Here is a 128,327-nt window from a genome sequence, read left to right as displayed (position 1 = left end):
TAATATTAAAAATAATCAGGTAATCACTTGACAGGAATTTATAAATGGTGTCTTTTTGTCTGTTAACTTTCCAAAAATATTTTCAATTAATTTTTGACGGGGTATCACTCTACATCACAGAGTTTCACAGTCTCAAAGCAAATGTAAAACATATATTTTCCTTGCTAACGTTTTTCTTCTGATGGGAAAATTAAAGCTGCTGTAGGCAGGATTTTGCTAATCAATGCTAATTTTTCTGTGTTTTCTTTGGATTAAATGTTAGAGTATCCATTGATAATCGTTTAGGAGTGTAGCATAATTGCACCACCGAGAGGGCGCAGCGTTTCCATCTGTCTCTGTTCTGAGCTGAAAAGGATTCTCCACCGCTCCCAGTATCTTTGACCAATCAGAAGAACCCCTGAGGCTCTAACCGTGATTGGTTGCACGTTCTTGTGGGAGGGGCTTAACTTGCATAAGGGCGTGATGTCAGAGAAAACAGGACAGGATTGGCTGTGCTGGGTTTCAAATCGCCATCTTAGATGGGTCAAATCACCACCTTGCTTAGGTAACCCTAAGCAAGATGGCGGAGATGCCGAATCCTGCCTACAGCACCTTTAATGGAACATGTAGATTGACATGAAACAGCAAACCCTCCCTAAATGTGTTAAGCAAGTTATACCACAATTGTGGTTTATTCTAATCTAATGAGTGATTTGTTGTCTTAGCTGCTCAACGGTGTCGTGATTAACTTTTTGCAAGTCTAGTTCAGTGCAAGTCTGGACTTGCGTTCCTATATGAGTGGAGTCTGCATGTTTTCCCTGTGCGTGTGTGGGATTTCTTTGTGCACCCTGATTTGTTTCTACTGTCCAAAAACTTGAGTTAATTGGTCTCTACCAATTCCGTGTCTGTGACAGTGTGTGTGCAGGATCTATGAAGGACCTACTACTAACTGGCTCCTGAGTTTGATAAAGTACGACACAAAATGGATAGATGTATGTTAACTCACTGCTCCTCTGAAGATATCTAATATATATTTAAAGGCGGCTTCAGCGCCGTCACTGAAACAACAGTCTTTAACAGTCACTTTGTGAAAACAAACAGGCCCACACTAGTGAAGTTTCTGCCGAGCAGCAGCTGTGCTGGAAAGAGCACAATATGCATTTCAAGGTGGCAATAGACACAAAGTAAAAACTAACTACTGCGGTTTGGATGAAAGCTCTCATACGGCTGCAATCAGCCTCCAATTAACGCTCTTTACATCTCAATGAGAAAATCCAGCTGCACTGTAGGATCTGATGATACAGGCAGAGGAGGCGCCGTGTATGTTTATGAGGATACTTAGAGACAGAATTACTGGGGAGTTTCTAATCATCTGAACAAATCAAGTAAAGACTGCACTTACTCTCTGGAAATCTTTCCCTGCTTATGGCCACCGTGCACCTGAAGGGCTGAGGCAGTGTTTTCTTCCTGTAGTTGTTTTGAGAGTCCTGACATTCACGTTCTCTTGCAGGCCCGGGAAATGAAAGCAAATGACACGCGGACATTCAGAGAGGCTCTTTTATGAGGGTGAGATTGAATTACGATTATGAATTCAATTTAATTATTTGCCTGTGACTTTTCTTCTTGGACAGTTTGTTTTTTTTTCTGATTCCGAAATATTCAGGAGGACAAAGAGATGCATTAGTTCATTGAAGAAAACATACTTATCAGATGTTCAGATATGAACACATTTAATTTTACATCAAACCAATATTCAGTCCAGTCAGAAGACCGAAGTTATTATCCTGGCCATCCTCAATCAACCATTAAAGCTTTATCTATCCAATGTGCTCGCTCTCTCTCTCTCTCTCTCTCTCTCTCTCTCTCTCTCTCTCTCTCTCTCTCTCACTCTCGCTCTCTCTCTCTCTCTCTCTCTCTCTCTCTCTCTCTCTCTCTCTCTCAACAGGAAATGGACTGCATGGTGCCAGAGCTTCCCACTCCTCCGGGTCTAGAAGGAGGAGAGGAAACAGGAATGAGATGAAGAATGCAGAACAGAGTGGGCAAAGACAGGGAGGACAGGTTGGATCAAAAACAGAAACATGTAAACACTGGTAGAGATTGCATCTGAGAAATGCAGATTAGTGGAGGAAGCCCACACTGCAAGCATAATGATGGATAATTGCTTCATTTATGCATGTCAGCTATGGCAAAATTAAACTGCATATATATTCATGAAAGAGTAAACCCATACATTGTATATACATCTTGCTCTTATAGTTATATTCTATTATATTCTATGCACATATCAGGAAAATTATAAGTCCAAGTACAATGTACCATGGAAACAGAAAAGATATACCAATTTTTCTACCTCTGGTTTCATAATTAATAGGTCCTATAACCATATCTGTTCACTAATGTTTTTATGTACACCCTGTTTTATTACTGCAGTTTGTCTTCATCAAATTTACATTTCAGTTAGTTCAAAAAATGTTTGTTTCAGTAAATTAGTTTAAGAACTCCACTTATTCCGATGTTATCACGAGAGAAAGACACAGACACACAATGGTATATATACTCTGCATATATACTTTAGATTTTTTAATTATCTGCACCTATTGTCTAAATAGTGTTTGTATTTTTGTTGGAAGTGTTTAATTTTCTAAAACAAGGAAACTTTTCTGAGGTGGTCTGGCCTTCAGTGAAGGCATGTCTCACTTTGCTGTGCTGTAGCAGTGAACTCCAATGGGCATGGTCTTTAAGTGCAAAGCAGACTCAAGTATTTAAACCCAAAATAGGAGTTAACTAAGTTAAGTTAAGTTAAACATAATATTAGCTATAGAGTGTTCATATGGTGAGTTCAAGAAATCAAAGTACATATTTTTATTTGCATGTCGTGTCTGCACAGACAGTCCCACCTGAACTCGGAGCTTCTGGCTGTGAGGCACAGGATTGCTGACCACTGCATCACTGCATATACAACATGGATTTTCATTATTTTGCGGGTATTTGAAAGCAAGAAAAGTGTTTCTTGCTTGTCAGCTTTAAGCTGTAAAGAGTGTAGCAAGTGTGTTTGCTCACTCTAAATTGACATTAACACCCAGCAGCTTTTATAGGAGGCAGCAGCTCAAAAACCAAGTTTAGACCCAATAAAAATCATGTTCCGGTGAATTAAAGTAGCCTCAGTATTTGTGTGGTGTGATACTGTTGCTGTTTTAGTTTTCATGGTATACGTTTGTCACAGTTGACACTGAGTCAAAATATTACAATTCAGCTGAGCAATGCATAATTGCGTTATGCAACCTATGCCATATATGCTATATCTATGCTATGTTACCTACTATATGTTCATCTGAGGTCGTTTTTTTTTTATCACAGAGAAATGGAGTACATGAAGGCTGGTTTCATTTTGAACTTTCATTCTTGGACTTTGCCTTTGACTGGTCTCTTCACTGGCACTCTTATTTTCCTAAACCAAAGAGTTCTTTTTATTATTTTGTTGAATATGCATAATGGCACCAAACTCTCACAAAATACTTCGATTTGGCACAATTGGCCTGATCTATTGGGGGGTTTCTGGTATGGAAACTGGTGCAAAAAGTGATATTACATGCGTGAAATCTGATCTTGACATGCTAAGAATCCCATCTGTCACACTCAAAATGACAGCCTTCATGATTACGGAACATTAGGAAAAATATTGATGAACAAATTGATGCACAATCTTCAATATAGTTTATTACCTCTGAAAACACTTCCACTGTTTATGGTCGCATCTGTTTTACCTTCAAATGAATAGAAATATGAGTCAGCTCAGAGGTCTGCAGAGACGCTGCTGTCAGTGCGACGATTCCTCAGTCGGCTCACCACAGCTTTTGTTCGTAAGATAATTTGTGTATTGCACCTCAGATTGCATTTGACTCTGTGACGGATCGTCTCCAACTTTTCTTCTGCAAGCAAACCAACAGAGGACTGAAACAGTTTCCACTTGATTATTATAAAGAATTTTGAAATCTTCTACACAGAGTGAAGCATTCCTTTTTGTGTGTAAATCTCACTCATGGTGTTATTCTGAGGAAATCAATACGCACTGCACAGAAAGCACAATCTATGTGTTTAAACATTTTACTGAGCAAGCTTAGAGAATCAGGTCCACAGTGGATTTAAGGCAAAACAAGCTTGTCTTCCTAAAACTGACAAATAGCGATCTAAAAGGAAATTATGCTGCTCAATTGAAACTTCTGATATTTTTTGAGCATCGAGGTGCAGCACATCTATGCAGATAACTCACTGTGTGTTTCATTGTTTGATTTCCTCTTGAAATATATATATATATAAAAAAAACTAATTAATTACATAACATACTTTGACCAATTTGTTATTCATCCAATTTGTAGGTCATGTCTGGCCGAAGAAAAATAAAAGTCATCGTTCATAGTTCATCACCTAACATGATATTTGAGGAATTTCTAAAGAAAGTCTGAAAACGAACTGGGAACAGGACAGAATAAGACGTTTATAGAATCCAGATACACCACAAACCTGACGAAACAAGTTGACGGAGTGCCTTGAAATCCTGACATATTTTAAATAATTTGTCAGCACAGATCAACAGGACTTTCCTGCATTAATCGCCTGCAGCAGCCTCCGTTCAGAGGGCGCCGTACGTTCATAGTGCGCTCGTGATGTTATACAGGAAGGGCTGTTCACGGATCAGAGAAATATCTCACAAGTAATTACGTTTCATGAGTTAGCGCCATAAAATCTGGGGCAGGGATGCCTGTCTGCTGAAAGAGAGTCTGTCAAAGGAAGTACTTGGGAGCCCATTAAAAATTACTTCTTTTTCTTCTAATAGAAAACTCCACTCTGCTGTAACAAAAAAACATTCACGTATGACCTTGCTTTTTGTGGAAAAGGTGTTCGGGGAACAAAAACAACAGAACAAATAAAGAAAGTGAAGATTTTACAAAGTTGGCTTCATTAATAAAAAAAGATTGTAGACTTTTTAACAATAGGCAATTTATTGCTATTTTTTTTTTAAACAGTTTGGTTCGTGTTTCATTTCTCCCTTAATTTGATTTTTATGAGCTGTATTAGACGAACCCACAAAACAAATTCCCTCCACTAATTTTCCGACACGAGATTTGTTCGTGCATCATAACGATGTCCTCCACACAAAGACAGCTAAAGAAAACGTTTCAGTTGTGTTGAAACTAAATCCATGAGCAAGTGAGATGTACTGAAGATGAAGAAGAGCAAGACAAGATTGTAAGATTAGTGTAAAAATAACACATTAAACTCATTAGGACAAGCTGTGGTAATGCTTGACAACAGTGGGGCCATCATGACTGATATAAAGGGTCTTAAACAGCAAAAGAAGAGGAAAAGGATAGGAACGAGATCAGTGGGCACATGAGTGGAACATCTTGAGAGGGCTGCTGATAAATGAACAAATAAAAAGGTTGAGAGAGGAGAGCGCTTCTCAGGGATGTCATATCTTAATTGAAAATGACAGCTTCAATTAAAAATGTAATCATTCTGTCCGTTTTCTAATTAAAAGCGAAACGACTGATAGTTTTGACTCATTAACTTCAAAGAGTGATGCAGCCTGACGGGGTGGGGGGAGTGTATCATTAGCTGAACGGAGAGGGGATGAACAGATGAGGAATGGTGCAGAGGATGAGGAGGACTGATGTACAGGCTGAGGACAGTCTGCTTCAGTGACTCTCTGTGTGTGAGGAAGACACAGCTTTCGGTCAGTGTTTGAGTGGGTAAAGAATAACAACCAGGATGCAGAAAGCATCTGTCTCTTGAGGACTGACCCACCTGCTGAGGGCTTCTTCACTGTGTGTGATGATGACTGAATTCACAGAAAAAGGTTAACTCATCTCAAGTCAGCAACATGACACCAGCAGCAGTACAGTTTCTGGCTGTGATTTGGTGAATTTGGTGCATAGCAAGAGGAATTAAAGCGCGAGCTCGTTTTCCTTGGTTTTTCTGAGGAAATGTAATCAGAGCACAGCAGACATATGTAGCTGTGTCTCAATCAATTAAGGGGTTGTATCCTTCAAAGGAAGCGGGCTTGTTGGTCTTCAGAGGACGGGACCTTTAAACACTGGGTAGCCTGCCAGGCAAAGTTCATGAAATAAGACTGACGACAGTGCTGCAAAACATGAAGAATTAGAAACGGAGCTGGAGTCCACTGCTCTTTTTGGTGACACTTTTGAAGTGTGTTATAATTCATTCAGCGCCACTGATATCACACATTTGGGCTTTTTTTTGTAATTTGATTAGTTTCCTAGTTGATTGGGGTGAAAGCCAATAGTGACAATTAGAATATTTTACTCTACTGAGGATCACATTTGTTCAGGTTTGTCATTCATAAGTGAATGCTGAGTGGGGTTAAAGACAAACACCAAGTAGGAATCTCGCCTCACAAACTGTCATGCTTCCTACGTGCATTGAATCTTTGAGATAGCTGTGGAGGAAACGTCCGTTCAGGGCAGCATTTGAAAGGGGCTGTAGAATTGGGAAAACTTTGTTGCTTCGTGGTCATCATCAGAATTCATCCAACGAAAGCCAACGCCATCGATCTCCAGATATAACCTTGAAGCCCCCTATCAGGATCTGCTGCAGCTATAATTCAGGGAGCATGGAGCAACAACGCTGCTGATTGTAATGTATTTCCCTCTAAGTGATGAAGATAAACCTAATAGTCGCCATCCTCTTTGGTCTGTTTTGTTTTTCACCTGCTCCTGAGGGGAAAATCTGTCTCTGTTAAAAGGGTCCAATTGTTTGCAACAGCCAGCTGTTAATTTGTCTGTCTGGTGCTTGAGGTGAGAATCATGGATCGTACTTTGGATGCGTTAAGCTCAGTTCAGTTCGAATATCTGTCATTGCTGACCAGGCAGCTTTCTCGCTTTTTTCCTGGAGCTAAGTGGTTAGATAGCACTCAGAGTACTGTAGAACTCATATAAGAATGCTAAGTACTTTACGACCGTGTGGCTGGAAAGTATCTTTAACAAACATGACAAAAAGAACATTTACCATACAAGAGGACAGATCACAGATTATAATACCGTATCAATTTGATTGATCATTCAATACTGACCATTTCTGAGGAGCTCTGGTATCATACTGGTCCACATGAAGCAAACCTGAGATAAAAGGTTTACAGCTGGAACAGACAGGGAGCATTAAAGCAGTTCACTCACTGGAACCTTTTCCGGGATGAGAAAAATTCTGCAGTTGACTATATGTATTAATAGTAGCTGTTCATTTCTCATCATCTTGTATTTAAAGTAAAATTTTAAAAAAACAAAGCGTATACTCTATTCTAAAAAAAATTGTTAGTGTAAATACACAGATTATAAAGGTGGTCACAACTCACTGATATTTCATTAGAGGACTGTAATGATGAGTCTTTGTGACCGTTTAAGGTTTGAACCACTATTTCTTTAAATGTCATAGTTTTTGTTGGTGTATCTTTCATCAGTTAAAGTATCTTGATGGAAATACAGTTTCCATCAAGATAATGTACTTTAACAACTCTCATGTTGTGCTCTGCTGATCTCTTGAACTCATTTTCAGAACTACTTTCCACGTGTGTCCTCCTGCACATCAAATCCCTGAATTGATCCCCAAGCCGTTTTTTTTTTTGACCCGAGATTAAACTTGAAGGTTAATCATGAACAACAAAAATAAATGTTGTGACACCTATAGCATCTTTAATCTTGCTGTGTGTGTGTGTGTTCGGTGGAAAGCGAGGCTAAATGACCTTCATCTGGCCGAAAACACCTGAAATTCCAAGCAGAAACAGCACACAAAAACTATTAAATTCAACAATTAGCTGGTTAAGAGAAAAACAACAGCAAGTGAGAAATGAAAGTCGTTAACACATCTGTTTGAAATTCTGCACAAGAAGGCTAAAGCAAAAGGAGCAGTAAAAATGAGCAGAACGAGACAAAGAAACCAGTACAGTGTCTGAGTTGCTTTCTTACAGCAGAAGACTTTCAGGTATCTCTACTTGCCTTTCTTCTCTACTCGTCCTACATATAGGGCAATTTGGAAGGAGTCCTGGTCCTTCGAGGGTCGCATTCCTGCACGGATTCAGTGTGTGTCGTCACTTAAGCACAGCTGATAGTCATGATTGGCTCGTTAACAGAGCTTTATCAGGATATGTTCATTAAATTCAGATGTGTTGGAGCAGCAGGACATTGAAAACATGCAGGACTGCATCCCTCCAGGACCAGGAGTCCTGACTCCTCGATGCTTCAGAGTGGCTGTGAAAGACTCACAGCTTTGAACTTTAGCATTTATCAACACTGAAGCTGCAAGATTAATGCCGTTACATCTATGACTTCCTGTTTCTGTTTCAAAGAGGCCTGCAGCTTGGAGGGTTCTGCGCAGTAGGACTGCACTCTTCTTGGCCGAGGCTTCCGATGTTTCTGGGATCTGCTGCAGCCACTCTGATAGTTTTCTGGTTAACTTTGTACTTAGTCTTCGTGTGTTCTCTAAGCTGGATAAAGCTGTAAATGTGGAAGCTGAAGTCCCTCAAGTGATGTCCCACTGGGATTTGGATACTTCCTGTCCATACTGAGCACAGTAAAAAAGTTAATTCAGATTACAGCAGTTGGCAGTTGGGAAGGTATATGCATTTCCCAGTGTTCAGCATTCAGGTGACCAAAACAAACCAGCCACAAGGCTTTATGTCCCTTTCACTACAGGAAAAATTAAAACGTCATCATCAAATACATAAGCCAGAAGGAACTGAGTGACATGCAGGCGATACAATTTATATTCATGCTACATTTCAGTGCATCAACATTATTTTCTAAGATAATCTTATAGAACAATTGCGAGGACTGTTGACATAAAGCCGTAGAGTTACAAACAACTTTATTATTTTACTAAACTAGCAAAGGGAAATGTTGTCCTTTATGCCTGCTAATGAGAAACAAAATACAGTGAAATTGAATGAGAATAACTCATTTATCTGTGTGCCGATTATGTTAGATGTTATCAAACCCAGCCTGGAAGCCTTTCAAAACTTTCCACCTTAATGGCGGACAGCTGCCAGTTTGAGAGGTCCCAGATGTATTTCCGACAGTGGGACGTCGCCCACCTTCCAGTTATCCATGAGAGACATGTATTTGTGGTGATGGTTAAAACGTCACTATATCATTTTGGTCGGTGCAATTAAAACGGAGTTGACCAGTTTAAAACATTTCCTTGCTTGATAAATATGTCAAAGCATTTTTCAGTCTTGAACAATAATTAGAGACAGCAACCAACACATTTGTTTAAGCAGCTCCCTCAAGCTCTCCGCAGTTCGTGGTTTTGGGTTTGTCATCCTGCTTCGCACTGCTTGCTGCCAACTCTCTCCCAGATGAAACTCTGCTGTATCTCAACAACAGTGTTAAGCCTACCTGGAAACACGGAGGAGAGTTTAGCAGCTCAACAGTTATTTCCCTCTAGACCTTTAAGACATGAAAACAAAGGTAAAATAGAGATGGAGTGTTGGAGTTAGCTCTTTTTATGCTGCTTTCAATCATTGTATCATCATCAGTGGCTTGCAGAACTGTTCATACCCCTTCATACGCTATTACTTGATCTAAGCTGTTCCAGCGTAGCTCTGGCTGTAATGTTTCGGGTTGTAGTCGGACATGAAGGTGAACCCTTGCCTCAATCTCAAGCCTTTTGCAGAAACTGACAGGTTTTCCTCCAAGATTGCCCAGTATTTATCTCCATCCAGCTTCCCATCAACTCTGGCCAGCCTCTCAGTCCTTCCTGAAGAAAATGATCTTCTCAGTGTGATGCTGCCACCTGAGTTGAGGATCTCTGCAGCTCCTCCAGCGACCATGAGTCTCTGTTACCTCTCTGATCGATGCTCTCCTTTCCCGGCCGTGTCTTGGTAGATTTGGGGTCGTGCTATACTCTGTCCATCTTCAGATTGCACGTTGCTCCATGAGACGTTCAAAGCTTGGAATACTTAACCTCAGTTTAAACGTCCTCCCTGACCTGGTTTGTTCCTTCGTCTTCATGATGCCGTTTATTCACAATTAACATCTGAGGCCTTCACAGAACAGCTGGATTTATACTGAGACTATCTTGCACACAGGTTATCTCTATTATTTAGGTGACTTCAGAAGGCACTTGGTTGCACTGGACTGGATGGGTAGGAACACTTTTTCACCCAACACTTCGGTTTTTCATTTGTGAAAACATTTGAAAACCATGTATCATTTTCCTTCCACTTCTCAATTTTGCAGCACGCCATGCTGTTCTATCACATAAAGTCCCAATGAAGTACATTTTCTTTTGTGGTTGTGATATGATTAAATGCTGAAAAGTTAAAAGGGTATGAATACAAGATACTGTAAGTTTATGATCCTAAATGGATGATTTATTTTTAGTGCTGGATGGATGAATTGATTCATTACTATTACTGTAAAGACAGAAAATGATATTAAAGACATAAAGTCTGTGTAGGTTCTACAGAACTGGAGGACAATGTTTATACAAACAGCTTCAGTTTGAATTGATATTTTTTTCAATTTCTAGAGAAAATACGGCTTACCTTTAACAGTAGCAACACATTATTAACCATATGAGCAACAAAAATCTACCATAATCATGTTATTTAATGCTTTGGGTCAGACTGTGTTTCATGTCCTCTGTGGTGTATCGCAGTGTGTTGTCTACTCTAATTTCTCTCCAGATGATGCCGAAATGTCTGGTTAGTTAAGACTTTTCTCTTCCCCCCCCCCCAGTCACAGCTGGCCAGTCCGAGTGAACAAGGCTATCCCTGACACAAAAAGATAGGACTGTGGAGGATGATGAATGGGGCTGTTTGAGAATGCTGCTCGGCTCTGCCGCTCTCTCTGTTATGTCCGTCTCAGTACAGGAGGTGAGGAAGGAGCCGCTAATGCAAAGTTAACCAAGTTTCAGATTCTGGCTATCTCTGAGCATAATTGAATCCTCCTACTAATTACTCATCAGAGACTGGCCAATATGAGCTGGATCATCCACTGAAGAACCCGCTGTGCTTCTTTGAGAGTGTTTTTTTTTTTCTCTCTCTCTCTGTTCGGTACATCAGAAGTCTGGAAACGGTGCACCATCATGTGTGTAGTCCGTCCGAGAGATGCTCCGGGGAGAGACAGTCGAATGCAGAAGAGAGATCAAACTGGACAAAGGGCTGTTATCTCACATTCAGGTTTTTCAGCATTCACACACAATCCTCACAACAAAGACGAGGTCTAAATTCATGTCTGACAGCATTTTTAGTAAACGTATCAAAAGGCTTTTAACTTAAGGTTAAAAAAAATTCTTCATGTGGTTTATCTTTTAGGATGACATGAAACAGTTTCCTCGCCATTTATATTTCCACGCAGATACTGGATGTAAAAATGCCCTTCTGAAGGATTTTTATTGGACGTAAGAATGAAGGTAGCATCAAAGCTAAGCGAATCATGTTGAAGTCTTATGAAAAGCCCAGTTCTCCACAGTCCTCCATTTATCAGTCAAATCACACTGCCGACACAATTATTCAATACCAAAAGAAAAAACCCCGACATGGAAGCTCTCACACGGACAAAGCCCTTTTTGACTTCTCCAACACTGATCCCACATAGAAATATGCTCACGTACACACACACAAATGAGGAATGAATGCACATGCATCCACACCCACAGCACAGCACAAGAGGCTCCGGCTCAGACCCGGACTGCAGCTCGCTGTCCAATTGAGTTTGCAGGTCCGGCAACAGAACATAATGAGGTTTTCACACTGAGACACTCGAGCTGCAGAGAGTGGCGAGAGGATGTGTGGGGAGAGTCAGTGGGTGTGACGTAGAGAAAGATGGGGAAAAGGAAAGAGAAAAGGCGCTCAATTATAATGTATGAGCTGTCTGTGGTGCTCTGTGATGGGGGGGAAGTGAGCAGCGGTGCATTTAAAAAGAAGATTATCATGTCAAGATACAGTAATACCTCGATGAACACTGATTTTCAGTGGATGCCGGTGCCGCGCTCTGTCTGTCTGGCTGCAAACAGAGAGGATAATCAGGAGAGAAGGGTGTGTGCAGGATGTGTTCACTCCAAGTCATTTCCTGGACGCACCAAGATAAATCAAAATGCGGTGTAGAAACGGGTATCACTAGCTTTCGTGTTGTTACAACACCGACAATCCATCTCTCCATCCATCTTATATGGAAAGAAAGGCAGAACGTGGAAAGGTTTGTCAGCACAACTCAGGACAAACAGAGAAGCAGACAATTTCCCTTCTGGGAAATTCAAAATCAAAAAATAAATAAATAAGCTTAAAGCGATGCTTCAACATTTTGGCAAATTGCCCCATTTAGCGCAATTCCTTAGTCATTTCGAACAGCATACTTACTTTTTTGGTGAGGGCGAGCTGTTGTTTATCCAGAGGCGAGTCGAGGAAGGTTTTCGGGACGGACACAGTGGAAGTGGATGGTATTTTTGCTTCCCCTCGTCAAACTCATCAAATACACAATCCAACAACCCCCAAACACTTTGATGGACACGTTATATTCCGCACATTCACTACGCTGTGGAACACCAACAAGTAATATTGTAGCGTAACGACACTGAAGCAAATACTGGGAACTACTTTTTCTTTTGAAATCACTACGCCCAGACGCCATGTTTAGTAAGTAGTTCCGTTTTAGCAATCTTCGTATAAACACCTCAATCTCATAATTTTGCATCAATATTTCACAGCGTAGTGAATGTGTGGATTATAACGTGTCCACCAAAGTGTTTGGGGGTTGTTGGATTGTGTATTTGATTAGTTTGACGAGGGGAAGCAAAAATACTGTTCACCTCCATTGTGTCCGTCCAGAAAACCTTCCCCGACTCACCTCTGAATAAACAACAGCTCGCCTTCACAAAAAAAGTAAGTATGCCGTTCGAAATGACTAAGGAATTGCGCTAAATGGGCCAATTTGCCAAAATGTTGAAGTATCGCTTTAAATTTATGTTGGTTTTTTTTAAACTGTGGGTGCAAACTGGATATGTTTTCACTGTGAATCAAGAGTTCTAACTCCCACACCACTTTGCTGCTCTCATATACGTTTCCCTTAACCTTCAGTCGCGATTTGTTTCTGCAAGAAAACGACAGCATGAAAACAGTGACAGGAACTTGTACAGAGCCATTGCCCAGACCAGCTCCCTCGCAGTGTTAGCAACCGCTCTCATGAGTTCCAGCTCATTTTTTTTAATCAATCTGGCCTGAAACTCTCAAACTGTTTCACTCTGTTTTGGTTCCACTCCTGCTAGGCCACAGCAGGGACCCGCTTTAATGGAAAGAAAGCTATAAAAACTCAGTCTACAGTACCTGCTGAATGCCAAAAGGCAAGCAGATGAAGTTAGAGACTGGCTGGTAAACACATCGGAGCGTTCAGCAGCTGATGAGGACAGGATATTTCCCTCAGGTGTCATAGAGACAAAAACAGAGAGAATATTACACTTACATTTACCAGGTCAGCAGAAATTCAACTATAAATGTCAGATAGTGTCGCAGCCAGATATGTAAACACAGTGCTTTCTGCCAAGTTTGTCATAAAAATGCAAGGATACATCAAACCTTTTCATAAAGGCAGAAAAACTTCAGCCCTCATAGGTGCAAATAAATTTCCCCGCACTATTCTTAAAAAAACTGCCTTTCTTCCAAAGTTTTGTGAAATGTATCCGAGCACTGAAACTGTTGAGACAGAATACAGACCATCAGAGTTGCAGAGAGAAATTTCACCCAAACATTGGTCGGCCATCAGCCAGCTAGAGAATTCTTTTTTTGTTTGTTTTGGGTTTTTTTTCAAATAGTGGTGATATAAAAACAGAAAACAGCTAAGAAGGAGATGAGATGAAAAATGAAACATGAAAGATGCATTTCTCTCAGAGGTCTGTGTCTTCTCCTTCCACCCCACAGCTCCACTGGCAAAATCTGTTTAACATAAATAGCAAAAAAAAAAAGTTAAACATAAAGATAAAAAACGTTGCACAGTTTAATCTTGGTACAGATTTCACAATTTCGTGTATATAAATTTCCATTTATGAACTCACTAGAATAGTTTCAGTATCAATATGACAAAGGATGTAATAACATTACTTATGACTGTAATTAAGTTTTCATCCCACACAAGCAGACTTGCGTCTTTGCTCTGTCGTTACGATGTGACTGCTAAACATCAGCATGGCTGCTGCCTGCGTCCTTATGAGAGTTCATCACCAGTGTATAGCCTGCAGCATATGCTCTGCTCTGTGGTCAATTTGTCAGTTGGCTAAGCACAGCTTGAGTATGTCAGCTAAAACAAATCTCTTTCTGCAGGCCGAGCTAACTTTCAACGATAATGCATGTGGGTGTATTACAGTAACACTTCATCTTGCACACAACTTTGCGTGAATAAACAGAACTTGAACGCAGCGCCACTTTATTGAGCGTCGTGAACACGTTTCCATTAAAAAAATGCTTACGTTCAATTTGTTTCCAATGCTGCCTGTGGACCTGTTTTACCACTGAGGGTTTTTTTTTTCTATTGTTTTCTGCTGCTCTCAGTGTATTTATTTAGTCTACAGAGCTGATTCCGGCTCGTTGAAAGCAGGCCACACACACACACTGGGCGAGTCTCCCATCCATCACGGGGCAAACAACACCCAGAGGCAGGTAATCACACACACCTCCACACCTGGAGGACTTAGGTGCAATGCATGTTATGAAGTAATTAAATTAAATTAAAGAGATTCTCTCTCTCTCTCTCAGCGATCTCTGTTTAGGTGAGTTAGATGGTTGAGCTGAGTTCTGCTTCACCACATCTTCACCTCCCCACTGTCCCTCTCTCACCCTGCACTCCCTCCTCTGTTTCTCCTGGTCGTTCCTCTGGTGGCTTACAGGAAGCAGGGGCAGCAAACTCATACAAGCACGGACTATTACTTGGAGATGGTGCACACTCCACAATGTCGCTTCCCTGACAGACAAGGAGATTATGAGCAAACAAATGAGGAGCGAGTCTTAAAGTAAGTTCAACAGTTTTCAGACAGTGCTGTTAACATTAAACACTCGGCGATGGATACTTTCCCTTCAAACAGTTCTCATGTATTCCCTGGATAATAATACATTTTCTCTTGTTTTTTTTTTCCAACTTTTTAATGAACTCCAGTGAGTTGTACTTTGACCTTACTTTTTCAAATTGGACACTTCTGCACATCCCTTTTTCAACACCGTGTGAAAAACCTCCTGATGCTGCTCTGCTCCACTAATGCTGCAGAAACAGGTGGCAGGCTTTCCACCAACAGAAGTCAGAAGAGAATCACTGTTCAGAGGATTTCACGTTTTCTTCTTTGCACATTTTTGTTGTCCACAATATATTTTTTTTCAATGTACAGTAAATCTGAACTTTTCAGCCATATATAAAAGCCACTCTGTAGTGGATGAAGGGAATCATTTCCCTGTGTTGCTTGTCCTTATGGGTGATAATACTCTCATTTCACATCAAGCAGGGTTGTATGTGGCATTGAGCTAAAATGAGTTTGACACAATGGGCTTGTCAACAATGGCTGCTGGTTTATAGATGATGAGTATACCTCTGCTTGTGTGTTCTTGAGTATAGAACTGAAAACAGTCTAGAAGCAGTCATGTTAAAAGGACACGGAAACAGTGTTGCTCTGCACTATAGTTTTAGTACTGGTCACAGTCTGCTGTGCAGTATACTTCACACCTGACCATAAAAGTTCACAAAATTTTGAATGAAGCTGTCAGATGAAGGTGAAAATAAGGCTGCATCAAATGCATCTTAGTGCTTTTCAAGATTTATCAAGGATTTATGTGCAACTGATGCAAAACACATTAGATTTATTTCATTAAAATCTTTCTTACACTGTAAAACCACATCACAAAATTAGAAGTAGTGTAACATAATTTGATTCTAAAACAAATCTTACAGATTATTTGCTTTTAGTGCCAGCCACACTTTTTTCAGTACTTAGAAGGGATGAAACATGAACCCAAAAAAAAAAAGAGGACAATACAAGTTCCTCTCTAAGAGATTCCAGTGATGACATGAAAATATGATGGAGGACATGTAAATTCAGTATCACCATCACCCAGCTTCTTTTCCACATTTTTGTTTGTTCCAATTGTTCATTGTAATAATAATTTAAAAATGCTGACAATACAGATTATATCTTAATGATCTACAAGATAACACTTGTGGAGAAGTTGAGTCAGAGTCAAAGTAAAAATTATAATACTAAGAACAATCAATCCAAAATGTTTTTTTATGATTCTTTATTAAGATTATGGCATTAATAGTTGGATTATGAATTATTAACAATAAAATGATATACTGATTAACATGTACAATAAAAATATATGTTTGCAATAAGTAAACATCGACCAATAAACAATTTCAAAAGGGAAAAACATACATTTTTACAACACTTTACAGTGGACATTGTTGATTTTTTTCCCTTTTATGAACATCTACATTTTTATAAAAAAAAATATATTTCATTGAGTTTAATTCATCTGCATCATATAAAGATTGTATGCATCCTATACAGTCTACTCTAGTAAAAATAAGAAAAGTTAATCAACAACAATTAATTGTCAGGACATCTGTGGGTGTAAATGACAATCATCCTAATGTTCCTTGTTTCCAAAACATACAGAAATATATTGTGTTCATTTTTTTAACCTAACATCCTAAACAGTTTGGAGATTTACCTCTTAACAGTCAAAACACTGACAGACACAACAGCTTAGAGCAGTAAAGAAAAAAAGAAAACAGATAGATTCAAACTTTCCAGAAAAGGTTTTAAAATTTGACATCATGAAATTATAAAATATTTTTTGTATAACTGAAACACATCAAAACAAATATAACCTCAAATAGTTCAGCCTGAACTGCAGTAACTCATCATGTGCCAAGTGTAATTAATGTCATATATTAGTTAGTGTGGATCTATTTTGTGCTCCATCGGGGATTTTTCAGTTTGTCTTCTATCATTTAAAAGAACAGCATGCAACTATTAATCCTATTTCATGAATGGGGTATAATCTATACAGTCCAGTTTAACTCATTTCAGTAATTTGTATATTTATACAAACTGCAAGCACAGTTGCTGGACAGAGATTTTCCTTTTCAGAGTCAGAATTGGTTGGTTTTTCTCTGTAAAAGTGCCTAGAAGTGACTGTGTTGTATCTGGTGATATAGCCTAAAGCTGAATTGAAAGCAAATTGATTAAAGTTAGATTTACATGTGCATTTTGAAATGTCTCTTTAGATGAAAACACCCAAATGATTGCTGAATGATGCCGTGCACCCATCAGCATCAAAATCACAATGCTATATTTATTTGATAATAATACAAATGCACTGCTCTTCAGTGCATCTTTGTAAAGCAGTGCTATTGCACCTCAATCAATTGCAGCCCTGGGCTAATTTAGCTGCTTGTCACAGCACCGACAACACAGTAATCTAAGGGTTAACAGTTTAATAATGCAATTGTGCCTGGGTTAAGTGTAGTGTGAAAAGAGGTAATAATCATTTTAGAGTTGACTAAGATTAAAGTTTGGCTCGCAGCCAGTCTTACTCTGTGTTGGTTGTTAAAGAAGCTAATTAAACCCACATGAAAGCCCCTCCTCGGGTGCAAGAAAGATTAAACACCCTCAGGTGTATTCTCTCCAACTACCGCACAACAAAAATGGAACAGCGATTAGACAGCATGCACAGTATGCAATATGTAAAAACCATCTGCAGGGTGTGTTTTCAGATACGATATTAATCATAATCAAGATTGCAGTGATGGAAAAATTGGTGTTGCGTGATAATAATGATGTTACTTGAGTTGTAATGAAAGCTTCATTTTCTTTTCTGACTTTGTGTACATGGACCTCACCTACCACAAAGAATTCCGGCTCAGCGTAGCGATGATGAAGTACTGTATTAGCATTTTACGCTCATTAGTCCATTTATTATACTTGACTTTGTCTCTTTTCAATCCCCTCGCTTCCTTTATTGGCATCGTGATGAGGAAAAACACTTGTTTCCTAGCAGTGATGTCCCCAGTGTGCCATCTTAAAGATAACATAAAACACACACACACACACACACACACACAGTCTTGTATTTCTATCCTCGTGGGGACCGTCCATTGACTCCCATTCATGTCTAGCCCCTAACCCTGACCCTTACCCTAACCCTAACCCACACCACAACACAGCCTAACCCTAAAGAAATGTTTTTGCACTTTTACTTTTTTCAGTAACAACAACATGGTCAAGAAAACACTGTTTCTCCTACTTAGGACCGGAAAAAGGTCCCCACAAGGCACGTCGTTTCACGTTTTGCTATCCTTGTGGGGACATTTGGCCCCAACAAGGATAGAAATACGAGAACACACACACACACACACACACACACACACACACACACACACACACACACACACACACACCATGCATGTGAGGCTAATTGGTTATTGTAATTTTCTCCCCAGTGTGGATGTGAGTGTGTGTGTTTGTCTCTCTGTGTTTGCTCTGTTGTGGAGCGGTCCAGGGTGAACCCTGCTTTCATCCGTAGCGAGCTTGGCCCTAGCGACCCATGACCCTGAATGGGACGGAAGTGGTCCATCTTCTTTTTGATGTAATTTTGTTTATAATAGTGTTTTTAAAGCAATTGTCTTCAGTATTTTTCACACACTCGCTTAAAGCAGCTTCGTCTTTGCCTGGCTGGAATTAGTTCGCCCTGAGCTCCTGTCAAGCTCCTGTTGCTGAGAGGGAACTAGCTGCACACCCCACCCCCCCAAGTCTCCGCCAGTGGAACAGCCCGGTGCTCGCCTGGCCACCCCCTCCACCGGAGCGCACTTGGTACAGCCCATCGGTGCCTCTCTAGCTGGTTTGTCCCTGACTCGGTAGTATCACAGCAGTCAGCCGAACGGCGTTTTACTGACACGCACAACCAGCTCAACACAAACTCCCTCTTTCACACACACACATCTACCGAGAGTGACGACAGAAGAAGACAGTCACAAGAAAGAAGCAAAGAATCCCTCGGCTTTCCTGTCCAGTCTGAGTCCTCTGGTTCTTTCGCATCCCTGATATGACCCTGTTCAGCCCAAGATGTGAGTACAATGGAGTATACTCGCGCGCACGCGCGTGTGCGTGCACGCGTGAAATAGAGGATGTTTGCATGCAGCACAGTGCTTCTTAAAAGCAATGTTTCCCCACTGTCATCTCTTGTCTTCGCTAAGTCCTGCAGTTTTCAGCCGCCCCCCTAACAGACCCCTCGGCTCAGCTCGTGCTTGCACGTCTTTGTAATCCCAGGTTCTCTTTAACTTGCTTATCCAAGCTGTTTTCTCCAGGCAGACACACTGACCCAGGAGAGGAAATACTGGGGAAACCAGGGCTGCGTGGTGTAAACAGTGCGATGATGCTTTAAGTGGTGCTTCGGACAGATTTACTCTGAAATCAGAAGCGTGAGGACCAGTTTCTCACACTGGCCATGTCACGACACCCTGTTAGGAAGCAGAAGGCTTCATCATGTCTTTCGAACAGTCTCTGATGATGGATTGCACACACATTTGTCTTCATCTGTGAAGTGAAAACTGTACGTATGAGCACTTCCTGAGCGGCTGCATGCGGGCTAAAGCCACATCTTGACTTCCACACCAGTTGAGAAAGTGCAGCCTGCTGTCAGAGCTGTGTGTCGGCTGAGAAAGCACAGACAAGTTCAGGAGAGGCTGAAAGACTTCAGGGAAATTTGAAGTCATCTCAGGCTGTATTGCATTTTATTTGGTGAGATGTTGGATGGATTCATGTTCTGGTGGTTCAGGTTTTGGTGCTGATTGCTGAAGCGTTGCCCTCCATGCAGTGCGAGAGCTTTAACTTACCTCTCGTTTCGCTGCTGTGTTGCGTATTCAAGCTGTATTTTTGGCATCTCTTTCAACTTTCCATTTATTCATATGAACCTTCTTTTCTTTTCCTATCTCTGCTCTTTTATCTGTTAGGCCTTAATCCATGTTGTACAGTATGTCGACACTGAAGCCAGTGATTACGTTGCGTTCAGTCATGAGTGGAAACTAGGAGCTCCTGGTTGCCTCTTGACCTCGAGCCTGACTGGAGGTCAGCTGCAGCAGCAGAAGATGTGAGGAGTGGGTGCACTTCAGCGTGAGGCAGCCATGATATATCCACATATATGTAGGATACCACAATGTGGATTCATTAAAAAACATTTTAACAAGACTGCTCTAAAATCTGTGCATATGTCAACGAGTCCATAAATCTTCCAAACGATTAATTTTCTTTCATGACAAAAGAGACACAACAAAACCTTTTGGCGTGTCTGAATACTGCAGCAAAAGTGGCTGAAGCAAAATGGAAGAATCATTTGTTGTCATCTGTTTTTGTTTCCTGATTGCAGACGGTGTTTTATCTTGACATATTGTTTGAGTTATGAAGATCAAAAAGCTGTAGGTTTGAGCGCTGCCAGAGCCAATTACATCAAAAGAGATGACACTGATAGCAGGAATGTACAATACAGAGAACAAAATCAATGTAAGCGCGAGAGAAAACTGTCTTGCTGCGGCATAATTTTTCCTGCAAGATATTCAGCTGTCTCTCAAAGCCCCTGCATCTGTTAAAATGAAATAAAGTAAGCTGTCCTCATTCTAAATTATGGTCCAAAAATAGCCCCCGTTTTTGTTTTTGTTTTTTTGGGCTGAAATGTTCAAAGAAAGAAATTTCTGTGAAATAAGGATGCAAAACACTGGTTTTTGATTTAAAAAAGAAAAACATTGAAAGTATCGGTAAATCATCAGCAGAAGTGTTTATGGTCCGTGTTGATATTGCTCCACTGATTTACATGTTAAATAAAATTGAAAAAAAAACTTCAGGGATTTTGGGATGCAGTTCAATCCACGATGTGGAAAATTAAAGAACTAAAAGGGAATTAGAAGAAGACAGTAAATCCATCTACAGGTTTATCTGATCATTTATCTCATCTCCCACACATTGGCAAACTCAGATGTTTGTATAAATCTGCAGACAATGGATTAGGAAACATGCTAAAATGGAATATATATATATATAAGTGCACAAATAAATTACATTCAGAGATTGCATATGTCTTGATGGTTTACTGGATTACCTAAAGGCTGCAACTCCAAATACAGAGATCTCTCAGTGTATACAGGTTCAGCTTCCCTCAGATAGAGAGTTCAAGGACACTTCAGCAGGGCGCCTGATGCCTTGAAGGGAAATCCAACAAGCACTTGCCCTTCTTTTGCCCCCCTCTAGACATTCAAAGCAAGGAAGGCTTTCTGCATTGTTGCTGTGTAATTTTGTTTCCAGGTAGTGTGATTAAGCTGGCTCTCGCTTTGGCTCTGCATGAAGCGGCTGCTTGGCTCGCAGCCTGACGTCCACTGATACAAAGCACAGTGACAGACTGCAGATTGTGCAGAGGCTCAAGCTTTATAACTCATTTTGGCCCAATGCTCATGACCTTGACGTGTCCTCCAGTGACCTTCTAATTTTTGATTTCATATATATAAAAGCCTGCGGGATTAAACTGCTGAGAGATTTTCGTTTCTGAATGCCAGATTTTTAGTTGTCTTGTCCATGATTCAGCTGTTTCAAACTGCAAAATTTTGGCCAGGCGGCAGCAATATGAAGCATAAAATCACATAATTATAGTAGAAGACGATGAATAAGTTCATTAAAACACACATCTCTAAAGCAGACTTTGTTGTAGGTTTAATGGAAATGAATTAAAGCCATGAAAGACGCTTCAAAAACCACACGTGGAACAGCAGGAGCACACTATTAATCACAATCTGCCGGATACTTCAAATCAGTCTTTATCCTGAGATTGATATTTATTGATCTTGGCAGCCTTTAATAATGATATCTTATAAGGCGACACAGATTAGGAAATCTGGCATTTATTCTTTTGTCTTGTTGCTTATCCTTCAACATTTGGGAAAAAAAAAAAAAAAAAAAAAAAAACGCTATAGCAAATCATGACCAAGAGAAAAGCTAGGAACCAAAACTACTTTTAAACCAGTCTGTATGATCTGCCAACCAGCAAGAAGCAGTTCCAATATAAGTTGTGTTATGTTGAGTCTGAGCTGCTTTTGAGAAGCACACTATGTTATTTACACTATTACAGCTAACTATACCATCAAAAGATCCAGACTTTCAAAGCGATGAGTTTTAATATCAATTGAATTAATATCAATTGAAAACCCCAACTAAGAGCTGATCGAGGACCTTGAGATGCTTTTTTTCGGTAACTTACATCAAATTCAGGCAAAGTATTTAGCTTGACAATGGTTGAAATTAAATTCGCACAATCAAACCATGACAGTAGTAATGAGACACAATCACAAAAATATTCTTGCTTGTAGTGCTGTATGTCACATCCTGACCCAGCCGCTCTTTGGGGTGAATACATGTTGAGGGCATGTAAGTTTCAGTTTCCTTGTGTGTGTCTGTTTCCCTCCTCTTCTACTGTTCCTGATAAAAGCTGCAGTACAGATCGTGCACTTCCACATAAAACAGGAAACGGGTTCAGAACTCAATCTGGGATGTAGTTAAATATAAGAAATTATTTCTAAAACAAGTTTGAGGATTAACTGGGTTACTTACATTACATATCTGTGTTGAATCTTGTTGTCATTTTCTTTGTATTATGTATGGATGTAAATGAATGAAAAATAAACAAAAGTTTTAGGATTTGTGCCTGTTGTTGGGAAAAAACAAACAACAAATGAGAAAGCTTGAACAAAAATGTCAGATATTGGTAGCATAAACTCACCCTGGTTACATAGTTTGATGGTGTTTGATAACAGTACACACCCATTTGTAAAGGAGACATTACTTTTTTGACAAATATATCAAGGATCTTTACTCATCTTCCAGCCTTTCTATGTTTACAATCTACTGAGTCACTTCTCACCACATTGACTTTACCATTAGTGTGTTTGGACATTAGAAAGTTTTGGTTTTAAATTCAAAGTAAGGGGACGTTGGCTTTGGTAGTTAAGAGGCAGAGCAGTGATTGGAACTGGCAAAAGGACCAGGATCCACTGTGGTGATCTGATGATGATCATCATGGAATTTATTAGATTCCACATATCACGGGATAACAAGTTAAAGATGGACATCATTTCTAACGCTCTTTATTATTTAGACTATGAAAATGAACATTTTTTTGTGTTCATTTCCTGTTTTGATTTCTTCATGTTGCTTGTTCTGCCTCAGTTAATTCTCTCCTTTTGTGAAGGGAATGCACATGATTTCTGTCATTTCCACTGTCAACATTAATATTGGGTTTGGACATGTCTCCTTTGTTACTTTGTTCTCTTCAGTCTCCTCATTCGGGAATTAATAAGCTATTCAGCAGAGTCCTAAGCAGCTTAACTGGTGCCAAACAAAAACAATGCTATTTTAGAATTGTCAGTTCTAATTCTTTAGCATTTATTTCTTCTCTTCCGGTGAACAACACAGAGAAATGTCCACAAAGTGATATCAAGGACATATTAAGTCTTGCACTTCGTGTAGGAAATTGCTTTCAGGTTTGACTTTTGTTTTCTTTAGATAATACTTTGACGGCTGGCAGATTTACACAGTGATTGTCATCTTGTGAAGCAATGACAATAAAGGGAAGATTCATGTTTCGGTGCCCCAGTTAAACCTCAGTTTTCATCTGGATAAAGAAGGCTCCGAAGATCGATGGATGAAGTATTACTTGTATATTTCTTTGATTTAATGGCTAAAATATGTTATACTCTCAGTGAAAACATCCATGGGCAGCTCTTTAACTTTCACCAAACATCCAGTTTTGAAACTATAAACTCCCAAACAGCTTTTAGTTTGGAGTTTTCAAAGGAGTAAAACATCTTTACTGCTTCAAAGCAGAAAAGAAGACACTTCAGAAAGTACCGAAATACAGTCGCGAGTAATTTGTGTGGGCATGTATGTGAGGCAGCCGGCGCTGGAGAAGCAAAGTGTGGCGTATAGGATTTTGTTTACCAAACAGCGCTCTGATTACCTCCTGAGGTTTTGCGTCTGTTGAGCACGACAACTGCGCCCAGCAGCATCCTCCCCTCTTCCTGTGGAACGGCGCCATCATGCAGTCAATCATACAGCCGTCGTGCGGCTTTGCAAACACACATAATGAAAACTCTGTTCGCGTTTGCTGCCGGTATTCTTCCCATGTGAAGAATTCTGTATTATATTTCACATATTAGTACTTATGTTTCTGACACTTGGAATTCAGTTATATTTTTAACCCGATTTCTGCTTGTTCATCATGTGAATGTAATGCATATATATGTTCTCACTTTTTGATAACTACATTTTATATGTATTATATTATATATTATTATATTTTAATATAGCCATGACTACCATTTATAGTATCCTTTTGGTCACAGGCTGAATTATAATTTTTTTTTTTTGTGGATGTCAAAATGATGAGAGTTTGACATCCCTGTTGCATAATGATAAGAAATGATAAATGACATTTGAAATACCAGCATCCTTTCTAGAATAATGGACACCCACATACATTTTGGTTTAAAATATGTTTTACCCTTATCCCTCAAATTATGCACATAAAACCGGTTCGCTGGCTTGCGTGGGTCCGCGGCTCAGACGAGTGAAGTGAAGGTGTCAGCAGAAGCAGCCAGTTCCTCTCCAGCAGAGAGACTTCTGGCCGCAGAGGAACCATCTAGCAGGTCACCGCCGGACGATAAACTGTCAGGAAATTATCTCTGCTGTGGGAGGTGAAGCCGCATACACGTGTCTAAATTTCTTTCCACACATTCAAACCCATACTTAATTAATTGTAGCTTCCAGCCATTTGACAGTCACGCTGTGTGAGTGTATGTGCAGCTGGCCCAGTCACACTCCATTCACCACCCATCTGTCCATGTCAGACCAGCCTCTCCTCTCTCCTCTCCTCTCTCCTCTCTCCTCTCCTCTCGATGCACCTTTAGTAAATCCGAGTGTGAGTACTGAGCTCTTGGCACATCCTGTAACCAAGATGACTCCTGCTCAATTGATCGAAGAGAACTTATGCATGCACATGTTGCTTTAAGTGTTTTTGTGGCCAGTTAAAGTTTCCGGTCACAGTGGTCTAGAGGTGTTTGTTGTCCTGTGCGAGCTTTGATTTCTCTGTGTAAAACAGGTTCTTCTCACAGTTCAAAAACATGCATTTCAGGAAAATTGGTCACTCTAGAACTCGTGTGTGTTTGTGTATCTATATACGTGGTTGTCTCTACAATGCAGTGGTGGCCTGTCAGTTTGTAGCCTGCCTTTGGCCCAGAAGGATGACCCAGAATTGTAAATGAAGGGTTGGATTTTGATCATAAATAAAAACAAAAACACTGAAAATGAAAACATGCTCAAAAAGCAGCATTAAGAAGCATAAGCATGTTAAATCCAACCTGCTCTTCAGTCTGTCTGTTTGCTTCCTGTAATTATTTTTCCCCAACCAATCTCACTGTCGTAAAATTAAATAACTACAAAACAAAGAAAGCAGCAAACACGTGCATGAACATGTACATATTCCACCTGTACCTGGGGAACAGTTTGTTCGTCCCTCTGTCTGAACTGCTTCATCGTCAGACTCTTCCTGCTCTGCTCCTCTTCCAGTCTGTTCCACAGTCTCACTCCACAAATAGAAATGCTAAATAGTTCTAAAGTTGTGCACACACACACACACGGATGTTTAAAATTTATACCCTCCCTCTGTTTAAGCTAACAGCTTCTGAATGTTCCCTGGGAGTGAATTATTTGATTCTTTATCCAAGATTCGTGCTGTTTGAAAATGAACCAGATGAGCAAATTTTGATGTTTGTGACTTTAGGAATAGTGGATTTGTGTGATCTGTGTAAAATGCAAATAGCATTTTTTTTCTCAAATAAACGCAACCTGAGCAGACTGTCTTTGGGTAGCGTGTATGTGTGTGTGTGTGTGTGTGTATTGTTCAGCCACTTGGTATTGTAGTACTCTCTCCTGTATCAGTACAAAGTTAATTGGTTGCTCTTTCATGCAGACATGAGCATGAGTGGAGAGTTGAAGTCAAGCCGCTCGAGGGCAGCCAGTAAGAGGGCCAGCAACACCACTTACGGGTGAGTATGACTCCCTCCCTTTCCACACACACACACACACACACACACACACACAAACACACACACATTGTTTTTTCATGCCTTATGGGAGCACCGCATTGACTTGGACGTTAATTTCCAACTGACTCACTCTAAACTCAGTCATGCCTCACCTCCCCCTCACCTAGGTTCACCATTCAGACATGTTTTTCCCCGCAAAACATTCAACTTTTCGCCATGTCGACTTGCGTTTTTTTTAAACGTCGACAACGTTCCCCAGAGTGTGCAGTTTGGTCCCCATAGCAGTAATGCAGACGCGTTGACACACGCACACACACACAGATAATCATGCCCTCTATTATTTGAAGCTGCACCTTTATCTGTAGCTCAATGGTTGCACCACAGCTTTCCAATCAATGCAGTATTATTCGTGATTAGCCTCATACCGGCTTTATATGTAAGCCGAAATTGATTTTAGCCGGAGGAGCCATCTCCATCAGTCAGTGTTTTAATCTATCCATTGATGGAGTGCACACATATGATTGGAGCTGATTGCTGTTTATTGCAGGTGGTTCAATACAGCGCTACAGAGCTACACTAGCATAAACTCAGTGCCTGGACGGCAGCAGTGGGGGCGACGGCAGCGAGCGGGTTTGTTTGAGTTACTCCGAACGTGAGCTCTTTCCTTGACCTCCATCGCTGACTGTGGCTGCAGCTCTGTCGGCCCGAGCTCCTCTAATGAGCACAAACCACAGGAAAAAAGACAGACTTGATTCTTATTTTGGAGCGCTCTCATTCATTTTGACTCCTGTGGCGGTAGCGTTCTCATTTAGGAAACATGAAATGGAAATGAGGAAAGAAAAAAGGCATTATTTAGTTTGTGAACATGATGATGAAAAGATATCACACCAATCCCTTCCAGTGAAAGTTGAACAGGTAATCATGATTTTTAATCCTTTTTAGAACTTGATGTGACTTAGCTTTAATATGTCTGCAGATAGCTACAAGTCTTTAAAATCCAGAGCGGTGTGAATGTCACTGCAGGTTTGAATGGGTTAATGAAGTCTCTACAACATTTTGAAACTACTCTTTTAAAACACTTTGCCAAACACCAAAAATCTAAAATGAGTTAGAAATACAAACAGAAGCGAAACTGAATGTTAACAGAGGAGATATTGGAGAATATTGAGGCCAACTTGTTTATCTCCAGCTTAATCAGCAAATCTCATTATTATTCTGTCTTCTGTGCAACTGGAGCTCTACATATGTCTGCAGATCCTCGGTGAATATGGATATTCATCATTTCAAGGTGGTTCAGTTTTCTGTTGATTTCAACATATAAAGTTCGTATGAATTACTGTTTTTTCCACTCTGTAGTCGATAATAATACAGAATGAGTGTTTCTATTTACTGCTGTGGCAGTCGTCGGTGTCCTCAGCATGTCCTTCTAAACAGTCAGTGCAGCTCTCTGCTCTCCGCCCTCCGCTCCCTCTCTGCCTAAACCTTAAACCCCCAAACGTTGTTTGCCCATTCCACCATGTAGTGATTCAACAGAGTGCGGCCATGCATTAATGAGGTTAGTCATACAACGCATGCACACACACATTGGCACAGTGACTAACCGCACATGGAAAACACCTGAGGTATCGTCCCTGATGTAGCCGCTGGATGTTTTTTGCAAGGGTGGCGTCCGGTATGCAGCAGAGAAGCTACGTTTCTGTGGTCATCTCAGGTTTATGGACACATCAGGTTGTCTTGAACCGTCCTCCTTGTTCACAAAAAAAACAAAAAAACACCCAGGGCAGTTTGTTGTGTTTTTGCACGAAGCAATGAGTCCGCTGGTTCAGGACTCAGGCACTTTGAATAGTAAATATAGTCGCACAGCTCTGGGCGCTCATGAGTTCCTTGGTCTTAAGACGAGGTGGGATCAGGCACATTCCTGACTGACTCTGATCTTGAGGCAAACAAAAGCAACTGAGCTATTGGAAGATATTGGTATAATTAGGCATGTCCATATTCATTTTTGCTTGGTTGTACTTATTCTTATTATTTTTGAAAGGATCATCTTGGGCATAAAGTGGGATCAATCAGTTGGGTGTTGTCTTCCACTTCCTGTGCAATCAGACCTCCCAGCGAGGAACAGTGTCACTCTTGCCTCCACATGTGAGAATTTCTTTTCCTTTTTAGCATTTCATGGCAGATCTGAGCTTTATAATGCAAACGGATAAAAGTGGCACTTAATGTTCAAAATTGAAAACTGGCAGCTATTCGTGAAAATAAATTGTCAGCTGGGCTTCAGGACTGAGGACATCTGCTGTTTAACAAATAAATGGACTTTACTGTTATAGCACATTTTGCCGCTTTAACAGTCTCAACTTAATATGCGGAATCATTCACTTCAACACTTTCCACAGACAGACGGTCACAAACACACACACATACACACACACGCACAAATGGTGACAGCTGCACTGCAGAGTGCTCGCACACCTTTTGGAACAACTTGAGGTTTAGTAACTTGCCCAAGGATACTTTGACACATGAGCGAATAGCACGAGATCGGGAATCGAACCAGCAGCCTGTAAGTGGAAGGCGACCAGCTCTCATGTCACAAATCACCTCATCGTCTTTAAACTCCAAATCACACAACATAACCTACAGTCAGATCTGGTTCTCCTAGGATTACTGTTGACGTAGTTAATAACAAAAAAAAAAAAAAACCTTTTAAAAAAAACCTTTTAAAACATCTGTAAGCAGCCAGCTTACAATTCAGTTTTGCTTATTTGTCCAGTTTGAGGGATTTGAAACAGATGTGTCCATCCAGACTAAAGTCTGGGCTGAATCGACCTTCAGGATATGATTGAACCCACACGTAACATTTTCTTGGGATTGTATTGAATCTGTTAATTTGGACACTTTATTGAATAAAACAGCTTTTCAGCAAATCAAGACTGGCTAAAAAAGAAGAAGAAAAATGTTGCTCCTGGTGACAAAAAAATGGCAAAAATAAATAAAAGCAATTGGGAAAAAAATGTACCTGGACTGTGGGAGTTAGTCTTGCACTTGATATTTTTTTCTATATGTTCTGATGCAGGCCTGTTTGATATGTGTTTGGTATTTATATTTTTCTTTTAGTACTTTAACATCGCAATATCAATTTCCAAACAAGAACAGTATCAAGTAAGGCTCATTTGGATATTTGTTGATTGCTGAAATGTACTCTAAAATTACACTTTTCATTTAGATGTAAAGGCAACGGAGCTGAGTAGAAAACTACACGATCTTCCAGCTGTTTTATAGATTTTACAATAAAAGCACTAGAAATGCAACCTGTCAGAAAAAATTAATTCAAGAGTTGCTACCGTGCCCTTTGCCAATGTCTGAAAATGTTTTATTATAATCAATTTAACATTTATTGAGACACGACTTGCTCAGCTATCCTAAAAACTAGGGCTTTATGTGAAACTGCAAATGAAAAAAAAAAAGTAAATTGGATCTCCTTCATGGTTACTGAAAGACGGGATACTTCTAAATGACAAATAGAATAAATGATTAAATAATTGAATTCATATCGTCTTATTTCAAATGGAAACTTCAGTACAGTCACAGATGTAAATCATGGAGAGACGGCGACCGCGTTCTGTCTGTCCAGCGTCCAACAATCCCGCTCTGTGCTGCTGGCATCAGTTGCGCCCGTTTTTCTCCCTCCTCTCACTGTTCTCACTGAGCCGGCCAGCAAACGCTCCTGCCTGTGGCCTAGATTACTTCACACACAAACTTTCTATCGCATGTCTACAATGCCCAAGCAGTGTAATCTGCTCTACCAGCATCGTGTGTTTCTGAATCGTTGTTATCGCTCTAAACAAACACGTTAATGTCCGTCCTGTACGTGTCGCCGAATCCGGCGGAATCTTGTGCGAATGCGGCTAAAGCCATTTCTTGTTTTCGTGATAGCAGGCCTGTCCCCCCCCGCCTCTTCCCCCTGCCTCCCACTTCCCACTCTCATATGTCTTCCCCGGGGCTGTTTGCTCCAGAGCGACCCTGGCAACATATGGGTGTTGTCATCATTTATCGCTCATACTTCCTGACTGTCACAGGTCCCCTCCGGCTCGCCGGGCTCCAGCTGTGGATGTGGCGGGGTGAACGTTTCACAACCCAAATGCTGCTGCTGCTGCTGCTGCAGCTTCTGTGTGCTCCAGTGCGCTACGACAAAAGCTTAGTGTACCGTGCTGCGTTAGTCCTGATGGGGAGGAGGGAGGGGGGGCTCAGGTGCTGGAAGAAGGGTCTCAGAGGTGCGTGTGTGTACATGTGAAGGTAATTAACCCACCGTTTGGGTTATCAGATCTGATCCAGCAGGACAAAAAAGGTCTTTCTAGTTTAGTGGTTATTTATGCAGCCGTTACAGAAGAGGAGCAGAACCAGCAAAGTGCAGCACCGCAATCCGAGACTCACTCTGGTGAGAGACCTCGAAGTTTTAAAAGATTGATTGCACAGATCAACTCTCTCCTCCTCACATTGTCTTGAGCAAACTTTCAAGGCATTCTCTGGAAACCTCTTGTCTTGTGCCTGACTTTGTGTGGTTGTTGCTCTTCACAGTGAATTTGCCTCGTCTGGTCTGTGCGGAGAGCTCTTTTTTTTTTTTTTTTTAACTGTCTGTTCCATTTTGCATTGCGAGGGGAAGCAGAGAAGCACAGAGGACGGAGTCGGGGACTGGACCCGACGCCGAGTGGCGGAGTGTACCCAGCATCTGCTCTCCGGTATTTTTGTCGGCTTTCGCCACGCGCGCCATTCTTTTAATATTCTCTCATCTGTTTTAATTGTCAGGAGGCGCAGTCAGAGAGGACTTAGAGATAAGAGTGGAAACCATGCAGCAGGCGCATCTGTTATATAGACTCTACAGGCTGACGGGGAGGAGAGGTGGACTCTTCACTTGCCAGAAGCAGAGGGTGAAGATGTCCTGGTTTTTCTATGAGCAGCACAATGAGCCACAACCTAAAGGCTAATATAATTTATAGGAAATGGCCTCAAAGTGTTTTTTTATGATGTTTTATAGCTTAGATTTAATGTCTCTTTGTTGGCTTTACTTCCACCAATACTGCTACTACAAATACTAACACCGCTGCTGCTTCTAATTATAATAATAATTTACATGTAGCGTGTGCCAAGCCACGGCTGACTGAAATTTCAAACAGAACATCCTCATCTTTATAAGATTTAATCCTAGTCAGAGAGATAAAAACGGTGTGACACAATCAAGAAACGGTTATCAGAAGGTTTTTCATTTAAAGATTTTTATTTTTAAGTGATTTCTATGAAGATAATGATTAGATACTGATGAAGCTCGTCATGCAAATTGATTCACAACTGCGGAACTCTCACAGCTTTAGTTTTTAATCGCAGAGTGGGAAAACGCAGCAAAAAGAAATCTATCATTTAAACTGAACAGTGGATCTGAAGCCGGAAAACATACTCAAAACTGAACTGAAAGTAAACGTAGAGCTGAAATACTAAATATTAACTAATAAGTGGCACTGTGGATAATACCATAGAATGTAAAATCACTAGTTTTGGCAATATTAAGCTAATAAGATTTTAGTCACAATATTATAGTTACTGTAGTTTCAGTGGGTTGGCCATTCAATACATTCATCTAGAATAAATGCAAAGAGCTGCTGAGCTGCTGTCTCTTTCTGTCATAGTCATTTCTATCCCAAGCAGTTGTGCTTCTACTGAAGGGGAAAACGCCACTAAACTCCTGTGTACTGGTGTCTAATCCAGTGATTTTACAGCACGCCTCATTTCTGTCAGAAACATCAATGTCAGCCTCTGTTCTCAGATTCTTTGACGTATTAGCACCTTTAAATAAACATTTGCTTTCATAAGAGCTGACTGCTGCTATCTGCATGTCTGTAGTTGATTTTCTGACTGATTTTCAGTAATCGCTACAACACTGATAGCTAAAATGTGAATTTAAACCTCAATCCATCTTGTCAAAAAGCACACCGTTACCAATTTACCCAGAGCTGCTAAATCATATCAACGCTCATTTCCTGGCCCACCAGATACTCCTAGTCATCCTATACACACAACACAACTAAAATCCATGACAGTGCTTCAGATGGAGAGTAAACCTACAGTGAGAATCTTTGCAAATCTGTTCTAACTCATTTGTCACCGTACGGCTCCTGACGCTTGTTGTGACAGATTGCATGTCGCCCGAGGCTCTGAATTTGGCTGACGTCTGTAAATCCACCACAAGCACTGAAATGGCAAAGTTCAAACGGAGGCAATCTGCAGTAAAGAAAGAAAGCAATGCTGATGCTGACCTGTTTTTACGAGTCACATCTTTCTGCATGATATTGTTCCCGTGTTATCACTCTGGGCTGTCAGGACACAGCAGACTGCCGGCTGTTAGGACGGCCACCCAACGCTACACGTGCACACAACCAGATCAAGATCATTCTTTCTCAATGGCTCGTTCACATTATTTAAACAGTATTGTGCTCACAGTCATAACCTGTGTTTAATTATTGTTAGATTAATGGATTGGTTGATACATTTATACTTTATTTATCCTGGAATTTAAATACCTTAAAGCAGAACTATGCAAGATTTGCTTTAGCGCTCCCCCTACTGGTCTCCTGTGAAAGCTCACTGTCGTAAACGTCCTCTGCATCACCCCCCCCCACCCCCCCCCCCACCCCACCACCCCCACCACCCCCGCCGCTGCGTGCAGAGAGCATCCCATTCCCGTTTCCTTTTTCCGCTCGTTAGTTTTTTTTTCTGTCTTTTTGGTTCTGCCATCCATGAGCACCTCAGGGTGGCGTTGCTAACGCTAGCATGGGTTTCATGTTTGTTTTATGCGCTTTTGTTAAATCTTCTGCAGCGACGGTTCCTCGCGCTGCCTGGGAACTTCCTCCGGTTGCTCCCTCTGTCATAGACATGCCTGCTTCGCACAACCAAACTTATTGGAAAACAAACACACTCGGAGAGCTACCGCTTTCAGCTCAGTGCAGCGAACTCACTCGCAGTCTCGCGCTCACTTCTACGAGAGGAGGTGCCACTCCTCTTTATTTTTCAGTTACCAAACAGAAATTAGAACCAATCAACACATCATGCAAAGATCGTCTATTGCAACACAATGACAGATCGCGCACTCCAACAGCTTTTATACTTGTAATCCCGTATGAGTGCCGTAAAGCAGGTTTGTTCTCGCGAGATGTAGTCGGGTCCGCTCCTCTGAAATTGCAAGCGCTGTTTTCAGGACCCAGACCCCGGGGAGAGTGAAGGGACAGGCGAATCACCGTGACAAGTCTTTGTTTACCCCCACAGGGATTCTGAAACACAGTTATTGAGGTAAATAAGTTGCAAAGTTCTGCTTTAAACAAAGTGTGAGAAATTAAAGGATTCTATGTACCAGTGGTGTCTGATCGAAGGTTCACTGGTTCGAATCTCGCTGCAGACAGGTCACCGCTGTGGGTCCCTGAAGATGCCCTTGACGCCTAACAGTTTCAGCCCACCGCTCTTATTCTGTGTAGTTCAGGTTGACAAAAGGGTTTTTGCTTGTAACACAAAAAATCTTGAAGATGTGAAGAATGCAGATGCTGATCGTTAGCACCTCGTGCATTGTAGCTGTTGTGAACTCTGGGTGAAGATGCGAATGTGCACATGTTGTTGCTGGCATCATGACTGGAGCTGCGTGACTGTTGAGTAGAGTTGCAGTGAACATCTTGCAGACCTCGTCGACTTCCCTCCAATACACATCTGTCCTGCGTTTGTTGATTTGGCCGGGACTCAAAAATCTTTTTTATTTTTTTTGTGCACACTCAGAAAATCAATTCGCAAAGAAAAACAAGGTGAAGATATGCAGGGAGAAAAACATGCACCTGGTTTGTGGTGTTCATTTATTGAAAAGCACGAGGCGTCCTCCAGTTTACAGTGATGAATTTCTCGCCATTTAGCTCCCCCTCTCAAATAGCGCGGCCGTTCTGCTTATGTCTGCACCTTGTTAAAACGCAGTTAAATCAAGTGTGGAGAGAGTTTGTTGCCTGTGAGACTAATTTATCAGTGTTTTTATTGTGAGGAGCAACGCTGCTTCGCCAGACAATGAGGCCGGCCAGCTCTCAAGACTATCTGCACAGCAAACACCAAACCGATGTCGGCTCTCGGCATGTTTGTTTGTGTTTAACATCACGGCTCCCTTCCAGCCGCGTCACATAAAATCTATACAGAGTACTGGGAATTAACACAAGAAAGAAGAGAAGATGATACACAGATTCATCATTGAGAGGACTGTTTCTCTTTAAAACCACTTCAATAATCACAGCGATAAACCGGGATTAATATAATACTGTACATATAATGAATACTATATCAGCTTTAACCAGTTCGAAAACTGAATCATACGTGTTGTCACTGAAATTAGATAATGCCACCCCCTCTTCTCTCCCAGAGCTCCGTTCTTTATCGCCATGTGCAGTGATTGCACTCAGTTGCAATAGAAGAAAATCAGAATTTATTCATCTATGTAACTGAAATAGTTTAAACTGCACTGAACAAAAAAATTAATGCAACAGTAGTGTTTTTGCTTCTATTTTTCATTAAATGAACTCAGTTTCTGTGTGCACAAAAAATTCTCTCAAATATTGTTCACATGTTTGTCCAAACCTGTGTAGGTGAGCAGTTCTCCTTTGCTGAGACAAACCCTCCACCTCTCAGGTGAGGCACATCAAGATGCTGATTAAATCAGGTAGCCAGTCAGTATCTGGCGTGATCACCGTTTGCCTCATACAGAGCAACCCATCTTCACAAAAAGGTGATCAGGTTGATTGTGACCTAGGGAACATTGGTCCACTCCTCAATAGCTGTGCCAGGTTATTGGTAGAGGCTGGAACACACTGTCGTACACACTGATCCAGAGCATCATAAACACGCTCAGTGGTTGACGTGTCCAGTGAGTTTGCTGGCCTGCAAGAGCTGGGATGTTTTCAGCTTTGAGGAATTGTGTTCAAATCCCTCAACATGAGGCAGCATCATGCAGCATCATGCTGCAGCGTGAGGTGATGGTCGCCCACAATACATCTGTGTATTCAAAATTCCATCAATAACATGCACCTGTGTTCGTTGTCCATAACACACCCACCCAAACCTGAACCCCACTGCCACCACAGGCCACTCGATTGACATCGGTGCCGTCAGCGAACCGCTCGCCCACAGAACGCCACGCAAGCTGTCTGCCGCCTGCCCTGTACACTGAAAACATAGATTAATGTGTGAAGAGAACACTTCTCCATAATGGTCAGGCTGAGACCCTGATGAGGACGGCAGGCATGATGATGAACTCTCCTGAGACGGCTTATGGCAGTTTGTGCAGAAATTCTTTGGTTCTGTAAACCGGTTGTTGCAGCAGCTGTCTGGGTTTTCTGGTCTCAGACCATCTTGGAGGTAAAGATGCTGGATTTGGAGGTCTTGAACTGGCGTGGGTACATGAGGTGTGTGGTTATGAAGTCGGTTGGATGTGCTAGGATTCTCTAAAGCGCCTTTGGATATAGATTATGGTAGAGAGATGAACATTTAATTCACAGGCAACAGCTCAGTCAGCATACCAGTTGCTTGACAATTTGTGACATTGGGCTTTGTGTTGTGTGATAAAACTGTACATGTTGTGCAGTGTCCTTTACCTGTGGCCTGATTCACACCTGTGCAGTAATCCTGCTGTCTAATCAGCATCTTGATGTGCCACACCTGAGAGGTGGAGAGATTATCTCACTAACAGATTTAGACACATTTCTGAACAATATTTGAGGGAAATAGGCCTTCTGTGAAGCTAGAGAAAGTTCTATTTCTTTAAGTCATCTCATGAAAAATGTGAACAAATTCAAGTGTTGAATTTACTTTTTTGTGAATCAATAGATTTATAAAACTGATTTTCAGTTGCTTTTTCATAAATTTCCATCCAGCATACATTATCATTAAATTAAATTGCTTTGTCTCCCAGCCCTTCCTATATATATATATATATATATATATATATATATATATATATATATATACATATTTGGATGAATAGGGTACACACACAAACTAAAGAAATGTTTTTTTTTTTTTAGATACAGAAAAAAAAAATCAAAGTAAGGATTGAAATATTTCTGCGAATTAAATTAAAATATATGGATGTTTAACTGTTGGATCTGAATTATGAGAAAATATGATTTTTCCATTTAATTTATTTTATTTCAGATGCACGTGTATATGCTACCACACCAAGCGGTGAATGCGATGAGTCCCTTCTCTCTCAATATTTCTGTTTTCCTCGACACTATTTCCATGTCTGAGTGCGTACAGCAGAGTGAGTAAGATGAGCGAACGCGATGGGGTCCATAAATGTTGAAATGTGTCTCAGCGCCTGCAGTTTTTTGCTTGTGGTGTGTCACCAAGAAACAACTGTCTCCCCATTCATCAAACAGCACTTCCTCTCGACATCAATTTTACATCCAAAATGCTATTTTTAATGCCCTCAGCCGTGCATCTCTCCTCTGTCTTTTGTCAGTTCCGTCTCTGCACGGACGCACAGACAATGAGCCGTTCGCAGTCCAGTCCTGAGAGATGACTGGGGCCGTGCTGTAGGTAAAGGTCAGTGCAGTCAGAGGTGGATGTACTGCTGGGGAAAAGGTCAGCCTCTGCAGCGAGGGAGGGAAAGTGCATCTGCTGGATTCAGGGCCACTGACAAAGCCTTTGAGACGGCAGAGAACAACAGAGAAGATAGGAGGTGGTTGGATAGAAATGCAGAGAGAGGTATGAACGTGGGAGCGACAGAGAGACATGCTGGCTGCAGATATGATTTTCTGTGGAGATAAGGTCATGAGCCGGCAGCGGCGACACCTGTGTCTCGGGGCTCAGCGGTGAGAATGAACACGATCACATGAAAACATCTGTGCATGTGGGCCTTCGTTTTATTATTCTGTTCATAACGCAGCCGAAATGAGCGATGGCTCCTGTCCTGCAGGCCGATCATTCTACAGGGGCCGATCTCCCCTCCGCTAATGAAGCCGTCTCCGTCATCGCCGCCTACTCCACACAACAGCAAGGCCAGCAGGTGGAAGATGGAGAGAAGCAGCGTGAATTAGGATTGATGCCAAAAAATCTGAAAGACAAGCGTGGTGTAATACAGCGTCAGAGGAGTAAAGAGGACAAGTGTGGAACAATTGAAAGAGAGAGGAGTACATAAGAGAGAAAAATGTGGAGAGAGAGAATAACAGGAGTCAGGGAAACTGAGGGGTGAAGAAAGCAAAGGAGAGAAAGCAAGTGAGCACTGCACTGCGTGTCATTGGCCCCCTGGCGTGAACAATCCATCTCAAATTGATCTTCCAGCTCGGCCCAGCAGGGCATTCTGAATCAATCTCAAATTGATCTCTGTGCCAGAGGTCGGGAAAACTAGCAGTGGAGCTTATCAGAAATATAGTGGTGCTGGGAGGATCTGACAGGGAAACTTATCACGCTGCACAACAGGAAATGGGCTCTGAGCCCCCGGGGCAGCAAGAGGACGAGTCTGCTGCTCCCAGTACACACACACACACACACACACACACACACACACACACACACACACACACACACACACACACACCACACACAATTTCAATGTCTCTGCATGCTCCCAAAACAACCATACACTGACACATGCTCCCCCGTGTTCAGCACAGTACAGGGAGGATATAGTGTGCACAGAAGTCACCTAATCTAAGACATGCGCGCGCGCGCGCTCAGGCATCAGTACACACCTACAGGCAACCTCAAAAAAATACAAAGTTTGTCAGTGCACAATATGTCAATTTATTCTTACATGAGACAGGTGAGATTTGAGGCCTGGAGCACTTAATGACTTATAACACACTTAACGTGTCCTCAGCAAGGCTGTGTGAGAGGCTGTGGGAAGGACGATCAATACCAGCTTGCATTTAGACGGTCAGGCAGCCTAGGGGTGTCTCTCTAGGCCCAGTTAAAAAAAAAAAAAAAAAAAAACCCATGGAAAACAATTGTTCAAAAGTGACTTTCACCTCTGTGCCTGGAAACACTCAGGAATTCCAGGCCAGGAGTGCAGGTCCACAGCACCCACGTGCTGCATGTCACGGCCTCCTCTGGACGCTGAACTGAAGAAGTTTGTTGACGCTGCCGCGCTGTTATTACTGCCTTGTGGCCAGTGTTCTCATTTATGTTTCTAAAGGGCCGTGTGGGCTTCACAGAACTGTTCTTCATTTCTCTTTGCTGCTTCGGCCACCGGTTTGATGCTGACGGAGACTTTGCAGAGCGCGACCGGGGACCAGAACACACAAAAAGTAACTCAAGAGTTCAGTCTGATGACAGAGAGAGCTGCAGAACGACACGGAGATAAGACGATGGGAGCAATACAAGCAATGAGCGAGTGCAGTGGAAGGAGCGATGAGGGGGGGGGGGATGTGTTTGAGTGCGTCAGCGTTTGGGAGGCAGCAGGAGAGCCTCTTCTGTGGCCTGGATAGGAAAAGCTCTCCGTCAGCACGGAGGGGTAATGGGGGTTAGCAGCGGGAATAGAGGGGTGAAGAGGAGTGTGTGAGTATATGGTGAGCGAGTGTGTGGGAACAGGGAGTGCTCCAGTGTACAGCGATCTCCAGTGAGCGTCAGGAATCAGGACAAATGAACATATTCAGACGTGAACAGAGTATTTTCACTCAGAATCTAGGATGTGTAAAAGCAGTACATTGGCAGCTGGGGTTTAAAATACTCATCATTAGTTTCCCTCAGACCAATTTTGCATTCTAGATGCTTTCAAATGATCAACCTACACTCACTAATCCTTCTGCCAAGCCTTTTTGTGACCTTTGGCCTCCATCAAGCCTCCTTTATTCCGACACACCAACACTCCGGAGTCCTTGCAGCTTGACGCATTGATTTATTCTTGCGGTCCCACCTGTGATTCCTTCAGATGAATGCCCTTCAAAGACAACACACACACACACCTGCGCCCATGTCTGTGTTATTGTTTATCATGCCGAGGATCATCTGCTTTTACACAACTGAACAAGTGATGGCTTTCAATCTTTCTGTGAAATTCTGTGAATAACTTTTTCATTAGCTTAAGGACTAAAGTTATTATTTTGCCATCCAGTCTGAAAGGGAAGAATATTGTAAGCTTAGATGAAAAAGCCGCAGTTATAAGATTTGTTCGGCAGTGGTTACTTCAGCAATCCAGTCATTTCTCAGCCTGGCTTTCAGAGTTTCTGTACATTTTGCTTGGTGCTGTGTTTTCCACACTACAAGTCACACTTTATTTTTTTAGTTATTTGTTAGGACATGCAGCCTTTTAACTTATATATCAATATATGCCGGTGCAATCCACCTGGGACCGCTCAGTCTCACTTTACGACAACCGAATGCTGATGTTGAGGAAAAATGTCATACTACTGTGTTTGACTGACATCTCAAAAGGGAAAAGTCATTAAAAAGGAAAAGCTACGCAGTAGAATTTCAGCTCAAGGAAACAGAAACCAAAGCAGAAAGACACAGGGCCTGTATGAGAAACCTGCCTGGAGAAAAAGCGGACAAACGGTTACTGTGATGATGAATCAACGGCTAATCATGGGTTCAAAGCATGACAACCAGAGCTGGAGGGCCAAATTCACTGATGGGTTCTGGGAAAGCAGCTGCTGGTGGAGGATTATCGGCAGTGCAGCTAAGACTATATGTTCTATATGTTTAGTTTTTTTTTTCTTGTCACGACTCATTTTTTGATTGATACGAGTTTCACTCAGCTGCGAGTCATTGTCTGAAAAATACGGTAGCTGCAGTGGTATGAGGTCACACCAAGGGTGAAATGTCCAAGACATGATAACCCCAACGATATTAGTGTGCCAGTGCACGTTTTATAGAGCTCACATGGTTTTAGGGTCACTCAGTCATTTTTTTCATTGCTAGCTTAGCATTAGCTCTGGGGCGGACATAAACTGCCGTGATGGGCGCTGCAGAGAGTTCCCGTGGCGGATCGGAGGGTCTGCATCTCGCAGTAAAAACTCCAGGTCTGGGCAGCCATGTGTCTCGGTGACTGTGTTCTGTGTGTTGCACCAGCTGTTGTTTACATGCACACTAACACCGCCTCCTCTCGTCATACGAGAGTCCAATGTGCGGTCTGTTTGGTAGACATCGTGGCCTGCCAGCTCCACGGCCGAGTCGGGGATGTTTCCAAGCAGACGTGTCTCGGTTATCACGGTGACACAGCTGTCCATTTACATAGATGACAAAAATGAGTAAGCAATGCCTTACCTGTATCTTGAACAGCTCTCTGGCTCTGCGTGCTAACAGATAAATGTGTCCAATTCATTCCATTTATCTACTTTATGTTGCCAATTAGTATTTTTATTCAGCTGCAGTGACTTGAGCTAAAGTTGTGCACCTCTTGAACATTTCTTCAGGTTGGTAAAACAATCAAACCTGCAGTGTAGTCTGTTTTTTTTTTTTTTCTTACAGGGAGAGATATTTGTGTTTTCGTTTTCTTAGATTGAGGTCTCCGAAGCTGCTCGCTGACTTAAAATGTGACACTTCTCATGCATTTGCTTATGGTCATGCATGTTGTCAATCATTTTTCAGACAATTATTCAATCTGAAAACACACAAAAAGCACAAATGCCAACAAAAGCGAAGTTAAGGTTTTAAATAGGGATGCATGATATTGGATTTTTGCCGATATCCGATATGCCGATATATCGAAACCCCCTTTTCGCCGATACTGATACCGATAATCACAAGGGTTTTTTTTCACTGTAAAGAAAGCTAAGTCTCTCCTGTACTGGAATTTACATGTTACTCTTATTGTGACAGTCTTATTTATTTAAGAAACACGCATAAAACAAGACAAAAAACATTTGATTTTACCATAAATAAGAAATGTATTATTTTTTTCCAAACTCAAGACCTTCAGTGTTGAAATACAGAAAAATAATTTCTTTAGGTCACATGGACTTTAAATGTACAATGCATATTTAAACATAATCAAGTTGCATTTGACTGTAGAGCTACTGTAACAACCTGGTGACAGACACAGGGCTCTGCAGTGCAAATAAATGAAGTGCTACATTTTATTTCAGGAGCTTTTTCAGATGGAAAACAATAATAATCCTAACTGAACAGCCGACTTGCAGGGTGCTTCCCTGAAATAATACAAAGTGCTTTAACAAAAAACAAGCAGTGCAAAAATTTAAACGAGCTAGCTCAGGCCTAAAATGCCAGTCCATTTCAGTATAAGGAATGAGGATAAAGAACAAAACCATTTCAATTAAAAACTTTTTTTTTTGGCGCACTATGAATGTCACCGCACGCGCCCATTTACTACGTCACCTTATCGGCTGTGAATATCGGCAGAAATTTTCATATCTGCCGATACAGATAAACATGTTTTTAAGATTTTATCAGCCGATACCGATATTGTGCCGATAATATCGTGCATCCCTAATTTTAAAAATAAATAACAGAAACTAATACACATTAAAAAACTTAATCTAAGAGTTAATTAAAACTACCTTATTGTGTAAAAAATCAAAACTAAATTAAACTAAAATCCCAAACTATAACAACCTTTATACCGATCTGGCTGATTAACTGCTTTCGCTGTAAGATTGCTGGGAAATAAATGTATGTATTATCATTATTAATACCGTAGTAGTTGTTTGTATCCTTAAAGATCAGCTCCAGTTTCTGGGTATAAAACTACTCACTTGCGCACATGCATGCATTCATGTGTGAAGGCTTTCATTTTCTAAAATATATCAACAAACAATTTTTCCTTTTGCTCTCTCCAGCACGGTTGTATTTGGTGTTCTTGTGTTTCATGCTCACTCATAACGTATTCACCTGGCTTGGGATATTTCAGATTTTTTTTCCTCCTTGTCTTCACCCTCCTTCTCTCTACTCTCTGCATTTCTTCATGTATTGATTCATGACTGGAAAGTCGAAGTTTAAACCCTCTCAAAACATGTACTTGCATCTAAATTCAGTTTGTGCTGTGCCAGGAAAATTGGCAGCCACAAGTGTCTTTCCCTCTGAATTTATATGAAATTGTTGCACCTTTGAAGTTCACCTTGGATTCAGTCTGAGGACTCTGCTGCCTAAAATCCCAGTCAGAGTATATGTAGATTCAATAACCTGATTCTGTACCTTCCAGAAAGTTAAACTCCAGACAAGTCAGTCTAGTTTAATTAAAAGAAATGCGTTTAACTCCAAAATTGCTATCAGTCAGTTGAGCTCATTGTTTAGCAACATTTCCCACATTAACCTAAAACAACCTGTTATTAAAGACAAAGCTTAACACAGCATGTTATAGAAAAGTCTTGTTGGAGTACGTCTCTCAAAATCAATATTTTAGTCTTAGGCTTCTTTGGAAAAAATACAGATGTATGTATTCTACATTGATAAGCTCTGAAATCATAATTGCATTCCTATCAGTTTTGCTATCCATATATTTATGAATTATTATTATGATCAGTTAATAGTGTCTTCTGGACCGTTTAGCTGCTCTATAGAGCGCTTGGTTCTCTTTAAAGTTCTAACAGTTTCAAAAGTTTTACATGTTGTGGTTGTAATACAACAAAAAATGTGGAAACATTCAAAGACTATGAATATTTTGCAAGCCGGTGTCTGGCTGCTGCTGTGTTTGAGACGGATGTCCTAGATCTGATCCAACATTTTACCGTGTCCATGTGTCAAAATGGACTCCGAACTCCGAGCTGCATCCAGCGTGTATGAGCGCCTTGCTCAGCAGCCACCACCGCTGGTGTGTGGATGGGTCACAGTGAGCATGTAAAGCAAGTTGAGACTGTTGAAGCTGTAGCATGTGCACTGTAAGTGAAGCCCATTTGCCTTTCACTGCTTACTCTGATCTCCGCTAACACATCGTCTTAAAGCTGTCCGCTTTTCTCTCTCTGTCTGTTTTTATGTTTCTGCCTTTTTGCATTTGCTGTCCAAACCAGGACGAGGCAGATGCAGCGACCCTGTTGACGAAGTATGGCAGATGTTGGCTGGAAGTTGAGATTTTGTCCAGTGGGGATCACAGACTGAAGTTGACTCGGCAAATGTCAGTCCTGTCGATCACAGTTAAAACCACGGACGGCTCTCGTGAGGGGCTTTGTGAATGGCAGCTTATTATTTGCCCTAGATATGCCCCTAAATGTTGGCGTCCTCTTTTGCGAACTGATGTGGAAGCTGAGTTTGTTTGCTTCATGGCTGGATGACAAATCTAACTCTGCACAGGTCTCCTTACACTCCAAAAGCTTTTGTTTTTTCGCTGCACTTTGTCGGGATGCATTTCCTTTCAGTAGTTTTCTCTTGGTGCAAAGCAAAGAAGGTAATTTAAGCTCATTGTCACCAAGCGACTTTGCTCTTGATGCCATTGATCCTAAATGACTTTTAGCTTTTAATTCTTCTGTAATTTGAGGACAAGAGCGCAGTTCAGGACATGAAAATGATGCTCGGGCCTGACAGAGTTGAAAAGGCTGGCAGGATTAATTACTTCAGGCAGCCTCGGGTAACCTTTTAACTTGGCGCTCGAAGTCAGTTGTGACAGGGACTGTGTTCAAGAAAATGTCTTGATATCGCAGCTCCTCACACACTTTATGAGTAATGGGTGGAGTGTGGCGGAGGTCTCTGCGAGTGCCCTGGATGTCACTTGTCACCTTGCGGTGTAATGCTGCTAATTAGCACTAAATATCCTGATCTCTCAAATTTCCAATTACTGCTCCCAGAGAGACCCTGAGCCTTTGATGAATGGCACCAAACTGAAGCGGTTATCCGTCCTGGAGAGAAGCCACACACACACACACACACACTCACACACTCACACATGTACAAAGAGGCACATGCACTGCCTACTGAAGAGGAATATATCATACCAACCAGCAGCGTTTTCTTCTAAATTTCTTAAGCACGTTGTTTAAAAAAAAAAAAAAAAAGAAATGCACATTTTTTTTAAAAAGAGCATCATTTGCGTATTTTGTTAAGTTGTGTGCAGATGGTCTTGAATCAGGCAGAAGAATTGGACTTATCCCACTCCAAACACTTTGCCTGTGGGAGGATTAGGCCACTCTGTGACACTACTGAGATTGTTTCTTCCTCTCGTGAACGTCAAGCTAAATCCGCACTCTCATATGCATGTATTCATGGTGACATACCTGCAACCACATACGGATGCTCTTTAAAGAACACACACAAGCATGCAAACACACACACACACATTGCAGGGAAGATTATAAACTGCATGTTTTCTTCTGATTTAAATTCATGGGTTCAAGTTTTTGGCTCTGCGAGCGTTTTCATTTTTAGCATTGCTGTATATTTTTCTGTCAGACTAAGGGCAACTGAATCCAGCACCTGATCAGACTGGATTATATGAAGTGGTTTATCTGTGAAAACAAAACATGTAATTCATTTACTCCTCTACTGTACCACTGGGAAGTACTAAATGTTTAATTACTATAAAAGCTGTCGAGGCTTTTAATCACAGTAAATGCTTGCACTGTCAAAGCGTTTGATGTGAAAGGCAGATTATGTTAATCTTTTGTTCCACGGGCTTGTCCTGTCCTGTTCTCCATCTCCTTCTGCTTTTTGTTACTCTCTCTGCAGCAGCTGCAAAGTCTTCCTCTCACTGATGTGTTTCTCTTTGGTTTCAGTGTTTTGGGGCTTCTCTTCAGTCTTGTGTATCTCTTTGGTTGTTTTTAGCAGCGTGATCAAAGCCCTGCTGCCAAATGTGACATTAAGGTTTAATGGTTGCAGACTGTAGTGACACAGTTTTCTCTCTGTGGTGGGGAAACTTTAAAACTTAAAAAGAAATACAAGACACGGTGACGTCGAAAACAATAAAAGTCCTTTTTTCTTTCATTACAATTCAATGATAACAATGCTAAAGATACTAATAATACATGAGATTTATCTGCACCTGACGTCGTGTGTCTGCCTGGCTAATCATACCAGCCTCCTCTGTGCCAGCACTGATCCAACAAGCCGGCCGCCTCAGTGAGGAATGCCCCCCACCCCAACAGCTGTAGGACAATCTGACTCATTTCTCCCAATGTTCCCACCCGGCTCCCCTCTTTATCCAATATCCTCTGGCTCTTTCTCTCTCCCGCTGTCCATTTCTATCTTATCTACTCCTGTCTGAGAGCTCCAGCGAGGTGGCATCGGCTCTGCCTGTCATTGGAGTGTTAGTTCGCCACTAATGAGGACACTTATAAAGGCACAAATGGGATACATTCAGAGAAACAATCGGACCAGAGAGCCAAAGAGAGAGAAGGCTTTCTCCTGCGGCCTGAGACTTCTCCTTCCTCTTCTTGAAGCGCGCCTCGATCGTCTCATTTGTAACCCGGTAGCCTGTGATGTTCCACCTCTGCTACAGGTTCCTGTTCAAAGCCTCATTGATGCAGCGGCACTTTTAAGCTCCTCTCTATCAATGCACCTCTCCTCTGCTCCTCTTTTTGATGGTGGAGCTGCAATCAAACCTAAAGGGCCGTCAGCCATTCAGTCCTACTTAAAGTAAAAAGGAGAAGGATGAGTGCCAATCTGACACATAACCCTTATCTATGCTCTCTTATTCCTCAGTCTGAATAAATTGCACTTGGGCTGTAATTTAACCTTGATGCATGTAGGATATGAATTTATGAGCTCCTGGAGTTGCCATTCCTCTTGTGGTCCTGTACTCTGGCCTGCAGCCGCTCGTCGCTTTCCTGCAGTGCGTACAGTATATTCAACTATTGCACCGCAGCGGGCCAGGCAGTAATGGATGTCTGGGAGCAGATTACATGGTGACGTGATATTGATCGGTTACTATCCAGCACGTCATTGATTAAAGCCACAGAGTATGTGATCGCTGCATGTTTAAGTAGAGTCTCTGGAAAAATAATAAAGATGCTCTTCATCAAATGTTATTTCTCCCTCGGGATGATTTGAAAATCTAATTTGTGTATATATGTGCATGTTTGTCCGTGTCTATAAATCTGGCCTTAAATCATGTGTTATTCTGGAGGCAGGCATCGATTCCAGGTAGTTTACAATCCCATAACAGCTATATTTAAACATGATGGTATTGGTAAATCAACCCAACTAAGAGAAATATTAAATCATGTTTGATAAAGCAGTTAAACAACTAAAGCTATTTTGATTTTGTTAAGCTCTGTTGCTTTCTGTTATGTATTACTACTAGTGGCAAAATATCCAGCAGCTGTTTTTAAAGAAATATTCTCACCAGGGCTTCAAGCTTAAACGTTTTTTCCGAGCTGCTAGTGTCTCTGAGATACACAGGATGTGTAGTTAAGTGTTGTGCGTTAATCGATTAAGTGAAGCTAACACATAAGACTTCCACGCTTCAGGAAGCTGTGCATGAAAACATGAAAGGTCGTCCAAGCCATCCTCTGTAACACCCCCGGGTTCTCAGACTGTCACTCTCAGTCACACCAAGAGTCACTTCTAGAGTCATCAATTAACCTGAAACGTGTGTTTTTAGAATGATGGACGCAAACCTGAGTGGGGGAAAAAACCCAACGTACACACGATTAGAACATGCAAACTCCATACAGAAAGGTTCTTAAGCTCAGCATTGAACCGGCTAACCACTGCACCACCATGACAGCGTGATAATCTTAAAAAAAGGAAAGGTTTAATTCAATTCCATGCAGTTTTATTTATATACTGTAGCTCTCATAACAACATCGTCAACTCCCTCCACTTAAAATGTAATCTAAAATATATTTTAAAAAAACAAGTCCACATGAACAAACATATGAAATTGGGAAGGAAAAAGTGTTGTTTAATCCATCAAAATCCTACTGCAGAACCAGATTCTGAGCTGGTGGTGATCTACCCTGATCAGTTGGGATGAGGACTGAGTAAAAAGAGAAGAGAACAGAACCGGACCAACAAAGAATCAACATTTTTAGACCGAGTTCTGCAGAAACAGCAGCTCAGGAGTGTTTGGCTCCACAGAGATCTGCAGAAAGACATTTCAATAAGAAGGGCAGGGAGCAAAGACTGTGGGGCAAAAACAGAGTGATCAACATGCAACAGCGGCTTCTAAATATATGTAAAGTTTAGAGATGAGAAACTTTCGGTGCGTTGAATGAGATTTCCCAGCTGTCTAAACCTATTGCAGCCGAGCTGGGAAAATGGCCCAGGGTGACATGAGCCGGCCCTAAGCACCATAAAAAAGGAATAAGCCTTATCAATCATGTCGGTGTTATCAAAAACCTTAAAGAAAGGTTATGCTGACAAGGTCGCTTTTTCATCTCATAGCAGAAAAGTTTAAGGCTGGGTAAGTTAAATAAATGTTATTTCAGTCTGCCAGACTCATTCTTCTGCTGCTTGATAGGGGAAAAAAAAGATGAAGTCTGTACACTGCTTTGACCAGAGCTTTGAGAAGTCGGTATATAAACTGCTTTCATCCTATCGTCTTTGTTAAAGCGGTGTGTGTGTGTGTATATATATATATATATATATATGTGAGGGAAGTCCTTTACAACAAGATGTATGACTTAGTGTTTAATATATCGAACAGAAGGACATGAAATCGGTGTTTTATACAAATAGTCATCTTCTCTGAAGCACAAATACATCGATGTTTAAATTAGTCAATCTGAAACAATTTGGAGTTTTGTTTTAAATATATGTAGATAGTTGTACGTGGCCGTGAGTCTGGAAATGCAGTTTGTTGTGTCTAAATATTCATTGAACCGTTATGTGCAAAACGGGAGCGATTCGGAGGAATAAATTGTGAATGTGAGTGGAATGTAGAGAATAGCGGCGACACTGATTAAATGAAAGGGAAAGAGGGAGTAGATTAGCTCAGAGTCTGTCCTTAGAGAGCGTCTGAGAGGGCGAACGAGCTGCCAGCGCTCCCTTCATCTTCCCCTCCTCCCCCATCAAAGCTCCTCTCCTCTCGTCTTGATCATACTCACCCTTAACATCCCGTGCTCCTCTTTCTTCTCCTTCTCCCTCCGTCTCTCCTCTAATTGTCAGCCCATGAACACAAGTGTGGTTGTCCCTCTCTCTCTCTCTCTCTCTCTCTCGCTCTCTTCTGGCAAAGCAGAAAAATTCCCACAGCACAGTTTTTACACACAGTAATCTCATTTCTTCTGGGCTGCACGCTGTTTTCCGTCTCTCTGTGTAGGTGTGCGTTGTACTCCAATGTGTTTTCTCGTGATTATTCGGCTGCATTATGTTTTTCATTGATTTCACATAAAGTGAGCAGGGGGTATGTTGACTACAAACTAGCAATTATTATTATTATTATGCAGAATGTCAAAATGACTTTATTTTTCCATGCCGCAGTGTTTCGGTAAACGGACTCGAATGCGGGCCGTAATGCCCAACAGGCGGGGCTGGAAAACCTGCAGCCAGGTGGGACAGTGCCAGCTAGAACCTGGTGTTCATGCAGGTAACTGGGATGTACAAAAGCTTTAATCTCTATAGCATTCAGAAATCTGGCAGAACGTTAGCTGTGGATTCTTCACGCTCATCTGTTTTCGTGCATTAGCGGAGTGTTTTCATGAACCTGAAATGTTGTTAAGGATATTCTCCAAAGATTTCATAGTCTTTTGAGTTTTGCTTTTCGATCACAAACGAACACAGGTACACAAAAGCAGTGCTTGTGACTCTAAAGGCCAATGAAGTGGGAGCACGAAATGCTTCATAATCAGCCGATGCTGAGGTGTGATATTCTCTGAAATTCTCCTCATTCTACTTTCCAGCCCACTAAAATTTATCTTGTATACTTTTCCCACTGGCAACTCATCTGTGTTTGCTTAATGAAAATATTACCAAAGCTACGACTCACAATACTGCAACAAGCTAACAAGTATCTGAATGACAAAGGTCAGGCTTCACTCCCTCGTATTTACACAAGGATTCATTTAGATTTCAAACTTTTTTACACAAAGATCTTGTTCAGAGAAAGAGACGAAGCTCATTAAGTTTTGCAGAATAAAGATGAGGAGGCTCCGTGCACTCTTGAATGAACTTTGATACTGGGTTATATTCAGTGAAAGTTAATTTTGAACTATCTTCTCTGTAGGCGCTTGACTCATCCTCACTTTTTTTTTTTAAATTTATTTTTCACTTCTATGCCTGAAACAAATTGTACAATTGCTCGTTCTTCATCACCAAAGCTTCGGCTATTGGAGAACCGTAGTTGAAACAAAGTACTACCAAGAGATACTCTTGTAAATGTATGCAAATGCATTGTCTCCCTCATGCTGCTCTTTACACTGTGTTTAGATACAAACCTAAGTCAATGATGTGCTGGTAAACCTCAACCAGTAACGGCAACAAAACCATACTTACACTTGACAATGTTGTGTGCAGTCCGAACTTTGACGTGCAATGTTTCAAAAAAGCTGAGATGCAAAAAGTCTGAACAAGATTGTTACACAGATTGTTTTCAGAAAAGGAAATATAAAGTTTTGTGTTATCTATACAGTGTGTTGTGTTTTTGGACAGCAATGGTATTTGTATATTAATATATCTCACTCCAGTGTTTCTCTGAGAAGCGAGACAGTACCGGTATATAAACATATGAAGACCTTTGACAGATGAAGTGAATAAAGCTCATCATTTCCTTGTATTGACACTTATCGGGCCGGGGTATATGACACAGCGAGCAAGCAGTTTCTCCTCAAACGTGATTGGTCAGTTCCCCGTAATTCCCCTGTCTGTAGTGGTCAGTGGAAGGAAAATCGGTGATTCCGCCAAGGTTTAACGCATGTGGTGGCGAGTGAAGGCTGGTCTGTGTGGTCCAGTTTAACAAATGAAATATCCATTCATCCATTTTCTACTCCGTCTTGGTTCTGGAGCCAGTCCCAGCAAAGGGGGCGAAGGCGGGATAGTGCACGATGGAGCGATCACCAGCCCATAACCGGGGCAAACTCAAAGAGACAGTCACTTACACTCACACTGAAGGGCAATTTGTCATCACTAATTCACCACTACAGTCCAAAAGCTCATTTGTATCAGATATGTAGACTGGATTGTTTTGAGAAAACCCACATATACACATGAATAACATGCAAACACCACTAAGTAAAACTCACAACCCAGCAAATGAACCGTAGGTATCTTCTGAGTGAAGTGAAATGGATAACAAGATACTAATTAAAAACACAAATTGCCATTGTTTTTAATAGAAAATCATCAGTGTAAGCAGCGTGTCAGTTTATGTCATTTGGTCAGCAGGTGACAGAATGTTCAAGGTTCAAGGTCTTTAATGTCATTTTCATTCTTCTGCATGCAGCAGTATTTGTTTCTCGGGCCCAGCAATGAACGTAGGCATAAAATTAAAGAATTTAAGATTAAAAGGCTAAAAATATAGGAGTATAGATGGAAACAGTGTCACTCTATGAACAAGAGACGGCCGTAATAGGTCCAGTAAAAGCTGGTCATGTGTGTGTTCATCTGAGGTCGAGGGGCGTTGGATGGTATTTTCCGAGCTGCGATAATCTCACCGTCTTTTATTGCATTGTTGATATCAACCGAGATGTACGTTGGACTATTTATAGAGGTTCAACTCATGGAAATCAAGGGGAGTTTAGACGATCAGTGATTAGACGATAACGCGCTGAGCTGGGCTCGCGGAGAGATTTTTAGCTTGATCCGCAGACTTACAGGCACAGAAACAAACACACGTCTCTGTATCCACGCTGGGAGGAATGTGACCGACTGTAAACGCATCGCTCACCGCCCGACTGCATGTGCTCACATGACTAACTGCGTAACAACAGGCGAGCTGCTACAGCACCGTGTGGAGCGCCATAAAATAAGACACATTGTTTACACTGTTAAAAGGGCTCATAGCACAGGCCTTGAGACTTAGCATGCGCCGCAGTCACACTTTTCTGAAGGTTGAGAGGAATCTCTGTATTTCAGCCCCCGTGGGAAGCTGCAGCTCGGAATAAATTGCATAATGATGGATTTTCTGGGAGCAGTTTAAAACATTGATCATGTGAGACTCTGACAGCCTCAGAAGTGATTTCTGTGATTGGTCGGCGAGTTATTATCAGACAGAAGTCAGTGTATCACAGAGACGATCTGGATTCTTCATGCTTACCCATGTCTCTGCTGGTCCTTGAGCATCTAAAGCACTTTATCTCTTTTCTGCATTGATTGTGATCCTGCACTGCTGATTAGCCATTGAGATTTTGTTTTGAATGAATTAGTATTTTAATCCAGATGTTCTGGTTCTTGCTGCAGACTGCCTGCCATACATCTGTCTTTCGTTCAGCGTTGTTGAGGAGAAATCTTTTCATGGTAAATCTTGAATTTTAATTCAAATTTGAAAAAATTAAATTTTGTCGCTTCAAATCGTCAGTGCATAATATTTTCAAGTGATGCATGAATATTCTCAATGTTGGAAATGCACATGAATTAAATCGTTCATATTCACCTATTCGTGATTGAATTTATTTAGATTTTATGGAGATTTTAAACTAATCTGGCATCTTTTTCTTACAAGAGTGCTTCTCCAGGTACCATGTGTGTCAGATTATTCTTGAGCGCCTTGTTCAGGTAGAGCCTAAATTTAGCCTCCGCTGTTGTGATCTGTGGCTAAATTCAGCCGCAGACGTCTGCCTCACTGTCCTGGTGCTGAGCTGAAGCTTCATTGCCTCTTATGGGAACTCCTGACTTATTGCCATCACTGGTGAAATCATTAGTATTCATTTTATTTCATTATAGCAGTAACTGCCTGTGTCATAACGGAGAACCTCAATGTGGTGAAATGATGGAACAGACATTTAGCAATAAGTAATCAATAGTTATTTGTCATCAACGATTCCCCCTCTATCAAGAATACAAGAGTCTTGTCACTGTGATTTATTGTCAGTAAAATTTAAATTGCATCTGTGTGTGCATCTCCAATAATTCGTCTCTCAGAGGTTTCCGCCACAGGATCAGTGCAGCTCTGATGTGTTTCTGCCTGCGGAGGCTGTGGAGTGCACATGTTGCAGGAAATCCCCGGGATGCTTTGTTCAACAAAAGCATCTCGTCTTTGCCCAGTGCACACAAAAACACACGCAGCCACGCTCGGGCTGAGATGATTTATGGCCAGCCATGTCTAATGGATTGCTTTGGCTCTTGAGAAATTATGAAAAGAAATTAATTAGCCTTCGGTGACCCTGCTGTCATTCTGCCCCCCTCCCTCTCTCTCACCTCTGTGCTCGGCTGCTTACTTTGAATGTAATTACAATCTAAATAGTCTGTGCCTTCCCGCCGCAGATTTCTCTTCACTCGATCGCTTAAACATTGTCATCTCATTACTGTACCGTGGTGACATTTAAAAAAAACCCAAACAAATAACCAAATAATTGTCGTGCAGAATTTAAGGGTTAAAGAACAGCTAATTGATGTAAATGACCTGTGTTGATCACATATCAAGAATGCTGAATAAATTCAGTCTGCTTCTTCATTATTACTGGCTTGTATTGAATTAGTGTCATGACAACATATTTATGCCTGAAAATGTTTTTCTTTTTTAATTAAGTCAGAAATGAACATTAAAGAGAGAAAATGATGATATAAATATACATAAATGGGAGTGTAATGTCATTATTACAATATATTCCTGCTGAAGAGGTGCAGATGACAACTACCCTTCCCACGGAGTCTTTGAGTCTTCCGAACACTCCAGCTGAAGGTAAACCAGTGAATGCAAAGTGAAAAGAAACATAAAGTGAACAGCAGCTTAGTTCCCCCTCAGTGACGGTTTTGGTGAATAGCTGTTATTTTCTCTCTCCCTCTCTCTCTCTCCCTCTCTCTCTTCTAGCTGAATTCACTCGGAGAACAGAAAGCCCGGTTCAGCCGAGAAGCGGCGGAGCCAGTGTTTCCTTAATGTGCGGCGGGAGAAAATTCACTCAAAATGCCTGCTTTAATTTCATGTCCTCAAACGCGTGAGAGAAACGCTTCTACAGCCTGGCGGAATGAGCTAAAGCAGCATGTAGACCTTCTTCATTTCAAAGAGGAAAACAGAAAGCGGTCTCAAAATTGGATTGAAATTATGTTTTGCATTTTTGGCAAGTGTGCGGCGCAGACGTGAGCACTTGGTATAAATTATTTTGCGAGTTCTTGTCTCCTGAGCCCAGAAAACCAGCTGGTACGAGACGGAGAGAGCGCCCGTGACTTCTCGCTGCAGAAGATGTGATTATGGTCCACTCCAAAATAAGTCTACACTTCACATCCAGAAAAGCACACAAACAGAGGTTCTGGGGCTGTTTGACTCCACAGCGGTTATTTGTGCGCGCGTGTGGCTTTGTGTAGGTGTCGTCACTCACGTCCCTTGATATATATCTTGACATAGCAAAAAAAAAAAAAAAAGCATCTTTTCTTTGAAAGGAGCTGTTTACAATCGGGAGGATCTCCACCCCCGGAGAGGTAGATAAGCAGATGGCAGGGACTTTGGGCATGTTGGATTCCTAAAAATACGTTGAAGTATCCTGAAAAATTATATTTTCTCCAAGCCAGTGATTTCTCATGATTCGCGGAGGAAGCCATCTATTTTCTACAGCTCTGTCTTTTTTGGGTCCGTCTCAGGATCACAGGGAGCTGGAGCCAGTCCCAGCTGACTGCGATGGAGAGCTGCAACCAGGACAGGTTCACGGCTTCGACACAGAGACGTAACGGCACCCACAAGTCTGGACCGTTTAGAGTGGAGAACTAACAAAACGCACGTCTTTGGACTGTAGGAGGAAGCCAGGATTAAATGCACAGAGAGAATGTGCAAACTGTGCACTAAAAAACACCCAGGTCTTCTTGATGTGAAGAAACGTATTCTTAATCCCAGTTACTTCACAGCATTTATTGCTTTGTTGTTGTTGATCTACGTGCCAAGTCATTGAATTCATCCCTTTACTGTGTGACTAGAGAGGATTTTACAGGTAGATTTTGAAGAAAATTAGAATATCTTTCAAAATAAATTATTTCTTCATTTATTTTTACTGTCATAGTTTATACACCAAAAAAATTTCAGCATTTTTCTTGAGTGAATGTGTAATTGAAGTCAGTTTAAGTATTTCTTTCCTGCCGCTTTTTTAGTCCCCAAAGTACTGTGCAGTAGTTTTTCAGGCTGCACCTGTATTGGTGATGGATGACCTTTCTTCGTTGATCCACGTGATTCTCAGCTCACGGTTTTCATCCTGTGGCATCACTCCAACTAACATCTTAGTTCTTTAAAGTCGGTGCAATTTTTTGTAGCTGCCTGGCTCTAAAAGCAGCCCTCCGTAAGTACTCAGAGTGGAGCGTTTAGCAGCTGAAGAGTTGTATTTTACGTAACAAGTTCAACATGTCACCTTGACGTGTCATTCATTATGTTAATTTGAGAATGCACTTGCTGCAAACAGGTCAATAAATCTTTATTGCACATTTCTAAACATTGGTTCAGGTATTTTTTTCAGCGTAACTTTGTGACATGGTTGTTGTTGACTGTGTCAGAAAGAGAGACGTTGAAACATGAGAGAGAAAGGAAAGAATGACTCAGCCAGCGAGACGACAGTGAGTCAGCAAGACAGACAAAGAGACAGAAAGAGGGTGAGCAGCACGGAGGGATTATTAGCGACACTGTGCAGGGATTAGGGAGCAGTGCCGAGGTCTGACACACCAGAATGTGATTTTTTGCTCTGGCTTAGTGTCACTTTTCTCTCCTTCACAGACTGTGGTCTGCTTAGCAGCTACACCCCGGCTCGCGGCCCGTCCGGGCTCACTCCTGTCACATCACTCACCTCACCTGCCTCCGATACTCTCTCCTTCTCCCCCGTCGAACACATTCTTCACAGTTTACCTCGCCCAGCTCGCGCTTTGAGGTGTCGGGTGGGTGGTGCCGTTGGAGCGCGGTCCCAATTTCTATGGATTTTTCCACACAGGATGCTGCAGCAGAACAAATCCGACTTGTTTTTTAGTTTTCTAGCTGACTGGAGATGATGGGCTCTGTATTCTTTCCAGACGAAGTGATTGCGCCGCGCAACTCACACATTTACGCGCCGGCCGAGCGCGCCGTTTGTTAAGCGATATATGTGATAGCTCTGTTAAAAGTGAATCGCGTGGTTTTAACTTGACTTCTTCAGCCACCGCCTCTGCCTCTGCCTCTGACTCCCTCTCAACCTCTCCTGCAGATCTGAGTTGGACCTGGACTATGACAGCTATCACGAGGACTACTATGACAGGTACTGTCAGAGAGCCACGCATGGCGGCTCAAACACCTTATTGCTTGTCTGTGTGTCACAGAAGGATAAAGCAGGAAGCCGGAGAGGGTTTTTCTTTATCCCGGCTGTCTCCTGTAGTTTTTCGCTTTCCGTCGGCGTCTGCTACACAGCTGCCAGTCATTCTGTCTCTGCTTACAATGTGGCCTGTTACTACCCAGCAGTGGGAAGACCACTAGTCCTACTCACACACTAGAACGCATCGAAATGTGTGCCCAGATACACTCCAGGGCCGTTTGAATGCACAAGAAAATCCATTTGATAATTCTCTTCATTATCACACTTTGCAGTGACTTGTTGCTCAGGTCTGTCTGTATTTGTGTATATATCTAATCTCTATTTCAGCTCTGTGAGGGGGAATAAAGCAACATTGTAATGATCTGTTTTTATATTGACAAAGCTAGAAATCTGAGAAAAGGCCCCTGTGACTCCCTCTTGAAGAGGATAATGTGGATTAAAGGATGGATGGAAAATGTGAGAAACGGCTTGTTTTAGAACAAAATGCAAAAAAAACCAACAAAAATCAAATTATGGATTATGAAGTGTTCATGTTTAATGGCTGAATTAATTGAAGGAGCTCTCATAGATGATTAAATGTGATTGTTTTTAAACAGCAAATCAGTGAAAATTAAACTAAACTTAAAATCACACTGACCCAGTGCTGGCTATGAAGCACACTGTCACATGTTTACCATTCCTGCTGGTCAGAACAGGTTCACACCAGCTGTACTCTGCAGTTAGAAACACTGGAATCGAATATGTTGTTTGGGACTAATCATAAACTCTTGGCTCGGCAGATCGTTTGCGTTGTGTGTGTATTGATATTTGAAATGTGTTGGTTGTTGGTTGGGTTGATGATGTACTTTATTCAGCTCCATTCAGAGTGGCGCTCTGTTATTAGTCATCCACTGAAATTGCTCTTAGACGTCCCTCCTCTCCCATCCTCACTTCGACACACTTCACTCAGCATATCGGGGAAAAAGTAGGATTGCAGTCGTACAGTGTGCTCTCTCTCACACACACAATAGAGCTTCCACATCATGTAATAATAACAATAACACATTTATTTTTTTCTCGCTTGTTTAAGACACTCAAAGACACTTTAAAGGACACGGTGTAAAAGAACAGGTGCCACATTCCTCTGTTTCTCTTTCATTTTCTGCTAACTTACTCCAAAAGCCATGAATTCTTCTTGACAGGCCACCAAGTCTCAGCCAAACCTTTATTCTTGTCTGAACACTGAAACACGTCTTCACTGAAGAACTGCATTATTTTTCTTTTGGAAGCTCGTTTTCTATACTTGAAAAGGTGAGAAATCCTAAAAATGGCAGTGCTTAAAGACATTTAGGTCATCACAACACTAAAAATAATACACCTCTTTACGCAGACTTACACGCAGACTGGCAGCTCCACCTTTTGAGGGCTCTCTTTAAGAGAATGCATTTCCAAGCTGCTACACAATAATTTCACTCTGGGATTGAAATATTATTTGTGTTCTATTGTATTTCATTTCATATTGTCCTGTGATCTCAGATCCAAACCCAGCTTGATAATCTCACCTTCAGTTTGTGGCGAGTCAGTAACCCCCATAAAACAGGCAGGACCTCGCAAGTATCTGCTCTCAGGGACTGAAGCCCTCAAAGTGATTAAAAACACACACACACCTATTTTGTGTTTTTTCTCACAGATGTGGATGCTCAGTCATCTTTTCTTTGTTTCATTCTTTCGCTGGGTTTTTCCTACCTCTGCATTTTTCCGTCTTTGCTCAGGGGGAACACTTCGCTGCTGATTTTCAATTTGTTTTTAACACAGTGCATGATTATTCCCCATGCTGTTGGCGAGCACTACTGGCAGCTGTGCGTGCGTGCGTGTGTGTGCGTGCGCGTGTGTACGTTTCCAGATGTATGTTTGTTGTCCCTGCACATCAATATGAGGAAAAGAGGAATGACTGTTCTTGTCCGCTGTCCTCTTGTGCAAACATGAAAGTAAAGTGTCTTTCAACACACAGATAACAGTCCAAGCTGACAAAGCGGCTTTCCGTGTGGGGTCTAATCCACAGAGACAAACACACCCTCACACACACACACTCGCACACTTTTCTGTAATCCTCACTCGTCTACCGTCTCTCATTGTCTGAGCTTCTATTCTCTGAGATGACACTTCAAAGCCGGTGTAACAACACATTGTCTATCTGCCCCTGCAAACTGCTCTAAAAGACTTTAAATTCCCATAAGTCTCTGGTCTCTGTGTCTCTCCACGCGGACAATGCACAAAGCCTCTAATCTGGCACACTTATGGTGGCCTAATACACTTCATCCTTACGTGGCATAGTGATGTGCGTGTGTCTGAGGCTATGCTCGATTCACTGTGAGCCGCCTGTGCGGCGATCTCTTGTGTCGAGCAGAGGAGGTTTTTCGCAGTGTGGGGCAGAATATGAAACAACGCAGAAAAGTTTTCAGGAAGCCAGACTGACGGGCTAACAGCTCGATCAGTAAATCTACATTACCACCCAGCTCCGAGCCCTTTCAGCTGACAGCTTGTCTCGCTGTTGCTGGCTTGTTATATACAGCAGAGGAGCTTTTCTCTCTCCTGGCTTTGCAGAAAGCATTTAGACAGTTCTCAGACTGTATGTGATCCAGAAATACCCAGATTGCGACGAGATACTGTTGGATTCATGTTGCCGCACAGAATCGTAATGTTTGTGAAAAAATTTTCAGAGTTTCTTTGCTCTGAACTGTAACTCCTTTGGTCGTTTTTCCATCTATGTCAAGGACTCTTTTGGTCATTTTAAGACTGTAAAAAGCTACAAAAATGAAAGCGTTCCCTCACAGGCTGCGGCGTTTCTGCAGCTCTGCCCGGCGATTGGCCGGTTTTGAGCCTGTAGCCGTCTTTCACCTGGTCACTGGGTCACTGACTATTCAGGTCACCCTCCGTTTTTTTTTTTCTTTTTTCAATCACACCATCATTTCTATTTGTGCCGAAGCACATGTGCACAAACACCCAGTGCCATTTTCTGTAACCACTATAGGGGTTGACTGCGATACACCCCCTGTCACCGGCACTACGAGCCTGGCGGGGAGCTATTGATTGGCCCTGACAGAACCAATTACATTCAGTGACAGATAGAGACATGGAGCTGTCCACAGGGAGGAGGCGTGAGTGAGAGTGAGACCGTTTCATTCGCTCACGCTTGATAGAAAAGAAAAGACAAAGGAAAATAGAATGCACATATTTATCCAGCAGACACCTGAATAACTACTTTTCCACATGTTTTGCTTCATTTCTTTCATTTTCAAACTTGTGCGATCCCGATGTTTTGACGGGGTAGGACCGGGACTGAAATGTGGAACTGTGCCAGCAGAATATCTGAGCTTTGGCGGGAAGATTGTTGTTTTGAACAAACATTTCGCATAATTGAAAGAAATATTTAAAGTCAGGGTACATGCAGCTGTATTAAAGGGACAAAACACGTCACAAGAAGGAGTAAATGAATTCAGAAATACAAATATTTCATCAAGGTTGGAAAACAAATTCTAATGTAGGCTCTGTGCCACTATTTTGGTATTTCCTTCTATTGATCCTTGATTGTTAATCATCGTTTTTCATGTTTTTCATTAATTTTACTGTTTTTACTGTTAATCTCATCTTTTCATTGTGCCTCTCAATTGTCACAGCACAAGTCATTTTGTCTTGATTTTGTGTGTCTTATAAATAAACTTGGTAAGTTTTGAATCTATTCGCTCTAAGCAATTTGTTTGAGTGAAGCTGAAGTGGCTTTTTTTCACGAAACAAACAGCACTTGAAAGTCGTGGCAGAGAATCTGTGGACAGCTCAAACTTTCAGCACTCAACACATCATGGCCACATATATATATATATATATATATATATATATATATATATATATATATATATATATATATATATATATATATATATATATATATATATATATGCTCAGTTTGCTCATTTTCACTAATATCCCACCAGTGCTTCCAGGCCTTTTTGAAGAGACTGTCCTCTTTGATTACTTCTGCTATTTGAATGTCATAAAATCATTGAAACTCTCGCTAATGCAGCCGAAACGCAGCTTGTTGCACAAATACAGTAAGATAACGAGAGGCTATTTGTAAAACTGTGTCTGCATAATTGGCAGGGTGTACGACTACCAGCGTGTGCCAGCATCCATCTCTCCCCTACCTCTGGGACCCAGTCTGGCCAAGCGATCTCGTTCCTCCTCCTATTCCTCCGGGCACAGACGCAGCCGAGACAGAACCCACTCAAAAAGCTCCAGAGCCCATTCCTCCAGTTCAGCCACAGCCAAGTGTGAGTAACACAAATTTGTTGCAGCTGAAAGTTGATTAATTTTTTTTTTCCCACAAACAGTTTGGTAAACCTACAACTGACTGGCCGTGCTTTCTCTGCTCGAGTTGTTTTAATGAAGCAGGTCCCAATGTGGGGTCCAGGACTCGAGCCTGAGGTTACAGACGGGACCCGGAGCTATGCTATAATAGGACACTTTCCAGAAATGAGAGCAGACCGGGAAAATTACATTTTATTATAATGTTAAAAGGTCCTGCTTAATATACGGCAGTGAATGTGGGTAAATTCAAAATTCTGTTTGGCTTCACTGTAGTAATTTTGACAAAGCAGAAATTAGATTGAGGGTCTGCTTCTTTCTTCAAAGTGACCCGAGGGCTCCAGAGAAATAATGGTTGGGAACCGTTGTGTTAGATGAATGTTGAGGCTCTCGTCAACCATGTACTGTATTTGGCATGTTAAAATGTGCAAATGGCCAAATTCAAAGTCACTGTATACTCTACTGTTAAAAAAAAATGCTTGCTTTTGTTTTTACCCTTTTTCATATGTTATATGTTTTCATATGTGTGTCTTTTTTTTAAGAAAATACTGTTGGTTTGATTGGATTTGAACAACAGGACATTTCCCAAAATGTTTTCCTCCATTTAAATGAGATTATTTGTGCTGAAGTGATTGTTGTTGTTAATCCAGTGTTTCCACTCGTTCGAGCGTGACGACACTGAAAACTGGCTCTAAAGACACGTTCAGGTTGTGCAGTTTCCCGATGTCACTTTCCTTTTCTCTCGCCGTGTCGCCGCAGTGGGGATGGAGGAGTTGCAGGTGATTAAAAAGGAGCTGACTCTGATAAAGACACAGATCGATGGGCTGCTCGACAGTCTTGACAGGATGGACACACAGAGGAATGACCACAAAGGTGAGACGCTCATTCAGGAAGACGGTGGAGGCAGACGAGTGCGAGATCAAATGATAGATAATCTATTCGCACATCAAAATCATTTTAAGGCAGACTCCAGCGCTATATGCCTCCTTCAGATTTCTGCTTGATTAGCTCCTTGAGTCACAACCCCAATCAAAATGATTCAGGATCTGTGCTGCAGGGAGGCTGGGGGGATGGGGACACACTGTACCGATCGAGCCGCCCCTACTTTACCTGACAAATCACTTATTTTTCCTTCAGTCAGGGGTTTTTGAAAAAGTTGATTTTATGGCGATACCTGCTCAAGTGGAGGCGTGTGCATTTTATGGTTGTGAGAAAATTATAGAACATGCTGAACAAACGGTGCAGCTGGAGTCTGTGACTGATGAGACTTCAGAAAGTACAAAAAATAAAATACAAATAATCAGCCAGTTGTGGAGCAGAAGAGTTTCTGTAGAGGGAAGAGGTGTTGCTGCCATCATGTGGATGTTTCCAGGTAATCACATTTGAATACCAGTGTCCTTCGAGTAATGATGAGAAACACAACAAATCTTCATTTCCTTTTCCCCTTGTCTCTAGTTGTGATAGAATTCACAGGAAAGTAAAACACACTTCACACCTTTTCGTTTTGTGGAAACTTTCTTCTGAATGTCTTTCATTGCTCCAGCAAAGCGTCCTGTTAACGGCAGTATTTTAACCTTGGAGTTATTATTATAATCATCACTCTCACTATACATGTTGTCGGTGAGCTAAGGAGTGTGAAATGTGTCCGGAGCACACTGCAGTTCAGCACCCACTGCGTGTGAGTGTATGAAAGTGAGTGTGTGTGTGTGTCTACTTTGGACGACCTTGGGCGTCCGATAACTCTCATCTTCATATTAATTTATCTCAAGCCCTCCTTGATTCCCTTGTCCCTCGCTATCTCGCCCGGCTGTCTCGCACCTCCCTCTCGCTTCCTCTTCACAGCCGTCCTTCATCTTGTCACTCCCACTCCTGTTTTCCGCCTCTCATCTCGTACAATGTCACCGAAACGTCTCCCGTCGCAGGGAAGTGTGTATTTTCTTCACACAAACATGACCTGTCGCATTAAACGTTATTCCTTAATCTCCGTGTTTGCGTCTGTCTCCGCCTGTGTCCAGGGTCTCCCCTGAGAGAGGACAGTCCAGCTGGCTCGCCGTACGCTGTGTCCGCCAGCAGTCCCGAGCACTCCCTGTCCTCCCTCTCCCCTCCGAGCTCCCGTCATCGAATCCACCGGGAGAACTCTGGCCTGAGGGAGCCGGACGACGACCACCACACGGTAAAAGCTCCTCCATACAGGGAACATTTCCTCAACAACGCCTCCAGACGCTGTGTGTTTTCTGTTCACTTCATTCCACATGAGCAAGCAGAGGGCAGCAGTGAAATAAACGAGCTCCCTCTTAACCCCCTGTGAAACCAAACCGACTCTGGGGACGTTCTGTTTGAAATTTACCCTCATATTCTCAACATTTGTGGAGTCCCTCTTTTCAGTCGTCGTGCAGTTTTTGCGGCATAAAGTGTCCGAGAGCCGGTGACCAAAATGTGGCAAAAGAATTCCGTGTTTTCATATTTGGTCATTTAATTAAATATTATTGAATATATTCTTGGAGCAGAGGTTCTCTCTTTAAGCAGGAATTAACATGTTATGGTAAAGTGGAGTGAAAGCAATGAAGTAAAGAAGATCGACATCAGTCCAAACCTTTAACAGCACAACAACAAAAAAACATGGGCCAGGGTGGCCTGAGCTGACTTTATCAAGCAGGAAAGTCTCCAATAAGCCAGCGCTCTCAGAAGAACGTCTTGAGATGGATAGATCGGGACCAGCGGCCCTTGAGGATATGATGGAACCTGTTTGTCGGGAGCTTCGTGTGTCAGTGGAAAGAAATGTGATTCTCCGTGAACTCTCACAGTAAGCCAGTGACGAGAACACTGGGTAAAACTGATCTGTCCTATTGTTCATGTCATTGCTCTTGCTGTCTGATTTCTAATCGGTTGGAGACAGTTTTACTGAGTTATTGTTGGGGAACCTTCATCTGAAGGAATTGTCCAGTTCAAAAGTGAAAAAATGCGTGGACTCATTTTTAAGTGTCACGGTGGAGCTGACATGGTTCTGATTTTTGTAATATTATTTGGTTTTATTGATCTTGCAACATTCATTTGTCTCCAGGGACTCATAAATGTGTGTGTACTATATTTGATAACCTAACCCAATTTCTTTCTTTAAGAGAAATTTTCCAAATTTAACAAGTCTTGATGTAATGATGGAGAGAAAATTGGATTTTATGTATTTATTTTCCATTATTAGTTTAAGATGGCATTACCTTGGTGTGGAAAATATTCATACAAGAATGAGCTCATGCTTGTATCTTCTAAACAGGAAAAGAAAAAGATTCCACAGCTGTGAAATGAAGTTATATGTGCATGAAGAAATTTCACTGAGTCATTCTGAGTTCGCATTTAATGAAATACCTCTTTGTTTCTCTCTCTCTCACTGTCCCGTCTCACCGTCTGTCTGCCTTTGTGTCTGTCACAGATGAGCAACCACAGCTTTGACCCCGAGGAGGAAATATGAAGAGAAAATATGAGAAAAAGACGTGGACTAAGTGCCAAACATGGAGGAAGAGAACATAAATCATCACGCTAACGCCCATATCAGAGGCTGAGTGTTGAGTGTACATATCATCCAGAGCGTTCAGTTAGAACACAGCAGTTTGGTTTTTGTGACAGCTGATTCTTAAATACTGGTGAAAATGACTTAGAAACAGCGTGAGAACTTTTTATCAGAGCTTGTTTGGTTGCGTGGACACGAGGAGCGCTGGTCATTTCGAAATCCAGAAGCAAAGTGATGAATTTTAGCTTCATAAACAAGATGAGCCATTTACACTTTATGAATAGACGTGTATGAACAGCAGTGTTCCTGTATAAATGAAGTTATTGTAGCATTACAAAATACTTAAACAGCTATCTAAACCAACACCAGGTTATTTGATGAACAGACCAGACAACACTGAACGATACACACTCTGCTCTTTCAACAGCTTCCCTTCTAATAAATAAAAACAAGGCATTGATGAATTAAAAATTATTTTCTCTTTGAAAATTCTCGCTAATATGATTTTTTTCATGAGTTAATGCACAATCAGAAACCAGTATATTAATGAGGCACCAACTATTTAGGGAAAATTTCACACAACTTGGCTTCAGATTCCATTTTACCCTGGATCTTATGAGCTCGTACAATCACACAGCATTCTTTATCGTGTCAGCGCCCCTCAAATAAACTCTTTTGTGATTTATTGTTTACACCCACATTTTCTCATTATTTCTAGATAAAGGAAGCTGCATTGTTATTCCAGGAGAAACATTTTCATCAGCTTCATTGGAGATTGTAACTGTTATATCTGCCATACTTTATGTACTCTGAGTGTATAAGATTGGGGGGGGTTCAAAACTAGATTTGCTCATATCAAAAAAAGCTTTGGTACTTCCTGGAAACTGGAGCTGTTGTGGAAAACTCCCGGTTGCTTCTGTTCTCGTTTGTTGGTGAGATTGGACGTATTCGCCAGTGTTTAGTTTCACTGTAAAGTTTTGACATTGCAGAATCAGCTTTTCTTTTTTTTTTTTTTTTTTCGTAAAGCAGTCTGGGGCTCCGGGGGAATACATGTTGGGAACTGCTGTATTAGAGGGATGTCAGAACTCTCTTCCGCCATGTATTTGGCACTTTAAAATGTGCAGAGGGCCAGGTCAGTCTGTGATATTGTGTATTATTGTATACTTCACTGTAATTGATGAACTGTCTGACTTTAATCTTGTTTTAGGACGTCTCATGTGTTTTTTAAAGACGATTCTGATGTTATTATAATTCTTATGGTCTGCCATGCTTTTGTTTGCATTCTTGAAATGAGCCCAAATGGAATTTCTCATTGTCACAGTAGTAAAAGTATTTTCATATTGAGTATAAACGCAGTCCGGAGGATGTGTGATTTCATTCTGTCAGACACACCGAGCAGACGCTGGAGACGTGTGATGCAATGGATCAACTTCAACAAGCGACGTGATTAAATCAAAATGTGTTCGAATGATTCAACTAAGTATGGAAGGCGCCACAGTTCTATCTGAAGTTCATATGTCATGAAGTTACTCACTTCCTGTCATCTAACTTGCACTAAATCTGTGAGGAAGAATTATCACACTTATCTGACCCACAGCATCTCCTCTCCACAGTGCTGAGACGATTTAACGAAAGGTCAGTCAGACCCTCGGGGGACTTGGCTGCAGCAGCATCCCGAGCTCTGTGTGTGTGTATATGTGTGTGTTACTCTCAGGGCACCGCTGTGTGATCCTGTACGTGATACGTGGACTGAACTCAGACTGCAGTGTTTTACTCCTGGAGCAAGTCAACCGTGAAGCACGGAAGAGACGGCACAATATGAACCTGTGTGTCAGAGACCAGCAACACAGCGAGCCAGACAAATATGATTAATAATTAATGTGGTTGTAAAAAGAAAGCAATCGAATCTTTTGCTGTATGTTGTTGTCTTTAGCACCTGATTCACTACAGTCTCTTTGGAAAACCACCGTGTCCCAGGAGAGGTGAATTCCAGAGGAAGGACGGATTTCAAGCTTTCACTTGGATTCTTCAGTGCAAAGACACCATGGCTTGATTTTATTCTATTAACAGAAAATGACAAGTTATTATATTTCGTTTAAACACAAATGCCAGTCACTAGTCCATGCTGTGTTGTAGGAGGTATCCAGTTGTCTCCCATGCTTAGCTCCCAAGAATTCATGTTTGAAAGAGAACACTATAAACATGGGGATTTATAAATGGGAACAAGCTTTGAGTATTCAGGCATCATGTCAATAGGAAATACAAATATCAGGGAACAAAAACCTCTGTCACTTTTAAAAATATGAACTGACTTGTGCAGCAGCCTGAGCCCCAGAGTAACACACTCCGATCATCCATTTGGTTCAAAGTGCTGAAAACAAAATGTGACAGGAGTAGGTTCTTGCACAACCAGAATGTTGTTGACACAAAGATAAGCACACGTGTACCCGAGCTCATCCTGAATATCGGCACACTGTGGAACTTCCTGAGGCTAATGTGCTAAAAATCCATTTCGTAAACCACACAATTACAGTTTTGTGCTAAAACTATTGACCTATTTTGAATTTCACTCTTCAGTGCACATGAGTGCATCCAGACTGCAGCTGCTGAAGGGTCATATTCTGCCTGAAAATAAGGTAAGCATCTAGTTTTTGAACATTTTTGTAATTTAAAAATACTTTTACGCTTTTACTTGCCACCAGTCATCTTTAACTGGAGAAGTTATTTTGCCATCTTGTCTAAAATATGCACATTTCTTGTTCAACATGTAAGTTACCTTCCTGATTTGGATGCCAAGCAACTTAAAACCAATTAAATTTAAAATATCCTATTAAAATAAAATTAAACTATGATTAACTGGTGAATTTCTTGGATCGTCTGTTTGGAGCTAATGCAGCTGTTTTAATCATTCTAGTCTTGTCAAGCACATTTACAGACTGTTTCTTTAAATGATAAACCCACAGTTTAAAGGAGAAGTTCTTTATATCTCTCTGAGGGATTGTTTGTAAACTTTGATCATGGTTCCTCAGATTCTCAACCTGTCTGACTCTGGTGATCCTGGGGCTTCCTTTGTGATAAATAGATTATTTAAAAAAAAAGACAACATGTGCTGTTATAAACCTTCAGCTTTATTAACATGGTAGGCCATAGTTTACTGCTAACTGAGCACATTCAATAAAACACTGATGCAATGTGCCAGACAACTTTTTTTTCCTTAAAGTAAAACCTCTAATTGTGTGTCTGATTTCTGCTTAGTGTTGAAATGTTTACTATAAAATCTCTGCTTGACCAACCAGAGTGCTCCAAAAGGTTTATAAATTGTTTCATGGCTGAATATTATGAGTATTTTTCAAAAATTCTAAATGTAACAAACCATGAAAAGTGTGAAATAGGTCCACACCAAAGAAAGGCTCTGTACTATTCTAACTGGTAGCAAATAGATAGGTCCAATGTAAACATTCAAATGCAAATAAAATGAAGTAAAAACTGCAATAAGAAGTCAAAAACGTACACGTTTGGTCGCAGTATATAGAATATGGGTCTTGAATTCACATCAACATTACTGAGTGTGTTTATGTTTCTTTACCATTTGTGGTATACTGTTCATTACTATTGTTGGTATACTTGTATTCAAGTATGTATATATTATCGGTTACCAATGGTAACGCCACCTTGTTTCAAATTTTTCGTTATGTAGATCCAAATCAATGAATTATTAGTTTTCATGTGTATATACAACTACGGAAGTGAGAATTTTTTCTGATTATATTATATTAAGGATAATTGGGGGTGGGATTAAATAAGTTTTCTTCTTCCCACTCTCTTTCAGGCATAATGAAATCTTCTGTTATTCAGTTATTTGTTCCATTGTTTATTGCTTTTGTTAATGTTTCCTTTACCTTGTGCATTATTGTACAGCAATTGCCTGAAATGAACGAATAAATACAAATACAAAGGAATAAAAAGAAAAAAAACACAGGCCCAAATTCAAACAAGGTGAGCCAGGTAAAAAAAAAAAAAAAAAAAAAAAAAAAAAATTAAATTCTTGAGCAAAATCATTACAAAGATGAACCAATGAAAATGCCTTTAAAGAAAAGTGAGTAGAACAATTGAGAAAAAAAAAGAAAAACGTTCAATGACGCTCTGATTCTTTTTTGGTTGATCTTTTGCTCTCAATAGTAACAACAGGTTTGCTGTTCTCCCTTCTGCATCCTGCAGACACCTGCCGCCCCATACGGAGGGCCTGAAATGTAAAAGAACATGATTACATGCTGACGGACGCTGATCCACTGAGAGTCTCTGTTTGTTTTCTAAGACACAGACAATGACAGGTCCTCCAAGTCCTCTGACCACCCATGTGCTGAACACTGGCAGGGGGGTCCCTGGGTCAAACATGGCCCTCAGTCTTTTTCGACAAAACCCCTCCAACAAGGCCTGGGAGTTGATAACTGCTGGGTAACAACATGACACTCATATAACTGTTTAAGGATATATCACACACTACTACAAAAGAAATAACTGAAATCATCTTGACAGGACGACTAATGACGATGGACGATGCCCAGGACTGATCACAAAAGAACTGTTTACCACTGGTGTTTATAAAATGCATTTTGAGACCGAGCAGTACTGGACAAGCATAGGAGAAACCTCATTTTACCCCTATGTGGAGGTGAGAAAAAGATCCTCATGTTATGTTTTGACTTGTCATAATGAACAGATTTTGTTTTCACTCCCCTTCTGGCCTTTATTTCCACCTAGTGTGACCCGAGCAGCCTGTTCACTTCTTTATCAAACCTTCTTCATGCTGATAGCTGATTTTCTGATCAGTCTATGTTGCTGTTTATCGCTTTGACATTTACTGTTTTGATGCAGATTGTCTTCACGATCACAGACCCTGGACAGAAGTACCATGTCCCTCTGCTGCTGAGTCGGTTCTCCTACAGCACCTATAGAGGGAGCTAGAGATCCTGAGTGACTCTGCTGACGGCCAATAGATTCACTGTGAGAGAATGACAACAAACAATAAAATCTCAACAAGACAATTCATGGAAGTACTGAACAGCTACACACGGGGGAGATTCATTGATTGATTGGAATTATTCTGCAATTAAACCATTTTCACTTTGTATATGACTGGCTGTCCTTACCTGCTGTGAAATGTTTCTTGAAGATTCTGCTGCAAAATCACTACTGTATTATTTCGTTGGTTTTGAATCACAATGTATATGAAATACACATTAATAAAACATTTAATCACATTTACTCTGAAAACCCAGCGGCATCGTGACATCAATTTGTTGTTGAAGAGTGGTCAAGATATTGACTATCATCATAAAGAGCCTACAAGCATTGACCTTCTTCTGGTTGTAAGTCCAACCAAAAAATCCATCTCACATTAAATGACTGCATCATACCTTGTTAATCAATATATTTGACATCAAATTGACTGTGATTTAATGTCTGGAAACAAAGCATTGAATTGATGTCCCTATAAAACTTCTCAAGTTGAAGCATTTTGGGATGGGGGCAATGCATTTCTGTTCACTCGTGCGGTTTGTGTTAGACCTGTAGTCAGTCAGTTCTCTGAAGCACATGAGCAGCTGCATAGCTGTGGAGATCGATCCAACCTGGGATGATTCATTTGAGAATAAAAATGTTTTGTTACATTTGTATGCTTGATCATTGAGAGAGAATTGGAAGAAGTATTGGAGCAATATAAATTACAGAACACAACGACTCAGAGTAGATGATGCAAGACAGATTACCATACAGTACTGCAGACACAAGAATTGCTATTTTAAAGGTCATGTGCATGAAATTCTGCAGAAATGCAAAGACCTTTTACACTGTTGCAATACAAGACGGTGCAGGATCTTTCCATCTTTCTGTTGTACAAGTTTGACATGGAAGCAGCTGCTGATGATCGTGCCGTGGATAGCGCTCTTGCCTCACAGTAGGGTAGTGTTCTACTGTTCACAGTAGAAGGTTTTACAGTTCATATACAAACTGTGGCATGGGGCCCTTCGGTGTGGAGTTAGCATGTTCTCCGCGTGTGTGCGCAGGCTCCCTCCAGGTATTTTGCCTTCCTCTCACAGTTCAAAAAAGTTCCTACTAAATATCATTATTTGGTTCAAATTTCAAAGAAGCTCGATATTGAATAATGCCAAAATAACATCGATAAAATCATTATTTGACAGATGTCAAATTGATGTCAAAGGATTTATGTAATGTTGGTTTACGTTTTTGACCAAATTATGATGAAAAATTGATGTCAGTGTTTGATGTCATATTGATGTTAAATTGACATCAGATGCCCACTGGGAATGAGTTTGAATGAACGAATGAACATGCATTTTTTTAGTTTGTTTGTTTGTTTGTAAATGTTCATTTGACAATGCCAGAATGAAAAATGAAAAACAAAAAAAAGTTGGAGCTGGACTCCAACTGGACTGGTTTTTCTGTACAGCAGAGCTCTTATTACAACCACACACAACACCGACTGATCAGTTTGAGGAGCGCTGACGATAAATCCAGTAAAAGCCAGTCTCAGCTTAAAATGAATTAATTACTAACCTGAATAAACTGTGTGTAACCTGAACAACTGTGTCACTGCAGGACAAATCCTACAAAAGACAAAACATACTCTAACCCATACCTGCCACCTGAGAGTGGTTGGCACGCTCCACAATTCAAATAATCACTGGCTTCACTCACCTTCTGCCAAATGAACATGCTGTTACACTGACACACAAACGCCCAAGGCATTGGCCCAGTTTACATGGGAGTGTTTTTCCAATCCAACTGAAAACAATCGTATTAAATGCACATTCAATCCTCATGTATATACAAGGTCCCCAGCTGAAGCGAGTCCTCTCAAATGGAAGACATATCTGTGAAATGCGCACAAGGCCTCTCACAGAATTTTCATTTTCTGAAAATGTTTCTGCAGTCAGTAGTCCTCAGCTTCTAGTAGTGTGTTTCCATCTGCTGGATATCTGCTTGACTCGTGTTCAAACATCTCCATGATACGCTGCCCAAAGAGCGAGTGCTCCCCAGGCCTCCGCCCTGCGGGCTCCACTCTGCCTGACTCTGCTCCACCATGGGCACTGCTCTGCCGGCAGCCTGGTGTTCGTGCTGATTTATACAATGGCAGGCCGGTCTTCGTCCTATAGAGCTCTGCTCTACTGTGCTGCTCTGTTTGTTCTCTCTGGGTTTTTATTAAAAAAACAGTTTCTCAACCACAGTTCTTCCATTTGTGTGTAATTCCACTTCCTGTTTACTGTACACGTCATTACGCCACTACGTACAAGGGAACGCGAGCGCAGAATGAATAATTCGCTCGTACAGTCTGCTCCACTGTCAGCCGCTGTTTATATCAGGCACAAGCGGATTATCGATCAGCATGGACTACCTCTTACAATCAGATACGAAATGTAATCCTCTCTGAGTGAAGCGGATCCACTCAGGTGTTTATATGACACATTTACAATCTGCTTCTCCTGGCGATCTGGTTACGAGGATTTTTTTGGCCCATGTAAATGTGCCTAAAGTAACATTTCGGTTTGCAACCTTTCAAAATCACACCAAGTAAGCAATACCCAACACAAATGTAATTACCGGTAAGTGACAGAAAACATAGCTGTATATAGTATATATATATATGTATTTATATACATATATATTATATATATATATGTATTTATATATATGTATTATATATATATATATATATATATATATATATATATATATATATATATATATATATATATATATATATATATATATATATATATCGTAGTAGCTAAAGACAAGGAAGATCCAACAGTATGCACATGAATCTTAAAAATGTAACGATTTAACAGGAAATATATGATAAATACAATATATACAATATAATAAATACAATTATATAATACAATATATTACAATAATATAATAAGGTATTCAGCCTTCAATTTCGGATCGGTCTTAAAATACCTACATGTTTAATTATAAGATTTTTCCAATTGTTAACAGCAGATAAACCAGTAGTAAACTCTACTTTTAAATCACGTGCATCAAACTGAGTCGTCGCACTCTGTGTTTGATTGTTCCTCCCTGAATCGACTCTTCCGCAGTTGATTCGTCACCCTGAGAACGGGCCTAGCCTCCGACTGCAGTTTAGTGCGAGTTTTCGTGCGATATTGAATCCCGTTTCATCCGATTGGGTCCATATTATAGCGTTAAACAATGGCGGACGACGAACTGGAGGCTATCAGGAGGCAGAGGATGGCGGAGCTGCAGGCAAAGCACGAGGTGAGGACTGAACACGAGCCCTTATAAGGAGATGCTGACTTCACTGTGTGGCTAGCTGGTGTAGCTAACATAAACTCCACACCCCCTCGGATGTACCTGTCTGAGATTCACGGATCATTCATGAAACTGGGGCTCAGCTTTGAATAAGTGAAACAAACCAAATCACAGCTGTGGCTAACATCACTCCGATGCTACCTGTGTGTGTGTGTGTGTGTGTGTGTGTGTGTGTGTGTGTGTGTGTGTGTGTGTGTGTGTGTGTGTGTGTGTGTGTGTGTGTGTGTAGTCAGTGCTTCTATCTGATTAGCTCGATTCAGCAGAACCCAACAAGAAGCTGCAAACAAAGCATAATGTATCAATTGCAATTTTTTTAGTACTCCACTACAGGTTATTATTTACTCTGATAAATCAGACATGTGAGATATCAGAAAGCTCCTGAGCGTGCTACCTTCTTTTATGCTAGCTATAAATAGTTAATAGCACCCAGCTGGATGTGAGTTTTGAAAGTTCTGTTTATTCTTGAGTTGAGAGTATTCAGCTTTGATGTCCCTACAAGGGATTAAAAAAAAAACTTAACTGGGAATAAAACACTTAGAGCAACGCGGTTCATTGAATTTGATCTTTCTTTTATAAACTAAACAGTTTTGTGGCCAGAATATTTAAAACATATCAAGTGAGATCTGGAAAGAAACTCATGTTTTACTGTGTACTTTAAACCAACTGATGAGCCAAATTGTTCAAATTCCTCACAAATTAACTTGCCAGTGATGATGCTGTCTCACATATTCTTTCAGAATGCTAATAGTCAGCAAGGAGAGGAGGCCAAACAAAGGTAAGCTATACAACTTGCTGATGTTAATGTGTTACCAGGCTGGGCTACAGAGCTTGACAGGTTAATAAATATGTTCCTCTTTTATTTGTTCACAGTTGGGAGTAGAACTAATGGGGTCTTGTCATCTTTTTATTTACAGAGAAGATGAAATGAGGAACTCTATATTGGCTCAAGTTCTAGATCAGCAGGCCCGTGGCAGGTGTAAGTGTGCTGTAAGATTTATTTTTCATCATCCTGAAATTTCCTTGAGTGAATTAATGTTGTTCTTTTCTTTTTCAGTGAGCAATCTTGCATTGGTGAAGCCAGAAAAGGCAAAGGCAGTTGAAAATTATCTTATTCAAATGGCTCAGTTTGGAAAGTTGGGAGGAAAGGTAAGAAAATAACACAGGGTTGAGAATAACATCACTTTCTTCTTCTTGTCAATAGTGCAATAAATAGCGTCTGTCTTTTGGCAGATTTCGGAGTCGGGCTTGATCGAGATCCTGGAAAAAGTCAGCCAGCAAACAGAGAAAAAAACAACGGTCACAGTAAGTACTTCTGAAATGCCATGTGTGAGATTAATCTGATTTTACGTTCTCATCTGATATTTATAATCCCGTTTGTGTTGCAGTTCAACAGACGGAGGGTGATGGAGTCAGATGATGAGGATGATTATTAACTTGGAATTAGAGCCCTGGGACGAGCCAAGAAACCAAGAGTTTCTTTAATTCACTGGGACTCTTTATGGCATCTTTGACGAGTATTTTCCTCTTAACTCAATCTCGGGATGTCACACTAGCTTGTGTGTCTCTTTGGAAACTACACACCAGGACGAATAGAGTGAACAAGGACATTGGGCTGACTTAACGGCATGTGGTGGGGGAAGAGCGGACCGGGTGTCAAGAAGGGCTTTCTTTTGCAACTTATTTTCAATCAGCTTGTAACAGTTTGTTCAGCCGGTGTTGTACCCTTCTCCTCTAGTTCTCCCCAGTAGTTACTCTTATTTTTTTTTTCACCATGATCAACAACTGTACTACAAACATAGGAAACTATACAAAATCAAAACGTGCTGCTGCTGATGCATCTTTATCTGGACTCAACACAGTGCTTTGTTTTGGTTTCAAGGCTAACCTCCTTTTAGGTTTGATTGTTGCTCCCTGGTGTTTTCTTTGTTGCAGAAATGTATCTTGAAAGTTTACATAAAAATTAAAAAGAAGCCTTAAATTGAAATGTTTGTTTTTCTAGTGAACTGTTTCTAAAATTTTAATTCAATATATGAATGACTAGATTCCTTCTGAAAGGCTCCAACTGGAATTTGAATTCACTTTGTTTTATTAAGTTGAGCAGAAAAGTAGCAACCTTGCATTCATCAGTAGCTCTGTTTGAGCCTTTACCTCTGTTGAGGATGGCTACTTTGAATTTCATTTCAGAAACAAGAGTTAACAGATTGCCAAATGTACCCAACTTCATTTGTTACTGAGAGCATGAAGAATAAAAGTGACTTTTTCATGAAGAGATTGTGCTCTGTTCCATAACGATGACACTTCAAAAAATAAAAAGTAGCAGCAGAACACATTCAAGTTGAAAAAACAAGCAAAACAACAGAATGACCAAATAAAGATACATTGAGAACAGCATCTCAGCTTACAAGAGGAGCAATTATTTTAGGATTTGTTTAGGAATTATGCAAAGCTAATTTTGGGCCTATGCTTAAAGCTTTTCAAAACAAATCTAGATTTTGAAATCAGTCTTCAGTTGATATGTGAATGTAATTTGTTCACCCCAGGTTGGAATGTGCTGATCTAATTCCACCCAGTGGAGGCACATTGTGACCACCTTTGAATCTGGCTTTTGTGTTACAGCTTGGATTCATTTTGCTTTTCATCAGATTAAGTTCTCTAAAATAACTTGCACGGTTTGAATAAAATTGAGTGTATTGCTCACTTGAATCTTATCAAAATCAAAAGTCATTTCTGCTGAGACAGTGGAATTGAAGTTTCATCTCACTTGCCTCATACGGTGTAGACATACCTCATCCAAGAATTAAAAAGAGAATATAAACAAAATAGAATAAATAAGACAAGAAAATAGAGACTATAGCAAAAAGAAAACACTGCATGAAAAACAAGTTAAAATCTAAATTGTGCAATGTCCAATACAGTAGCCCGAGAATAATCTATAACTGGATATGACGTGCATAAGACCTTACTGAGGTCAGATCTGTAGTGGCTGCACTGCAGTAGTAGCAATAACTGCACAGGACAAGGATGGCACAGAACACTGAACTCCACTTTTTTCTCTTTGTTCTCTCCAGCCTGTTTAGTTATTTCCTTTTTAAGTTACTCTCATTTTCCACTTGTTTATCTTTTTAAATGCACACACAGAAATATGATGTTGTGTAGGAGAGTCTGAAAGCTCAGAAGTAACTAAAAAAAAGTCTAAATAATGAAAAACAAACTAAATTTGTGTAAAAATGTAGTCTGTCTCTGCCGCTGACTGACAGCTCGGATTCGCGTGTGGGCGGGACTTCGTCTTTGCCCCATTTTCGCACGACTGTGGTCAGATGATTTCCCATTGGCTGTTCACGCTTTAGTCGAAGAATCTCGCCTCTGATTGGCTGTTGGACGAGACACGTGGTCCGCGACCGCCAATCAGTGGAGGAGGAGGAAGCGCTGCCTGTGCAGAGCAGTGTCGGGTCCTGTGTGTCAGAGGGTCCAGAAGAGCTGGCGTAAAGCTCCAGAAAACACTTTGAGAGAGAAGTGTTTCTGCTGAGAACATGGACAAGCCGCACATGGTTACATGCACCGCTCCGGTGAATATCGCGGTCATTAAATACTGTAAGTATCACCTCGACTCCTGTCAAAGTTAGTTCGCCTTTCAGGCATTTACTACTGTGCACATGGTCACTGTCTAGTTAGATACTAATGCATAAAGGCATGCGATACTGTATGTACACTGTTTCCCAATCAGTCTTATGATATGCTTTATTTTCCAGGGGGGAAGAGAAATGAAGAATTAATTCTACCTATAAACTCATCGTTGAGTGTCACTTTGCATCAAGACCAGGTATTTAAATCAGGTTTTTTTGAGTTGAATTTGTAGCTTTGGTTTTGTTTGATCCAGTGAAAAACTAATGAACGTAAGTAATGCTTTGCAACATGGTGTCAATATATGTGCTCTGTCTGCAAGTTTTATTCATTGCAGCTGTTTTCTAGAGTGTGTACTTAACTTCTTAAGACTTGAACTTACAGAACAGACTCTACTGTTTGACGAGGGCTTTACTAAACCTGTTTGAAAAATGTGATATTCATATTGTAATATATTCTTAATATCTAATGTCAAAAAACTGACCTTGTTCATTAAAGCGTGCAGATTGATGTGCACATTTTGAAGTAAATCTATAATAGACATTATTATTATTTTTCTATTGTTTTTACTGAACAGCTGAAAACAACCACAACAGTTGCAACCAGCAGATCATTTGAGGAGGATCGAATATGGCTCAATGGCAAAGAGGAGGACATCTCCCATCCACGGATCCAGTCCTGCCTGAGAGAGAGTGAGTCCTGTTTGCTGTGTTTTTTCCTATTCAACCAAAGTAAACACATGAAATGTTGAAAAAAGTGGAGGCTTCTAAGTGATCTTTAATTTGTTTTTGTTTTTTTATTATTATTCTTGGTTTAGTTCGGAGGTTAGCAAGGAAGAGGCGTAACGACGGGGACCCTGGTTTGGATTCGGCCACTCTCTCACACAAAGTCCACATTTGCTCAGTTAACAACTTCCCCACTGCTGCCGGACTCGCCTCTTCAGCTGCTGGGTTTGCTTGTCTAGGTGAGGGTGTGTTGGCATGAAGAAACTATGTTTTATTCCATTAACACATGATTGACCCTGGAGTACAACCACTTTTCAGAGTGCAATGGAATTATTGAAGGGATTTTATGCTTTCTGGTTATGGACTTGAGTCACTGGACATTGTCTGCGTTTCATGCTCATTTTTGGACATACTGTATTGCAAATGACTGGTGTTGTTACATTTTATGTTTCTGTTTTGCAGTTTACACTCTGGCACGGGTGTTTGGGGTTGAAGGAGAGCTGTCTGTGATTGCTCGGCAAGGATCTGGCAGTGCATGCCGCAGCATGTACGGAGGGTTTGTCCAGTGGATCATGGGGCTCCAGGATGATGGGAAGGACAGTCTTGCCCAGCAGGTGGAGCCAGAAACCCACTGGCCTGAGCTGAGAATACTTGTGCTAGTGGTAGGTCTGGTTGCAGGTGCATGAGTGAGGCCTAAAGTACCTCCTCAGAGTCAGTGATCTGCCTAATTGTGTTTGTGGAAATTGAAGAACACAAAACCAGAATTCCTTCTGTTCGTTCCTGCAGGCCAGTGCAGCACGGAAGTCAGTTGGCAGCACTTCTGGGATGCAAACCAGCGTGCAGTCAAGCTGTTTACTAAAGGTACTTTAATTACCCCCTAATGTGCATTTTAGTGCATCAGTATTACTGTCAGTAAGATGTAGTGCTCTAATAGTTTGGACTATATTCAAAAGCTGCCAACTGATTTGCCCGAGATTCTTACATCAACTCTCTGTGTCTGCAGCACCGGGCAGACTCTGTCGTCTCGGGGCGGATGGTCGAAATGATTGAAGCTGTAAGAAAAAAGGACTTCCCTGCGTTTGCTGAACTCACCATGAAGGACAGTAACCAGTTCCATGCCACCTGCCTCGACACCTACCCTCCCATCTTCTACCTCAACAGTGTGTCTCAGCAGGTCATCAACTTGGTGCATCGTTACAACCAACATTACGGAGAAACTAGAGTGAGTGACTTACCTTTCTGCTCCCGAAGCTTTCTTAGTTCAGTCTTGTATTTAATACAAGGACAACTGTGCAATGTGTACTTGTGCATAATACTTATTGGATTTATAGATGTGACACCACGATGGCAACAAAGGGAAGTAAATCATGCTTCACAATGAATTATATACAAAATAAAATGAATAAATACAGAAATGACATGCAGTTAACTTCATACAAAAAGCTTTTAAATGTTTTAATATGTTGTCAGTTGGTTCAGATATGCATCAATTTAAGTTAAAAGAAATCTAAAAATATACAAGCGCCCTTTAGATAAGTTGTCTCCTGTGATTTGTACAGTTTCTATATTGTGTGTCATACTTTTGTATCTTTGCTGCTCTTTGTGTATTCTTTCTTGCTTATTTAGAAAATCCATTTTGTTTAACATCTTTCAGTCACAGTATGTACTTTTCCTTGTAGGTGGCCTACTCCTTTGATGCAGGCCCCAACGCCGTGATCTTCACTCTACAGAAGCACGTTTCTGAGTTTGTCCAAGTCGTTCAACATTTTTTCCCCCCAGAGACCAACGGGGAAGAGTGAGTTGCTGCGCTGAAGCATCCGATAACATTGATGTTGACCCAATGATAAATCAGTGCATTAAGATGAGGATGAATTTGCCTTGTTTATTATTTTTGTTGTTGTTGTTTGGTTTCAACCTCTTTGAAATAGGAAACTGAAAGTTTTCTCTGCTCTGCAGCTTCTTCAAGGGTCTTGCAGTCAACCGTGTTTCTCTGTCAGATGAGCTGAAGCAGGGCATCGGTTTGGAGCCCATGCCAAAGGGAATAAACTACATCATTAGCACAAAGGTATGTTCCAAACTGGATCTTTCTTTGAATTTATTTGCATGTTCTCAGATTTTTTTTGGAATATACAGTATGTCGATCAGATTACTTCAGCATAGAATCAGAATATGTTTTGGAATCCAGTGCCTTCTTTTGTCTGGTCATACAGCAGCACAGAGATGTGATAAGTCAGTTAGATTTCCATGAATGTCTACATTTCCTTTTTAGCATGCTTTGATGCAACACTGTCTTGCATCGCCTCAGCTGAACGTTAAAGCTGAAGCCCACACTCTGGCTGTTTGTGGCTTATTTCCTTGTCTGAAAGCTCAAATGGACTCCAGTGGTTATAACAAGATTTTGGGGGTAAAAAAAAATGTGTAAATCTGCAACATGATGTCCCTTTGTTTTGTGTTCCAGGCTGGACCAGGCCCTTGTGTTGTCAAAGATCCCACTCAGCATCTACTAACATCTGACGGACTCCCCAAGAAAACTGTGTGATGTTCTACAGCCTGCATGAGACGAAGCTTCACACGGGACGATGAAGACATTTCACCATATTTCCATTAGAAACCTGTAGAAAGATCTGTAAAAGATCAGAAATGCAGGCTCCTCTGTTACTATTGAGTTCTTCCAAACTTCATAAATCAGTCTAACTTGACCTTTTATTCACAAATCTTTATTGCTTTGTTTAAATTTTGCATATTACTCTGCTTCTAAAGGTGTACATTGTGTAAATAATTAACATGCTGAACTGTGCACACTGTACACAGTTCAGCATATGAATTATTTTGGGGTTGTAAAAATGTGTTTGACTCTCAGGTAATTAATAGATAGTACTGTTGAAATGAGCAGTTCATTAAACCATAAATACAGCTTCCTGCGGCTAATTAAATTTTCTGTAGTATATGTTTGAATAAACACCTGTGTGGATGTGCCGGTGTTTTTCAGAAGGGTGCTGTAATTACCATTCTCAAAGGTTTATGTTTTCCATCATGATAAATACAATTACAGACAGAGCCACTGCTTTAGTTTAATATTTAATATTTGTAAGAATAAAAATCTATTTTAGTGAAAATGTCTTCTCATCTTTCTTTCATTTCATCATCATCCATTTTGCTGCTTTTTTGGGGCTACAGGAAGTCATGTTTTCTGCCAACCTATAAACCCAAAGAGACTGGCAGTTTTCTGTCTTTTTTTACTTTTAATACTCCTCAAACCTTTATCAATAACAAGTTTCTATTTAAAAAATTCGGTCTAATAAGTCTTCCTAAGGCTTTCTGAATGCGTTCACGCCCTATCGGCATAAATGACTCAAGTGGAAAAGTGTCTTTCTGAAAGACGATTGTGAAACAAGTGTGTGTTTTTTCATTTGTGCGGCAGTAAAATCAAACTTAATGACTGCTGACAGGCGAGCAGCTATAATAACAGACTCAGTGACACGTTCTACACGCACCTGTTGAGTGGGATATTCCACCTGTCCCGTAAATGGCTGGCCACGCCCCCTCCCTCTGCACACCTGCATTTTTCCTGGGTGACGTTTCGCGTGGGGATTGGCTAAGGGAAGCCCCGCCCCCTGTGGCCGCCCACTCGCACCTCAGAGCTCATAAAAACGCTTCCTTCCTTGTAGAAGTCGTAGAACTTTTTGAGTTTTCTCGGGAGTTTCATCCGGCTGCAGAAGGTTTCTGTTTTACCAGGATGGGTAAGATCGAGTGGGCGATGTGGGCCAACGAGCAGGCGCTGGCTGCCGGCCTCAGTAAGTACAAACAAATTCAGTTATTTGTTTTGATTCTTTGAAATTCTTGAGAATCTTCTCTAACTTCTTACATTGAGATAAATTTGATGTTTCGCTTCCTCGTTCGTAAACACACCCTGGTGAATTCCCTGCACTGTTTTGAAGTTGTACATGTTATTTTTGGTGGCGTTACCTTCTTCCTTCTTTCAGTTCTCCTCACTGGAGGGATCGTGGGTGTGAGTGGACAGTTCAGAGGCTGGCAGTTTGCTGCTTATGCAATGTATCCTTCACATTTAATTTGGCAATGTAAATAAAGTTAATGTGCTTCTTTTGAAAACGTTTCTTGATGTAATCCAGGACTCTAAGTTCCTTCTTTGAAAATTCATAAGTCACAAAGATAAATGAAACTACACATTTAGAGGGAAATGCTCTCTGTAGGCAGAATGTGATATTAAAAATATGAAGTCTTATCTTCTTTCATCTCCTTTCCATGTGATCTCTATTATACTAGTTTATATGTCCATTGTTTCTGTTTTCTGCTAAATTCCTACCTTAGCTTTTTGAAATACTTTAAGTGAACTTGCTGCAAACTAATTTTTCTTTGCACCTGTTGTTTTGATTCAGACATTTCATTTTGATAATCTCTGCATGCCTTGAAATATAAATCTACATGCAAAGCACAATATTGTAATGGAAACAGAAGATCCTTGACTAATAATCAGTGCGGCTGGGGCGTTTGTGTGTCTACTTGAGTATCCCAGAAGCAAGAGGGCCAAGGGGACCAGTGTAGAGAGACCGTAAGTGATGTAATATTATTGCCCCATATTGGTTCCACTTCAGTGTCAAGCACAGGTCTCACCTCTGTTTCTTGTTTCCTTTTAGTGGCCAGTATTGCTTCACAGTTTGCGTTAAAGCTTTTGGACCACTGACAAGGAACTACTATGTCCGGGCATTTCTACATGCAGCGTGAGTTCATTGTTTCTGTTGCTTTCCTTGACTAGACAACATTCTTCCTATTCATCAGTTCAACAAAAGACTTTCAGCTTCTCATTATGATGTTTCCTCATTTTGTTTTTTTTCCTTCTAATCCTCAGAATCTGTGTACCTGGCGGTTTTATGCTGGCCACTGTCCTTGGTTGTGTCTGTCTTGGCATTGCCAGCCTTATCTACTTTGGAGTGAGTTTTTTTTCTTTTTTTTTCTTCTTCTTCTTCTTCTTCTTCTTCTTCCCAGTGGAGGAAGTTGAGTGTTATCAGCCCTGATAAAGGTGTGAGCAGATGCAGGAAGGGCCCATATAATGGAATTGAGGAAATGGTAACAAGGAAGAGGTTGTGCCCTTCTGTGTTCATGGTTGCAAAATCCGACCAGTTAGGCCTGTGTTTGAACCTTTTAGCATATGTGATCCGAGAGAGAGAGAGTGTGTGTGTGTGTGTGTGTGTGTGTGTGTGTTCCAAAAACTGTGAATATACAAAACAAAGACTTTGGAATGTCAGCTTTATGAAGTATTTATGGATTTGAATCAAACTTACTTCATTGTTCTTGATCTACTTGTTTTCATGCAGGCTGCTGTCCGAGGTGAACACTGGGAGCCAATTCTTCCACGGAAAGATGTCCGAAAACCAGAAGACTCCACCAGAAAACCTCCTCAGAATCCTCCACCAAGACCTCCTCCTGATGTACGTCGGAAGAACGTGAACGATCTGGAGGCAGCGGCGTATGACAACCCCTTCTCTACTACTGCTGATGAATAACCAGTGTAGTCACTCGGCTTTTCTTGTCCTTTCCTTCTCCTCAAAAGTTGTTACAGTGGGATGTTGACAGATTCTGTGATTCTCGATTAAGAAATATTTTCCTGAAGTTTTCTGAAGCCGGTGATAGAGCAACATATCTGGTTTGCACCTTCTTACCTCAGTTTAAAGGAAAAGATATGCAATAATGGAAAAACAGAGGAAGGTGGTTAAAATGAAGTCAAATTAATTTCTTTTAAATAAATAATTACAGCTGCTAGTGGCAACAGAAAACTCTGGGGCCAGTTAGAGGTCTGTTGGTATATGCGATTGTTTGCTGATTGGATGAAGTTGTGTTGTTTCAATCACTGTATGTTTTAATTTCTGCCGCATTCTTTGCTTTGAGATGCGCAGACCTACAACAAACTAAATCGCTGTGTTTGCACTGTTTTATAAACCCCTGAGTAGTTGTATTTCTTGAAGCCAGCTGATCACAATACCGTATGATTATGAACTACTGATTGATAGGAATGCATTACCTGATCATTTTCATGGCCAAATGATATTAGCCATTTGTTTTTCCTTGTCTATAGTTTTTATTTGTTGTAAATAAATGTTTTGCTTCCTTTGAATCACTGGTCTGAAATACATGGATTTGTTTAATTTGACTGCCTTCTTGATAAACTATTTTAAGGAAATTCATTTGCAACTTCCCTTTTGGCAAACACAGAATTTCATTGCATGAGAAATTCCCTTTCCTCATGTCTGGTTTTTTTTTTTTTTTTTTTTGGTGTTGTTTTTGGGGGGGAGGGGACATACAGCCATTCATTGTTCCCTCATAATGAAAAATGCTTGTATAATTTGGACTTGAATGCAGTTCGTTAAACAAGTTCTACATGTTGGTTTTATTAGATTTGTTATCTCATTCATTTTTTTTTTTTTTTTTGGGTCACAGTTGATCTGAGAAGCAGCTGTGTAGAAACTAAAATAAGCACAAGGAAGCTTCCTCATTTGGGTTTCATGGTTGTATGAGCTACCATCCAAGTGTACTTTCAGATTTACAGTTTTTGTCCAGTGGTTTTGCTCATTTCTTGAAACAGAAATTACATTTCCTAAACTCGTAAGATCATCTGGTGAAACAGTCTTACAGTTCAGCTCAACATCATAGTTCACTTGCAAAAACTTGTATCTCTCCCAAAACTGTTCACTCATGAAATTTCTTTTTCATGTTGTAAATGGTCAGTGGCACCAAAATGCAATGCTTCTTCTCAACATGGAAAAAGTACCTAGAATTTTGCTCTACTACGCTGGATCTGCGTGTTCAATGCCCTTCTAGAGTCTGAGTTAAAAGTTGTACTCGGAATATTTGTGTGAACTTTGCCACCAGCCAGAAATGTATCTTTATGGGAATACTCAAAAAACGAAAATCTGGTGCTGCTATTTTTGCTTGTTTTAAGTACTCTGTTAATTCTGGCAACATAAAATCTTGATCAAATGTCATAAACACATCTAGCAAACATTTGAAACGGGTATTGGTGCCTTAGTGTACACGTAGGTGAATTCAGAGTGAGAAGTGTAGCTAATTTCTTGAAAGAAATGCTTCAACTTAAGTGATTTGCACCCAGCACAGTGAAATATGTAGTAAATTTAGCCAAAATCTTATGTGTCATATATTAAAAATATCAAAACCTGTGTAATGTAAGATATAAAATAAAATATACACCATGGCCATAAATGGCTGAAAATTAACCGAATTGTTACCACGCCCTCTTAATTTGGAATAATGGCAAAAATGGAATAAGACAAAAAAAGAAATGCACAAAAGGTCAGAATCATTCACAAGTACGGTCCAAAACATTTATTCAAATACAACAGTGTCTCTGAATATGAAAATATAGATTAATACACATACAAATATAGAAAAAGAAAAACTACATGGTGATGTGGTGTATTCCTCATCAATATCACCTTCATCAAAGCCATCATCCCATACAGCTCTGTCCTCTGCTTCTTTTGAAACATTCTCACATGCTTGGCACCAGCATAAATCTGTACAAGACAGTCTTACAGACATACAACATCTTTCAGTTTCACATTTAGTTGTCTGGCAACTACAGTGGACGACCTGCAAAACACTATCAGGGGCAGGATTTGTAAAACAAAACAAGGTAAACAATGTCTTGACAAACAGAACTTTTGCCTTAACATCATCGGGAATATGGACATAACCCACTCCTGTTGGCTCTTCTGATGCCCCTATAATCCATGAAATTAGATTATATAGTTCTTCTGGCACAACAGATTGAGCATCAGACACATTTGAATTGTCAGCGGTGGGAGGCCAGGGGTATGTCATACTAGGAGAGTCACTGAGAACCCGCTTTAAGATCAAGCCTGCACTGTACAGTGTCCTTGTCACATCAGTAGTATTCTGTCCAGATGTTGTGCTGGCCATGTGTTCACGGTCTCTTTCAGTTGGGCTTTCAGCTTGGCTTACCTCAGTGGACTTGGCAAATGTACCTGACTGTGGAGGTATCTTTTAGTCTATCAGCTGACAGTGTCTCAACAAAAACAAGTTCACTGATGTTTCTCTTGGCAGGGCAGTGGAAAGTGAGCTGCGGCAAGTCACGCGTCAGCTGCCTCTTCAGTAGATCCTGCCTGAAACACAGAAAACATGTTGAAAGATGAATATGTGTGTGCTTGCACGTGTATGTTTACATAAACATACGCGCATACCCTTTTTTTTTTTTTTTGAATAAGTCAATAACAATTAGCCTTGTGGTATTTACTTTTTTTGTTTACAAGAACCCTGAGAAAGACACATGATATTTCGGTTACCTGTATTCTGAAGCATCAAGACCCTCTTGATTCTTCACTATGTCCACGAATGTCTTTTGTAGCTTGTCCATTCGCAGCACTTCCTGGTCAACTATAATCCTTTGACGGATGACAGTCTCACAGAAGAAATTGTAGCTGTCGGTGAAGGGTGTTTCAGTTCTGAATTAAAGCCGCAAGCGGCATTGGTCGGAACCGAGCCTCCTTGCCGGCCCGCGACTGAGACATCCACCCACTAACATGGGAGTTGTTAGCATCTGTCATCCACTGACATGGAGTTGTTAGCATGTCCCATCCACTAACATGTAGCTGTTAGCATCTGTCATCCACTAACATGGAGCTGTTAGCATCTGTCATCCACTAACATGGAGTTGTTAGCATGTCCCATTCACTAACATGGAGCTGTTAGCATCAGTCATCCAGTAACATGGAGTTGTTAGCATGTCCCATCCACTAACATGGAGCTGTTAGCATCAGTCATCCAGTAACATGGAGTTGTTAGCATCAGTCATCCACTGACATGGAGTTGTTAGCTTGTCCCATCCACTAACATGGAGCTGTTAGCATCTGTCATCCACTAACATGGAGTTGTTAGCATGTCCCATCCACTAACATGTAGCTGTTACCATCAGTCATCCACTAACATGGAGCTGTTAGCTTCTCCCATCTGCTTTTGACAGTCACTGAATGAAGGCACAGAGTGTTAGAGTTTGATTGACAGCTGCTGTCAGCTGTGTAACTGCACTGTATGCCCATATATGGTCATGTAAGTTAGAGTGGGAGAGAGGAGAAAATAAAAGCTTCTGTTTGGGAAACAACTGCTCCTTGTTCCATTCCTGTTTGGCAAAACTGAACAAAAAATATCACATTTGATAGGAAAATTAGTTGTCTTTCAGTTGGTGAGGCTTTCAGAGCAGTCAGACTTTTAGTTTGGACTGTAGAGGCCTCAGTTTGTGAGAAGCGCGAGGTTTTTCCCCATCCGGCTCAATTATAACTGAGAGCAAAAAAAATGCAGAGCGCACACTTTTTCATACCTGTGAAAACGTACATATATAATGAAATTTTCCCTACTTATGTTACATCATCTTGTTAGGGAGAACCTGGTGAGGCTTTACGTGTGCTCGGTTTGTTGATAGGAGTCACAGTTTAGCCACACTCGACACTTGTTCGAGGTGCTGAAAAAAGGCAAATTTTTCAAATTTTTTCCCATTATAACGGATGAGGGCAGGAGCAAGGCAGGATTTCAGACTTCCAACTTTGAACGCTATTAAAATCCACACCGTGAGACTTTTGACAAAGTTGTTCACAACTTTTGTAGAGAAATTTCTCCTCTATCATGTCGTGTGACTCTTATGTCTGTACAATTAACGGTCTCGGAGGAGATAATTTTTTTGTGAGGAGTGATTTTGGGCAAAATTTTACTTTGAAAGGGAAATTGCAGACTTCCTGTTGGATTTAGGTCAGGGATGTCAGCGCGTGAATTCTAGATCTTGATGAGATGAACGCGTGAGTGTTGATTTGATCTCTTTACGACATTCCTACGGGCCGTGGCAACAATTTTACTGTTTCTAGGTGGTACTAAAGAGCAGATGGGGTTAATTTTTCCATTTTATAAAAATTTTTCGCTGGGCAGGACGTGCGTGCCAAATTTGGTGAGTTTTCGTGCATTTTCAGGGGGTCAAATTTGGGGTCAAATCGGAGGGACGTAAAATAACGAAGAAACAAACGAACGAATAACAACAGAGTCCCTAAAAATACACGCACACACACACAAACCATGTGTAAACTGTTGCAAACATGTCATATTTACATAATCATCCAATCCAAATTATCTAAGCTTGTCTATTCCGCCAATTTTTTATGAATACAATTATCAAATAGGTTTTTGGTACTACTGTTAAACAAACTAAAGCTTATGTTGTTTATCAATGCTTCATTTTGAAATGTACAATGTGTTATAAAATGTTAATGCATTTTAATAACTCACGCTTCATCTGGGGCTGCAGTACTTGTTTCCGTGGGCCTTGACAAAAACTTTGTGTACTGTGCGTAACAGGTCCTGTGGTACCACACCTCCAGGGACACACAGTCTTTTTCTTTAATGTGCAAAAGCATGCTGGTGTCCTCCTTCAACTCAGCAGCCTTCTGCAAATGGCCTTTACAGTAATAAAATACATAGACAAAATCAGTACACCCAAATGCTAAGTGTGTGTGTGTGTTGGGGGGGCTCTCAAAAGACCTGTCTCTCTCTTGCACAGCATTCTGTCTTTCGTCTTTGTTGTTTCTTTGTTGTACCATCTCCTCTAAACACAGAAGCACCCAAGCACCCCCCCACCCCCCGCACCCCCCATTTCTTTAGTAGTTATATAAGTCTCAAACTAAACTTTTTGGTCAATGTAAAACAATTTAATATAATAATGTTAATTAACTGTTAATTGATTGACCCGAGGCTACAGTCCAACGTTTTTTCTCGGCCGAAACTCAAACGCCTTTTACAAATAAATCGCATGTAGCATGTCTTATGGAAACCAGCGTCCTAGGGAACATTGCCAAAATCTACATCGAAGCAATGTTTATAATTTTCAGCAAGGTCCTTAGACGCACCATGCAGAGAAAGCCACTGTCTAATACAGGTTCAAGGCCGCTTTAATGCACGGGCTTACCTGGGCTGAAGCCCAGGGGCCTACCAAGTTCAAGGGCCTATCAATAAGCTGGAGAAGTTGCATTGTTTTGTTACTTGTCAAGTTTTCTGTCAATCATTTTATACTTCACGTTTGTGGCTGCTGATTGATCCAAATTAACCCTTCGCTAGACCTGCCCCGCCTCCCTGTTTACTGACCGTTTCTACATCTATCAAGCTTCACCTCTTGAGTGACAGGTAAAAAATGACAGGGAAAAAGAAATTTGAGAGCTTTGCTCACAAGCGAAAGGTGGTTGGCGAGAAAGAGTCACGAGCGGTTGTGAAGGCAAAAACTCGGGTCTGGGAGGAGTTCGGGGAGGCCATGGTGGAGGACAATCGGTCGGCCTCGAAGAAATTCTGGCAAATCGTCCAGCGCCTCAGGAGTGGAAAGCAGATCTCCACTAACACTGTTTACTGTGGAGGTGGGGAGCTGCTGACCTCAACTGGGGATATCATAGGATGGTGGAAGGAATACTTCGAGAAACCTCCTCAATCCCATCGCCACGTCTTCTGTGGAGGAAGCAGAGGCTGAGGTGTCAGAGGTGGACTCGTCCATCACCCAAGCCAAAGTCACCGAGGTGGTCGGTAAGCTCTTCGGTGGCAAGGCACCGGGGGTGGATGAGATTCACTCCGAGTACCTTAAGTCTTTGGTGCAGGGACTGTCTTGGCTGACACGTCTCTGCAACATCGCGTGGCAGTTGGGGACGGTGCCTCTGGATTGGCAGACTGGGGTGGTGGTTCCCCTTTTTAAAAAGGGGGACTGGAGGGTGTGCTCCAATTATAGGGGTATCACACTCCTCAGCCTCCCTGGGAAAGTCTATTCCAGGGTACTGGAGAGGAGGATCCGACCGATAGTCGAACCTCGGATTCAGGAGGAACAATACAGTTTTCGTCCTGGTCACGGAACACTGGACCAGCTCTATACCCTCCATAGGGTGCTCGAGGGTTCGTGGGAGTTCGCCCAACCAGTTCACATGTGTTTTGTGGACTTGGAGAAGGCGTTCGACTGCGTCCCTCATGCTGGCTTGTGGGGGGTGCTTTGGGAATACGGAGTCCGGGGCCCCTTGTTAAGGGCCGTCCGGTCTCTGTATGACCGGAGTAGGAGTCTGGTCCGCGTTGCCGGCAGTAAGTCGGAACTGTTCCCGGTGCATGTTGGACTCCGGCAGGGCTGCCCTTTGTCACCGGTTCTATTCATAATCTTTATGGACAGAATTTCTAGGTGCAGCCAAGGGCCGGAGGGGGTCTGGTTCAGGGACCACAGGATTTCATCTTTGCTTTTTGCAGATGATGTTGTCCTTTTGGCTTCATCGAACCCAGACCGACAGCATGCACTGTGGCTGTTGGCAGCCGAGTGTGAAGCGACAGGGATGAGGATCAGCAACTCCAAATCCGAGGCCATGGTCCTCGACCGGAAAAGGGTGGCCCGCCCCCTCCAGGTCGGTAGAGAGACTCTGGCCCAAGTGGAGGAGTTTAGGTATCTTGGGGTCTTGTTCACGAGTAGGGGGACAGATGGAACGTGAGATTGACAGGCGGATCGTCGCAGCGGCTGCAGTGATGCGGTCGTTGTATCGGTCCGTTGTGGTGAAGAGGGAGCTGAGCCAAAAGGCGAAGCGCTCGATTTACTGGTCAATCTATGTTCCCACCCTCATCAATGGTCATGAGCTTTGGGTCATGACCGAAAGGACAAGATCCCGGATACAAGTGGCCGAAATGAGCTTCCTCCATAGGGTGGCTGGGCGCTCCCTTAGAGATAGGGTGAGGAACTCAGTCACTAGGGTGGAGCTTGGAGTAGAGCCGCTACTCCTCCGCATCGAGAGGGGCCAGCTGAGGTGGCTAGGGCACCTCTTTAGGATGCCTCCAGGACGCCTCCCTGGGGAGGTGTTCCGGACATGTCCCACTGGGAGGAGACCCCGGGGAAGACCCAGGACATGCTGGAGAGACTATGTCTCTCGGCTGGCCTGGGAACGCCTTGGGATCCTTCCGGAAGAGCTAGAGGAAGTGTCTGGGGACAGGGAAGTCTGGGCATCTCTGCTGAGACTGCTGCCCCCGCGACCTGGCCCCGGATAAGCGGTTGAAAATGGATGGATGGATGGAAAAAAATGGTCAAATGCGTCACTCCTTTGGCATTGTGTGAGCTCTGCAAGTCAGATGTTTTCCTCGTCCACCTTTCAATCACTTTTTGGCAGGCAATCACTTTTTGGCACGACACCGGTCCTTCATTCACAGTGGTTACCATTCTATTTTTTGTTTTGTTTTGCCAACAGAATTCATTTTGTATATGAAACAAAAATGGGAAAAAAAATTAAATAAAAAGCCATCAAATTTTCATCTTCCCTCATTGCACTTGTACTGCCACAGAAACTAATTCTTTTTTCTTTTTTTTTTTCACGCACAAAGTAACCTCAGTGCATCAAAGTACAACTTTTTGCAGAATAAACACAAAAAAGGGAATATTGTATGTGGCTTACAGTGCTGTCAGTTCAAGCTGGAGTTTCACAGCTAACTTCTTCACTGGCCACCCTCCTTGTTCTCCTGGTCGGACTCGGGTCCCCCACCCTCATGCAAACAGATTGTCTGCTATTCATGGCAGGATGTTCTTGACTGATTTTGACAGTTGAACAGATGATTTTGCTGGTGATGACTGATACAATGAAATGATGCTGTTATGTTTTGGAGAGAACAACCATTAGACTGAGGATCTATTAGTCCTAAACTGATCTAAATGATCACCACGATATTCCCTTGGAAACTGTGCTAAGTCTACTGTTACTTTGCTTAACTATTTGCAAAGATGTTCTGAATCATTGAGACATGTGTAAAGACATTTGCAAGGTGATGAAATCAGTGAGAAATACCATTCTGTTGTGAGCTGTTGCAGAGTAGCTTGGAGGTTTGTCCATGTTGTTTTGAGAAAGTAATGTCTGTCTCAAGAAACGAGGCAAACCAATGGAAACAAAAATGTAAAACAAAATTGGCTCTGTTAATGTAAAGGCTCTATATGTTAAGTCAGATTTTAATTCTTTTCAATATATGATTGCTGTAGATTATAACTTTCTACTCCAAGCACATTTTTCAAGCTGACAATGGTGAGGTGAGGTCAGACAAGTGTTGTCAGACTTCTTCAGTTCCTCAATTTTCCTGGATTAATTCTGCCACCTGGTGCAGCATAAGAGAACTGCAATACAACTCGAGATTCAAAGAGCCGAATTACAAGTTCTCCATGACATTCATATGTCTTCTCTATCACCTCATTCAATTCTGTGTACTAAGATGGTGTGCATTCTGGAGAGGTTATGAGTCTGTCACTGGGCCAACAGAGGAATTTGACCATTATTAGAGCATGAATTACATGTTTTGGACTTTGGGAGAAAACTCGAACATGAAAACTGCACAGGCACTCTCTGTGCCAACTGGACCCAAAATGGAGCAAGATCTATGCCCCCTGCCATCCTCCAGCAGGCTGATTAACATCCTCTGAAATTAAAGATGTGGCTGATTTTGCACATTTTTCTAAAAATCAAAGAACACTAAGCACATAGACGATGGATGTTTTCCCTTTAACTGCAGTGCACTGGTTTGATCCACTCATTACAAGACCCAATGCCATTGAGAGCATGAACGCTTCAAGTGTTTGTAAAGAAGCTTTTGAGATGAAGCACATGTTTACAGGAATAAAGAATACAGTTGAACCAGTTGGTGTCTTTGAGTGGATTTGGTGACAGTGCACCCTGAAAGAAATGACTGACTTGAAGTTATGAAAATAGTATTTTGAAAAATAGAGAATGCTCATTTATATTTAACTTTTTGATATTTTCTCCATTGTTTCAGCAATTCATATTCACTTTTATGTGCAGCAATAGACACACAGAATTGCATCAGAATGAAATTATTAAATGTTACAGAATTGATGCCACTTTTCAAGTTTGTACTTTATTGACTTCTATGTGGTTTGAATAAAACTAATTTAATGTAGTTGATTTAAATCATCAGAGAGCAGCTTCTTTTTGAATATTTCTCTCTACCTTAGGGATACACCAAAAATATGAGCCAACCAATTTTATTCCAGTACTCTAAGGTCCCCCAGTCTGTCAGTGTTGATCATGACTGCAAAAGTTTAAAGTTTCAAGCAAATTCAGTTCAAGTCGTTCTGGCACAACTGTGACTGTTTGGGTCCTGAGATTCACAATTTATGTTTATTTTTCGCTCAAATTTGAGACACTATACGAGTCAAAGCAGCAGTTATTTTTATTCGCAGATGTCCTGAGAGGTTTTTATAAAGTTATTAGTGTAGTTCTGAACATGTCCTGTGGGGGCAGTGGCGCTCCGCGACGCTGACACTTCCAGTAGAAGAAGAGAAATTGACCAATGGAGACGCGCCTCTCCACTGCGCATGTCCGCTTCCATAAAACAGCACTATTCTCTCTGCTCGGGTGGATGTGGCCCAGGAAAAGTGCGCTATGTCTACCAGGGCTTTACGGAGGCTGAAGGGGAAGCAGCGGGGTCAGGAGGAGCTGGACTTTGGGGGGATGACTCTGGGCGACAGGCCGGAGGAGCGGGCTGAGGCTGAGGAGGAGGAGGAAGAGGAGGAGGAGGAGGGGCAGATCGAAGCGGCTGTTGTCGTTCCTACGTCCAAAGGCAGCGGCAGAAAAGCCAAGAAAAACAAGGCTCAGAAAAACTTCAGCAACATCTACGAGCTGGTGAGGCGATGGTTAAACCCCCGGTTCCTCTTGGCAGGTTTCCTTTAACATGTCACCGCTGTGTCGTCCTTTGAGAGTGTGAGTAACGAAGGCTCAGCTAGCTCTGTAGTGAAAACACGACCTGCTACCTTCATTGCTTGTTTTTCATCGGATTGAACTCATATAAAGACTCTGTTGCTAAAATGTCACATGTTAAATATCCTGGGAAATATTTAATCAACAGTTTTAATCGAGTCTACCACTCCTGTGTGTTTGCTTTTCTTAAAGGGACAACATGGAGTCGTGTTTCTAAATGCGCACATGACGTTTTATCATTAAAGTGACGCGTTTATATGATTACATTTTAGACAGATGCTGGTGAAGCTCTTCAATAAGTAATGCTGGAAGTGAACAAAACCCATCAAGGTTCTTATTTTCAATTAAACTAATAAAAAATTAAGATAATCCTTTATTTGTCCCAGAATTGGGGTAAATTGCATTGTTACAACAAGCTGACAGTAACTACAAACTGAAAAAGTTTAACAGTGATCTTAATATTAAAAAAGAACAAGATAGCTTTTATAATTTTTGGTGATAATGTTGATAGTGATTCCAGTGAATATTTTTGAGCATAAAGTAAATGAATGAATGAATAAGCTGCTCCCCTGCCAACATCCACACTGACCACCTGCTTGTAGGAGACAGAGACGTGGAAGAAGCTCAACTTCCTGCAGGAAAACGGCTCCAAAACTGAAGCCACCCTCATTGGCACACCAGACCAGCTCCTCTCCTTTCCAGCATAGCTCTCCTTCTGTTCTCTTTCAACAAAACTTTCCCATATAAGACACGAGGCAAGCAGAGTGGTCCAAACCTTTACTTTGACTTAACCTTGTACATTTTTGTGCTATTCTGACTATTTTTGTAGATATGTGATGCAGACGAGACTGAAAAACACTCACCCGAAGAAGAGGCAGAGAAACCTGACAGAAATACAAATGGAACAGGAAATAACAAAGAAACTGACAAAACAGATCAAAATCATGAAGCATTTGCCAAGGTAAGATTAAGACCGAAGCAGGTAAATACTGTTCTCTTCTCCCTTATTTCTACTGAAATATTCACTGTTGCGTATTCTCTTTTCTGTAACAGCCCTCATCTGGAGACAAAGTCAAAAAGAAGAAGAAGAAGAAGAAGAAAGTGGCATCAGAAGAAGGACAGGTAACTTATTTTGGAATTTATATCTTATCATAGTTCAAATGTTTAAACTATTGTTGTGTTCTTGATAATAACACAGCGTTACAGCTATTGTTAAAGGCTCAAACTGACACTAACTCTATGCACATTTCCTCTTGGGTTATACGAACAGTTAAATTAGGTTTGACTGAATTTAATTTATCTTTCAACTGACTTTTAGAAGGCCGCGCCTGGTGATGACATTGACTTGTTGCTGGAGAACCTGGAGCAATCCACTGGTCTGAGTCTGCAAAATGAAGGTTGCGGAGGTTCTGACAGAAGATCTGTGCTTCATGTGGAGCACAGGTGAGGACCCCACCTTTTTATAACGCTCACTCAACTCGGCAGTAGATTTCGTTTTTACTTTACTGACCACAAACTGATGCACTGTGTTGCATAAGTGCGCTGTGTTAATAAACCAGTTCTTACGTAAGCTGATTTTGGATAGCGTATTTGATTGCAGTCACTGTTATAGATGCTGTTGTTATTGTTTATTAGATCAGAATTGTTCATGCGGTGAGTTTCCTATACAGCACTGTTATTCCTAATTGTCACCATGTGGTGGTGCTTGGCTCACACAAGATGAGCAAATCAGTGGAAGCTGCATATCTTGGGAGGGGAGGTGCTCTGTGAATCTCCATAGAATTCAAAGTTAAACTCACCTTGTGTACGAGGGTGTACCCAAAAAAAACCGGAATTTGATTATAACTTTTTATTTATGACATTTCAAAATAAAACACCACCGTCGCCTTCAAAATAATCCCCATCTGCATTAATGCAGCGCTCCAGCCGTGTCTCCCACTTCACGAATGCGTCGTCAGACCCGCGCGTAAAAGTGCCATTTGTTGCCGGCTGCGATTTTTCTGTCACCTCCTCCACATCTGCAAACCGCTGTCCCTTCAGCTCTTTCTTCAACTTGGGGAACAAGAAAAAGTCACTCGAGGCTTCATCTGGCGAATCAGGCGGTTGGGAGAGGAGATTCATCTCATTCTTCGCCAGAAACTGCGTGACGCGCAGCGCCGTGTCCGCTGGCGCACTGTCGTGGTGGATCAACCGGGCTCCACTCCGCCACTCCGCGGGCCGCTTCCTCCTCACATCCTCACGGAGCCGTCTGAGGACTTCCATGTAGTAGTCCTGATTTACAGTCTGACCTGGAGGGACAGACTCGCTGTGGACGATACCCTGGACAGCGAAGAAGCAGCTCAGCATTGCTTTCACGGCTGAGCGCACCTGATGCGCGGACATCTGGCCCTTTTTAAACCACCCGAACCACTCATGGACCTGATTCTTCCTCAGAGCATCATCCTTGTAGGCTTGCTGCAACAAGGTGAGTGTTTCTGCTGCTGTTTTTTCCCAGCAAAAAGCAGAATTTAATGTTTACGCGCTGCTCTGGCTTCCCAGTCAATGTCGCCATTTTGGAAAAAATCGCAGACTGCCTCTGCACTCTGTTGCTATAAATAGCTCCCGACAGGCTTCAGTGTAACTCTCGGAGCTCAAATTTCTCACAGATGTGCATGAGGCTTACCTGCAGCACATGTGACGGCCAGAAGTCGGAACTCATTATTATTATTGTCTTCTGACCAAATTCCGGTTTTTTTTGGGTACCCCCTCGTATGTGGCATATGTGACGACACAAACTAATGTCGGAGTTAGATTGTTTTGTTAAAGTCACAGCAGTATGGTACACTGATACAGAAGAAGTATTTTTGCCAATAATTTGTGCTCATTTTATTGATGATCTGCCCATAATAATATTTTTCCACAGATCATCAGCTACTGACACAATTCACTGAGAAGTATTTGCTCTGAAAGGGAATCATACTTGACTTTTCTTGTTCACTAATGGACGATACAGTCAATCAAGGAAAAGCTAACTTTTTCAGATGGATTGAAAGCTTTCTTGTCACTGTGGCTCCATCGTGTCTTGAAAAGCCTGAAAGAGGAAGAAAGCAAAAGCATTTATAACCTTGATGAAACGTCTTTGTCTGTTTAGATAGATAGATAGATAGATAGATAAATAGATAGATAGATAAAACTTTATTAATCTCCCAAGGGAGAAATTCAGGTGTCCAGCAGCACACAAATCAATCACATGCAAATAATAAATAACAGTACAATAAATAAAAGTGCTCGTAGTGTACTTAGTTTGACTCAGGCACATCTGTTATACAGCCTGATTGCTGAGGGGATGAACGACCTCTTGAAGCGCTCAGTTCTGCAGCGCAATGACAGGAGCCTGTTACTCCGCTCACTTTTTTGAGCTGCAACTGTGTCGTGCAGTGGATGTTTGGAGTTCCTCAAGATACTCTGCATTAGAGCCCCCATCCTCCTCTCCAATACTGCTCCAACAGAGTCCGATCTGTCATGTTTCTAGGATGTTGTGCTGCCACATTATTTCACTCCAGGGAGATGATGGGGATCAAGGCTCTTGCTCCTAATTTACTATCCACATCTTTAATTTCTAGCAAGTCACCACTGTCCTGAAATTGAAACATCTCAATCAAAAAGCTGTTCTTCAACATTCCTCATCTTCTGGTTCACATGGTTATGTTGTCCACTGAATGTGCCTCTTTCTGTCCTAATTCTTTAGGAATCTGAACCCGGAGACGGAGCTCAAGAGATACTTTGGTGCTCGGGCTGTCCTTGGGGATCAAAGGTAAAAATAAGTGTAAGACAAAGTCAGATTGTTGAGATTTTTGACGGCTTGTCATCCATATTTATGTAGTTGTATATTTTCCTCTACGTCAGACCTCGACAGAGAAACAGACAGTTCCATCGGACCACTTGGATGACCAACCCGAAAGACAGCTGGCCTCGTTTCAGCCGCCCAGGTAGGCTTCACTGAAAATGATTGAACTTCAATTCATTGATCATTCTGGAATGAAACTGTCCATTGAATCTTAAATGTGCTAGACAAAGAGATTCTTTATGATCATAAGGATTATAATATCAAAGTCAAATATTAAGCTTGTTTTGGCTCCTTAATTGTTTTGGTTTTCTTTTCAACTCTTTTCAAGAAGATGAAAGATATAACAAACATATGAGGACAGTTTTCCCATGTTCACACTCTCAAACATACATATGATGCATTGCTAGTTTAGATTCTTGTGCGGAACATTTTGACAGGTTAAACATTCACTCCTTTTTGCTGAAACTAATGATTCCATGGCCAGCCGAGCAAATTGGAACAATTTTTTTTACCTTCTGTCCTTCAGAAAGCACAAGCGGCTCTTTGACAGTGGATATTCTTGGATTCTTTCCAGCGTAATATAGGCTGAAAGCTCCATGTGATCTCGGCAGCATCGTAAAGACTGCCCCATTGTGAATGCACTGAAAGTCACCATTATGTAATTTCTTTCTGATAAATGTCATTTCAGGTAGTTGAAAAAGTTACAAAGCCTCTTTTTATAACACAAAGCAAATGTTTCAGTCGCTCACTGAGTCACTGTTCCTGTCCAGGAGACAGAAATATTACTTGTTATTTTAAAAAAATAAACTGTAATGTCATTTTCAAATAGTTTATCAATGGGAACAAAATCTTTGTGGTTTTCAGTGATTTTTAAACCCTGTGATCTTAAAATGTGGTTTTTCTCTGTTTTTTTTTAAATGTGTTCTGCTCTTATATCATTTTAACAATATTTCACCAAGCCCCTGATCTGTTGACCACATATTACAAAAACTGTAACTTCATAACTCTTATCAGAAATATGAGGATTATGTTTTTCTTTCCAACAGCAACAAAACTGAAATTCTTTTTATTAGTGGAATAAACTGCATGTGAGAAAGTTATCACTGCATAGTTCACTGTTTTTAAACAACGGCCTTCTATTTTTCATTCCGTAAAGGTGCAGTGTACATCAGTAGGGAACAAATCAAGAAGCAAACTGTTTTTTTCTTGCTGTATTTTGTAATATAATTTTGTAATATATTTGCATAATCTGATCTAAAAAAATCTAGGGAGTCAATATATATTGAGCAGCTGTTTGATCCCAAAAATTCCAGCTCATTGACAGAGCCGTAAATCCCAGCATCCCTCATTGTCCTTTATCCAGATCACATGTGAAACCTGCCCTCTTTTTTTTTTCTTGTTCTTCTTCTTTTCCCAACATGTTTCCTTTCGGGTCTCTGTGGCTATATAATGTACAGACTGTAAAGCCCTTTGTTTGTGACATTTATATGGGACAAGCTTTATTGCCGAGGTCAGTTGCTTTCCTCTCTGTACTCAGTAATCTAAACCACAGTGGATTGAATGCATCTCGCCATGTGAGGAAATCATGTCTGCGTCGTGTTGTTGTTGTGTTGTTGTTGCCAACGCTGCTCGACTTGTCCGTAGGGATTTCAATGGCGTTGCTGGAGACAAAAGATGGCATTCATTACTTTACCTTTGAGCACGGTCGGGAGTACCAGCAAGTACAGTTCAAGTTCCTGGATGCTGTGGAGTCCATGGATCCCAACAACATTGTGGTAAAAAGTTCACCTGATCGTTTTGATGAAACTCACTTCAAAACTAGTCAGACCCCGTTGAAGTTCTATCCCTTCTAGATGTTGATTTTATCTTCATAAATTGACAAATAGATGCCTATGTTGATTGTATGCTTGGTTTTTTTTTTTCTAAAAGGTCTTAATGTATCTTGAGTGAGAACAGTGATCACTTTCACACTCTTAGAGCAAACACAAAAACCTTGAACACTCTCACACAGAGGGCTGTGTCTCCTCGCAGACATAAATGAGTCGGCATGGTTTATCTTTTATAGTCTGGTTACAATATTAATATTATAAATATTCTCGACAGTTGTTGTCTTAACAGGATTGAATATCTCTGCTGAGCAAGTTTTTTTTTTTTTTTTTTTTTTACTGAAAGGAAATCTGACGCCCAATATAGACGCCCAAATAACGACTGATTATTGATTTGAGTTTTAAATCAAATCAAATTGGCTTAGCTAATACAAAGTAATACTAGAAGGATAAGGTAAAACTTTGGGAAATATATCGTTATCAGTCATAATCTGTGAAATAATTAATAAAAAAAAAAAGTCTTTTACCTTTAGCTGTTTGTTTTCGTACTGATATTCTGATCACAGGTGCCTCACATCAGTTCGTAGGAACTCTACTTAAGGTTTTATTTCCCTCCGAATATAAAATTTACAGTTATGCAGCAGTTATCGCCTCAGTTAGCAGTTTCTAAACCTGATGCTGCACAATGCAAAACCACCGTCATGGCTGGCAGCAACTGCTGGTTACATCATGTGGTTTTTGGATTTCTTTAGTCAGGGGCGCTCTGGGGCGCCGGACTGGCCCGTCTGGGTGCTCTTTAAAACAAAAACAAAACTTCTGTTTTCTATAAATTATTAAATTTATTTTCAAAGTTAAATACTAAACACTGCTTTCCCCCCAATATTTATAATGTTCAGTAAAAATGGACATTTACATTGGTGTAAATAATAAATATTTAGCCAATCCCCTTTCTTTGAAGAGTTTTCATGCCCCCCGAGCTTTGGTTTTCTCCATGTACTCGAGTTGCCTCAGACTGTCCATTTGAGGGCAATTTGGTGTGTGTTTGGGTGTGAAATTGGATGTGTGTGAATTTCTGGCTCCTTGTGTTTGTCCTGATATCAACAGAATGTTGGAGACACAGCCTGCCTTCATTCACCGCCAGCTAAGATTAATTAGGACCAACACCCAGTTACCCTGTGATATAGTAATTAAAATCAACTTATTGCCATTTAATTTGATAGCACGAGTGGCATAATACATGGTCACTCTCTTAAAGGAGTTTACAAGACCAGAGATTCTCACTGTGAGCCAAAAGCACCACCAACAGTGACAATCGACAAAAAAAAAAAATTACAAATGTGTCGCTGAATGTGCTTTCCTAAGTCGCCATCTATTTTGCACACCTTAATTCCCGTCTACTGTTGCTCTGTGGTCTGACTGTTGTCTCTGTGTTCCCGTCCAGGCTCTGCTTCAGCTGAATCCCTACCACATTGACTCCTTGCTGCAGCTCTCTGACGTCTGCCGCATCCAGGAGGACCAGGAAATGGCTCGAGACCTCATCGGTGAGAATTAAAGAGACCTGTCATGTCTTAGAAAAGGATGCAGTCCCCTGCACACAGTTTACATGAAGAAATATTCCCCAATCCACTGTATTCTACATTCACTCGTGCGGTTTTTGGAAAAACCGATGGTTAATTATTAAAGATGATTTCCCAGAAGTAGTACAGCTAATAACTGTGAGCTGCAGAGAAATACTTTTCCAGTAGTTGATGAAAGTCGACGCCTCAGTGCAGAAAAACAGGCGTTTCTATTTTGGCACAAAAATGAAGTCATACAATCGGCTGCTTTTTAAGTGCACGCCTGTGTCTTATCACCGCTAAGAGGACCGGACATATTTACTGCACACTTGGTAATGTTATTGATCCATCAGTTCCTGCAGAGTCGGCCTGTTGACTCTGATGGGTTTTAAGCACTTCAAGGACACAGCAGCGTCGGCATGTCCTCCTGTCGGTACAGGTTAATCATGTCACCGGCACTCAAGTACAGAGCAAATTCATCCTGTAACAGCGGCCACAGCGTCTTATTTTATTTCCAATAAATGGCTTTTCTGAATGTTCTGTGTTGCTCTGTAGTGCGAAGCCTCCTGTTTATTCAACTCAGAGTCGCAGAGATATTTCATAACGTGTGCTTTCCTAAATTCTGAGTCAAACGCTGGATGTGGAGTCGTAAAGAGATTGCAGCATAATTTTAAATTGATTTTTTTTTCCCCCCTCTGGTTTATCATATAACTATAAGCCACTTGATGATAGACAAAGACGTCATACAGAGGATTTCATTGCCCCTGGTTTCAGGATGAAGGGATTTACTGAGACATTATTGAAGTAGTACTTCTAAAATAGCGTGTTTATGGTTTTCTCAGAGACGAAAAGATATATCTTCTGTCTATTAACGTAGTTTATAAAATTGATTACTTTTCTCTTTCAGAACGGGCCTTGTACAGCTTTGAGTGTGCCTTTCATCCTTTATTCAGTCTGACATCGGGCACAAGCAGGCTGGATTATCTGAGGCCGGAGAACAGGTTGGCCACGCTCCGTCTTCTTTTGCTTTTATGAAGAGTAGAGTGATGTTTTAAACCTGAGTTAAACTATACAGACTGAGCGAGTCGGTGTTTGAACCTTCCTTGTTTGCAGAGCGTTTTATCTGGCGCTTTATAAGCACATGATGTTCCTGGAGAAGAGAGGATGTCCACGGACGGCTTTGGAATACTGCAAGTTGATCCTGAGGTACATATATATATATATATATATATAATTAACAATTAACCATTATTTTCCAAAAGATAAAAGCAAATCTCAGAGGGTTTTTTTTGTTTGTTTTTTTCGTGAGTGAAATAAATGTAAGATGACAGAGTCTAAAGCAAGAAGGGAGGTGGACATTCAGACACTGTTCATTTCTCTCGTGTCTTCAGTTCTTTTATTTAATGTTGCACTAACAGACTTTGCCTATGATCACATGGTTTGATAGCTAAACAGAAACACTCTTATTTCCCTAAATTACTTCAAGCGAACACACATATGAATTTATTTTCACAATGCAGTGAAATATTTGTCTGAAACTATCGAATTAAATAAATATTAAATAGATGTTGCAGTTTATTATGATCACAAAATTTCAGTCAGGCATATTTATACGTTTAGGGTCATCAGATGTAATCCGTTTTGAGGGAATCTGTAACTCAAAAGTGAATTTAAAAATTGGGATCTAAGTTGGAAGGGTCAGATAAACATTCAGCCATAAAGCTCTGGGATAGTCATTTGAATTTAGTTAAGCAAGTTTACATTTAAAATGTTGTCAGCCTCTCCGGGGTCGGACAGTTGTCCAGCAGCTCTGAGAACCGTACAGCGAGGCAGTGATGCAGCAAAATGTTTTGATACACAAGATTCGGTGATCTGCGTTTATATGGTGACATAATCTCAAAGCATTCACTGTGTTTTTTTATCGTGTGTCATTACATAACATCAAAGCTCCGATTTCATCTTTGTACAGACGCCACATTTGAATCGGAGCCGTTTCCACAAACTGCTGCCATCAGCCCGTTGTGGCACATTTAGAAATGGTTTTTTTCTCCAAACAGCTTGTAACAAACTTGAATTACAAGTAGGATTGCTGTGATTGATTTAAACAAAGCAGTAATTTTCATGTAGGTTTTTTAGAATGCTATGTTTATGCTTTTGTAGATTTTAAATGAAAATGTTGTGCTATGTTCCACAAAAGAATGTAAATTTGAACTTTTTATGTAAAATGCGTTTTAAACCACCTCATGATTACTTCAGCTGGCCAAGCTGCAAAAGTTACAGACACACATTTCTATTTGATGACATTCAGCGTTAGATGTCTTCGTTATTTTCAGTAGAAAAGTGTGAAATTTTGAATTTAATTTGAATGTCAGCAATAACAAAGGATTAACTTAAAAGCCATCTTTTACTGACAGCAGCCTTTAACGTGAGATATTTTCTGTGGCCCTCATTAGCTTGGACCCCGACTCGGACCCGCTCTGCATGCTGCTGCTCATCGACTTCCTGACGCTGCGCTCCAGAGAGTACCAGTCCCTCCTGCAGCTCTACCAGGACTGGGAGGTAAAACCTGGCCGCTGTTTGCAGCGTTTGTGTGACATTGTCAGTATTTCGTTCTCATTCATCGATAATGCTTTTCAGGAGCACCGAAATCTGTCTCAGCTTCCAAACTTTGCGTTCTCCACTGCACTTTGCCACTTTCATCTCAGCCAGCAGGACGACGCGGATCCTGAAGAAAGCAGCAAACAGAGAAGCAATGCCGACCAGATGCTGCAACATGCTCTCATCATGTTTCCTGGAGGTTTGAATATAGAAATGCTGAGATATTGCTTCACTGGCAGTTTTTGAAATTCATTTATTTAATTGCGTAATACAAATGTGAACGCTGCATGTGAACATGTGCTTTCTACAGTCTTGACGCCCTTACTGGACCTGTGTACTGTGCAAGCAGATGCTGCAGTGACGTCACACAGCTTCTTCGGCCCAAAGAGTCAGCTGGGGTAACACTCTTATTACTTTAAACCTACTGTTATAGTCATAATTGGTTATAACATATGAATTTCATACTGTTTAAGCATCGACTCTTAAGCAGAAAACTCGAATTTAGCAAGTTGACTGGGCTGCTTTTATCTGCCTGTTCCAAGCCCGAAGCTCACTGTCGGTCTGTCTTCAGGCAGCCGCCTGCTTTGGCCCAGCTGACCGCTCTCTATGTGGGAAGGACGTACAACTTGTGGAGGGAAGCGCCAGTCATGCTCTGGCTGGAGGAGTCGGTGAAGGAGGTGCTCCGCAGAGTGGACGCTGCAGACCCTCTCGTGGAGGAATGCCAAAACAAGTACGACAGGAACTCTCAGCTCCAGTGCTGTGATGTTTTATCAACGGCAGACTCTGTTTGCAAGGTTTAAATTATTTCAGGGCACGGCTTATCTTTAATACTGGAGGATAAAAAAAAAGTCTGTCCTCACTTTGTTTCAGGAGGAAGCAGAGGTACCAGAGTGCACCGAGGAACATCCATCGCCACGTCCTCCTGTCTGAGATCAAAGAGGCGACTTCAAGTCTGCCTCTGGTAAGAAAAAAAAACAATTCTCATTAAGACATGAACGGCTACATCTAAGTGGAAGTTCGTCTGCACGGCTCGTACAGAGATGAAGGTCCGCAGCATTTTCAGTTGTCTCGTCTTCAGCGTAGCAATGAAAGGGTGGATTTCATTCAGAAAACAGTGGTGGTTCATTATTTGTTTGAAATTCACACAAGTTGAATAAAATTTCATAACTCAGTGAGGAGCTGTGTGACCCAAAATACCACACATTAATATTTTAAAAACAGATCATGAAACAAACGGTAAAACACAGTTGTGTCTGTTTCACAGTTGAATTGAACGACCAGGTCAGGAAAAATAGTGCTGTTATTTTTTTTTTATATATACATATTTTTTTTACATGTTGTTTTGCATTTTTTTTATTCAGTAATTATTTCAAGACATTCATGCTGCACGCTACCTGTCAAAAGTCTGCGGCACCTTTATTACAAAACTGCTACCACACACACAAAATGCTACTACACACACACACAACGCTTTCCGGGGAGCGCTGACTTTTTGTCACCTGGGATAAACCATGAATGTTTCCTGGAGTCTGACTGAACTTGTGGGATCTGTGAGGTTTTATAATAATCACTGTAATCCATGAAAGTAATAAAAAAATTAAAAAAATAAAAAATTAAATTTTAAAAAATCTATGATAAAGTAAAAGTTCAAGTCAACATGTATTAATAATTGATTTTGTCACACATTTCTCACAGATTGGTTTGCTTCTAAATCATGACCTTTTTACACAAATAGCAAGACCAAAATAAATTGTAAAAAGATAAAATACAGAAAATAGCCAATATTGAGTCACTGTGACAGTCTCAGTTTTATTTACCCATGTGAGACAAAAGACCCTCAGAGTCCCCTCACAAAGTTACCATTGATGGGCCGGCGAATCTGGAGAAGCGTTTCCCAGTAACTTGGTTCCACATTTGACTTTAAAGTGAGACATTAGTGCCAACCGGCTGCTGATCACATCTGAAGTGCTGCAATGTGTCTCTGAGCTCATGCATCTGTGATTCTCACTTTGTGGATTTGCTTGACGCCCTCAGGAGGTGACCACTCAGCCCGTCATGGGTTTTGACCCCCTGCCTCCTCTGGACTCGGTGTCGTCGTATTCTCGACCAGAGAGGTAATGAACAGCACGAACCGACGGGTTGAAATGCCTTTGGTGTAAAAACAAACAAACAAACAAAAAAAAGTCTTTATTTGAACTTTCTGTTTATTATTTCCACATATTCTAATGTAAACAGGATTTGATGAGGATTAACCAAACTGCTGGAAATACATCCTCATAATAAAAAAAATGAAGGAGACACGACAAATTGGTGGGATTTTCCTCATCCTGCCTTCATCTGATCCTTATCCAGCACAGTCAACTTTCATTTGTTGCTCTTTGAATTTACTTTAACCTCAGATGACACCAGTGTATAATTTAGTTCAGGGCAAAATGAAGGAGTAACTCTGAGTGGGAGAGTTTAGTCCAACCACTCGGTAGCAGGTTGACGGCATTGAACACACATCACTGAGATTTATTGACTTACCTCTTTCAGTTATGAAAACACAGAAATGCATTTCTTTAAATTAACATCATTTTTTAAAAATGAAACCGATTTCCTTTGCTGCCTCTTCAGTACACAAAGCATCACTCTTTCAGATGGACAAGAACACCCATCCTCACACATTTGGTCAGACTTTGGGGGAACATGCAAACTTAAGTCAACACAGAAAAGCCCAAATTAGTCTTCTTGTATTGAGGGTGTCAAATGCCATCCAGCCTCTGCATGAGGAGTCTGCAACCTTTGAACTAAAGTCACGTTGATCAGTGTTTTAAAGTGACGTTTACAGCTCATAATAATCTGTGACTCGGAGTTCAAATATATAAATATTGTGAAACTGTATTAGAATCCTTTGAAATTAAAAAAAAAAAAAAAAGGTGTTATTCTGAGATGATTCTGCACTCTTTTAGCACTTAATAATGCCTTTCCTTTGTGAAGTGGGCCTGCACAGTGATGTGGTTGTACACTGGTTTTCACCTTCACCTCACGGTCCTGGGTTCAAGTCTGAGGTGGGCCTGCGGGCCTCTGTGTGTGGCGTTCCCCCACAACCCCGACACAGATAAAACAGTTCAAAAGATGGATGGAATTCTGCACTTCTGTTTGTGCTTTCAAGACTCTGGCTTGAATCTTTAGACGTTTATTTTAGCGTTTTTCTCTCTACACCCAGGCTGCACGTGGGGGCGTCCAACGAGAGCACGTTATCCCTGTTCTTCCGGTCTTTGCTTCCAAACTTCAACCTTCAGGTGAGTGGCGTGAGTCAGGTGTCAATCAATAATAGTCATTAAAAAAAGAGTTGTAGGTTAATGTTGCACACCAGTAGTGACTGTTCACCGCTATTGAAATATTTTTTTTAAAGTCTTCATCGAGTAAATACATTTTACCTCCGCGATCAGTCTGATGTGCATTGTAATTATATGTAATGTTGAATAAAAACAAAGCAGAATGTGTTTCCACAACAGGAAGATGGCCGCAGAAACACCGAATAAGAGAAATCAGTGATAAACACCCCATGGTGTGCGTGCGGAGATACCATGTGATTAAAAGCTGGAAACCCCACAAACAAAACTCATTTGTGTTTTAACAAATGGTGCAAGGACACCGTTAGTGAATCAGTCGGTATAAAGTGCCCTAAAGAGTGTGAGGCTTTGTCCTGACTGGTAACCTTTTTGTGTCTTAAACTGTGGAATTATCAGTGACACCAATTCAATTAATTAAAATCAGTCTATAATGAACGGGCACCTCTCTTGTTATTTATAGCGCAGATAGATCTCCATGACATTCGCCTTGCCCCACCAGCAAAGATTAAAAATGGCGATGTATTTTAAACCTTGGTTTTTCCACAGGATGTGCAGATTAGAGATGCAGCACACAGATTCACCCTTGTCGCAGAGGCACCTCGCAGTGCGGCTGGAAGTAGCCGCTGAGCTGGGAAAACGGCTTCACACACATCCATGACTGATAGAACATTTCCGCCACAGACTCATGTTTTCCACCCCAGGAAATAAGCTCACAAGAAAAGAAAAATCGAAAGACAGCATATGACCTTGTTTCTGCTCACCAGGGTGTCAGTTAGTGAAACAATGCCTCCGTTCACACAGTGAAAAGTTGTTTTTGGCTTTGGTTTTGCTGTCTGCTTGATAATAATGAAATTTGAGCTTCATATTGATTAGATATCAACTTTCAGGGTTCCACCATCGTCGTCATCATCATCATTGTACTTTTTAATTTTTGTATTAAAAACGAAATATTTGTAGGTTACGCTGAACCTCCAATTTCTTCTCGATTGCTGGGCGTCAGACCACTCCCAGCCGATCCGGCAAGCAGCGCGACTGCATCGCGGAAAAATGCTTGCAGCAAAAATTGATGGGGAAAAGTTATTTAGAGAGAAGTTGCATGCAACAGACACTGTGGCTTCCACTGTTTATTGTCGTGTTCTGAAGTGGGACGATGGAGATAGAAGTTCCCGCTGTACTTTGTGTTCAAGGCGTTTCAAATAAAGGAGCGACTCATCCAACGCGAGTCAGTTTCTTGTCTAGATGGTTCTTATTTTAAGTGAAATGTTGTTGGAATCTGAAGAAACTGTTAAAAGTGTGATCTTATCATAAATTTTAATGCCGTAACGTTTCTGAAGTGGTTAATGTCGCATATCCAGCCACATTGCATCATGATGGAGAAGGAAAACCTAATCGTGGAGTATGTAGTCCTGAGCGGCTAATTCTTGTTTGACTTTTCCCCTCATTGCTTCCACGCCGCTGTGTTCCTTCAGAAAGGCCTGTAATGCGGCTCAGGTTGGGTGAAAGGGAGCAGAAACACCATATGGCGACGGTTGATGCGGTTACGTATAGTTTGACACAAAATTAACACTTTTGATCAGATTTACTGAGGCACGCTGTTTGTTTTGCAACAATAAGGAAGCCATTTATCGTTCTTTCTGCAGTTTGGATTTGCGAGGATTTGTTTTCAGTACCTCGGCATTGAATTTTAAAAAAAAATCAACCTTTTCTTATAAGATTGCATGAAGAAAACCTTCATTTGTGTTTTTCTATAATGGAGGTTTTGATAATTACACTGAAGCAATCAATAGGTAGAAACTATTTTTAATCCTGTTTTTTCCCCAATTCAATTCAAAATATCAAAAGAGAAGTTTCTCCAACATAAGAATTTGTGCACCTGTGAAAAGTCCAATGCTGCTCATGGCTAACTGAACCCCATGCGATTGCTTATGTTTGGATAAAGGTTTTTAGAAGAGGAAGGGGAATGTTCCAGGTTGATCCTCGTCTGCATCACTGCCGTCGGCGCAGAGCAGACCTGCGTCAAGCTGCATATTAATTTATGTTGTAAACAGAGTCCAAGACGAGTCAGATGAAACTTGACAGTCCTTTATATGATCACAAAAGAAGAAGAAGAGGACACTGACACAAGAGAAATGTTGATTCTATGGCTGTAAAGGGTAAAGTGCTCAACGTGGTACTGTATGGACTAAGTGCATCGTAAACGTGTGTATTGGCTGTGCGCTCACTGCCAGTGGTCATCATAAACAGTCCAGCACCGCATTAAGACACACATATAGTTGAAGACCTCGTGGGACGGCTATCCTATATGAGATTACTGTGAACAGATGTGCCCTGGGCTCACTTCCATCAGGACATCTCTGTCCATCCTCATCCCTGTTATCCACTTATGGAGGGGAAGAGATTCAACATGGATAAAAGAAATAAAGTTAGGAGAAAAGAAATATATTTCCAAGTTCCTCTCTGTTATCTTAACATGCAGTCAGATACCAGAAAGGGACATGAGGCACAGAAACTCTCCTTTTGATGTAATTTGTGTTTTCTTCTTTAATTCTCGCTGTCGTTGAATAAGGTTTCCAGTTACTGAAGCCGTTAAGCGTGTTCCTTTTTTAATTACCTCCTCTATCCGATTTTAAGATCAGAACACTGGAGGTGATTCAACCACAGGTATTTATAGTGTGCAGTGATTAATGGAGGTTTAACAAAGGGGGTCTAACACCCCATCCAGCCGTCCATGGATGTCTTGGTTTAATCTGGGGTCATGCGGAGCTGCAGATAATCCCAGCTGACTTTGATTGAAGGCGATTCGTCACAGACACGCTCACATTCACGCCTTTGGGCCGTTTTGGCATAACTAATTAACCTCAAAGGTTAGTTTTCATAAAGTTTGAATCCCTCCTAGCCAGGTCTAGATGGAGGATCTGCTCATGTCGTTGGAGTCTATATTCAGACTGTTGGATTTGCCTGCTCTGCTCTTCAGGGCGGGCCGCGGCAGGACGACGACATGGAGGTGGCTCGAGCTGGGCAGGAGCTGAACCAGGAGGTGAATCGCCTGATGGTGGCCATGCGGGACATGCTGGCCAACATCCGGTTCCAGGAGCCGCCCAGGGAAGACAACCCCTACAGAGATGAAGAGGAGTGGGACTGAAAGTGAAGGCAGGCGGAGGTTGGATGAAGAGTCAATCAGATTTAAAATGATAATAATAATAAATGTATAATAAAGTGGAGGTAGAGTGGGAGACAGCTGAGAAGTATTTTTATTTGTCAGAACGTTAACGTTTCTTTACTTCAGGGGTGACTGGATCAGCGTCAACATGGGGAATGTTCCTTCAGTGGCAGAAAGCAGGTTTTGAGATGAACCGGTCAGGCTGACGCCGTTACTTACAGTAAAGTAGAAACAAGCAGCCGCTGTGCTGTTCGAATCTCTGCACCGGCTGAAGGAAACGCTTCAAACACTTCCTTTCTTCACTTGATTTTCTGTTTTACGCGTTCAGAAATGATCTTGGCTGACAATAAATTTTAATAATTTTGCCAACAGATTTTGTTGTCAATAACTCGCAGTACTTCACCTCAAACAATTGATCAGATAATGAATTCAGCATCTCAAAGTTCGTCTTGCAGAGGCTGTAAAGCGCAGGGGTTAAAAAGTCTTACATTTTTAGGCTGAGCTGTGACATTGCTTCAGGTGATTATGAAAATATTTTATTATGGAATTGGTTCAGCATTTGTAATCCCTTCATTTGTGGGTTTTCTAATTAAATGTGAGCCTCTTCATCGAGTCAAGTCCTCCATGTCAGGGTTCTTCTTTCAGTACAAATTGACTCATTGATTTTGTGGCCCGCTGTGGAAATACATTCTTTCCGACATCCAGAAGAACTTGTGTGGGTTTTTATTTTATATTACATGTTTTGTTTTTTGGGTTTTTTTTTTTTTTTTTGCAGGAATGCTGCAACCAGATTTATCTCATTCAAACTGCACAGGAATGCTTTTAAAAATGTGGGTAAAAAAAAAAAAAAAAAATCATGTTTGTGAAACATTTTGATAAATTACCCCGAAAATGAACCTTGATACCAAACAATAATATTTCTCGTTACAACTGAAAATCTGAACTGCCTCAAAGAAATGTGGAGCAGATTCTGCAGCTTCAGTGTATTTTTGTTATTTGCAAAATAAATGGATAGAGCCCCTGAATTATTCTGTGCTTTTGTGTTGGACACTTTTTGACATCTTAACACAAAGTAAAAGCGTCCTCATTTGCATATTTTATTTAGTTCTTTTCAATAATGCATATTATTAATTTTTAATTTTCTTTAAGCGTAGGCTTATTTTCTCTGTTTCCCTTATGGAAAAAAATGATTCAATACTTTATTTGTGGGAAAACAGCAGCCAGAGTGAGGTTCTTCGTTCTTTTTATTCTGACCTCCTTCTGCTGTTTTTGACGATTTCTCTGCTTTGAAATTAATCTAATGTACACTTTAACCATGCAGTGAAATACAACAGTCTTCATAAATGTTTCCAGTGAACTGCTGCAGTCCATCAAGCTGCGGTCAGTGACAGAGAATGACACATGTTTTCTGATATGATTAGAGACTGAAGTATCGTCTCTGTGCTCACTCAGACCTGTGCACCTCACTTGATGATGGCTCCATCGCTTGTCCTGGAAGACTGACGGGACCTCTGAATCCATGTCGTCAAAGTCATGACTTTAACTTATACATTATCAAGAGTTTTAAACTAAAACCCTCAAGGAATCCGTGCGATGGCCTCACAGTCAAGCGCTGCTCAGACTCTGAACGCACTCCCTGACTCTGTTGCCGGTGGGCTGCGTGGTGATGGTTTCTGCTTCTGATGGGCGAGTGATCTTTCGCTGAGCGCCAGGAGCTGCAGCTGAGGTTGTGAGATTCTCCCATGTGACGAGTTTGCTGTGTGGAGGGATTGAGAGGGGGCTGCGTGCGGGCTCACATGCTGACTGTGACTCCAATCACTGCATAAACATTTAAGAATGTATCTCATTCATAATTCTAACAGGTGGTAAATCTTCACATTTAGTAACAAAAAACACGTTCATTGAGTTAAATTCGCTAACATATGGTGGTAACAAGAATTGGAGGTTTTTTTTCATGAATTGATCATTCAGTGTGATCTGATCTGCATCTAAAGCACACGTATATGAAAACACAACATGCCTCCCCTAATATTGTAGGGTTAGGATTATAACAACTCACATCTTTACCAGCGTATTTAATAAACATTTGTTGTGCCAATGGAAAAAGTAACACCTAGGCTAAGAACGTCAACCAAAAAAAAGCTTATTTGTGGGAAAAAATGTTAAACCTGGAGACTTAATTACTGAACCCAGAATTTCTTCTCTGTTGTTCCAAAGAAGCATATTCTGATGAGAGCCGTGCCTCAGACCCGCATCTCTAAAGGTTCTGAGGTGAAGAATTGCTCCATAAACTGAAAGAGATTACAAAGCCAGCTCAAAGACTCCTTATATTCACCTGTAGCTATGTATAATATCAACAACATGAAACATAATGGCAGCAGTGAAGCATGGTGGAGGGAGCATCATGGTTAGGAGCTGCAGTGACATATCTACAACGGTAGATACAGCCGCAATGAGAAAATCTGCCTTTTGGAGCGGCGTAGCCAAAGCGCAGACCTTCAGATCTCCGTTGACTCTACCGTGTGAAGCTGAAGCTGTTCTAAATGAAGAATGGCCCAAAATCCCACTGAGTGTCGCGCAGCTACTGAAGGTATTTAGCTGATGTTACAGCCAAGGGGCGATCGGCCAGCGATCAGAGAAAATCAGTCCTTTTTCCACCAGCACAGAATGTTCATTAGACATTAAGTGTTATAATCACTCCTGTGATATTAGATTAAGCACTTTGATGTTTGTATCCATCACTAAGATATAGGTCATATTACATTTTATGACCAGATAATGAAAAAAAACTAGGAAATTCCAAAAGGCTCACATACATTTTTGCAACTGCAAACTGCAACTTTTCTTTGATTAAATTAAGCTACATTTTAAAATGAGTATCCATTTGATTTAGAACATCAAAACGCCAGAGTCGTGTTTTCAGGGCCTTGAAATGTCATTTCTGAGAGGAACAATCTGGGAATGTTTGATGATTTTCTCATAAAAGAATATTTTTATGTATATGAAATCCAATGCTTAAACGTCTCACTACGGCACAGTGTATTTTTACAAAATTATTGATTTCCCTTTTGTGACATTCTGACATATGCTACTCGTACACTGAGAAAAAAGAAGTCTCCCTTTATGGAAAGAATTGGACCTTTTCTTGTGTAAATCTAAAATGTCATTTTTACGCACTGTTTTGAAACCAAACTGAATAATGTGTAGGATCCCAATTCACTGACTTTAAGAGATAAAAACTAAAACTAAAACAAACTAAATAAGGTTCAGTTAATCTTCTTATTGACAGATAATTCAACTTCTAATTTCATTTATTGCTCACTGGAAACTATAGAGAGGTATAATGGGATTATAAATATTCACAATTTGACTGAATTAGCAGTACGTTTTTCTTAAATTGCAGTCAGTTTTATAACAGCAAATGAAAGGCAGACCAGGGTCATTCACCGCTTGTGTCACATGTTTTAAAAACACTCATGTGTGGTTGACATGACAAGTTCAGTTTATTCTCTTATTCCTGTTGCAAACACAAGTAAAGAGGGTTTTTTTTGGAGGTGGTGTCAATTCATCTCCTGTAGCGTTTTGTCAGGTCGTTGGAGCGCAGCTGATTGGGTGAAGATACATCATCCTGTACTGGTCATTTGGTTCGATCATCCATCTCACACAGTCAAGGAAGTGGGGTTGGGGTGGGGGGGTGGGGGGGGCACTCACACACACACAAATATGCAAAAAAAAAATCCAGGTGCCCATGCCCAGAATCAAACCGGAAACTTTTGCTGTGAGGCAAGAGAGCAAACCACTAATCCAAGATGAACACCATGGAAAGAAGATGAAATGCACTGTGGTAGTTTCCTCTTTTGACCCCTGTTACAAGATATTTTCTTTTCGACAAGATTAACAATATTGACATTTTCCATGTGAAACGAGAGAGAGAGAGAGAGAGAGAGAGAGAGAGAGACGCTCCATCACCGCCCTGTTTCCTCTGCCAGCTGATGCTCTGAGAGGAGGAGTCTCCTCCGCTCATTCACGAAGCAGCATCATTTGGAAAAGTCTTCACCAAACTAACTCTTCCATCCCTGCCGGACCGGAGACACTTGGTTCACTGGCGCCATGCTGATCGGAGCCGTGAATGCGCAGAGTTTGACGGACGGGGGGGTCGGAGCCCAGGCAGGGTGGAAATCATGAACTGCGAGAGCTGCGGGTTGATGGAGAAGAACATCTTAAGGACTTGGGTGACAAGACGCACTTTTCATTTGGACATATACGCCTGCTCTCGGAACTGCTCCAACGCCTTGAATTGATCTCTCCTCTTCCAATCTCATTTTTAATTTACCATTTTAATGTCATCAATGAGTGTTTGTTGGACTTGGTTAAGTCCTTGAGGGCTCAGGAAAACCAGCGCGTCAAGCGACTGCGCGCAGGATTCTGACTGAAAGTGTCCAAACTGGTGAGATCAGTTCAAACTCACAACCCGAGAACCGCCAAAGCGTCGACCTGGACGTCTGACATGGAGCTGAGCAACGGGTCCCTGCACTACCCCTCCTTACTCCACATGGAGTTCGGGCCACTGAGTGACTTTCTGGATGAAAACGACACAAACTCAACAGCAGGTGAGCAGAACGTGGTGGGGTGCGTGCAGATCCACGTGCCCCAGGAACTCTTTTTGGCGCTGGGGCTCATCAGTCTGGTGGAGAACATCCTGGTGATCCTGGCCATCATGAAGAACCGCAACCTGCACTCGCCCATGTACTACTTCATCTGCTGCCTGGCCGTGTCCGACATGCTCGTGAGCGTCAGCAACGTGGTGGAGACCGTCTTCATGCTCCTCCACGACCACGGCCTGCTGGACGTGCACCCGGGCATGCTGCGCCACCTGGACAACGTTATCGACGTGATGATCTGCAGCTCGGTGGTGTCCTCGCTCTCCTTCCTGTGCACGATCGCCGCGGACCGGTACGTCACCATCTTTTACGCGCTGCGCTACCACAGCATCATGACCACGCAGCGCGCGATCGCCATCATCGTGGTGGTGTGGCTGGCCAGCGTGGCCTCCAGCATCCTCTTCATCGTGTACCACACCGACAACGCGGTCATCGTGTGCCTGGTCACCTTCTTCTGCATCACCCTGGTGTTCAACGCCGTGCTGTACCTGCACATGTTCGTCCTGGCGCACGTGCACTCCCGGCGCATCGTGGCGTTCCACAAGAACCGGCGCCAGTCCACGAGCATGAAGGGGGCGATCACCCTCACCATCCTCCTGGGGGTCTTCATTCTGTGCTGGGGGCCTTTCTTCCTCCACCTCATCCTCATCCTCGCCTGCCCCACCAGCCCCTTCTGCAACTGTTTCTTCCGAAACTTCAACCTCTTCCTCATCCTCATCATCTGCAACTCGCTCATCGACCCGCTCATCTACGCGTACCGGAGCCACGAGCTGCGCAAAACCCTGCAGGAGCTCATCCTGTGTTCCTTTTGTCTCGGGGCGTGAAAGCAGCGGACGTCCCCAAATAAAAGCAGGTGTCCAGGAGCGTGACGCCGCTGAGAGATCACCGCGCCAGAAGCTCCAGACAGGAGCGGCGGTGTGCCGCAGACTGCAGGCCATAGAGACCTCTGTGTACAGGAATTTTAGTTTCTTTATAGTGGTATTTCGTTTGTCAAATCACGTAGTATTTAATGTATATAAAGTGACATGTCATAAAACACACACACTCACACATTTTGCGTTAAATCTGCTCTGACTTCGATTTTCGACCCGAGGAAGCTTGATTGGAAGTTGGAACTAAAAAGTCAAGACGCGGCAAAGACGTGCCTCGACATTCAAGCCATGTTTCAGATAATTCTGTAATAAAATAACTCGTTACGGCAAATTAACTTTTATATTTATGCCCGCGTCGTGGAAACCCCCCACCTACACCCCCTTCTCCCCCGGCCTGCTGGCGCTACTTAAGGCAGAACAGTGGACTTCATAGAGAGAAGATGAAAATAAATTCAACAGCAGCATATTTAATTACCTTCAATAAACCGACAGAAAAAAAATATGACAGAAAACGGGTAACATGACGGAAGAGCGCTGTCCAGATCTTTAAGTGGAGAATAGTGGCTGCAAGCTGCTTGTGAATCAGAGATTCGATTATTTCTTCAGTTAAACATCCGAAGGAGAAAAAAAAGGAGAAAAAAAATAACTCAGTAAATAGTTTGAGAAAAAAAAATCACATGTTGGGACGACCTCATTTTGTGGCGAGCCGGAGGCGCACACCATAACAGCAGCCTCTATGAAAGACAGAATCTCACAGCTCTGTAAGTTTTAAATTTGGAGGGACTTCATCAGATTTGGATCCAGATTTAATGTTTGTGTTTGGGAGGATGTATTTTGTGTCTTATATTCTTCTGCTCGCTGCTATTAAAGTGTTTTTTATCAACATCAGCTGGAGCACAGGATTACTGCAAATTCAATGGACAGAGCTAAAATAGCTTTATTATTACACAATTAATTTAAATTTAGTGACAATCTAAAAATCGTAACAAGTTGTTTATGTGTCATTCTTTTAAATTGATAGACTGATCCCTCAGAGAGATGCTGTGAGCATGCTGTAAATCATGGCCTTCATTTTAGAGAGGCTCTTCATTCCCTGACAAACTGATCCAGTTATCCTCATTCATAATATATACTGTAGCACTTGAAGAAAGCTTTTCAGTGTTTGCTGCTGCATCATGTTGCTATAATGTACTTTTCTTATTATCAATCCATTTAGTCTTTGTTTTCAGTGTATTTTTCTATTGATCGGTAATCAAAACTATTTTATTTTGTCACGTATTTGTTTTAATTCCCCAACTTTGTTATCTGTGTTTTGTTCTCCATATATGTTGCTGTTAACTATTAATGCTCCACTTAACCAGTATCTGTTGTATTAATATTTGAAGAATAACATCTATCAAAGGAAACATGAGCCATTATTTCAATATATTGCCACAGATGAAGGTCTGTCAAAATATATTATTGATGCTGTAGGTATAATGAGAATTAAAAAACGCTACTGCATGTATTCCATGTTAAGTGGAAAATGAATAAAATGGGACTGTATTGTGAAGTGGATGGACTGTGTTACATTTAATGAATGCCACTGTTCAAATAAAGGGCCATAAACAGGATCACCCCTTCAGAAGCTTTATTCCACTATATTTTTCCTTCATAATGTTACACTTATCATGTTCCTATACCTTTCAGACCCAATTAGCCTTCAATGATCTGCAGATCAATAAGAGCATTTTCTCAGACATTTTTTAGTGTGTGAGAGAGAAATTGAGTGAAAATCAGTTTGTTTTAGATAAATATCCCAAATAAGAGAAAGAAAACATATTGTAGGATTATAGCCATACACAGGCTGAAGTGTAGCTACAGTTGAACTGTAAACACACTTCGTAACACTTATTCTAACTCTGAATGTAATCTGTAATTGAATATATTTGAATTAAAAAAAAATCTCCCCTTCACATAAAAGAAAATGCAACGTAGCTTTTGCTTTTAACAGACAGTGGGGCCATTGATTTACTATACAACAGATCTGTCTTTTGAAAAGCTCCACTTTTAAACCCATGATCAAGTTCAGTTGCTCTGGGTGTGGGGGATTTCCACTGAGAGCAAATACAAATCACCTTTCAGCCCTTCAGGAGGTAATTAAAAGACCTGACCAACTGATTATGAATTTGATGAAAATTACACACAAAATTCCTTCCTGCAGTTTTGAAACAATTAAAATAAAGGTTTGTCTGTGTAATATTTTGCTACATTTAGTTAAGGATAGCATGGAGGGCAGAGGACATCCTGTACAGATCAAAGACTGGCAGGCCAGACTGTGTCACACACACACACACACACACACACACACACACACACACACACACACACACACACACACACACACACACACACACACACACACACACACACACACACAGTCTTGTATTTCTATCCTTGCGGGGACCGTCCATTGACTCCCATTCATGTCTAGCCCCTAACCCTGACCCTTACCCTAACCCTAACCCACACCACAACAAAGCCTAACCCTAAAGAAATGTTTTTGCACTTTTACTTTTTTCAGTAACAACAACATGGTCAAGAAAACACTGTTTCTCCTACTTAGGACCGGAAAAAGGTCCCCACAAGGCACGTCGTTCCACGTTTTGCTATCCTTGTGGGGACATTTGGCCCCGACAAGGATAGAAATACAAGAACACACACACACACACACACACACACACACACACACACACACACACACACACACACACACTGAAATGACACCCACAGACATGAGTCACCTCGAATACATGTTTATGACTTCAGGAGGAAACCAAAATGTGCACAGGGAGAACGTGCAAAGCCAGAGGGGGCAGTGAAAAAAAAATCATGAGAAAATAATTGATCATTCAGCTTCCCTTATCCTCTTTCTTTCGAACAGCTTGCAGTGGATTATTTATTCATTTTTGCTTTTTATTTGTTTTTTTCTTTTAAATAGGAATCTCTTTGTGAAATTCAACGATGTGCTGATTGTAATTTATTTTATTACCAGTAATTTATTTCCTGTAACAGCATAAACTTGGTGTTTCCTGTACTATTTCCAGGGATTATGACTTTATTTGAAAAAAGGATACCAAAGTGGACAATAAAACAACATTTCACAATATTCCTAAAATCTAAAATAGCAGAGAATATTTAAATCTGCATTGCTCAAATCTGAGTATAATTGTTGTTCACATGAACACATAATACATTTTACCACATCACAACATTTGCAAAAAAAAAGAAAAAGAAAAACTTTCCCATTTTTCTTGTGATCACCTTTGAAACCAGACTGTGATTCTGTCATAAGAACAGAAACAAAGAGATTTAGAGGAACAGAATCATTATCTTGACATGTTTCATTGAGATTTCTTTTCGACATTGCTTAACAAAGTTGAGTTGAGGACACTGTAGCAAAAAAACAAATAAACTGAGAATCATTATTGACATGCAAGTTTTTTAAGGCTTATCATAACTGAAATGCCATAAGTAACATCTTAGATAAATAAATGAAGCTGATGTGATAACACCACAGGAATGTATTACTGACTGGCCAGAAGGAAGACAAAACTGTGACCTTATAATTAGCAGGGAACAACATGTTTACAGCTGTGGTTGTGGTTGTGACTCTTTCCTTTTTTAGATGCACAACACATCTCTTCTTGAAGGGAAGAAGGATCTCCACAGCTGCTGTCCAGACAACAAACACACTCATGTAATGACCTGGAGTTATCCATATGACCAGACACCAAGGCTCTCCCCCTCAGGCTGGGCACTAATAGAAAAAAGAACTTTAAAAAGTGTTTGAACATTGACTAAAATAAGATCAATACAATTAAAATGTAAAAAACCTTATTATTATAATTAGAATAACTATAAAGAACACAATGAAGAAAGCCAGTGTTGTGGTGGATATCGTTATTTTTAGTGATACCTTTAAAAAACTATCTAACAACTTTAGCACACACTGGATTTAAATATCAATCAGAAAAATAAACAAAGTATGTTTCCCATCAGTCAGAAGTAAATATTGTCTAAAAAACATGCAGAATTTGCCTTTTAAAGCTTTTGCGAATGGCTGCCGCCATGTGATTGCTCTTTCACATTGATTAAACTGGTCATTTCACAGAACTGAATTGTTTATTAGGCTCAAAACAGCAAACACTGTGTTGAATACTATAAAATTACATATTGCCGAGGTGGATCTAGTGTGGATGTCATGCAGTGACAACGTCCACCAGTTGTGGATGATATATTTGTATGATTTATTACCTATTTCTGATTTGTTTGTTATTAAAGAGTGGATCAGTATTGCTGAGTGAACTATCAAGTCACCTTATTAATCTTTATGTTCATTGCCAAAAGATCTTTATGTCCCATCGACAGTGTTTTGAGGACAGTCAGTTTGGAGTAAGACTGGATTTGCCAGCCTGCATATTCACAGAAAGTGCATTGTGACATTCTATGTGTTTTAACTTAAAGGTGCTGTAGGCAGGATTCTGCATCTCCGCCATCTTGCTTAGGTAAACCTGATGGCGATTTGACTCATCTAAGATGGCGATTTGAAACCCAGCACAGCCAATCCTGTCCTGTTTTCTCTGACATCATGCCCTTATGCAAGTTAAGCCCCTCCCACAAGAACGTGCAACGAACGCCGCTCGACCAATCATGGTTAGAGCCTCATGGGCTCTTCTGATTGGTCAAAGATACCTGGAGCTGTCGAGATTGATTTTCAGCTCAGAACAGAGACAGATGGAAACGCTGCGCCCTCACGGTAGTGCAATTATGCTACACTCCTAAAGGATTATCAATGGATACTCTAACATTTAATCCAAAGAAAACACAGAAAAATTAGCATTGACTAGCAAAATCCTGCCTACAGCACCTTTAATTTACATGAATATAGAAGAAAGTGTTGAGGCCATGAGAGGAAAACGCTCGAGGTAACCTCACAAACATACCACAGACAAAAGAATATACATGTGCAGAAATCAGGCAGCCCAAAACACACAAGAGGTTCAGTTTTACCAAAAAAACCACTCAACTTATTTATAGAGCTTCAAACGGACGATATGAGTCAATATTCAAGACTATATATACATGGTGACAAAAATGTCTTTGCTCATGGGAGAGATGTGTAAAGGCTACTGTCTTCTCATGTATAAAGAGGTCTTCTGTTTAATGCTGTTCTATTATTATAAGTTTCATTTGAGAAAGGCGTGTGACCCACTTCAGACAACACAGAGGGGTCGCTTCATATCCCTTTTAATGATGCCTCCATCAAAGAGCTGCAGCAACTAGAGTGACAACAAAAATAATGATTTAAAAAGGTAGGTGTGTTGTGTTGGGTCAGGTTGGCATTTTTATTGAAGCTATGCTTCTATATGCTCTGTTCCAAAGCATATAGTAGCATATAAATATGAATTTTTAAGCAATTATCTAGTTGATCTGATGTATCCACAGTCACATGAAGCCATGCGTTTGCATTGTATGAATGTTGTTTATTCTTTGCATAAGTCCAGGTCTGCTCTAAAGCAAGAGTCTGGCCTTCTTTATTTGTTTCATTGCCTGAGATTTCACATATCAACATTATATAATGAAAAATAGACTTTGTTAAGGAAGGACGTATATCAAAAAGCCTAATAAAAGGGTAAAACAAGAATAAAGTTGAAGGTATTGTAAAGCTGAGGACATAAATGATCAACAGAAAAACGAAAAAGTGACTACGTACATATAACATTTATATGCACAGATGTTTACTAGGCAGTGCAGTATGCTACTATTTTTGAACTGTCTAGCAGTTTATGAAGACATGAAGTTTCTCTCTGTGGTCCTACCCCAGAAGTTCAGTGCCACAGAGCCACAACTTCCTCAAGAACATTTTTGTTGTTGTTGTACCTTTCAATTAGATATAAAAAAGTTTAATTTGTCAGGTAAAATGTGAGTCTCTCCACTGAAGGTGGGAGGTCGACCCTCTACTTGATCCAGGTTATTTTTCACATCACTCAACAAGCACTCTTTGCAGTGTCATCTTCGATGTTATGTGTTCTGCAAATTTGATGCAACGCGTGAAGTTAGCTGAGACTATGTGCCAAGTAAAGTAAACGCCTGTAGATATTGCCCTGAAAATCCGTAATGACCACTGACTGTTTAATGACAGAAGAACTGTATTCACAGGAGAGGAAACTGGGGATAGAATGGTTGGGTTTTCAAAACAAAAGCATGTGGTATCTGATTTCACGAGCACTAATTAAAGTGCTGGTGAAAGCGTATAAAAGCATCTTTTCACCAGGTTATTAGTTTTGTTCCGTCACTCATACACACACAATATTTAATACAAAGTCTTTACTCCGCGTTTGTCACTTCATACGAAATAGTGATCTGCTATGAGAGTCATAACAAAAATCAACCACCCATATTTTGAAGAGATTAACCGGAAGTAGCTGTTTTGCTCGGCGCTGACTTGAGGGTTTTTTTTTTCCTGGATGTTGCTGATGACAGAAAACAAGACAGTTAGATTCTGCTGCTCCTTTTCTCTAAAAGCCGTCGACCACTGCATTCACCTCACAGCTGCCGGCTTCCACACAAGATACGGTGAATAACGGGGTAAGCTCCGGGCGACAACTCCTCCATACTAGCATCAAAACAACGATACGCTGGCTTGTATACAGCTAATCAGCTAGCTAGCTGTAGCCGAGCGTTCACATCTCGGTGTTGACATCCGTTTGTTTCTATTTGATTAATCTATGACGTTGTTATTCTTTACTCCACGCTGTGCTCGGTTTGTGGTGATCACGTGAAACATAATCAAGGTTAGCGCTTGCTCGAGGAGGACTGTGAGCGGCAGCCCTGATTGGCTGAAGCCGCTGAGGTGAGGCTGGTCGCTGTGAGCAGCGGCTCCTGATTTGACACCTTCGACATGTCTGTGTTTACAGATGTGTTAAAAATGTCCAATTAATGCCAGTGTCATCAGTTTCTTACCAACATTATTTTGCTATAGCTCTCTTCCTTGAATAACTGGGCTCAATGCCAGGTGCTCTGACCTGTTATCTCATGATAAGTTATTGCCTGAATTGCTTCAGGTTGAGCAGGACGACAGGAGGTCTTCTCACTAAGTTTTAGCTCCTCGTATAGAAAAAGACTCAACCATCAAAGACAGTATTACTCTTCCTGTCCAGTTGGTCAGTATTACTCTGTGGTTTTGCAGCAGCTTGATGATGATATGACCATGAGTTGGCCTCCTGGACTTTCATAGTCACAGGTTATTAGGTGACAGTGTGTGTTATGTCATAGTGGTGTGTGAACTTTAAAGCACACAGGATATTACCAAGCAAGAAGCGGCTGATTGAAAGATATTTTAGTAAGTGACATTTTTTTTTTGTTAATTGAGTCTCTGTCAGTTATTTGTGTGCGCGGATGAGCCCTCCTTTCTTGAACTGCATTGTGTTGACATGCTGGATATCATAATTTTAGCAAATGCATGTTGAATGGATGAGTCTGACCTCCACCAGAAAATGCTCATGTTGATTTCTTCTCAGCCAACATTTAAGCAAACCGCTGAAATGCATCCAACATTCAGTCTGTAACTTGATCTTTCTGAACCACATCGATCTCTTAAGTCCTAATTGTGTCATTATGGTTCTCAACAGCTTTCCAAACAGTTCATTTGGACTGAGGTCTGAAGGGAGATCACTGCACAATACAGGCATTCATCAGCGGGTCACTTCAGTCCACTGGTCTCCTACTTGTCTTCCTAACTTAGTGCTCTTGAACAAAAATATAATGCAAGCAATGTGACATTAGTTTGCTTTATCTTCATTAGATGTAGCCAACAAAATGGAGTATGATGAAAAACTTGCACTCTTTCGTCAAACCCGCCTCAATCCCTTCGATCGAGGAGAGGAAGAAGATGGTCCTCAAGAAGGGAAGACGCCCCAGCAACACGGTGAGCATCGACTTCTCTGACAATCAGAGAAAATCATAATTAGGAACATGAGAAAAAAGATTCCAGGCTTCCTGGTTTTGCTGTTGCAAATGTATTTTGTAGATATTACATTTGAAATAATTTGTTTAAAAAATGACAAAATGTTTTGGACCTACATAGTTTAGTAGTTTAAACTTTTCCTAACAGGCAGGTAAGTGTCTTAAAGTCTCAGATATTCAAACATTTCTGTCAGACTTCACTTTTTGTTCAGTTTCAGCAGGAGGTGGTTTGCTCAGTTAATGTTCCGTCTTTTCAGGACGTTGTCTGATGTCTGTAAAGGCTGCAGTTGCAACGCAATGACAATTTGCAGACTTATCTTACCCAAACTGAAAACTTTTAACACACATGAATAAAAAGAAGTATAGTTGTAAAACATCTTACTGCAGTGTGTTTTCTGAGATGAGACGTTGAAGATTTAAAAACTGATCTCACCAAAGAGGTCAGGAAGAGTTTGCACTGCTTCTGGACGCTGTCTCCTATTCTCCACCTGTAAATGAAACATTCCTCCTGGTACAGCCAGGCACTGGTCCTCTATTTTTCTTTCTTCATTTTCACTGTTGACAGTGTTGTGTTCTGTTTCCATTTTGGCTTCTGTTTGTCCGAATCTTCAGTTTTTAAATGACTTTATTTACTCCGCTGTATGAGTATGCTCCCTCCAGAAACCTGTGCTTGCTGCACTGCTGCAGCGGAGCTGTCCTGTCCTTACATTGTTGGTTAATTGACTCGATTGACGGCTTTACTGGATGTAAAGATGCAGATGAGAAGGTTTGGATAAAAATAAAAATTGCAGCTGTTGATTTTTAAAAGTAGTGAAGTAGGTGACTTGGTGTGAACTGTACTCTAATATGAGTAAAATGGCACACTGAAAAAAAATTACGAAAGTACAACTAACCAAAAATGCCACTTAATTCCAGTAATGTGAGTACTTCCACCCCTGCTGAAAATACTAATTGCGTGAGAATGTGTTGTTCAGTACTGTACATAAACATATTCATGTCCTCTTGATGTGATGTTTCATATCTGTGAATTGGAAGGTTTGATTCTGAAGTAAAATATTTTCAAAAAGTAAGCAGCTCCACTGGACGGTTGCTCAGTGTTAATGGAAAAGGAAGTAAAAATGCTGTTTCTGCACCAGAGGAATCGAAAAGCAGACCTGGAAGCTGAGCTTCACTCACACTTCTGTATTTCAGGATTTGGGAATCAGATAGCTGCAGTTTGATTTCAACCTTTTAAACAAATCAGCTCTGGAGGTTTTACTGGTGCGATCCATGACTGTACTTTCCTCTGTCTGCCGCCGAGAAGCTGAATTCGTCATGTTTTCCTCTGACGTGTATGCAGGTAACAGCAGCTGTGTGTCTTTTTAGGAGCCTGGAGTTTAAATAATGGAAATAACAAACTAGCAAAGTCAGTTATGCAGTATTGTAGGTCAGATCTTTAGGTTGACTGTCAACATGTTATAATTTCTAAATTCTCTCAACTTCCCTCTTCCAGTTTACTACTTTTTTTTCTATTTTGTATAGATAATCTAACTTATTTCACTGTTTGTATATTTTACTCAACTCAGCTTGTTACACAGTTAAAATGCAAAACCTGCAGATCTGTTATGACTTTTTTTTTATATACCTTCATGTCAGACTCAGGGTCTCAGGACGCCTGAGATGATCCCAGCTAACTGTAAGCTAAAGCATAGTGCACCCTGGACACAGTGCATGTGCTATAACCCACAAATGCTTATCAGTCAAACAATATTCTGTATTTTAAGGATTTTTTTTTTGTTCCTGGTTTTCCAAAATGTGGAACACCTTAATGTGATTTAAAAAAAATTTGTATCAATAACGATATTTCAGAAGAACCTAAGAAATAAAATACATCAGATGTTCAAACTGAGACGTTTCACCTTCACATTGGGGAGTAGATTCATCGTTTGAATTTCTTGGTGAAAGTGCATCTCATAGCACAGGGTCATGAAGCTTTATGTAGCATTATAGATGTTTACTGAAGTTTTTCCAAGAAGTGCAAAAAGCTTCACTGTTGGAAAATGGCTGTTTCCTAGATTTCTTGAGATTTGTTGCTGTTATATTTCTAAGAAAATGGTAAACTGTCTAATTTTTAACACCTGATGTTTTTTTTTTTCCTTGTCTTGAAAATAAAGTTGGTTGATAATATTTCTAAATGAATGTATTCTATTTAAAATTCACAAATAACATAGTGTGGGCGCGTATATAAACTATTTTACGTTGTGAAGGAGTCACTTTCATAAACATTTTTCTGCCAGTCAGAATGAATGTAGCGTGAGGACTTTCTCAGAATTAGATTATTTAGTCCGGAGGGTCATCAGATTCTCAGAGCTACTTTAAGACTACCAAGTAACACTTCATTTCCTGAATAATCAACATTTCCAATCCATGTCGTTTGTACTGACCACTCATTTAGAAAATTCCCCGTCGGCTCCTCACCAGGTCCTTGTTTGCTATTGTTTGTTTTTTAGACGTTGCTCGCTGTTTTCAGTTTATTTCAATCTGCCGCACAAGTCACACTAAAAACATGACCTGCATCTGTAGTTCATTTATTAAGATGTGGATTTGCAGATGTGCTGAAGTGAAATTTGTCTCAGCACTTCAAAGTTCATTCACCCTGTCAGCAGCAGCTTTAACGACGCTCTGAACGTACCACTTGCCAGGTTGCTTTGTTACTCATTACCAGAGCGCAGGACGTGATCACCTGTGAGTTCTGCTGTTTTGTTTGGAGCTCTTGTCCTTCCTCCGGACTTTAGTGGGTCAAGTGGAAGAGTGGAGCAGTGTCTTGAGTGACTGCAGTCATGTGTGAGACATTATCCTGCATGACTGAGTGCGCCGGCCAGAACACAGTGTGTATGGTTACAAGAAGAAGAGTTCCTTATGCTGTGTCACACTCTTTCTAGAAACCAGGCCCGAGCTGTTCTCTGGGGGCAGAACTCGCAGTTCGGACCGGACCATGGACCTGGGCTTAGCCGAGGACCACTTCTCCAGGCCTGTGGTGAGTCAGACACTTGTTCTTTTTTTTTTTTTTTTTCCCCTCTAGTGGCCACGAGCCACACGTGTCCCTCTACTCCCCGATTTGCTAAAACTTGCTGTTTTTACAGGGCTCTTTTGTGGCGTCAGACATCGAACAGCTGAAACTGGCCATAGAGGAGTGTAAGAAGCTGATTTTGGAGCTGCCTGAACATTCGGAGAGACAGAAGGACACCGTGGTGAAACTCATCCACCTGCGTCTCAAGCTGCAGGAGCTTAAGGTTTGAAGGAGGACGTAGATAGTGTTATACTGAGCTGAGCCGCGGTACCCGAGGTGACTTGATGACATGTCACTCAGTCACACTGGCGCCACACGAAAAGGTTTATGGAAAGCGTGTGGCTCGGTTTGAAACGTTCACTTTTACCGTGACGTGCAGTCGTCACAACAACATTTCAAACACTTTGAGTGTTCTTTACAGTATTGCAGCAGTCCTAGCCGTTTCCCCTTATAAGATGAACGAGGCTCCATGCTGCCTGCTTTACAGTTCTATTCATATCTTGCAATAAGGGGGCTGTATTGTCATCTGATGCAGCTGAACAGGCCTGTTTTGTTAAGCAATGTTCGATGCTTCAGGACGATCATATGGTTGGAACAGCAAGCATTAAGAAGAAACTGTATGCTTTTGTTTATATCATCTAGATTCTTATCATTTTTCAGCAAAACACATATATTAACACGAGTATCAGATTTTGAAAATAATATGCATATTGTTTCACTGTGGTTGTTGCCTTTAACACTCGGCGATGAACTTTGTGAATTCTGTGGTTGTGCTCATTTCTTGAAAGGACCCCGAGGAGGATGAGCCTAATCTGAGAGTCCTGCTGGAGCACCGCTTCTCCAAAGAGAAGAGCAAGAGTGTGAAACAGACCTGTGACAAGTGTAGCACCATCATCTGGGGCCTTATCCAGACTTGGTATACTTGCACAGGTAAGACCAAAGATGTACAAGTATGCAAAGAGAGACAGAAAACTCTAAACCTGTGTGTTCCTATAATATGTAAAGCACAATTTTGTGCTGTTGTATTAAAGCATACTTCTCTCTGAGTTCATGGGAGACAGCTACACTCAGAATAATCTCACTACTTGTTACAATTACAGCGTCTTCATCCCAGTCTGTCATTATATCTCTCTCTCTCTCGTTTCAGGATGTTATTACCGCTGCCATAGTAAGTGTATGAACCTCATCACCAAGCCCTGCGTCAGGTCGAAGGTCAGCCATCAGTCGGAGTACGAGCTCAGCATCTGTCCTGAAATAGGACTGGATCGGCAGGACTACCGCTGCGCAGAGTGTCGAGCACCCGTTTCACTGAGTCAGTGCAAAACTCTGGTTTGTTACTAACCTTTGACCAGTGGAGTGGAGACTTCGGCCGTGTTGACTGTGTATTGGGGACGTTGGGGACATGTCCATGCTGGGCGCCTTGTTCAGACTGGTTCATTCTGCAGGGGGTATACCCAGCGAGGCCAGGCAGTGCGACTACACGGGCCGCTATTACTGCAGCAGCTGCCACTGGAATGACATCGCCATCATCCCGGCTCGAGTCATTCACAACTGGGAGTTTGAACCACGCAAGGTACCTCCAGCAGCAGCAGCCTCTCAGAATGACAAATTAGCCTCTCACTGCTGATCAGGTGTTCTGAGAAGCTGGTACAATGCTGGACGTGATCTGTATTTGCTCAAGGGGAAGGAAACTATGCTCTGTATTATTTTTTTTATAAAAGTCACTGCCAAGTTTCAAACCAGCATCAGGGAAGCATGTAATGAATTCTTGGAAGACCCATCAATAAAATCAGTTCAATACACGTTCACTGTTAGTGAGATTGAGTTCTGTTCACATTTCTTATTGAAACATCAGCTCATGAAAAGCAAAGCAGATCTGGCCTACTTTAAAATCGGGTCAAGATTGTTGTGAATCGGGTCAGATGATGACCACTGTCCTGTTCAGGTTCAGCCGTGTCCGTGCCTTATTGTCAAACCACATCACAAAATGTTTCTCGCCCGCAGGTTTGCCGCTCCTCGATGCGCTACCTCGCATTGATGATGCCGCGGCCCGTGCTGAGACTGAAGGAAATCAATCCGCTGCTGTTTAACTTTGTGGAGGAGCTGGTGGAGATCAGGGTAAATGGCTTCCTTCACTGCACGATGGTGTGAATTGGAAAATATTTTATGATTTTTTTTTTCTTCACACTTTGATGGGAACGATAACGAGAAATTCCATTTTGATTTTTTTCTTGATCAATCTTTGTCAAAAACATTTTTTTTTGTATTCAAAAAAAGACTTTTGTGTCAGACTGACAGTGAGATAAAAAAAATAAAACAAATCTGTTGTTTGCGTTTGGTTCACAGAAACTTCGTCAAGATATTCTGTTGATGAAACCCTATTTTATTACCTGCAAAGAGGCGATGGAAGCTCGTCTGCTGCTACAGGTCTGTAGCCGTTCAGAATGGTTTAGAATAGGCACAATAGATGAACACAGTGAAAACCAGTTCATACTTTCAAAATAGTCTAACGTGTGTGTGTGTGTGTGTGTGTGTGTGTGTGTGTGTGTGCGCGCGTGTGTGCGTGACACTCACAGCTCATGTTTTTCAAAAGCACTTTGATGTAAATTCAAAGATTTAGTTACAAATTGCCTCAAACAGGCTTATTTTAATGAATGCTACAACAGCGCCCCCATGTGGCTAAATTAAGGAAGTTTGCATTTATACGAATAATCAATGGACAAGTCCTTTCAGTGGGAATTTAGGGGTTTTTAAAAAAATTCTCTTTTGAACAGCATGAAAAAGATTTCAGTTTTAGACGTGGATCTGTTTGTGAGCTGCTAAATTGAGTCTGGTGGTCTTCAGGTTGTCTGCATGCCTTTCCAGATGGTTTCTGTAAAGTCGTTCATGCTCTTGCTTGCACCCCCCCAGCTCCAGGATCGGCAGCACTTTGTGGAGAATGACGACATGTACTCGCTGCAGGATTTGATCGACATCTCCAGCGGCAGACTCAGCTGCTCCCTCACAGAGATCCACACCACATTTGCAAAGCACATCAAACTAGACTGCGAGGTGAGCTTGAACAGCAAGCACTTTTCTTAAACGCTGTTTTTACACCCATCACGCCCTGTAGAATATTATTATATTTAGAAACCATTCTCCTGAAACTCAGTTTTTTTCTCTTCTTTTTCTTTGTCTGTGTGTTTGGTGTATGTGTGTTCCTGCAGCGTTGTCAAGCCAAAGGATTTGTGTGTGAGCTCTGTAAGGAGGGAGACATCCTGTTCCCCTTTGACAGCCACACCTCGGTTTGCCACGACTGCTCGGCTGTCTTCCACAGGTCAGTCACCACCAGTCTGATTACTGCTATTTTTTTTTTTTTTTTTTTTATCCTCTGGCAAAAAACAAAAAACAAAAAAACAAAAAAAACGTTTGGGTGTGTGTCTTCAGAGACTGCTACTATGACAACTCCACCACCTGTCCGCGGTGCGCCCGGATGACCGAGCGCAAGCAGGATGATGTCTGAGATGTGAAGGGAACAGGAAACGCCTGACGTTACTGGACGTTGCACTTTGCCTCATGATCAAGATCCAAGTGTTTAAACAAGCTTCTCGGTTTTGTGTTGATGCTTCGCCGTCTTCTCCCTGTGCACTAGCTCATGAAGCAGGGTATTCAGAAACACCTCTGGAAATTAGTATATGTATATACATTTCTATTTTTGATCAGTCTTATTCATACTGAAATGGGATGTACTGAACACTATGCATATGTGCTCGTG

The 128,327-nt window shown here is 41.1% G+C and overlaps 8 protein-coding genes across 11 annotated transcripts; all 8 read left to right on the top strand.

Moving 5' to 3' along the window:
- Positions 1-18,924: 18,924 nt before the first annotated feature.
- On the top strand, positions 18,925-64,557 carry LOC115388756 (heterogeneous nuclear ribonucleoprotein C). 2 transcript variants are annotated; one of them, XM_030092012.1, is made up of 7 exons: positions 18,926-19,097; positions 26,036-26,111; positions 55,244-55,294; positions 59,486-59,655; positions 60,449-60,562; positions 61,705-61,862; positions 63,117-64,557. In XM_030092012.1, exons 1-7 carry the CDS (start codon positions 19,076-19,078, stop codon positions 63,153-63,155), a joined length of 630 nt encoding a protein of 209 aa, XP_029947872.1. In that variant the 5' UTR covers positions 18,926-19,075; the 3' UTR covers positions 63,156-64,557. The 2 variants fall into 2 exon arrangements, with proteins under 2 accessions (XP_029947881.1, XP_029947872.1); XM_030092021.1 differs by lacking the exon at positions 55,244-55,294 and having other exon boundaries at positions 18,925-19,097.
- A 983-nt stretch (positions 64,558-65,540) lies between these two features.
- uraha (urate (5-hydroxyiso-) hydrolase a) lies at positions 65,541-68,822 on the top strand. Its single transcript, XM_030092609.1, has 4 exons — positions 65,541-65,830; positions 67,510-67,649; positions 67,731-67,866; positions 68,070-68,822. Exons 1-4 carry the CDS (start codon positions 65,777-65,779, stop codon positions 68,157-68,159), a joined length of 420 nt encoding a protein of 139 aa, XP_029948469.1. The 5' UTR covers positions 65,541-65,776; the 3' UTR covers positions 68,160-68,822.
- Positions 68,823-71,276: 2,454 nt separating this feature from the next.
- On the top strand, positions 71,277-73,856 carry pdcd5 (programmed cell death 5). Its single transcript, XM_030090535.1, has 6 exons — positions 71,277-71,495; positions 72,287-72,324; positions 72,464-72,525; positions 72,604-72,695; positions 72,780-72,851; positions 72,935-73,856. Exons 1-6 carry the CDS (start codon positions 71,430-71,432, stop codon positions 72,980-72,982), a joined length of 378 nt encoding a protein of 125 aa, XP_029946395.1. The 5' UTR covers positions 71,277-71,429; the 3' UTR covers positions 72,983-73,856.
- A 1,151-nt stretch (positions 73,857-75,007) lies between these two features.
- On the top strand, positions 75,008-78,961 carry mvda (mevalonate (diphospho) decarboxylase a). The gene is made up of 10 exons (XM_030091450.1): positions 75,008-75,140; positions 75,299-75,369; positions 75,748-75,862; positions 75,988-76,134; positions 76,358-76,557; positions 76,682-76,756; positions 76,899-77,117; positions 77,575-77,690; positions 77,852-77,960; positions 78,354-78,961. Exons 1-10 carry the CDS (start codon positions 75,080-75,082, stop codon positions 78,432-78,434), a joined length of 1,194 nt encoding a protein of 397 aa, XP_029947310.1. The 5' UTR covers positions 75,008-75,079; the 3' UTR covers positions 78,435-78,961.
- A 539-nt stretch (positions 78,962-79,500) lies between these two features.
- On the top strand, positions 79,501-82,061 carry cyba (cytochrome b-245, alpha polypeptide). Its single transcript, XM_030098551.1, has 6 exons — positions 79,501-79,689; positions 79,879-79,948; positions 80,391-80,465; positions 80,551-80,634; positions 80,763-80,844; positions 81,229-82,061. Exons 1-6 carry the CDS (start codon positions 79,632-79,634, stop codon positions 81,415-81,417), a joined length of 558 nt encoding a protein of 185 aa, XP_029954411.1. The 5' UTR covers positions 79,501-79,631; the 3' UTR covers positions 81,418-82,061.
- Positions 82,062-91,305: 9,244 nt separating this feature from the next.
- On the top strand, positions 91,306-108,907 carry tcf25 (TCF25 ribosome quality control complex subunit). 2 transcript variants are annotated; one of them, XM_030096545.1, is made up of 18 exons: positions 91,306-91,605; positions 92,510-92,641; positions 92,734-92,802; positions 93,002-93,123; positions 95,408-95,473; positions 95,566-95,648; positions 97,151-97,281; positions 98,774-98,873; positions 99,796-99,889; positions 100,002-100,094; positions 101,342-101,447; positions 101,526-101,685; positions 101,797-101,884; positions 102,058-102,216; positions 102,357-102,447; positions 103,521-103,600; positions 104,695-104,770; positions 107,799-108,907. In XM_030096545.1, the coding sequence occupies exons 1-18, from the start codon at positions 91,366-91,368 to the stop codon at positions 107,964-107,966; spliced, it is 2,058 nt and encodes a 685-aa protein (XP_029952405.1). In that variant the 5' UTR covers positions 91,306-91,365; the 3' UTR covers positions 107,967-108,907. The 2 variants fall into 2 exon arrangements, with proteins under 2 accessions (XP_029952405.1, XP_029952398.1); XM_030096538.1 differs by having other exon boundaries at positions 92,999-93,123.
- A 3,584-nt stretch (positions 108,908-112,491) lies between these two features.
- mc1r (melanocortin 1 receptor) lies at positions 112,492-113,469 on the top strand. The gene has a single exon (XM_030090670.1). The coding sequence runs from the start codon at positions 112,492-112,494 to the stop codon at positions 113,467-113,469; it is 978 nt and encodes a 325-aa protein (XP_029946530.1).
- Positions 113,470-120,030: 6,561 nt separating this feature from the next.
- On the top strand, positions 120,031-128,090 carry def8 (differentially expressed in FDCP 8 homolog). 2 transcript variants are annotated; one of them, XM_030096715.1, is made up of 12 exons: positions 120,031-120,147; positions 121,364-121,486; positions 124,446-124,540; positions 124,647-124,796; positions 125,362-125,503; positions 125,721-125,885; positions 126,019-126,146; positions 126,578-126,691; positions 126,920-127,000; positions 127,484-127,624; positions 127,780-127,889; positions 128,000-128,090. In XM_030096715.1, exons 2-12 carry the CDS (start codon positions 121,378-121,380, stop codon positions 128,073-128,075), a joined length of 1,311 nt encoding a protein of 436 aa, XP_029952575.1. In that variant the 5' UTR covers positions 120,031-120,147; positions 121,364-121,377; the 3' UTR covers positions 128,076-128,090. The 2 variants fall into 2 exon arrangements, with proteins under 2 accessions (XP_029952575.1, XP_029952582.1); XM_030096722.1 differs by lacking the exons at positions 120,031-120,147; positions 121,364-121,486 and adding an exon at positions 122,819-122,863.
- Positions 128,091-128,327: the final 237 nt, after the last annotated feature.

This window comes from Salarias fasciatus, chromosome 1 (genome assembly GCF_902148845.1).
Source record: "Salarias fasciatus chromosome 1, fSalaFa1.1, whole genome shotgun sequence".
Taxonomy (NCBI): Eukaryota; Metazoa; Chordata; class Actinopteri; order Blenniiformes; family Blenniidae; genus Salarias; species Salarias fasciatus.
The sequence above is the reverse complement of the archived record's forward strand: the minus strand, read 5'-3'. Positions and strand labels throughout refer to the sequence as shown.

What these genes read in the sequence shown, in the direction of transcription:
- LOC115388756 (XM_030092012.1), top strand. Translation starts at nt 19,076, where the DNA reads ATGACCCTGTTCAGCCCAAGAT. An exon ending in GCCAGCAACACCACTTACGG is followed by an intron (nt 26,112 to 55,243) that starts GTGAGTATGACT and finishes CCTCTCCTGCAG; the next exon opens with ATCTGAGTTGGACCTGGACT. An exon ending in ACAGAGGAATGACCACAAAG is followed by an intron (nt 60,563 to 61,704) that starts GTGAGACGCTCA and finishes GCCTGTGTCCAG; the next exon opens with GGTCTCCCCTGAGAGAGGAC.
- uraha (XM_030092609.1), top strand. Translation starts at nt 65,777, where the DNA reads ATGAGTGCATCCAGACTGCAGCTGCTGAAGGGTCATATTCTGCCTGAA. An exon ending in TGGGAGTTGATAACTGCTGG is followed by an intron (nt 67,650 to 67,730) that starts GTAACAACATGA and finishes TCATCTTGACAG; the next exon opens with GACGACTAATGACGATGGAC. An exon ending in CATTTTACCCCTATGTGGAG is followed by an intron (nt 67,867 to 68,069) that starts GTGAGAAAAAGA and finishes GTTTTGATGCAG; the next exon opens with ATTGTCTTCACGATCACAGA.
- pdcd5 (XM_030090535.1), top strand. Translation starts at nt 71,430, where the DNA reads ATGGCGGACGACGAACTGGAGGCTATCAGGAGGCAGAGGATGGCGGAG. An exon ending in AGCTGCAGGCAAAGCACGAG is followed by an intron (nt 71,496 to 72,286) that starts GTGAGGACTGAA and finishes ATATTCTTTCAG; the next exon opens with AATGCTAATAGTCAGCAAGG. An exon ending in AGAAAAAAACAACGGTCACA is followed by an intron (nt 72,852 to 72,934) that starts GTAAGTACTTCT and finishes TTTGTGTTGCAG; the next exon opens with TTCAACAGACGGAGGGTGAT.
- mvda (XM_030091450.1), top strand. Translation starts at nt 75,080, where the DNA reads ATGGACAAGCCGCACATGGTTACATGCACCGCTCCGGTGAATATCGCG. An exon ending in TGAGAATACTTGTGCTAGTG is followed by an intron (nt 76,558 to 76,681) that starts GTAGGTCTGGTT and finishes TCGTTCCTGCAG; the next exon opens with GCCAGTGCAGCACGGAAGTC. An exon ending in CCAGAGACCAACGGGGAAGA is followed by an intron (nt 77,691 to 77,851) that starts GTGAGTTGCTGC and finishes TCTGCTCTGCAG; the next exon opens with CTTCTTCAAGGGTCTTGCAG.
- cyba (XM_030098551.1), top strand. Translation starts at nt 79,632, where the DNA reads ATGGGTAAGATCGAGTGGGCGATGTGGGCCAACGAGCAGGCGCTGGCT. An exon ending in GGCGCTGGCTGCCGGCCTCA is followed by an intron (nt 79,690 to 79,878) that starts GTAAGTACAAAC and finishes TCCTTCTTTCAG; the next exon opens with TTCTCCTCACTGGAGGGATC. An exon ending in CAGTTTGCTGCTTATGCAAT is followed by an intron (nt 79,949 to 80,390) that starts GTATCCTTCACA and finishes ACTAATAATCAG; the next exon opens with TGCGGCTGGGGCGTTTGTGT.
- tcf25 (XM_030096538.1), top strand. Translation starts at nt 91,366, where the DNA reads ATGTCTACCAGGGCTTTACGGAGGCTGAAGGGGAAGCAGCGGGGTCAG. An exon ending in AATGGCTCGAGACCTCATCG is followed by an intron (nt 98,874 to 99,795) that starts GTGAGAATTAAA and finishes TTTCTCTTTCAG; the next exon opens with AACGGGCCTTGTACAGCTTT. An exon ending in CGACTTCAAGTCTGCCTCTG is followed by an intron (nt 102,448 to 103,520) that starts GTAAGAAAAAAA and finishes TGACGCCCTCAG; the next exon opens with GAGGTGACCACTCAGCCCGT.
- mc1r (XM_030090670.1), top strand. Translation starts at nt 112,492, where the DNA reads ATGGAGCTGAGCAACGGGTCCCTGCACTACCCCTCCTTACTCCACATG.
- def8 (XM_030096715.1), top strand. Translation starts at nt 121,378, where the DNA reads ATGGAGTATGATGAAAAACTTGCACTCTTTCGTCAAACCCGCCTCAAT. An exon ending in AGGAGCTGGTGGAGATCAGG is followed by an intron (nt 126,692 to 126,919) that starts GTAAATGGCTTC and finishes TTTGGTTCACAG; the next exon opens with AAACTTCGTCAAGATATTCT. An exon ending in AAGCTCGTCTGCTGCTACAG is followed by an intron (nt 127,001 to 127,483) that starts GTCTGTAGCCGT and finishes GCACCCCCCCAG; the next exon opens with CTCCAGGATCGGCAGCACTT.